Raw genomic sequence first — 144,179 nt, 5'->3', positions numbered from 1 at the left:
CATCTATCACCATGCACAAAACTTAAGTCCAAATGGATAAAAGACCTCAACATAAATCCAGCCACACGGAACCTCTTAGAAGAGAAAGTGGGAGGTACCCTTGAACAAGTTGATACAGGAGACTGCTTCCTGAACATAACACCAGTAGCACAGGCATTGAGATCAACAATTAATAAATGGGACCTCCTGAAACTGAGATTCTTCTGTAAGACAAAGACACTGTCAGTAAGACAAAACGGCAGCCCACAGAATGGGAAAAGATATTCACCAACCCCATATCTGACAGAGGGCTGATCTCCAAAATATACAATGAACTTAAGAAGCTAGCCACCAAAACACCAAACAATGAAATTAAAAAGTGGGGGGGGGGGGCAGAACTAAATAGAGAATTCTCAACAGAGGAGTCTAAAATTGCTGAAAGTCACTTGAGAAAGTGTTCAAAATCCTTAGCCATCAGGGAAATGCAACTCAAAACAGCTCTGAGATACCATCTTACTCCTGTCAGAATGGCTAAAATAAAAAACAGGATGTGGTGAAAAAGGAACACTCCTCCATTGCTGGTGGGAGTGCAAACTTGTAAGACCACTTTGTAAATCAGTATGGTGGTTTCTCAGGAAAATGGGAATCATTCTACCTCAAGATCCAGCAATTCCTCTCTTGGGCATATACCCAAAATAATGCACATTCATACAACAAGAATATATGTTCAACTATGTTCATAGTAGTGTCGTCTATAATAGCCAGAACCTGGAAGAAACCTAGATGTCCCTCAACTGAAGAATGGATAGAGAAAATGTGGTACATTTACACAATGGAATATTACTCAGAGGAAAAAAACAATGAAATCTTGAAATTCACAGGCAAATGGATGGAACTAGAAGAAACCATCCTGAGTGAGGTAACTCAGACACAAAAAGACAAACATGGTATGCACTCACTCATATATAAATTTTAGACATAGAGCAAAGGATTACCAGCCTACAATCCACATCACCAAAGGAACTAGGAAACAAGGAGGACTCCACAAGAAGAATACATGGACCCCGGAGAAGAGGAAGGGGACAGGATCTCCTGAACTAGTTGGGAGCATAAGGGTAGGGGAGAGGGAGATGGGAGAATGAGAGGGGGAGAAGAGGAGGGGAGAGGAGGAAATGGGGGAGCAGGAAGGTTGAGCTGGGGAAAGAATAGAGGAGAACAGGATGAGAGATACCATAACAGAGGGAGCCATTATAGGCTCCAGGAGAGATTTGGCACTAGGGAGATTTCCAGAGATCTACAAGGATGACACCAACTGACAACCTAAGCAATAGTGGAGAGGCTATCCTAAATACCCTTCCCCTGTAATGAGATTGATGACTGCCTTATATGCCATCCCAGAGCCTTCATCCAGTGTTGATGGAAGCAGAGGCAGACACGCACAGCTAAACACTGAATTGAACTCTGGAACCCAGTTGCAGAAAGGGAGGAGTGAAGAGCAAAGAGGTCAAGACCAGGCTGGTGAAACCCACAGAATCAGCTGTCCTTAACAAAGGGGAGCTCATAGACCCCAGACTGATGTCTGGGAGGCTAGTACAGGACTGATACAAAGCCCTGAATGTGGATGTCAATGAGGAGGCCTTGGCACTCTATGGAGCCTCTGGTAATAGATCAGTATTTATCCCTGGTGTAAGAAAGGACTTTTTGAGCCCATTCCAAGTGGTGGGATGCTCTCTCAGCCTGGACACATGGGGGAGGGCCTAGGCCCAGCCCAGGATGATGACAGACTTTGGGGATCCCCCATGGAGGGCCTTACCCTCCCTGGGGAGCAGAGGGTGCTCTGGGGTGGGGGACTGTAGGGGTTGGGGAAGGAGGGGAGGGAGAGGGAGAAGGCATTGACATGTGAAGCAGGCTTGTTTCTAATTTGAACTAATAAAAAAAACTACTCATACACACACACACACACACACACACACACACACACACAAGAAGGAGGGTATAAAATGCTTGTGGTATAAAAGCTTTCTAAGTAGTCTTTCCCACGTTTAATTTCTGTCTAGAAGTCATGATCAGAAATGTCACAGAAGGCTGCTTATTTTAGGCTCTCATGTGGTCAGGGGAGAAGGAAAGGCTGAGACTCTCCTCTGGTGTGCACCAGTTGTGTGACGATGGGCAAATCAATTCAGTGGCAAAATGAGGAGGCGAGAGCTGTGTCAACTGATACCCTAAGCTCTTAAAACAAAATGTGTCTGTTTGAAAGGGCAAGTCCTGGTAGGGCACAGTGGCATTTGCCTTTTATTACCAGCACTTGGGAGGCAGAGGCAGGTAGATCTCTGAGTTCAAGGTCAGCCTGGTTTACAGAGCAAGTTGCAGGACAGTCAAAGCTACACAGAGAAAAACCAAAAAAAAAAAAAAAAAGAAAAAAGAAAAAGAAAAAGAAGAAGAAGAAAAGAAAACACATAGGGAAAGAAAAAGGAAGAGAACGAGGGAGGGAGGGAACAAAGGAGGAAGGGAGAGAAGAGTGAGAGGGAGGGGGAGGGAGGGAGGAAGGGAGGGAAGAGTGGGCAGGTCCCCTCCTCACAAAATGAACTCTCTGGCCTGTATCTATAGAGTTCACAGATTCCTTGCAGGGTATCTATGAATTGCCCACTCAGACCAGGTGGACAGCGAGCACTTTGATTTCTCAGACTCTTGCTTCCCAAAGGCAACCATCACTGACCTGGACTCTGCTGCCTCCCACAGAAGTGAACTTCCAGCCATGTTCTAGGCTCTTGTGCCAGCTTCTCTGCAGTTGGTATGGCTCAGAATCATGGGCCCTGAGGAGCCTCCAGGCACCTGGAACTGTGCCCCCAGATCTGTAGCCACAGAGCATTCTGGAGTAGAGGGTGAGTCAGGACACAGCCGGATGCAGTTTTGATTCAAATGAGGTTGAAGGCTTTGCTTCCCTCAGTACCATCTTGTCTTCAAAGCTCATTGGCACTAGGTGTGGTGGCATATGCCTATAATCCTAGCACCTGACAGGCTAAGGCATGAGGGTAGTTAAGAGTTCGAGGTCAGTCTTAGGCTACTTGGAGAACTCCAAAACTTCAGGCTAGTCTGGGTCATGTGAGTAGACTTTGTCTTAAAAAAAAAAAAAATCAAAACAAAACAAAAACCTTCAACTCCATTTACTTCCTGCCATCTGAGAGTTTCTGTCTGCTGCAGCCTTGTAGCTGCTCCCTGGGGATCAAAGAGAGCTCACGGCCAGGATCCTGCAGCTGTTGTGGACACAGGAAGTCATGGTTACTTGTAAAAGGTAAAGAGAACTATAAATACTGAAAAAAAAAAAAACAAAAAAAAACAGAGCTTCCCACTTCAGAGGAAGTCCGGATGTTGTCAAAGTCAGGCCGGGCAAGAAAGGGGCCCCTGGGAGCCTTCCCAGTTCCCCCTGAACCTTCCAGAAATCTCTGCTGATATCCAAGGAAGCTCCTCAGCGTAGCTAGTCTTCAGGCTCTGATTTGCCCTCCCAGCCCCGTGATTCTGTAACAGCCCCAGTACTGCACCAGACTCTGAAGTTCCAGGCACAGGTTCTCATGCACAGAAACCACCTTGTTCTTCTTCCCATCCATCTCAGTCCACTCTTTTCTTGAGCCTGGCTCAAATTCCAGGAATACCTGTAAGGCTTTCTAGACATCACTAATTTGACTAAAAAGCTGTCCTCTTTGCTGAGGGTCTACCACTTGCCTGGCACTCTATAGGCCTCATTGTTGATTCCCTTAACAAAGATGTCAGGCAAATAGTGTTGTCCCTATTTCAGAGGTGGAGAAGTTGATTTTGGAGCAGTGTTTAAGTATTCTGATGTCACATCACTAAGAAATCATAGAATAGTAAGTCTTGTCTAGACTCAAAACCATTATGCTATACTCATATACAACTTACAACCTCTCTACCCAACTGCTAACCCTACTGTACACATCCACTCAACAGACAATCTACCCATTCATGTGTCCTTTTCCCATATTTAGATGTAGTAAGATAGCATCTTCTCTACTCCAAAGTCCCATGTCACTCAAAGTTTGTGACCCTGCTTTGTCAGCCCAGTGTGGTGCTTCTGCTGTAGTAGTCATTACTTTGAACTGTCCTAGGAATGCTAAACACAGGCATCCCCTACAAAGTCTGGCTAGTCTCACACTTTGAGGGCATTAGATGAACAACTGGAAGACAACTGAGTGCTCACTCTTTGGGTATAATTGTTCCTGGGCTACACGGGTAGACATATTCTTAGGATCCATTGGGCAACCAGGCCCAGGGAAGGCCATGCAGAAATTTTCAAGAGGCAAATGAAGCCTTGCTCATTTAAAACTTTCAGCACTGCTATCAAGAAACCCTGCCACATAAACATGAAAAGCTACCCTTGAGATTGCAATCACAGGAAATGTAGTGTCAGCTTCCTTAGGAGACATAATTCATTTTCTTTCCATCCTGTTGGCTGCCTGGTTGTATGACAATGAGATCTCTGATGCCTAGAACGCAAATCCAAAACACTGCTGGCAGCGTCCTAAGTGTTATCTTTAGAAACCCCTGGAGATCTGTGTGGCACAAACAAAAGGAAGCAGGGCAAGTGTGAGCTGTCTGAACCCAAGCATGTGCTGTCCCTAGAGACAGCCAGTGGAACCAGAAGTCACATGTGCACAGGCACACTCTAAGTCTGGTGTGGGAAAGCTTTTGTTCCCACTGCACCCCTGCCACAGTTTAGGCATTCTCCTGTCCCTGGTGCTGACGACAGTTTCGGCATCTCTCTCACTGTTTTGTGGCACTGTCATGTGATTATGGTATTATTTCCTTCAGAAGACAGATATAGAAAGAAGGAATTGGCCCTTATCATGGAGGGTGATTGTTAGCATTTCTCACTGAGAAGTGTCACAGATGCTGTGTTGTCTACTCTTTGGCCACAGCTGGATGAATCCGTCCACACAATCCTGAGGCAAGCACATCTCCATTTCCCAGGGATTGGGTTATGTTTTAAAGACCTTTGCATAATTTACTGAGGCACTTATTATTGTAGACTCTTGTTTTTGAACAATTTGTCATAAGTATTAGGCCAGTTTATTTTCTCCTTTTAGTGTAAAAGAACTTGTGTATCTGAAAAAAAGCTATTCCAACTGAATTTCAAGATCACCAATTCTAGGCCAAAGAAGAGCTATAGATGATGAGGAGTTGAGGGGAAGCTGGCCAGGAGTTTTAAATGGCCTCTAATAGGATGTGTGAACATGGTTAAACCTTGACACACTGAGCCTCAGCTTTATTGCATGCTTAGGGCAGTGACAACTCTTTTTTCTTGGTGTTATTAGGGGTACCACGGAGGATATGGGTGCAGGACTCAGGAGGGCATGTGACATGAAGCAGTGTTCAATAAGTCATGGCTAATGTCACAATTATCTTCATGGTCCAGGATTAAGGACAGCAAGAAATGCAACCTGGAGCTTCACCTGTGTTTACATCAAGGCATTTTCAGTTCTCTAGAAATAGTTCCCCAATCTTCTTCACTGCAGACTGCCTCTCCTCTCACAAACAGCAGCTGTTTGGTACTAGAACACAAACTTGCTATATAAGAGAAAGATCCCAAATCATGTTTTGGTCGGGAGGTAAGGTCTTACGTGTTTTGAGAAGATTCGCTAGTTGCATGTTTAGGAGTTATCCACAGCAATTGCTGTTTCAGGTCTGGAGAGAACCCTATCCCACAGAGCCTGGTGCCAGGCCGTCGGAAACCTTGCCAACTTTAGAGACTGTGGAAGCAGGAGTGGGCCGAGGGCTCTGGGGATGGTGAAGAGCAGGCCGTGAAGATGTATGGGGAAACACACCATGAAGATGCCCTTTTGTGCTTTAGATTGCTTTCTTAACTACCCTTTCTGTTTCTGTGATCAAGTCACTGACAAAAGCCACTTAAGGAAGGAAGAGTTTGTCTGGGGTCACTGTTCAAGGGAATATAACTCCTCACGGTCGGGAAGGCCTGGCAGCAACAGATTGGAGCCGCTGGTCACATTGTATCTGCAGTCAAGAAGCACAGAGAGGAATGCTGACTCTGCGCCAAGCGGGAGAATTGTTCGCCTTGACAATCTGCTGTGCCAATAAAGCCACCTTGAATCAAGGACGGAGTCAGTGATTGGCTGACGAGAATTAGCCATAGAGATGTTGGACGACTGAGGAAGTCTGATAGAGAGGGACAGGAAGAGAGAAGCCAGGGCTGAGGAGGGTCCTTGGATTTATCAGGTTTTTAATCTCATTTCTGATCCCCACTTTTTTTTTTCTAATACTAGTACAATTTAGGTGAATGCTCCAGCTTTCCCCTTTGTATTCATCCTGGGACCCAAGGCCCTGGGATGCTGCTGCTTGTGATTAAAATGGGTCTCTCTACCTCCATTGATGAAATCTGGAAACTCCTTCACAGACACAGGGTCTCCCTGGTTATTTTAGACATTGTTAAGTTGGAATTAAGTATTAGCCACCACACTGGCTTTTGATAACTTGCTAGTCATCTAGCTGCCTAGCATTTACCAGTAGTTAAAAGAAGTGAGATGCTGATATTAACTATGGCCCAAGACCCGAGGCTGCACTCACAGGGTTCATCGAAAGCTTAGAAAATGATCTTTACTCTTTCTTCCCCTCCCCCAATATTGGATTATAGAATATAAACATGGTGGCAAAGACAAACTACCCATGATTCTCTAGACTGCCCACTGCAGGAAGCCCTAGGGAATGAATCCTCTGAGATTCTTGGTGACCTTGCTCCCATGCTGTGGTCACCAACCAAAGCTGAGGCAGAAGAGATAGGACAGCCCTTCTCCCTACCTGCCCCTTAGTGAGCAGGCCCTGTCAGACTGCTTTCCCTGCTCTCTTCCCCCAGCTAATTGTGTACACACTATCAGGTTGCTTTCTGAACTCAACTGAGAACGAGTTGGAGAGGTTGTTTAGAGCCAAAGACATTATATGGCTGAAAGTGTCAGCGGGCTTAGTATAGGGGACTCTGGAGAGAAAGAGTGTTGCATGTTTAGGAGTTATCCACAGAACTCTGCTGACTGGTTCCTGGTCTCCAGAACAGCAGCTGGAGAATCAACTTCACACATGGCTCCGTATGAAAAAATGTTCCAACATCTTTAATGACCGATGGTGGACACCAGAAGTATGCCGCAAGAGCGTGTCTGACATGGCCATTCCACCCTACAACACATGGAAGTAGGATCAGGCCATATCTCTAAATCCAAATGAGGGCCCGCCTTCTCAGTGTATGCATTGACTTTGCATTGCCAATCTTAATACTTCAGAAAGCATACCCACTCATTTAATCAAAGATGCCAAGCTTTCTACAAAGGGGAGAAGTGCAGCTGATGTATCTACACACCACTTCTCTTTAAAAGTGCTCTTTTAACTTAGTGTAAGACATGCTAAGTTGTTCAGATCCTCCCCATCTATGTAAAACATGTTTCAGGTCTTCTTTCCGAAACAAAATGTTTTTCCTTGTGTGGTTCAATAGAAAGTGTTTCTGCCTCCAACCCTGATAGTTGACCGACAGTGATCTGCATCTAAAACCAATCACTCCACATGCCTTAATTAGATCTCCAAATAGAAAACTGCATAGTGAAATTCTCTGTTCAAAATATCAAGTGAAAACATAAGCAGGCTTCATTTCTTGCTGTAGCCGTGCCAGTTTTCCATAATCTGACCTGCAGTTGACATCGGTGGACCAGGACCTTTCTTCAAAGGCGTGTATATATTTTTATAACCTAGATGCATGAGATGATGACAGAGGATTATCTTCGGTCATTAAAGATGTTGGAACATTCTTTCATACGGATGGAAAAACTAGCCCTGTGGTTACTTCAGAGCCATGTGTGAAGCTGACTTATCTCTTGTTGTCACATGGCAGGGACAGAATCTGAAGCACCTGCACTTTTTAGTATGGTATTTAAAAGCATAGTGGTTACACAGCTTGCACGTTCTACGCTCAGCCCCATTTTGTACTACATTTGAAAGCCACGTGTGATTATATATATCTCCACAACAAATGATCTGAACTCTCTTTCCACAGGGCAATCTGGCTTTCAGGATGTGCTGTATTTTATTGTTCTGTGACCTTTTGGTTGTTTTAGGAGAAAAATAAAACAAACCTCAATGGTGTTTTTAATCCACACATTCATTTTCTATAGAATGTAAGCAAATAAATATTCAGTTATAAAAAACACTAGCATAACCACAAGATGCCAGTGTCAAAGAAAATTTAGCTTCACAATAAAGCTTTTGGTTTAAGCTTCTCCCCTTACATAGACTGCACAAAGAAAAAAATCAAAGCAATTCAAAACTGTACATGCCCATGAAAGGAGATTAGAACTGTAGTTTTGATATTTGAGTGTCCCTTTCTCATAGGTGTATCTAGTTCACAGAGCAGAAGGCCTGTTTGTGTAGCAGGATGTCTCAGGCCAATACCACCTCTGGCATCTCCATACCACCTCTACAATCAAGGCTTTTTTTTTTTTTTAACTGATCCTGGTCCCTGCTCTGCAGAGAGTCTCAGTCATAGTAAACCTTTCTATACCTTCTTCTGTAAGCATGGCAAGTGCACTCTCACACGCGTGTGTGTGTGTGTGTGTGTGTGTGTGTGTGTGTGTGTGTGTATGCTGTTTGTGTGTGCATATGTGTGGCATTGTCAGTTTGGAAATCTAAATAAAATTTGGGGAATCCCAGCAACATCACCTTTAGTCTTTATAAGTCTATGTACATACTAACATACATCTAAGCAGAAAAATGGTACAAAGAAATAACTACCATAACTATTTCCTTTGAGTGAAAGGATAGGGTTTATTTTTCTTCTTCAGATTTCCTTGTGTTTTCTAAAATTCCTGTTAAATATGTCTATTTTTATAACAGAAAGCTACACAGTGTACACTGCAGTGAAAGTGCTTTCCATTACATGGGAAGGTAAGTGCTCAAATAATTTTCGTTAGTTTTGTTAGATTTACTCCTTAATTACAAATTTAAAACAAAAGCATCACACAATCTGTTCTTCTTAAAAAAAATAAATAAAAATAAAAGACACAACTACTCCCCAAAGTGTAAGTGCATGAAGCTGTTTCACTTTTAAGGAGTTTTAATCTAATCTTTGAAAGTATTTGGATAAAAGCATTGGAAAACATATTTCTGCTTCAAAAAAAATAAATCCTTATCCTCAGGACTCAGAGGTTAAGCTGAATTACCCAGAAACATTTTTAAAAGTTAATTAAAAACGCATTAAGGGCAGCATTGTATACATGGATGTAGCCATCTGCTATCTTGAGATTTTTATCCTAGGTTTTGCAGACTCCCTTTTAGGTAGATTGAGGTAAGGAAGAGTAAACTCTGTGGTTTGTGTGTGTTTTGTGGAGTTCTTTTTGTCAATACTGAAAATTGACCCCAGGGCCAAGCAAGCTCTCTGTTCTCTACCACTGAGTTACACTCCTAGATAAGTCCACCTAATTGATTGGATGCATCAGGAAGAGGGCCCCTGCAGCCTTTTTGTAGTTGTTATTTTGAGACCGAGCCTCATTATGTGTCACCCAGGCCAGGCTGGAGCTTATACCATAGCCCAGGCTGGCCTTGACCCTGTGGTTCTCCCCAGCCTCTCAAATAGCTGTGTTTTCAGGCCTGTGATACCTGGCCCGCTGAGACAAACTTTAAAATGCCTGACACTGATGACTTCTCTGAAGGAGAGGTTATATCTGCCCCATCTTAGAGTCAAGGAAACCTATGAACCAGGTTGCATAACCATCAGGTCTCAAGGCCAAGGTCAGCTGAATTTAAGGTCCATTCTGTGACCTTTACCCCCCTTACCGATGGTGGATCCCCATTTGGTCTCACCTAAAGGGGTTAAAAGAATCTCATTCAAGCAGTGGCCTTCCAACAAGAGCCTCTACCAGGACAGCCTGTTAAGCAGACTGTCAGATCCTTTACCAGACATTGGGTCTGACTCAGAAGCCTGGGTTTCCAGGTGACGCTGATGCCGCTTCCTGGAGACTACGCTGAGAAACAGTGGATGAGAGCAAGACTCTTAACTGTGGGACATATAAGGCAGTTGGCTTAAGGCCTGGATCTGAGAGGCCTCCTATATGTTCACCTAATTAATTGGATGCTTAAAGCTTCAGGGGCTCTGTGGCCTTGTTCCACCTCTAGTGCTAGAGACAGCCTGTCTGTGCCCAGTGGGTTTCTCAATCCACAGGGACTTCCCTCCAAGGTTTCTTGTCCTCTATTGGCTAATTAGCCATCCCTAAAGTGAGTTTTCATTAGGCTAATTACTCACTTATGGGCCAGGATATTTCTCCTCTTATTTCATCTTCAACCCCACAATTAAATAACAGCCCCAAGGGAGGTGATAGTAGACTGGGGGTTGGGGGGTTAGGAGGGTCAGAGAAGAACACAAACCTATTTTGTCCAGCCACAGACAACCAGAGACCTTGCCGGAGGCTGGCCAGCCTGCACTGTGAGTACTGGATCTTTTGCCAACTAGGGCAGTGGTCTCAGGGAGGTTGTTGAAACTTCGTTTGGGAAATGAAGCTCTTTCCTCCGATGTCCTTTGGAGAATAATTAGGATTAACTTCTCTTGATATTCTTTGTAAAGAAACCTCTGGGCTATGTGAAAATTTTCAGGTTGAGGAGGCTTTCCCTGACCGATTTGATGCTGCCAACAAGCTAGGGGTTGTAAGGAAAATCTGCATGTGTATTAGGAGCAGGAACTTCGGAGTCCTCCTTGGTCACCTTCCCATTGGACAGTTTCAGCTCTCAGTTTTCTTTTCTGATAAGCCAGAAAAAAAAAAAAAAATGGAGTAATTTGTTCCATGATAGAGGCCACCTCTGACCCAATGAAATTCTGGGGAAGTGTTCCACCATCTAGGCTGCAGTCAGCTAAAGTGAGGTGGGGGTGGGGGTTCCTTGGACTTGGCACCTCCAGAAAGCAGGACCTACACAGTCTTTGCTTCAGAATCAATCATAGCTGCTTTACCCTACAGGCCAAGGGAGGTGAGGCGTAGCTCTGAGCTACCACTGAACCCAACACAAATTTGCCTCATGTGAGGTAAGTCCCTCACAAGCTGCTGACGACAGTTGCTTAGGTCTTGCCAGAGAGAAAGTATGTAAATTATAAGTTGGAGTGAGAACAGTGCGTGTTAAATCCTGCCACACTGCAGTCGCCAGACCAAATGCTGCCTGTCATGAATGGAGTCAGGGTGGAAAGCTGATCAAGTTCTGTCACGCCACTTCTCCTAGGCATTCGTCACCATGGCCCCTTTCTTCTCCTGGCTTAAGTTCCTTGGTTTTATGGCTAAGAGTAAAATTTTAATTCAGTCCAAACCAAGAAGCCCAGGCTCGGGAAGCCAGGAAAAGCAAGAAAAGCAGAGGCAGGGAGAGAAACCATGGATGGATGATAGGGGCACTGGCAGGGAAAAAAGAGCTTGTGATTGCAGGAGCTGTTGCCCTGGGGCTCCAGGGAGTGCCTGGATATTGGCTGGCCCACTGAGCCTGAGGAATCACAGCCTGCCCCACAAGCAACAGGCCCAGTACATGCTAGGTATGAAAGACCTGAAGGCCCCCTCAGAAGCCTGGAGCACCTCTCCCTCTGTCAGAATTCATTATTTTAGCTCAGAGTTAATACACCAGGACTACAGTTCCTTAGTCAGGTTTGCCTCAATTCCTTATATGTTCTTACTGACAGTGTTGAAGGAAGCAGTACTCAGGAAGCTGATGAAGGAGGATCATGAGTTCAAAGCCAGCCTCATCTACTTAGAGAGTTTCAGCACATTCTGAAACTACACAGTAACAAAACTTCCAGCAAAACCTGGCTTTTCACTGATCTTTTTTTCTTTTTTTCTTTTTTCTTTTTTCTTTTTTCTTTTTCTTTTTTTTTGGTTTTTCCAGACAGGGTTTCTCTGTGGCTTTGGAAGCTGTCCTGGAATTAGCTCATGTAAACCAGGTCTCGAAATCTCGAGACCAGGTCTCTGGTCTCGAAATCCAGAGATCCGCCTGCCTCTGCCTCCTGAGTGCTGGGATTAAGGGTGTGTGCCACCAACGCCCGGCTTTTCACATGATCTTAACAAACCGAGATTGCTTCTGTCTTTAGATTCAAGGCATACAGGATGTTCACTCAACTTCACAGCATGTTATGAGAAGTTTAACCAATGTAAAAAGACTAAGGAAAAAAAATCATTCAGATTGCAAAGAAGGAAATAAAACTCTTTATTTACAGACCACATTGTCTCTTGTCACTTGGGTATTAAATGTACAATTTACAACAAAGCTCCCAAAACAAATGAATAACTTTACCAATGTTTAGGATAGAAGATCAATGTGCAAAATCAATTCTTTTTTATATATCAGAATCAAACAATACCATTTGCTATAACATGTGAATCAGGGTTGGAGTGTGGCTCAGTGATCGAGTGCTGGCCTAGCATGCTGGTTCAATTCCCTGTGTGTGAATCTTAGCTGAGCATGGTGGTACATATCTTTAGTCTTAGCTAGCAGAGAGGCTGAGGCAGGTGGAGCATTTGTACTCTAGAGTTCCAAGTGAGCCTGGGCAATATGGTAAGACTATGTCTCAAAAAAAAAAAAAAAATACATCTGACAAAAGCTGTGCAAGACCCACACACTGACAACAAATGCCGAGACACACTGAGACATTACTGAATGGAATTTAAAAGGATCATGCAATTGATTGTTTCATTGTCAATTTCAGCCAAATTGATCCATGGATTCATTTTGAAATCCTAATCAAAATCCCAGAAGCCTTTTCTTTTTCAGAAGTTGGCATGTGATTCTGAGACTCATAATGTCAAGAGCCAAGATAGCCTGGTATCAGAGTGGCTAGTTGGTGAAGGCATCAAGCGAAGGTGAAAATAACCATTACTAGGGTAGGATAAGAAGAGAGTAACCTAAAAAGGGGGGCTGCCCCCAATGAGCCTGTTCATTTCCCCCAAGATATAGTTCTGGCTGACAGCCAGGTAGATCAGGACAGGTGTGGAGAATTGTCTCAATGCTCAGGCACCCCAAAAAGATACAGTATAGAGCTGGGTACCTGGAGGAGAGAAGGGGAAGGGCTATTGGTGGGAAAGTGTTGGGCACTGAGTCAATGTGGAGAAGTCTCTTCAGTTTCTGTTTCCCTTCCAGAGAAGAGAGATAGAGGCTCCGTGGAAGGCCACACAGGCAGAGCCCATGACCAAAAACAAGGCACCACACCTGCTGGGTGCCTCTTCTGGTGTAGAAATGTCAGCTTCTTCCCTTGAGACCTGTCATGTAGAGCCTTTGTAATGGTCTGTGGTTGAGTCACAAGTCACACAGAGAGCCTGGTAGTCTGTTTGTATTACAAAGATGGTAGCCTGTTTCCAAATAGTTAAGTCTGGCTCCAGGCCACAATGTATACAGATGCAGAGAATCCAGAACAGCCAAAACAACTTGAGACCATAACAAAGTCAGAAAGCTAATCCTTCCTGTTGCCAAATGTACAGACATGAAGTTTTTCATGTTTTCATGCATATATCATGCTCGTTGTTTCTGATGCCAGTAATTCTTTTACCCTTGTCACTCACGTAGAGGTTTATTAATTATTTTGATCTTATCAAAGAACCATCTTTTTATTTGGATATTTTCTGGTTTTGTCTATTTCATAATTTTTTGCTGTGATCTTCATTATTTCCTTTGCCCCACTTAGTTTTGGTTTAATTTTATCTTGTTTGTTTTTCATAGCACTTAAAATATATAAAAACACTGAACACAAAATCGATCCTGTTAGCAAAATTTTCAGTACACAATACAGCACTGTTTACTATAAATGTACTTTTGTACAGCAGATCTCCAGGACCTGTTTGTTTTGAATAGCTGAAGTGTTACCCGCTCCCTACCCCCCATGCCACCCCATAGTAGCTCATTTCTCACTGCCCTGCCTCTAGCAAGCAGAACTCCAGCTTCTGTTTTGACTGTTTCACATACACCGTGTGTGTGTGTGTGTGTGTGTGTGTGTGTGTGTGTGTGTGTGTGTGGTGTTTGCCCTTTTTCAACTAGCTTATTTCACTTAGCATAATATTCCCAAGGTTAATCCAAGTTTATACAACATGCAAGATTTCCATCTTTTATGTGGTATGTTTATATCACATTTTCTTTCTCTATTCACTAATGGGTTAAATGTGTGTCTTGGCTATTAAAATTAATGCTGTAACAAACAGGAATTCAAACAAATCTTTGAGGTTGTCATTTCAATTTTTCTGCATAAATACTAAGAAGGATTGTTAGATGTTATTATACTATTCTTATTTATTTATTTAGCTTTTTGAGAGAGGGTTTCTGTGTATTGCTTTGGACCCTGTCCTGGAACTTGCTCTGTAGACCAGGCTGGCCTCGAACCCACAGAGATCCACCTGCCTCTGCCCCGAGTGCTGGGACTAAAGGTGTGCACCACTAATGCCCGGCTTATACTTCTATTTTTAACTTTTTGAGAAAACCTCATATTGTTTTCCATTGCAGTGATACCAATTTATACTCTTTTAAACTGTTCATAAGAGTTCCAGTTTCTGCTGCATATCCTCACCAACACACACACACACACACACACACACACACACACTGCATCACGCACGCACGCACACACACACACACACACACGCACACACACACACACACACACACATGCACGCACGCACGCACGCACGCACACACGCACGCACGCGCACACACACACACACACACACGCACGCGCACGCACGCGCACACACACACACACACACACACGCACACATGCACGCACGCACGCACGCACACACACGCGCACACACACACACACACACACGCACGCACGCACGCACGCACGCACGCACGACGCACGCACACACACACACACACACACACACACACACACACACCCCAGGTGGTGTAAAGTTCACACTTGATGATCTCTCTTTGGTTGCTCCAGTTGTGGTGTCCTAGGATTCACTATAGTGTTTTCTTCCAACAGGTCTAGCCTGCTTGTAAAGAAAGCACTCCCTTATTCTGTATGTTAGAGGCTGCATTCCCTCTAGAACATTGTTTTGGAACTTTACTAAGTGTCATCCATGGGGCTGGTGGATGCCTCTGGAGTTAAGAGCACTTGTTGCTCTTACAGAGCACTGTGTTCTGTTCCCAGCATTTACATGGTGGCACACAACCACCTGTGACTCCAGTTCCAGGTGATCTGACTCCCTTGGATGGCTCCACAGGTACCGGCATGCACCGGATGCATATAAATACATATATACATTCAGGCACATTAACAGTGTCTCCCAAAACTCCACTTACTATATCCAGTTTATTCTCTACCTTCTTGCATGAACAGGAAATACTTATAAGAACTTTTTTTGTCTACTTTGTCGTCAGTGTTACTTTTAGTTTATTAATTTTGTTCTTATTGAGTCAAATGTTCCTACTTCTTGATGTCTGACAATGTTATAAACGAAGTGCCCAGGGTCTTGAATTTTGCCTCACTGGGTCCTGGATACATCTGGATTCTTATAAGTAATTTTGAGTTTTGTTCTAGGATAAGTTACCTAGGAATCATTTAATCCTCTGGAGTCTTTTCAAAGTTTGTAGGATGTGATCAGAATAGCACTTGGCCTAGGACTAATATTCCCCCTTAATGGGTCAACACCCTTCTGAGCATACTACCTAATGCCCCAGGTATTAGGAAGTTCTTCATTCTGGCTGGTAAGGACAGGCGCTATTCTGGGCCCCACGTGAGCTTGAAGGCTTGTTCCCTCTAATCCTTTTAAGCAGTTCTGACCTTGGGTAGTTCTCCTTACATGAGGGAAGCTGTGGCTTTATAGTTGAGGGATCTTTTAGATTCTTTGTTTTCTTTCCTGGTGTATTTTCCTCCTTTCCTTACTCTGTCCTTTCTCCAAACTCCTTTTGTGTTGTTCTTATTATACTCACAGCCTTTTCTCCTTACCTCAGGAAAAGGTAAGGAAACCCCCTCCTTAGATTGCATAACTGAATCATCCTACAGGCAGCAAGTTGGGGCTAACAGCTCTTAGCGTGTGGTATTAACTTGAGAATGGCTGTTTCTTCTGGTAAATCTGCTTCTCTATATCCTTTATCTTGGACTATTTGGTGTGCCAGAATGAAATATTATAGATTGGGTGAATTAAACAACAGATATTCATTTTTCATAGTTCTGAAAGCTAGAACACCCAGGCTGCCAGCAAGGTAGTATTTATTCTGAGACCTCCTCTCTTTGCCTTTGGGTGGCCAAAATCTCACCATGTGTTCAAGGGGCCTGTGTGTGAACACTTAGAGAAAGCATCAATCTCTTCCTTTTCTTATAAGGATATTAACTCTACCTTGGGTGCTCTAATTTTATGCTCTCTTTTAAGCAAAATTACCTTCCATGGTACCTGCTTTCTAGTCTGGTCAAACTAGGTGTTGGGGTTCACCATATGATTTTAAAGAGGCAGAATTCGGTCATTAATCTCCATCTTCTTCAGAAATGGGAATCCTCTCTGATGTGTTTTGAGGAAACCTAACCTTCAGGATATGCAAGAAGAAGAAGCTCAGGCAGCTAATGGATTAATTTCACTGTAAGAATTCTCAATCTCTAATGTCTTTGTATGCAGTGTGAATTCCCATGAGGGCTATAAAGTATGGAAGAGCTCCAAACTTTATAATTAGAAAACTCTAAAGAGCAATGCATTTTTGATGGAACGTGCTATTCTGACATCACTTTTGTTTTTTGCATAACTATGTACATTTTAATTGTATAATGCAGGCAATGAATAGTGTCTCTTTCCCTTCTGATAGTGCAACTTTCTAGTGCTAAGTGTTTATTTTATTTTATTTTTTCCATTTTACATAAGAACCCCAGTTATCCCTTCCCTTCTCCTGTACCCCATCGCCCCCTTCCCATCCCCCATCCACTCCTCAGGGCCTTCCTTAGGGAGTCAAAAAAGTCTGGTGTACCAAGTTGAGGCAGGAACAAGCCCCTCCCCGCTGTATCAAGGTTCAACAAGGTATCCCACCATAGGGAATGGACTCCAAAAAGGCAGTTCATGCCCCTGAGATAGGTCCTGGTGCCACTGCCAGGGCCCCCCTCCCAACAAATCAAGTCACATAATTGTCACCCACATTCAGAGGGTCTAGTTCAGTCCCATGCAGGTTCCCCAGCTGTCAGTCCATAGTCCATGATCTCCCACTAGCTCAGGTCAGCTGTCTCTGTGGTTTTCCCCATCATGGTCTTGACTTCTATTTACTTAGGGATTATAGGTATATTTAAATTGTTTATCTGGTCTTGATTTCATTTTGGTATGTGGTACCTATCCAGAAAATTGCCCATTTCTTTAAAATTTCTGATTTTGTGGAATACAGGTATTTGAAGTATAGCCTGATGATTTTCTGGATTTCCTCAGTGTCTGTTGTTATGGCCCTCCTTTTCGTTTCTGATTTTGTTAATTTGGATATTCTCTCTCTGCCTTTTGGTTAGTTTGGATAAGCGTTTGTCTATCTTGTTGATTTTCTCAAAGAACCAACTCTTTGTTTCGTTAATTTTTTGCATTGTTCTCTTTGTTTCTAATTTTTATTGATTTCAGTCTTCCATTTGATTATTTCCTGGTGTCTACTCCTCTTGCGTGAGTTTGCTTCTTTTTGTTTTAGCGCTTTCAAGTATGCTAGTATGTCACTAATGAGAGATTTCTCCATATTCTTTTTTAAAATTTATTTTTTTATTTGTTTTTTCAAGAGAGAGTTTTTCTGTGTAGCTTTAGAGCCTGCCCTGTAACATGCTCTGGAGACCAGGCTGGCCTTGAACTCACAGAGATCTGCCTGCCTCTACTTCTCAAGTGCTGGGATTAAATGAACACACCACCACTGTCCTGCCTTTTCTCCATGTTCTTTATATAGACTCTTAATGATATGAACTTTCCTTTTAGTACTGCTTTTATAGTGCCCCATAAGTTTCGGTATGTTGTTCTTTCATTTTCATTGAATTCTATCTAGGAAGTCTTTAATTTCTTCATTTCTTCCTTGACTGAATTATGATTCAGTTAACATTGTTCAATTTCAAGGATTTTATAGGCTTTCTGCAATTAGCATTGTTGAATTCTATCATTAAGCCATGATCTGACAAGATACAGGGGGTTATCCCATTTTTTTTTTTTTTTTGGATCTGTTGAGGTTTGCTTTGTTACCGAGTATGTGGTCAATTTTAGAGAAGGTTCCATGAGATGCTAAGAGGAAGGTATATTTTTTGTGCTTGGGTGGAATGTTTAGATGTCTCTTAAGTCCATTTGAGTAATAACATGTTAGTTCCCTTATTTCTCTGTTAAGTTTCTGTCTGATAGACCTGTCCAGTGGGAAGAGTGGGGTGATGAAGTCTCCCACTGTGTGGGGTTTGATGTGAGATTTAAGCTTTAGTAATGTTTCTTTTACAAATGTGGGTGCCCTTGTATTTAGTGCATAGATGTTTAGAATTGAGACTTCATCTTAATAAATTTTCCCTGTAATGAACATGAAATATCCTTCTCCATCTCTTTTGATTAATTTTAGTTTGAAGTATATTTTGTTATATATTAGGATAACTACACCCACTTAATTCTTAGGTCCATTCAATTGGAAAATCTTTCCAAACCCTTTACTCTGAGGTAATGTCTGTCTTTGAGGTTGATGTGTGTTTCTTGTATGCAGCAGAAGGATGGATCCTGTTTTTGTATCCATTCTGATAGTCTGTGTCTTTTTATAGGTGAATTGAAACCAATGATACTAAGAGATATTAATAACCTGTGATTAATTCCTGTTATATTTGTTTTTGGTGGTGGTGGTAATGTTTGTGTTTCTCTTCTTTGGGGTTTTGTGGAATGAGGTTATCTGTTGCCTGTGATTTTGTGGGTGCAGCTAACTTCCTTGGGTTGGAGTTTTCCTTCTAGTACTTTCTGTAGGGCTGGATTTGTGGATAGGTAATGTTTAAATCTGGTTTTGTCATGGACTATCTTGTTTTCTCTGTCTATGGTGATTGAAGACTTTGTTGGGTATAGTAGTCTGGGCTGGCATCCATGGTCTCTTAGTGTCTGCAGACCATCTGTTCAGGACCTTCTGGCTTTCAGAGTTTCCTTTGAGAAGTAGGGTCTACTTCTGATTGGTCTGCCTTTATATGTTATTTGGACTTTTTCCTTTGCAGCTCTTAGTATTCTTTTTTTATTCTATATGTTTAGTGTTTTGATTTTTATATAGTGAGGATACTTTTTTTTTGTTCAGTCTATTTGGTGTTCTGCAAGCTTCTTGTACTTTCATAGACATGTCCTTCTTTAGGTTAGGAAAGTTTTCTTCTATGATTGTGTTGAATATTCTTTCTGTGCCTTTGACCTGGACTTCTTCTTCTATCCTTATTATTCTTATATTTGGTCTTTTCATGGTGTCCCAGATTTCCTGGATGGTTTGTATTAAGCATTTGTTGGATTTAACATTTTCTTTGACTGAATCTATCTTCAACACCTGAGATTCTTTCTTCCATCTCTTGCATTCTGTCGTTTATGCTTGCATCTGTATGTTTACCAAGAATTTCCATTTCCAGAATTCCCTCAGTTTACATTTTATTGCTTTTTTTTGAATTTTCAAGTCTTGGACTATTTCCTTCACTTGTTTTATTTTTTCTTGGTTTTCTTGGCTTTCTTTAAGGGATTTATTGATTTCATCCAATTTTTCGTTTGTCTTTTCCTCCATTTCTTTAAAGGAATTTATAATTTCATTTTTAAGGTCCTCTATCATATTCATAAAGTTATTTTAAGGTCATTTTCTTCTGCTTCATCTGCTTTGGGATGCTCAGATCTTGCTGTTGTAGAACTGCCAGTTTCTGGTGCTGCCATATTGCACTTCATGTCGTTGAATGTACTCTTTCACTGCCTTCTACTCATCTCTTCCTCTGATTAGTGAAGGTTGAGCCTGTGCCTCTGTGTGTCTCTCTTCCTCCAATGGGTGCAGATGGGACCTGTGGCTCCAGGGGTCACTCTTCCTCCAGGTGTAGGTGGGGCCTGTGACTTGGGTGGTTGTTCTCCCTCCAGGTGCAGGTGGGGCCTGTCACTCTGGTAGTCATTCTTCCTCCAGGTATAGGTGGGGTGTGTGGCTCCCTTGGTCACTGAAGCAGTAGGGGGATGGTTGGGTGGGGTGGGAAGAATGCTGCTGCCTGGTCACTGGGGCTGAGGTATATGGGTTGGGCCAGAGGATGTGCCCCCAGGAGCTAGGACCTAGAGAGCCTAAGTGTTATATGTTTTATATGCATTCTTCTTTCATATTTAGAGGACCAATATCAGAGCACAGTCCAAGAATGGAGTTGTATGAGAATTCTAAGTGCTTATGAGAAAACTCCAAGAAAATAGACAAGAGTCTCATGACCTCCATTTCTTAAAAAACATGGAATTGTTATATTCGTTTTTTTAACATGAGTTTTCTGGCCTGGCACATCCTGCTGCCCTTCTCAGCCCCAAAGAAGCACACAGATGCTATATTAATTATGAAATTATTGGCTTCTGGTATGGCTTCTATTGGCTAGCTCTGTCTTAATTTTTAACCCATAATTACTAAGCTATGTATTTCCATATGGTCTTATCTTACCAGAGAATGCCTGACCTGCAAGTCCTTTGCCTGATAGATGATGATTGTTCAGCATCTTGGCAGAGAAAAGAGCAATTTCCTGTTTGTCCCTGCTTATATCCTGATTCTGCCCAGGTACATCACTTCCTGCCTGTACAGACCTCCAGACCTCTATGGTTAGCTAGTGGCAGTTTCTGCCCAGCTGTGTCACTTCTGGGATCACATGACGACTCCTCTCTGCCTACACTTTCCAGAATCCTCCTTATATCCTCCCACCTATCTTGCTGCCCTATTGGCCAACATTGTTTTATTCATCAACCAATAAGACAGACATATATACAGAAGAACATTCCCCATCATGTTTTTGTTCCCCTCTCAGGGATAGCAGATAGGAGTGAGGTTACTTCAGAGGATTCATTGCAACTGACTATTGTTATGTATTTATATGGAAAAACATGCTTTGCTGTGTGCTGTTTGTCCATCACATGAAACTTGCCCTTGTGATTGGACACTTTACTCATATGACTCCTCTTAACTCCAAATTGTCTGATCCTCTGATTAGTTGGCTATTGCACGAGATTTTAGTCTACCTCATTTATCGGCTCCATTCTCCCAGGCCCACGTCCTCTAGAGTGGTAAACAGACCAAGTCCTATTTAATTGACATTCATTTGTATACTATGGATGAAGAAATGAAAGTTATATTAGGTAACACATTCAGTAATAGTGGAGGTAGAATGTAAGTCTATTTTTAATAGACTGTTAAAAATGGGGAGATATTTGTGAGTACATGTGAGAATTTTTGTACTGTAATATCTATTTTGTCTCCAGATCAAAGATTTTTGTACAGGAAATATGCTTCCTTCCCTCTTGGCTACCTCCCTAACTTGGACTAGGTGTCCTGGTGGTACCTTAGAAGGGAGACCTGCAGGTAACCTTGGGATGTGACCTCATACAACCAAATATTTATATCACTAAGAAGAATCTGGAATGCCACAAGGTGTGCGGTTGCCTTTCTCTAGCTGAGTCTACTAGTGTTTCAGGGCTAATGTGCTGGGTTGGCTTTCTGTTGAGGAGTGTTGAGTTCCTTGTCACTCACAGAGAGCTTACTACATTTCTGTACTTGAAGCATCCTGGCATCATCCAGAGATGACAGAGTTGTGGACTGTTCTTAATGTGGAATCCAGTTAGCTGTACTCACACACAAAGCATCCTTCTTTACGCACAATCTCACTTCTTTCCATTATCTTTCACTCCTTACACATAAAATTCTCCTTCACTTCTAGAGGAAGAAGCCCTTCAGCATGCAAAGCAGTGTGTCCCTTTCCATCTATCTCCCTCTCTCTGCCCTCAATGGTAGTCCATCTTCCACATCATTGGTGGCAAGCTTTGTGTATTATGCATGCAGAGCAATTTGCTTATTAGTGATAATTTATGCTTTCTAGTTCAAGGGAACTTTAAAGTGATTCCATTTTTAAAGGAAGAAGCTTGGTGAAGTTGGCTTATGAGTGGCTACTTCTTGAGATAGCAAGAGTTATGGATGAACATGTCTGGTCTGGCACTGTACTAGTTGGGTGGCTTGGCCATTTCCCCTCATCTGGTGAATTTGGTTCTCTTCTTCCTCTTTTGGCTTCTCCTTCCCATTATTTCTATTTGCTCCTGGCATGGAGAAAGGTTATTTGAATTGTTCAGGAAGAACTCTTCCCGTAATTTACTTCGGGTTCTAGTCTGTGCTGAGAGAGAGAGAGAGAGAGAGAGAGAGAGAGAGAGAGAGAGAGAGAGAGAGAGAGAGAACAAAGGCACAAAGGTTTGAAAGAAGCAATATTATCTTTATTTGCAGTTGGTATACTATATATGTAGGAAATCCTAGGGAAGCTACAAAAAAGGGATAACAGAAATATTAAGTTTTTCAAGGTCTTAGGATACAGGGTCAATATAAAAATTCAGTTGTACTTCTACATATTAACAACAAACAATTGGAAATTGAAAGTTAAAAATATAACTTACAATAACATAAATGTGAAATAACTTGGGGTAATTTTAACAAAATATGTGCAAGAACTGTTCACTCAAAATGCAATATATTTTTGAGTGAAAATTTGAAAAAACTTAAGGAAATGAGAGATATACTGTGCTCATGGATTGGACAACTCAGTATTTGTGATATCAATTGTCCCCAAACCTATTTGTAGAGCTAATGCTGTCTATTAAAAAAATCCTAACAAACTCTTTGAAATGCTGGTTCTAAAAGTTATTTAGAAAGCAATAATACTGAAATAGCTTAAATAATTTTGACATAAGTGAACACTTAACACTGTCAATCTCAAGATTTCTCTAGGTACACAAAAATCAAGATGCTATGCTGTTGCAGTAAGGACAGACACAAATCCACAGGAAATAAAATCAAGTCTGCACACCAGCTAGCTCCTCCTGACTTTATGGAGATACTAACGCTGAAGGGAAAGGGGCGGGGCTACTAAGCAAATGGTGGGTTATCCATAGTGAAAACATGGACTTCAACCCAAATTTGCCACTAAAAGAACTTAAAAAAATCGTAGACCTAAATGAGTGAGCTTAATCTATAAAGTTTATAGAAGAAAACATGGAGAAAGTATGCGTAACTCTGAGTTACACAAAGATTTAATAGATAGTACACAAAAAATGAAAAAGGAAAAAAATAGTTAAATTTGATTTCAATAAAATTAAAGCTTTTGATCTTGAAAAAGATAGCTTAATCAGTGCTCTGTATGGGGAAATAATGAGTTGTATGTAAATATGGATGAGAGCAAATTTTTAAAAAGAAAAAATAGTTCGAAAAATTAGCGGGATTTCTAGGCCATATCCACAATAAAGTCTTACAATGAAATAAGAAAGTAATTGATTTTAAATGGACAAAATAGTTGACTAAAAATAATACTTTATAAACAGCTGCTAAGCATAGTAAGATGCTGTTATATCTAACTGAGGAAATAACGAGAACAGCATGGTCACCTATTAATGCTTAACTAACACAATGACAACCAGGACTTCATGTGTTGGTGGAAATGTAAATGGTGAAATCACTTCACAAAAGAACTTGGAGACTTCTTAGAAAAATAAACAAGTGCTTACATGTGACCTAGAAATTGCAATTGCCTCAGGGAAGAGAAGATGCAAGTCCATGTGAAAATGTGTATTTGGCAGTACCTGACAGTGAACTACCAATCCCACAGTATGGCTCTCAGCACAGTATGCCAACTAAAGCAAGCCCACACAAGAGAACAGATGTGGAACCTCTAGAGAAGAAACCCTAATCTTTAGGGCTAGTTGTATGGCTGTTAGAAGTGAGTGCAGGGGACCAAACAGGAAGGGCACAAAGGGAACTGTTTAGGGTGATGTAAACATTCTGCTACCACAATTGTCAAACGTGGTGACATAGGTACATACATTTGTACAGAACTGTACATTTAAAGTGAATTCTACTTTACATATGTACAGCTTCATTGTATACATAGTCAGTTAAATGAAAAATGAGGCAGTAATTTTTCTCCTCTAAAGATATTATTCCCCTTGAAACCTCCTCTGTAGGAAACAAAAAGTAAAATGGCTACATGATGCTGGGCAAGTCATCACTCTGAACAAACTTTTCCCATCACAAGTAAAATGAGTACTGAATTGTATAGCCTCACTTACTCACTTGTGAACACTTGTTAAGCCTTAAATGGGGTAAGGATGATGCTCGGCTCTAGAGATGTAAAGCTGAAATGAGACAAGAGATGTAAAGCTGAAATGAGACAATTTCTGCCCTCAGGGAGTTACCATGAAGCAGAAAAGAAAGACAAGCTAAGACTGGCATGACTTGGGCTACTGTAGGGTATGAGGAGCAGTCTTCCTGATGAAGCAGCACCTGAGTTAGGTTCTGAGGTACAAGCTATAGTTAGTAAGAAGAGAAGAGAAAGCGTTCAAAGCTAGGGAGCTATATGACAAAAGGCCAAAGGTCAAAGACCCTGGTTAGGTATATCAGGTAGGCACGGAACATAGGCTTCAGCCTTGTAAGGCCACAGTGTTGCCTTGACTGAAGGAAATACAGTTAGTGTGTGCATGGAGCTTCTACACCTGCTGGATCTCAAACCTCAAAGGAAAATAACCTTAGAAGTTAGGACCCTTTCTGTTGCAAAGAAAATCCTTGGGCTTATGTACAAAAGATTGAGCAGAAGCCTACTGGGGTGTGTTCTGAGGACCCACAAGGACCACGAGCAGCTTTTCCCTCTCTTTATGGGACACTAGGACACCAGGTCTGGATCATAGTCTTTCTTTGTCACATTCAGTTTCCCTGAAAGGCTAAGTCAGAGTCTTCTAACCAAGTGTCACTGGCTTTCAGTGGTCATAGACTTTGAGTTGATCCCAAAGCCATTCCATGGCCAGTGGGATGGCACATGCAACAGCTTGGCCAAACCAGAGAACTTGGGGTTAGGATGCAGTGTCACCTGAAGCATGTAGGGAAGAGGCAAACTTCAAGTAGAACTCAGAGCCTTCGTGGAAGAAGACAGACTAGATACTTGTGTTTAAGAAAAATGTATCCCAACAATTTTTGAGCAACTGAGGAAATGCAAAAACATGTGGACAGTCTCTTCTTGTGACTAGGAAGAGCTAGGAAGTTAACGACAGTTTCCTTAAGAATACCTATTGTTTGGAGTACTCAGTGGACAAAAACAATGGAATCTTGAAATTTGCAGGAAAATGGATGGAACTAGAAGAAACCATTCTGAGCGAGGTAATCCAATCACAAAAAGACAAACATGGTATGTACTCACTCATATGTGGATTTTAGACATAGAGGAAAGGATTACCAGCCTACAATCCACACTGCCATAGATGCTAGTAAACAAGGAGGACCCTAAGAGAGACATACATAGTCCCTGGAGAAGGGGAAATGGTCAAGATCCCCTGAGCAAATTGAGAGCATGGGAAGAGGGGGGAGGGAGCTACGAGAATGAGAAGGGAAGAGGAAGGATGCAGAGGTCATGAGGGAGCAGAAAGGTTGAGTCAGGTGAAGAATAGAAGAAAGGGTATGTGATAGGTAGGGTTTTAGTTAGGAGGTGGTAGGGGAGGAAGAGAGGGAGAAGGGAACTGGGATTGTCATGTAAAACAATCTTGTTTCTAATTCAAATAAAAAATGATAAAAAAAATACCCATTGTCACAAGCACCGCACGAGTGGATGAAAAAGACACAGAAATAATTCTAATGTGTAGGATCCAGCATATCTTGGCAACAGAAGAGCCTTTTCTGAGTGGGACCTTGACTATGTGGGTTCCTTTTACGGAGAAAAAATGAACAGAACAGCCAGAACTGGCTGAAGATCATCATGCCTCTGCTGATGGGAATGGATCATCATGGAACAAACAAATGGAAAGGCCAGGCTATGAGCAATTATTCCTGATTTGCTAATGAGTGGGGACTTGATCTTTTAAACAAGGAATCAAACTTTGTAAGCACAGAAATAACCCAAACTGATCAACATTTAGAGAACTACAGAAATAGATTAGAGAACTCTTGAGACAAGAAGGAAGAAATTAAGTATGGGGATCAAGCTAACCTTTGGAGTAGAGGGGAGAGGAGGTACAAGCTTATTGGTGTCTCTGTCCCCTGTGGAGTGGGAGAGGAGTCTAGGCTGAGCAAGAAGCACTACGCAGTTAAGTTGTGCATTGCAGTTAGCCAGGAAACTGCAGCATCAAAGCATCCTGATCCAAAGATGGTCAAACAGGCTCTTCCAGACACAAAGCCATGGTGCATCTTAGTGGACTGAGTTCACAAGAACCAAACACAACTTGCCTGTGAAGCTGCTTAACTATGTGTCCATGACCATTAGCACTGCACCACTAGTCTACCAGACCCCTGTGGTCACCAGCCAAACAAAAGGGAAGGGGGTGTTGATGGTTAATGGAAGATGGCACAGGAGAATGCCCATGGAAGGAAGCCAAGTGAGGCAGTAGGAAGAGGAACAGTCAGGGGTTGAGTGGGAGGACGGCCTGATTTGCTCTCTTTGTAGTGCTTACAGAAGCTAAGAGGAGCTTGACAGGAGTTTACCATAGTGGCTAAGTGGGAAGTTGCCCACCAGCTTTGGTCTGGGATTAAGATTCAGAGAGCTACTGGCTAGAGCTAACTGCACTGAATGACAGCATCCATCATGTAATGATTCATTTCTCAATAGACATAGCCTCAAGCTGTCATGAAATACAACACATATGCCAGTGAAGTTGGACATTCTTCATGTTACCTTCTAGCAGTTGACCTTAGATGGTCACATAAAAATTAATAACACCATATTTAATTGATGTTTTACATTAAAAATCACTTTCAAATATATTTTCTCATGTGGTCCTTTACCATCTTGAAGGCAAAAACAGCAGAAACAATAATTTGTTACCATCTGTCCAGTCTCCTTATCATTGCCAATAACGGAGATCTAATAATTCAGGAACTTGCAGTAAGATCAGAAGTCTATAATTGAATGTATCAGACAACTACAATGTCTCTAGTAAGTATATAGTTTTCTTTAAAAAGATGGGCACGTCTGTATACATCTACTAGTCATCTAAAACACAACTGCTTCCTAATATTTTTGTCACTGAAGTAAAGAGAGGGGACAGTTGCCCTGGAATCTTGCTTGTCTCCTCAATGGAGGTGCATCTGGACATGCACAATGGCAAAGCATATGACATGAATGTGTCACTTTCAAAAACAATAATGTGGGGGTTTATTAAGAACCAATCACCAGTTGTCGGTGGTACATGCCTTTAATCAATCCCAGCACTCGGGAGGTGGATCTCTGAGTCTGAGGTCAACCTGGTCTACAGAGTGAGTTCCAGGAAAGCCAGAACTGTTTCACAGAGAAACCCTATCTTAACCACGCCCCCCAACAAAGAACCAATCACAGAATAAATTGTTTAGTCTTCAGTAAGTCAGCAAGTACCTGATGCATAAGAAAATTTAGATTTTTCAGTAAATTCTTCATATCTAATTTCTCCACACTTTATTATGTTGAATTTCATACTTTTCCTAATATATGCTGTGAATATAACACATTTGCAAGATACATTTCGATAAGTCTTAATAAAATTTCAGATAAGGAGAGTATCAATCTATTGATTTATTTGAGTTTTATTAGAGTGATCAGCATCTTCAATTTTCATCTAAAATCAGAAGACAATGTTTTTTCACATCCTATTATTTCGTATACTGATATAGCATTAAAGTACTATAAAACCAAACCTTTTGCTCATAATAAACACTAATCAAGACCTGATGCCTTGAACAATGGCTTCAGTTCTAGAATGGATGAACACTTGTGCTGTCTCTGAGCTGTTCTGCTCCAGAAGTCAATGTGGAAGGACCGAGCTTCAGCAAAGCCAATGTGGTTTTGATAGTTAGTTCCTCCTTGGATTCTTCCAAGGAAATAAGGTCTGGCACCAGGCCTCAGCACTGTCGAGGCTTCTATGTAAAAGATGGAAGGGTAGCGTGCAAAGGGTTCCCTCTATACACTTCTGACTTCCAGAGTGAAGAAACAAATATTATAAGATGGAGGCAGGTGGGATGGAACACACATGTAATCCCAGCTCTTGGCAGATGGAGGCAGGAGGATCTGGAATTCAGTCATCCTCTGCTACACAGTGAGTTTGAGGAGAGCCTGGGTTATATAAAACTGTCTCAAACAAACACAAAAAATAGGGGATGGAGATATCTGTATAACTTTTCAAATACAGATGTTTAATGGAGAAAGAAGATGGAAGGGATCTGAAAATCCATCATAAATTAAAAATTAATAAAAAAATACCAAAGCACATTTGAATTCCCACTCAAACACATTATTATTTCCAAGTATTTTCATGTCCTATCCCATCATTGGCTTTAGTGAGGGGCAATTTATAAAAGAGAACTATTATCTAGGAGAAGTTTACAAACCGACAAGAAGTTGTGTTACCTCTTGAAGTTTATTATAGTGCCTTTAGTTCTTATTGCATATATGGTACGTGCCTGTTACAAGTTAGGAATCTGTGCCTGTAGGATGCTTGGCTCAGCAGAAGAGATGTCTATTGCTTCTCTCTTGACAATCATCAATCAGCATGCAAGCGCAGTATTTGGTGTGCAGGGTTATTGTTTCAAAAGTGAAAAACTTCTTAGCTTTAACTGAGGATGGAACATGATCTTTATTGGCTTATATGCAAAGTTTAATTTTGGTTGTATGCAGAGTTTGCATAGTTCATGATTAGTTGCTAATGAAAAACTAGATGTGTTGTCAGTGACCTCGAAGATCAGGTGACAGTAGCAAACAGAAAAATTTGAAGAAGAGGCATAACTTTTAAAGTAGAAAGGTCAGCCAGAACTGCCTGGAACAAAAAATCAAAAAAAGAGTTATTAACACCAAAGTCTGTCAAAGGCACAACACAAACACCTGTTCAGTGTGATCTTGGTAATGATCCCCTCTAAGTTCTTCAGCTGGCTTTAGTCTCTCCCAGGGCTACAACTTCCTTCTTGGAATCTCTGAACCTGTGCAAAAAATTCTAAAATGCACATAAGAAAATTAGCTGACCTCAGCCTTGTACTTTCTTCACATACACAAGGCAACGGGAGTTTATAGGAGGTCTAGCATTTCAGCTTGCTTCTATAAATAAACCTCCATTATGAATCCTAGGCCTATTACTCTAGTGTAGAGGGTAACTGACTGCAGGGAATCCTGTTGAGTTAATATTTATTTAGTTGCAAGACTAATAAACATCCTCTTCCCTGTAAACACAACATGGCTATTTGAAGGACAGGACTCACATCTCTCTGAGAGCTAACACATATAGTACCATGGTGGGCACTATTTAAGGGAACCATACCTCAGGCATAAACTCTATCATCGAAAGAAATCAGCTTTAAAGTTTATTGGTGGTTACACCACTGAGAAGAATGGCCCCACCTCAAACTAGAATTAAGCAAGTAGTCCCTCCCATGGGCTCCTGCCCCACACATTAGTGCTATGTGGAGCCTCCTATCAGAGCAGCTTCTTTTTGCAGTGGACAGCAATTAATGCAGAGACTCATAACTGGTCACAGTGCTGAGAATAGGGAATTGTCAAGTGCTCAGTCCTCCACTAAAGCTCAGAAACATTGTGGAAGAGGGGAAGAAAATGTAAGAGGCAGAGGATGGGGTTGGAGGCTATGAGCCTGTGTCATATGGACAAGACATGATCACTGCACCCATGAACTCACACAGTTGTGGTTATCTTCACGAGGCCTACACAAGTTTAAGCCTGTCAAAATTCCACTCTCATGGGGAAGAGGTTCATAAGGTCCTCACTGTCCCAGAGGAGTTCTTGACAGTTAGTGGCTGATGGAGGAAGGGGTCATTTTCGCCAGTGGTGTAGCACCTGGTAAGTTGACCATACTTCAGTAAATAAACCTAGACTGGAACTCATGAAAGCAAACCTAATTAAATCCCAAGCATCACACACATGCACAGTGGGGGGTGGGCGAGTAAGAAGCACGGTTATTGCTTAATGGGAAAAAGGATTTCATCAAGTGAGAGAGAGGGATGAGAGAGGGCAATGAGAGTGGATGAAATTGACCAAAATTCACTGTATGCGTATAAGAAATTAATTGTAAAGGGTACAAAAGGCACAAACAAGAAAAAAAAAAAAGGTGGTGCACCAGCAAGAATCATGACTGGCTTTTGAAATGTACAGAAATAAACAGAGATGACATAAAAAAAGAAAGGAAGGAAGGAAAGAAGAAAACCGGCTTTAAATCGATAATCCACCACTGAATAGAATTCAAAGCTTGTGTCATTCAAACACATACTATTTAACTCTTTCAATTAGTGTTCCTGTTTGTAACACATTGGCATAGAAAGTGTACCATAGGTTCCCATTAAAATCACTAGGTATTTGGTTTCCTATAATGGTTATAATGGTTTTCTGTATTAACCTTGTTTATGACCCTCCATAAGAAGGTTGTTTTCAAGTGATTAGGGAAATTTGAGCACTTAATAATACTTAACTCAGAATTTATAGGTTTTACCCGAGTTACAGAATTCAGCTACAAGAAGTGCATATCCTATGCACCAGACACTAGAGTGATGGCCTGTCGGCCTCTCAGCAACTATTTCCAGCCCACACAGTGAAACTTATCCTTACTTCAGCTGCAGCCAGTGATGTCACCTCCATCAGGTTCACTGCTCGGAAAGCAAACACGGCAGCTGCCAGCACTGGAAAAGAATGCGCACTATTTCAACTGCTGGCCTCTGCAACAGCCCAGACACGCATGCTCTGCCCACAGCCATCACAGAATGCAGAGGGAGCAAGGCAGCTGTTCCTCTGCCCTCTGCTCTAAGGAGTCATAAGAGGGGACATCTATTCTAGAGAACACTGCCTGGCCACGTCACGGAGTGAGTCCCTTAGTTTGGGGACAGGAAAACTGGGTGATCTTCAAAAGTCATTTAAAAGTGATTTCTCTCACACCTGCAAGTAGCATTGTAACTGCTGAAATGCATGCCCTCTGATGGTGGTCTTGGAAGTCACAGTTCATTTTGACACAGATATTTCTAATATATGAAATTGAGAAGCCTTGGAAAGTTACGTGAAGTTACATTTTAAAAACTCACATGGTTGAGGGAGGTTTCCTGATAAAAACATGGACATAAGACCATTCAAAAATGATTTTGTAAGTATTTTGTTATATTTATATCTTTATGTACTCATTATTGACTTTCTTAGTATCACAAATGGATAGTTCTATGCGGAAGGCTGTTGTGAGGCTAATCTTGATATTTACAATGTTAGCTAGAAGAAAAGTAAATTGAAAATTTGAAAACATATAGACAATTTAGTAACAGACATTAAGTAGAAAACATTGGCACTCCTTGTTTCTGTTAAACACACACAAGAAGGGCCAGGCAAGCACACACTGGTTAGCAATATAGGAATGACCATGAAACTCCATGCAAGTGATGAGCTGTGAGGAGCAGAGGACCCATGTACTAGACAGGCAACCCTGGTGAGAAAATGGAATTGCTTGGAGAGAACGCCTCCCTCTACAGTTTTCCCCATGGTCTGACGTGGCAATGCATTGCAAGTTGGGGGATACATGGTAATGAACATTAAACATGATTTGGAAGACTGCTTACTGGGTGAACTGCAGAGCCAGCACAAACCGTTGTAAACGACTTTACTATGAGAAAAAGCATTAAGTATTATGATCAAGTACATTTAATAGTGTAGGAACCAAGGCATGGTGAGTTGGCAGGCATGTTTTTGGTCATACAGGGAAAAATAGTAGAGCTGACACTAATGCCTGTGCATGTGGCCCTTGAATTATTTCCCTAATGAGACCAAAGACAAGGAGACTGGCTCTCCTAGAAAGGGTCAGCTCTGTTGCGTCTCAGAGAACTTTCCAGATGTGGCCTGCAGTGTTGGGCCTGGACCCTGACAGGAAGGCTGTGCCTGAGGAGTGGGTAGCAAGCTCTTGCTGTCCAGGCCTCTAAATCACTCCAGGTAGGGAGCAGTACAACCAGGAAAGCTTAGGAATTTCCCTCAGGAAGTCTGGGCAAGAGCATTACCATTAGATAGAAAAGAGGATCCTGAGCTGGGTGTGGTGGCACATGCCTTTAATCCCAGCACTCGGGAGGCAGAGGCAGGCAGATCTCTGTGAGTTCGAGGCCAGCCTGGTCTCTAGAGCGAGTGCCAGGATAGGCTCCAAAGCTACACAGAGAAACCCTGTCTAAAAAACAAAAAAAAAAACAAAAAAAAAAAAAAAAAAAACAAAAGAAGAGGATCCTGGAAAAATATGGGATAATAAGAAAACAAATTAAAATAAATCCACTGGAACTATTCACCATGAAAGAAAGGATATGAGAGATCTGCATCAAAGGAGTTTTTCTTTAACTGAAAAGAATGAAAAAGGAATGTAAAGCCATGCAACATTATGCTTACAAGAGTATTAAATCCATCTCTGTAGGCCAACAATGTTTACTGCTTCCCACTATTTGGAATCCTATTTTGGACAGTGGAAACACTTTAGAAGCTAAGAGATATGATTCCCACTTTCATTCCTGTATATAGTTGAGCAGTTGGCTGAAAGCTTGACAGGATGTCCAAATATTGTGCTGTAGCTGGACAGAGACGGTGGTCAGCTGCTGGTCTAAGGCAGAGAACTCCACTGATTGAACTCAGCATCCAAACGTGTGCTCATAGCCTTTATTTATCTTGGTGTCACATCACACAAGTGCCTTTCCGTTTGCTTCATGTTGAGTTTGTCCAGACCTTCTGCACAGAACAGGGTTGTTTGCCATGGAGGGAGGAACTATATACTTTGGAGTAATCTTAACTGAAACATGCTGCATAGTAATGTGGAAATTGCTATGTTCACTTTGGGATTTTTACAACTATTCTCACTACTTTTATCTTAATAAACTCTATCATGGCATGAAGACACCTCTGAAACTCTTTAGTGGTCTGTAAGCCATTGTTAAGGACAGACATATTTATGAAAAGATTTCTTAAGACTCTATAATAACAAATTTGTATCAAAAGGTGGCTCTTAAGTATCTGCATCAAAACTCTATAACATAATTGATTGAAATGACCTATGATCTATTATTATGGACTTTTATCTGAATTCCAGGGTTGAGAGCTCCCAACACTCCAGTTTCATTTGTCGATATTTAAAAATTCTTCCTGTGAATTTTGAGGGCATCCAGGCAAGTGAATGGATACAATATATGAATCAGTTTCTGCCTTTGTGCCAGGCATTTTTAAATGATGTTAGCACTGAGCTAACAAAGTACGTGGTACAGAGCATATCCAGTATTCCACACTTTTCTCTCTCTCTTTCTGTTCAGCTAAGGCAATGATGAGGAACAAAATCATAGAACTTAAATCTGAAGAGTCCTGGAAAGTTCTCTAAGTCAAAGCTTCTTTCCCATGAAAACTTTTCCACTTTCCAGATAACAAAGCTCACTCTGCCCAATACCTCTCCTGGAAAGCACTTTCTTGCACTGAGCTTCCTCCTAAGCTCATGTACTATTCTCTCTGAAATGACCGAAAATGCTAAGGAATACACTCTTCAGAGTTTCCACAATACCCAAAAGAGAGTAACTTGGTGAAGTCTAAAATCCAGACATTGGTGAAATTGGTAGCAGAAAACCAGACTGCTTAGTCTGGAAAATAGGAGACTCCAGGGAAAGATGGGGGGAAGAAAGTAGAAAAAACATGAAAACATTTTGGTTTAAAAGGAGCATATTTGGAGCAGTAGAGATGACTCCGTGGTTAGGAGCACTTGCTGCTCTTTCATATGACCCAGGCAGGGTTGCTCATAAATTCCTGCAATTCTAGCCTCCATGAGATCAGATGCCCTCTTCTGGTGTCTGTGGGTAACTACACAAACATGGCAAACACACACACACACACACACACACACACACACACACACACACACACAATAAGTCTTTAAAAAGAAAAAGGGGATGCTTTTAACAGTTATATTATTTATTTTGTATGTGTCACATATGTGAGTGTGAGTACCACAGTGCGCATGTGGAAGCCATGGTATGTGTGTCAAAGTCAGTAGACTACTAGTGGTTCTCTCCTTCCACCATGTGGGTCTTGGAGATTTAACTCAGGTTGTCAGACTTGGCAGTAGGCATTTTTACCCACTGAGCCATCTCAAAGGCCCTAGAAGGTGCACATGTTAGCCATATCCATAAAGAAATAGGTCCTCTGAAAAGGGCAGGATTACCTAGCACTTAAGTACAGAATAGAGGCTCCAAGCAGTTGGTCAGAAATGTCTGAAAAGCTAGAGGTCACTCTTGGGCATTCCTGCATTCCTAGATGATCTGCCATTGCCCTTTATCTAAGATGAGGAGGGCAGACTGCTCTTCCCTAACACGTTTATATGAGCTTTAAGAAAAATGACAAAAGGACACTTCGAGTTGTTAAAACATCAATCAATGACAGTCTGGCTGCACCTAAGGTGACATTTATCTTTATGTACTTTATAGTTATTGTTCTTTCACCTTTCCAAATGTCACCCAAATACTATGGGCCTCTGGCATTCAAGAAAATGTTAATATGGTGCCCAGAGAATACTCTTGACACATTATTTTTCTAAGCCTTATTTCCATAATATCCCAGAGAGGTTATTTTAACGGCAAAGGAAGGAAGCAAACAAAACATCACCAACTTTTCTGTACCCCATATGTTGTTGCAGAAATATCCTAGTTGTTACTTGAATTGTCTAATTATCCTGGTGATTAAGTAACTGAGTCAACTGTGCACCAGGGGTGCCAAGCACATAAGAAATATGTACCTGGTATGTTACGGTGTGACTGGTATACTTCTGCTGTATAAACTGCTTAATCATTAACAATGGCTGGATCTGTGGCTTCCATTAGTAAAGGAGGAAATGCTCTTTTTTTATGAGAGAATACCTAAAAGAAGAAATTTGGGCACGAGGGTAGAAGCCAGAGACTACTAGCAAAAATGAAAAGGCTTGGAATCCAAGATAAGCTGCAGTCCAGAAGAGAAGAGCTTTGAGATATGCTGGGGGAGGGAGGCTCAGTCTCTGAGAAGTGGCACAGGACAGAATGTTATGAAACTCATGAGTTAGAGCAGAAGTATATCTGCTGCACACACCTCACAGAGACTAGGAATAGACTGGTGTAGAGCAGCTAGATGGATGAATCTAAAATGCAGAGCTTCAGAACCTGTCTTCTAGCCCTGCTCAATCTATGAAATGTTTAATGATGAATGAAGTCCCTTCTCTAATGATGGTAGTGAGTGCTAGACAGGAAAGGCACTTCATGTAGAAACGGCATGGATTTCACAAACATGCACTTATTCTTACCAGCAAGAATTTCCAGAGAGTTGTAGCCTAGGATTCTATCCCACAAAAGCAAGAGTTGATCTGTAGCTAAGTATCCAGAAAAAGCTCGAACCATCCATTTAAATGATATACGAAGTCTGTAGATAAGAAAAATAAGAATTAATTGTGTTGTTAGATCCTTCCCTCAAAAAAGGCAATATCAGAAGAATCCAACCAATTTTGTCTTTATTATAAATCTTCTGAGACTCCTCATTTCCTAACAGCTGAAAAGGGTCAGTGACAGGAAGGTGGGTCTTCAATGTGATGTTCCTAAACTATTACGAGGAAGAGCTGTGTGCGATGGAGTTCATGCTTATAACCATCATACACTATAGTTTTTCAGAGTGCGATCAACAGCTGTCTTCTAATAGTCTTAATTTTCGTCAAAGCTATGACATTTTTGATTGTTGTTCTAAGTACTTTAAAGAGTGCTCAGTGCTTTCATACTTTTCAGTTCAATAAGTTTTAGCCATACATCTCAGTCAAACTGTTACATGGGGTGGAGAAAATAAAGTAAAGCAACAAGAAGGAAATCTGGAAGAAAAATGGTTTAAAACAATAACATACCTTAGGGTTCTTATTTCAAACCCTTTGTTTTAATGAGGAGGTCATAAAATCCAATTCACCTGAATTCATTTAACTACAAAAAGTTCAAAGATGTATGAGATCCCACTTTTATAAGTCATCTAAATTACAATAAGTTTTTCTACAAATCCAGGAATGAGCCCTGTGGTTTTAATGCCATAAGAGAGAAACAAACCTCTCACATTTCTGTATTGTCTATGATCATCTAAAAAATCACTTGACTGCACTTGAGAGGTCACAGTCAAATTCTTTGTTGAATTATTCTAGATCCTAATATGACCAAGGATTAGTCAGTAGTATTCAAAAATTAAGCCTTTTGACTGGTTTAAAATCAAACAAAAGAAAACTTTGTCTATAAAAATTTTAATACTGAAAAATACATCTAAATTATGAAACTCAATCATTTTCATTTTACTCAAATTATCAGTGTCCTGGGGAAGGAATAGTATCTTTTCCCATAGAGATAGCATAGCCATGGCTTTAAAAGTATAAAATTTATTGAGGGATGATTTAGCATAGCAGAACCTACCCTTGCAAGTATACAGTTCCATGAGTTTTATAAGAAGAATGACAATTGAATAGTATAATAGTTATTTGAAAAAAGATGAAACATAATGATAAAACCTCCAAGTTACTGAGTATGTCTGATAGCAGATTGAAACAACCAAGAAAAGAGTCAATGGATCTGACTCTCATCTGCATACATCAATAGAAATACATTCTAAAGAAGTCTCTAGTCATAGTCACAGACAAAATGATTGGAAAACCAAATAACAAAAATTAAAACAGACACATAAACAAAAAGTACATATAGAGCTTCAAGCATCTGGGTAGCAGGATGGGCTGGGGAGCAAAATTGAAAGCATCGACATGGTGTCAATGTAACCCAGAAGACGAGGAGAGTAAGTGTGCTGCACAAAACATATCTGGAGGATGGTAGCTAACCTAAAAGTCCCACAATATGACAACAGACATCAAGTCATAAGATGCTCAACAGAATCCAACAAAATCAACTCAAAGAAATACATTGTAATCAAGTTGCTGAGAGGTAAAGATAGGAGTCTTTATAGCAACCACAGAAAAGAAGGTTTGAAATGATCCTGCCTGAGATGTTCAGTAGAATTTCAGGCTGTTAAGACATCCAAGCTTAGAATTTGTTTAAAAGTGGAATATATTCTTTACTGATGAAATTCTATAAAACAGGAGGCACCTACCAAAGATCATTCATCAACAGCACAAACAATGAATACTGCAGATTAACTGGGATAAATTGTACTCAGTTTTTTAAAGTAGGCAGAAGTAAATGAAAAGAACACAGGAAACAGAAAATTCTATCAGGATAGATTTCAATTATGTTAAATAATAAGTGGTATAAACATACCAGATAGAGGACAGATTCACTATATAGGAAGACTCAACTATACTTTGACAGGAAACCTGCTTGAAAACTAAAAACATTGATAATTATATATTAAGTTAAAAATAGAAAACACCAAGCAATTTGTAATTAGGAGAAAGCTGCCACAGCTGTACTAGTCTCCAGTATAATAGACCTATGGCCAGGAATTAAGGACAATAATTAGGTCAAGTATCCTTAAAACAGAGATTCAAATTATATATAACAATGAAGGAAGAAGACATCCACAATTGTATATGAATATAATATTGCACAATAATTAATAACAAAAGAAAACTGACAAAGATCTGAATAAAAGTAGAAAGAAGGCTTTCCAACATGGGTTGACTTATTGATGTTAATAGACCTGCCAAATATACATGGAACACAAATGTGCATGTGTGTGTATGTGTGTGTGTGTGTGTGTGTGTGTGTGTGTGTGTGTGTGTGTGTGTGATGGTTACAGAACAACTTTTAGGAGTTGGTTCTTGTTTTCCATTTTCATTCTGAGGCAGAGTCTCTGGCTGTTTTTCAATGCTGTGCTGTGTGCTCCAGCTCCGTAGCTGATCTGCAGATTCCTGGTGTAGTCTTCCTTTCTGCCTCCCATGTTGACATAGTAGTGCTGGGATTGCAGATACAAGCTACAGTATTCAGCTTTCCATGTAGGTCCTAGATGTGGGAAGTTGGGTTTTCAGGCTTGAGCATCAGATTTTTTTACACACAGAGACACTTCTTTGGCCTAAGAACATAACTTCTTTTCAAGTAGATATGCAACATTTGTCTTGATAGATTATATTTGAGCCAAAAACAAATATTGAAAAATTCAAAGCATATGAAATATGCTGTCGAACAGCAGACTGAAAACAGAAAACAATAATAGAAAAATCTCCAACCTTTCCAATATTCAGAAAGTAATATTGCATTAAAAAACTGCAGGGTGGGGATTGAGGCAAGGTCTTTCTACATAGCCCTGGCTGTCCTGGAACTCACTATGTACACCAAGCTGGCCTCTAACTTGCAGGAATCAGCCTCTGCCTCTGCCTCTGCCTCTGCCTCTGCCTCTGCCACTGCCTCTCTGCCTCTGTCTCTCTGCCTCTCTGCCTCTCTACCTCTCTGCCTCTGCCTCTGCCTCCCAAGTATTGGGATTAAAGGCATGTGCCATCATACCCAACTCAAATTTGAATTGTATAATAAAATGTTTTTATACAATATAATTTGATCATATCCTTCCCCTTCCTTATCCACATAACTGTTCTTTTGATGTCTTAAAAACCCCATCAAACCCCAAACCAAACCAAAACAACAACAAATAACCCAGAGTCTGTTTTGGGTTGGTCAACTACTTCTGGGCATGAAGCCTGTTTTGAAGTGTGGTTGATATATCCAGTGTAATTCCATTAAAGAGAACTTATTTTCCCTCTTAGCAGGTACCAATTGTAAATAGCTTCTTGGTTAGGGATAGGATTTGGGGCCCAATTCCCCTTCTCTTGTGCATGTTGTCACAGTTTCTGTGAGTTTATATGTGTGTCAGCAGTTTAGTATCTGGAAGACACTTGGAGTCATGCACCAGCTCTGGCTATTATAACTTTTCTACCTCCTTTTCAGATACATCCCTAACCCTTGACAGAGGGGGCAATGAGATTGATGAAGACATCCCATTAGGGCTGAATGCTTCAGAGTCCTTCACTCCCAGAACATTGTTCAGTTGTGGGTCTCTGTTGATTGTCATTTGCTATAAGAAGCTTCTCTGATGAGAGATGAGGGGTGCACTGATTTATGGAGATATCAATATATCATTAGAAGTGAACTGAAAAACTACCAGAGAACTCCTGATAAACACCTTCAGCAAAGTGGCAGGATACAAGATTAACTCAAAAAAATCTGGAGCCCTACTATATACCTATGACACATTGGTGGAGAAAGAACTCAGAGAAACATCACCCTTTACAGTTGCCACAAACAACATAAAATACCTTGGGGTAACACTAACCAAAAAAGTGAAAGACCTGTATCACAAGAATTTTGAGTCTTTAAAAAAAGAAATTAAAGAAGATACCAGAAAATGGAAGTATCATCCATGTTCTTGGATAGGTAGGATCAACATAGTAAAAATGGAAATCTTGCCAAAAGCAATCTACAGATTCAGTGCAATCCCCATCAAAATCCCAGCACAATTCTTCAGAGAACTTAAAAAAACAATTCTCAACTTTATATGGAAAAACAAAAGACCCAGGATAGCCAAAACAATCCTGTACTTCTGAAGGCATCACCATCCCTGATTTCAAGCTCTATTATAGAGCTATAGTCCTGAAAACAACTTGGTATTGGCACAAAAATAGACAAATAGACCAATGGAATGGAGTTGAAAACCCCGATATTAACCCGAACACCTATGAATGACTGATTTTTGACAAAGAAGCCAAAGCTATACAATGGAATGAAGAAAGCATCTTCAAAAAATGGTGCTGGCATAACTGGATGCTGGCATGTAGAAGACTGCAGATAGATCCATGTCTATCCCCATGCACAAAACTTAAGTCTAAATGGATCAAAGACCTCAACATAAACCCAGCCACACTGAACTTATTAGAAGAGAAAGTAGGAAATACCCTTGAACAAATTGGTACAGGAGACCGCTTCCTGAACATCACACCAGTAGCACAGACACTGAGATCCACAATTAATAAATGGGACCTCCTGAAACGGAGAAGCTTCTGTAAGGCAAAGGACACAGTCAACAAGACAAAACAACAGCTCACGGATTGGGAAAAGATATTCACCAATCCCACATCCGACAAAGGGCTGATCTCCAAAGTTTACAAAGAACTCAAGAAGCTAGTCTCCAAAACATCAAATAATCCATTTAAAAATTGGGGTACAGAACTAAATAGACAATTCTCAATAGAGGAATCTAAAATGGCTGACAGACACATAAGAAAGTGTTCAACATCCTTAGCCATTAGGGAAATGCAAATCAAAACAACTCTGAGATAACATCTTACACCTGTCATTAGAATGACATTAGAATGTCATTACATCTTACATTTAGAATGGCTAAAATCAAAAAACACAATGACAGTTTATGCTGGAGAGGTTGTGGAGAAAGGGGAACACTCCTCTATTGCTGGTGGGAGTTCAAACTTGTACAGCCACTTTGGAAATCTGTATGGCGATTCCTCAGGAAAATGGGAATCAGTCTACCACAAGATCCAGCAATTCCACTCTTAGGCATATACCCAAAAGAAGCACATTCCTATAACAAGGACACCTGTTCAACTATGTTCATAGCAGCATTATTTGTAATATCCAGAACCTGGAAACAACCTAGATGCCCCTCAACTGAAGAATGGATAGAAAAAATGTGGTACATTTACACAATGGAGTACTAATCAGCAGGAAAAAAAAGGCAATGGAATCTTGAAATTTGCAAGCAAATGGATAGAACTCTAAGCGAGGTAACCCAGTCACAAAAAGACAGGCATTGTATGTACTCACTCATATGTGGATTTTAGACATAGACTAAAGGATTGCCAGCCTGCAGCCCAGGCTGCTGGAGAGGCTGGTAAACAAGGAGGACCCTAAGAGAGACATACATGGCCCCCTGGAGAAGGGGAAAGGGTCAAGATCTCCTGAGCAAATTGGGAGCATGGGGGGAGGGGAGAGGGAACTAGGAGAATGAGAAGGGGAGAAGAGGAGGGGTGAGGAAGACATGATGGGACAGGGAGGTTGAGTAGAAGAGAACAAGATAAGAGATAAAATAATAGAGTGAGATGTTGTAAGTTCAAAGAGAAATCAGGCATTAGAGAAATGTCTGGATAGCTACAAAGATGACACCAACTAACAATCTAAGCAACAAAGGAGAGGCTACCTTAAATGCCCTCTCCTGATAATGAGATTGATGACTAATTCATATGTCATCCTAGAGCCTTCATCCTGAAGCTGGTGGAAGTAGAAGCAGACACCCACAGCTAAACCTTGAACTGAACTGAAATCCAGTTGCAGAAAAGGAGGACTGATGAGCAAAGGGGTACATACCAGGCTGGTGAAACCCACAGAAACAGCTGACCTGAACAAGGGAGAGCTCTTGGTCCCCAGACTGATAGTTGGGATACCAGCATGGGACTGATCTAGACTCCCTGAATGTGGGTGTCAGTGAGGAGACCTTGGAAATCCATGGGGCCTCTTGTAGTGGATCAGTACTTATCCCTAGCATAGGAATGGACTTTGGGAGCCCATCCCACATGGAGGGATACTCCCTGAGCCTAGACACAAGGGGGGGGGCTAGGCCCTATCCCAAAGGATATGACAGACTCTGAAGACCCCCCACCATGGAAGGCCTCACCCTCCCTGGGGAGCAGAAAGGGTATGGGATAGGTAGGGCGTTTGTTGAGGGGTGGGGGTAGGGAGGAGGGGAGGGAAAGGGACCTGGGATTGACATGTAAAATAATTTTCTTTCTAATAAAAAATGGAAAATATATATCATTAGGAGTCACTTAATTGCTATATTCATTTAGTAGAATAATAGTGGTAAGTTTTTTCTAGGGACCATTACCTATCTAGTTCTTGGACTTGTTAGCAGTTAGTTAGTTCTGTGTCTGATTTTTGGACTTGTTAATAATTCCAGGTATATTCTGCATTTCATGGAGTAGGCCTTAAATCCAATAGAAAATGGGTTAGTTACTCCTATAACATTTGTGCAATTACTGTACCAGTGGGTATATCTTATAGGCAGGTTGCTATTGTAGCTCTCAGAGTTCATAGCTGGCTAATACTGATGATTATTTGTATATGGTACCTTCTAGCAATATGAATGCCAGTCAGTAAGGGTGAAGCTTCTAATGGAAGCATGAACTCAGTTTCTCCATAAGCATCACAGTTTTTAATATAATTGATGGTCAAGTAGGATGTCAGAAAAGAAATTAAACATTTTTAATTGAATGATAATGAGATGATAGCATATCAGACTTTACTGGGTGGAAGTAAAATGGACTTTGAGAGAAATCTATAACATTAACCCTTGAGTCAAAAAAGGAGAGAATTTACCTTAAATAAGAGCAAAGTAAAACCAAAGCAGGTATAAAGGAAAAAAAGGGAAAGCAGAAGTGAGTGTAATTGAAACCAGAGAAAACTCAATAGAACATAAAAGTTATTCTTTCAAAGATGAGAAAAGTTAATAAATCTCTAGGCAGAATAATAAACAAAAGGAGGCAGTGCAGGCCCTATTGAGCCTGATGAACCGAGTCCTATCCCCATGACCAACTCCAACAAGAGAACTGACTGATGCAAACTGTCCTCTGATCTGCACACACATCGTGTGTGTGTGTGTGTGTGTGTGTGTGTGTGTGTGTGTGTGTGTGTGTGTGTGAGCGCACGAGTGCACATGTGCGTGAGTGTGCATGTGTATGTGTGTGTGAGAGACAGACAGACAGACAGACAGACAGATAGAGACAGAACACTAAATAATAAGTAAAAAAACAAAACCACAACAGGAGCAGTTCTCACTTATGAAAGCCTTTTAAAATTCAATTTCTGTCTACTGGGCTTTTTATACTTCCTCCTATTGAAGAATTTTAAGTCACCAAAATTTAAATGCTTCTTGTTGAAAGGTGATTGGCTCTACCTCTTTAAGAGACAGACCCTGCCCCCAGACAAGTCAGGGCATGCGTAAGAAAATGTGCTACGTCATCACCACATCACCCATCTGCTCTGGGCATGCGTGGAACCTCTGTGCATGCGCAGTCTTCCCTTTAAAGCTCCAACTAACTCTGCTTTCACTCTCTTCTCCTGCTTCTCTTCTTTCCTATTCCCTGTTTCTTCTCTTCTCTGTCTACGCGCTCTCTCTGCGGCGACCGGCCATGGTGGTCAGCCATTTATCCTGTTTTTCTCCTCTTCTTAGTCTCCCTACTCTGCCGGGCCTTATAATAAATTTATAGTCAATATGTCTCATGTCTCAGCATTCCTCTTTTCAAACAAAAGAATAACATTTGGCACCCAACGTGGTGACTTAAAATGTATAAATACATTAGAAAAAACTACCAGCATTTTATTTTCTAGCAATGAATTAAATATCTTCAGCCCATTTTTTAAAAAAAAATCCTAGTTATATCCAACTTCTAGTTTCACAACAGTAGACAGACCAGTGGCTTTTACACTCAATATAAATTATTTTTGCCACACTCCTGTTTTACAGACTCATTTAAGAACAGAATACTTTTTAAAAAAGAGGCCACAAAAGAAAGAGTATCAATTCTGCATTATTGAAGGATATTAAGAAGTACTGTGTTATGGGGAGGGTCTAGGCCCTGCTCCAAATGATATGACAGACTTTGAAGATCTCCCAAGGAAGGCCTCACCCTCCCTGGGGAGCAGAAAGGGGTTGGGATAGAAGGATGGGTGTGGGGCAGGGGAGGAGGGGAGGGAGAGGGAACTGAGATTGACATGTAAAAGAAGCTTGTTTCTAATTTAAATAAAAAACAAAAAACAAAAAACAACAAAAAAAGAAGTACTGTGTTTTAAAGAACACTTGAAATCTTTTTCAAATCCAATGGGGCTTCAGAGAAAGTCGATAGAGTGTTCACATCTGCCCCTTCCATCTCTGTAACTTGTCTAAACCCACTTAACCTGGAAACAATTCCATAAGGTGGGAATTCTCTTCATTTTGAGATAAAGAAATTGAGTTATCTTGATTTAAATATAAATGTGAATTTAAAGCATGAATAACTTTACCTGAATGACATGACTTAATAGAAATGGAATCTCCAGCTGGGTTACATTTATATCCACTAAGTTGGGCATTTGCTGTAGATGTGTATGAAGAAGACACATACCATACTTGGTTGCTGTTAAGTCATACAGCTTCAAAGAGTTAGTGTCCTTTCTTCACATAGACCTTCCTTAACAGTGTGTGGGGTTGTTTAGAGAAGACAGGAGCAAAATTCTAATCTAGATAATAGTATTTAAAAGAAGACAGACCACTTCAGGTCAGAGCTAATCCACACACTCACATATATCCACCTACTACTCATACTGAGTTCAATGAAGCAAATGCAAACTTCTGTAAGGAGAAAACACAGGACAACTGCTGGAGGTGTTTGGGTTGCCTCCCTTTAGTGAAAACAGCAAACTTTAACCTTACACATTTCAGAGTTGTGCTCTGATAACTCAAGTCCACACTGACTTAATTTTGGTAATATCCCATTTCCAAGGCACTCTGTTTCTGTAAAGGTTTTCATTATGAACTGAAGTTAAGATTAATTTGGTGATCCTTACACCGGACACAGAAATCAATCCCAGTGAATACAACTTCTAATAGGACACTAGTCATTCTTCCAAGTACATTTTGTTTTCAATGCTGGCCCCTGAACCCAGAGGCCCGAATATGTCGGACAAGTGTTTTCCAACCGAGCCACAAACCCAGGCCCCACTAAGAACCTTTTCTTTCACAATGTAGCTGAGCTTAATGATTAGTGCTCTGGAGGGAGAATTGTTGCCTCACTTCCTTGAAGACATATTGTGGCTGTTGATGTAGGAAAAGAGCAAGAGTGTTGTGTTTCCAGCTTCACCATGGGGAAGCATTGTGAAGATGCAGCAAGGCAATAAAAATACTCACGGTTGAGCTCCGATTTCTCTCAGATGATAAAAGAGTTGGGGAAGATATGTTTGAAGAAGAGTTTCAAACAGCAAGCAGAGTGACACAATACCCTGGATCCAACAATGATTCAAAAGAGACATAGTTGAGTCTTAAAACATGAACTATGGCAACAAGTCATTTAAAAAGGACAATGCATATTAATATTTTTTTGTAAATTAAAACAGAGAACAGGCCAATGGATCTCAGACACTGTATTTAAAGGTAAATTTTATGTCATCATGAATATGCACTTGTTGACATACTAAGTAGTCCCTTTAAATACAACAGTCCCCACCCCCATAGCTAGACAACCCAAGGCAAACATAAACATTCATTACAGAAAACCTGCCACTTTGTAAGCCACATATCATCATTCAAGTCTAGCAAAGTTAGTTTTCTCTGGACGTGTTCCAGTTTCCAGGCATTTCCTGGTGTTTTTTGCCATCTCTGTCTGTCTCTCCCCATGTGCGTGTTTGCCTCCAGCCTCACCCTTTGGGAAAACATTGCCTGCTTTTCTCACTTCTTTGAATCACACCAAGTTATCAAATAAAAATAATCACTATCAAACAAAAATATCTGATTATTCAGAATAAAAGTTTTGCTTGTTTAATAAATTGACTTTTTTTTTAAAAGGGACATTATTTGTAAAGTAGAAGTAACCAATTTAAGCAAGTTTTTTGTTTTGTTTTCAAGTGTGTTTATTCCTTAGCAACTATGATTAAAAGTTTTTCTGGGATTCAGCGATCCTCAAGTTGCTCTGATAAGGGGTTCACCCTCATTTAGAGTTTCTAAGATGTCATGGTTTTAAATTTTCAGTCTAGCTAAGCCTGAAAATGAGGAGTGTCAGTCAATTCCCCAGTTAAAGAAGGAAAGGGACGGAGCCGGAAGGTGTGACTGGGTATTGTCCAGGTATATCTGTTTTTTCAAAACTCTGAGGCATAAAATGTGTATGGAGTCTGTATGTGCATATGTTTCTGTGTGCTTGTGTGTGTGCATGTGCGTGTATACTGTGAGCGTGACTATGTGTGTGTTTGTGTGTATTTGTGTGTTGTGAGAATGTGATTGTGACAATAACAATAGAATGGAGAATTATTAATATCATCTTTCTGTTTATTCTAGGTTAAAAAGGAATGAAGATAACTAAACCCAGTTCTCTCGAGAGAGTCTCAGATGATTTGTTAGCTTATCTGTGACATTCTAGAATTTTCTTAGTTGCCAACTTTTACTGGCAATGCAGGAAGGGCCAACTGAAGACAAAGAAAGTGGAGCAGGAACACACATTTGTAAATGGAAGAATAAAGACTATCTGTTCAATTTAGTAGGAGGGACAGTCTTCACTAAGCAGTTTGGCCGGCCCGCCCTGCCTTCCAGTGGACAGGTTCTCAAGTAGAGCTATGCAGGCTACCCACAGGAAAACCAAAGACCACCGGAGGGGAAAGCTGACAGAAAAGTAAATGCTGCCTTGCCAGGGATCATGGGCAAAAAAAAAAGGTAGGATAAAGAAGTAAAAAAATAGAACAAAAGACTAAAGTGCTGTCAATATAGGAGCTGAATAAATACAAAGAAAATACATAGTAAAATAACCGATAATTGGCCACAAGACAAATAAATGCTCAACTTTCATTTGAAAAGATGAATAATGATAATTCTAGCAATAATAAAATGAAGAAAGTAGCTATTTCTGTGCAGAGCACTTACTCAGCCCTCACCTGCTTGCTGTGTAAACTTCCCACAGCAGCACAGATGACCTCACCAACCTCCCTTCTCAGATGGGGACATCAACAAAGGAGGCAGGCACCTTTGTCAAGGATGAGAATCCAGACAGCCCATGTTTTTTGTTTTTTGTTTTTTGTTTTCTTCACAGAAAGCTAAAACTCTAGTTAATACAAGATGTTCTCCTCTCTGCAAAATATTTAAACATAACTTTCTTCTCTCTCGTTGATTCTAGAAACATTATTTGAAACCATATATTAAAGTTTCTTGCTTTGTAATTTGAGCAGGAGACTTTTTCTTTAAGGAAAGAACAGTTTAGCGTTTGAGTTTTTCCAACTTATGAACTTACAGAAGGATGAGAGGAGATGGAGTGGAGTCTGAAGAAAAAGCGGACGTACATCTCACGGAATATCTGATACAATTTGTACGGTTCATGATACAGAAAACACAGTGGTGCAACTATAAGAAAAAAATAAATGGTAATACTGCATGACTAAAATGTTTAGGATACGTTCTTGAACTACAAAGAACAAAACAAGAAGGTATAGTGTTCATACCCACAGCAAAGTTTGTTGTCATATGAACATTGTTTTTTAATGTCGAAAGGGAATATACCCATGTGAAAGTTCAAACAACTGCTAAACATTATAGATGTACAAGTTATAAGTGGTTGGCATCCCAACCTATCATTTAACTGAGAATGAAGTGACAGAGCTATGTATGCATAACAATGAAGTAGCAAAAAAGCAACATCGATTTCTTACTCTTTTTTTTGAGACACGTGTCATAGCCCTTGCTGGCCTTTACCCAAAGTCCCTTCTGTCCCTCAGCTTCCTCACGCTTTTTTTTATTCATCATAACAACTTATTCATTAGAATAATTGTTATTTGAGATTTGCAGATGGAGAAACTGAGGCAAAAGAGAGCTGAGATTTTTTTTTAGAAATGTTAATATATTTAATGCTTGCAAATAACAGTTTCAAAGTTATCAATGACAAAGAAAAATGAAACAAGGAACAATCTTTTGTATGTTCATTCCTATACCAACAACTCTTACTATTTCATCTTTCAGGGATTTTAAAATGGTAAAACTCTGTTATGTCTTTTATTTTTTTAAGTAAAGTTTTTTATTTTAAATAGGAACAAGCTTGTTTTACATGTCAATCCCAGTTCCCTCTCCCTCCCCTGCCCCCACCAACCCCCTATCCCATTCCCATTCTGCTCCCCAGGGAGGGTGAGGCCTTCCTTCCATGGGAGATCTTCAGAGTCTGTCATTTCATTTGGAGCAGGGCCTAGACCCTCCCCTGTGTGTCTAGGCCGAGAGAGTATCCCACTATGTGGAGTGGGCTCCCAAAGTCCATTCCTATACTAGAGATAAATACTGATCCACTATCAGAGGCCCCATAGATTGCCCAGACCTTCAAACTGACATCCTCGTTCAGGGGGTCTGGAACAGTCCTATGCTGGTTTCCCAGCAATCAGTCTGGGGTTCATGAGCTCCCCCTAGGTTCAGGTCAGTTATTTATGTGGGTTCCACCAGCCTGGTCTTGACCCCTTTGCTCATCCCTCCTCTCTCTCTGCAACTGGATTCCAGAGTTCAGAGAGCTGAGATATTTAACCAAGGCTACAACATAGGCTTGTTTCAGTGTCTGTGTTTTCACCTGTCACACCACCTTTTTGTTCATGTGCCCTTGGAGATGTTCAGAACCCCACGCCATAGCACATCTTAAAGTTGACAGTCTATATTTTTCACCCTAACCCAGATCTTCTACAAAAGATGTAATTTTCTGCACCTTTGCTGTTAGCACTTAGGTAGAAAATTCATCTTTGTATTGACTGTGTATTCAGCAACCTTACTAAATTCATTTATTAATCCCACAGATTATGTGGTTATTTTTTGGATTTTCTGTACACATAATCATGATATATGATAACAATGGAAGTTTTATTTTCTTTCCAGTATTTATTTCCTTATTTATTTATCTTGCTTTGTTTCAGTGGCCATGACCTTCAAAGGACTCTATTATACAAGCAGTACCAAAGGGGCATCTTTATCAGTTTCTTAGAGACAAAGCTTTTAGTATTGCTAAGGATAATATTTAACATATATTCAAGTATTATTAATCAGAATAAAGACATTCTCTCCTCTTAAGCAAAAGTTCTTAACACAAATATTTTTCTTACTAGTATAAGGTATCTGAATGAACTTTTTGAATAGGACCTCATTTGCCCAGGAATAAAGTCCAACAATTCACCAGTGGAAACTTACAAAAATAAAAGGCTTTTGCACTGCTAAAGGAACAATCAATCAAGTGAAGTGGTAACCCAAAGAAAGGGAGACAATCTTTGCCAAAAGTACATCTGACAGAGTAGTATCCGGACTATATAAAGAACTAAAAAACAAAGACTCGAAAAACAAAACAAAAAGACATTCAAAAAATGGGCTAGGAATCTAAACAGAGTTCTCAAAATAAGAAATATCTTAAAAGTTTACCTTATCCCAGTCAGAATGGTGAAGATCAACAAAATAATTAACAAAAAGTGCAAGAGAGAATGTTGAGAAAAGCTGGTGAGATTACAAACGGGTCCAAACACTCTAGAAAACAATGTGCAGAACTCCCAAAAAGCCAAAACTCAATCTACCATATAACACAACTATACCACTCCTTGACAAATGCCCAAAGGACTAGACATTTTACTTCACAGATAGCGGTTCAGCTGTACTCACTGATGTTCACAATAGCTAGGAAATGGGGAGAAAACTAAATGCCCTTCATATGATGGATAATGAATATGGCAAATGCACACTGTGGAATACTATTCAGCTGTAAAGAAAAGCAAAATCGTTTACTTTACAGGTAAACAGATGAACTAGAAAAGATCATATTGAGTAAGGTAAACCAGAACCAGAAAAACAAGTGTTGTATGTTCTCTCCCATGTGTGGCTCCTAACTCTAAATATTCAGATGTGATCCTATAATCTCAAGTAACTGCAGAAACTAGGAAAGCAAAAAGGCATCAGGAGAGATGGAGGAGCAATAGACAAGGAAAAAGCATGGCACAAGTGATTTAAAGGGGAAAATGGGAAAAGTGTGTGAGAGGGGATACTTAAAGAGGGGGGAAGGATGGTAACACAGAAAGAGAGGAAATGAAGAGGGTAAAATAAAAGTAAGGATGGCTGGAAAAAGAATCATATTATTATCTATTTACCTGACATTTAATACAATACATATAAGTTTATATGTATACATATATAATTTCAATGGTATTTTCCCATTTGGGCTGACAGTGAGCCAAAGACTAACAGAAACCCCAACACCAGGCCTGAGATGCTCTCTCTCCAGTTGATGGTGATGGTAGATCAAGATACTCCCCAAAATTGTAGCTATTGCTGTTGCCATTAGTTACCTCCCAGAGGTTGAAGGTAAGTCCCTATTGCTGAAGATACCATGCACTTAAGACTCAGGTCTTAGATGATGCAAGCTGGATTTATCCTGAAAGCCTTTTCCCTGAGGTTTAGATTTCAATAAATTGGAAGGTGCCATATAAGTTTCCAAGGGTGGGAAGCAAATAACAGTTCTACTTACCTATGATGCCCATGAACTACAACAATCAGTGCAGCAAAATAATGCTGAGAGTGCAAAAGTGGCATGCATATCCTAGTAGTAACCAATAGCTCTCTAACTGAATTTAAGGCCCACAAAACAAGAGTAAAATCATGCCTGGTACTGGAAATCTAGTAAACTAGTCAGAGCAGTGAGATCATGGATGCTGGAGGAAAGGCTATAATTGACACTTTATTAAATGAGCAAAATCCCTAACTACATTCTAAATATTTGTCCTTATAGCCACAGATAGGTATGAGTCTCATCTCTCACCAAAGAAACTTCTCTTTGCAATAGATGGATATTATTATAAAAAAAACTCCAGTCAATTAAAAAACAGAGAACATGTGACAGTGAAACCCAACTGATCTACAATACAACTCCTGCACCTATGGCTCAAGGACAATTGTAGAAAGGGGAATAGAAAGATTGTAAGAGCCAAAAGATCAGGAAGTCATCTATAAGATTGGGTCTCCTAGAAATTTTGGGGAAGCCATACCCATGAAGGTTCAACACCATGACTGCCTAAAAGATGATCTGAACAAGGATGACACCAATAGACATGACAATATGGAAGGCCCCAACCCTAGACAAAGAAATGCAGGCAACTACAGAATGTCTGTGTGAGAAATAGTCTTCCTGAGTGAAGAGGCCCCCCAATTGTTTATCCAATCCCAAGTGATCAGCCCTAAAATCATATACATATAAGTAATATAGACTGAGCAAGCTGTATTTATGCAACAACAATTAAAAAAACCAGGTCACAAATTTGAGAAAGAGCAAGATGTGTATGGGAGGATCATGGGAGGGATTGAAACAAGGAGGTGGAGTAAGGAAATGATGTAATTACAATTTGTATGCATGTTTGTGTGCATATATAGATGTGTGCAAGTACAAGCATGTGAAGACTAGAGGCCATATACAGTACACATTTTATATAGATATTCAGTTGAAAACCAGAGAGGTGTGTGCCCTTTCATTTCAAAACTAACATTTGAAACTTACCAAAATACATTGCTACTTATTGAAATAGCCCAAATTAAAACATTCCATATACTTAAAAATCATAATTCAACTTAAGAAAAAGCAATGTGATACAAATACATATTAATAAAACTTCAAAATGAAGAATTGGAATTTCCAACTTACAATGACTAAAGAGGAGGAGGAGTGGTATGGGAGGGGTTGGAGGGAGAGAGAGGGGCATAAATGTCATGTATGAAACTCTCAAAAATTACTTTTAATAATAAAATATGCAAGCTCCAACTGAAGATTTTATGGGTTCTGAGATTATTAACAATCATTCTAATACAGAAATGAAGAATGAACTTAAATATATTTCCATAAACATAAATAATATGAAAATTTCTACAAGTAGTTAGTATTCAAGGCACCAAAATATTTTGTTGAATTTCCTGAGAGAATAACTAAACAGCAAAGTATCAATCCATTACATGGGATATGTAAAAAGCAAGCATGACCCAAAAATTTGATTTCATGCTTATTTCCCTACTTGGGTTTTTTGTAAAAATAAATTTATCCATTCACTTTTAAAGCTACATAAATATGTGGTGGAACTTTACCAATGAAATCATAATGTGCTATACACTTACAGGACTATTAATCTATATAAATGAGGATCACAAGACAGTTTAAACTAGTAAGTTTTGAATGAAGTTTAAAAACAGATAAAATATTGTAATTTGTAAAATGAAGAAACTGAACTGGCAAAGTGCTAACTACTTCGAGATGGTTTGATGTTCTGGAACACTGGTGCTGTTATCTGGCTGCTGCTAATATATCATGGATGCCTCCAGTTTCCTAATGCAGTATATGTGAACTCTTCATCAAACATTTTACATCATCTATTTCCTTATGAAACATTGCTCCCTTAGATTTATCAGTGTTAGCCTACTTAAGGGATCATGAACATGAATGGGCAGAGTCTGACTACTAAAATCTTCCAGATGTTTAATCCTTCATGGCATTGAGTAGACTTTAATTCACTTGTATATACTAAACTTTGGTGTTTTCTGTTTATTTGTGTTTTTGTTTTTTGAGAAAGGCTTTGTGTGTGTGTGTGTGTGTGTGTGTGTGTGTGTGTGTGTGTGTGTGTGTGTAACAGCCCTGGCTGTCCTGGAACTCACTCTGTAGACCAGGCTGGCCTTGAATTTAGAGATTCTCCTACCTCTGCCTTCCGAGTGTTGGGATTAAAGGCATGTGCTACCACTACCCAGTGGAAGTACTTTTTAAAGGAAAGATATTGGTATATTGTTGGTTTGTGTTAAAAGGGTAAAATATTAAAATATTTTTTATCTACTTTATGGGAATAAAGTAGATTCCCTAAGTTTAGGTAACTCATGAACACTTACAAATTAAGTGACATCATGAAGAATGGTGTATTCTTCCTCTTGCTAATCTTTGTTAAACATTTACTATTCCTCATTCAATGACTTGTAAGGCCCCAAAGGTCTCAGAATTCTCAAGCCTGTACATGCATTTCCCTAAGGATGAATGACTGCTCCAATAGAACCAACAGCATGTATACCAAGAGTCTAGAGAAATCATGAGCCACTAGTCATGTGTCCCTTCCTTCTGATTTTTTTCTGACATAATAGTTTTTAGAAGACTCATGAGGGCAAGTCCAGAAATTTATGCAACCTGATTTTTTTTTTTTGCAACCTGATTTTGAACCTACTAGAGTTAAATATTTTTAATGAAAAAGCCCATAAAAATACTACTGAATTTATTAGGTATTGGCCAATTACTCCTAGACATGGGGCCTACCGTGAAGTGGCTAATAGTGACATTTCATTGGAGGAAAGTGATTTTCCCTTTGCCAGGAGGTATCAATTGCAGATAGCTTATTGGTTAGGGCTGGGACCCCATACCCACTTTCCCTTCTCATAGGCCTTGTGTGTATTGCCACAGTCTCTGAGTTTATGTGCATTAGTCTTATTGGAATCATCCATCACCTCTGCCTCCTACAATCATTCTGCCTCATCTTATGCATGGGCTTTGAGGTGAGGGGGTTTATGAAGAAATTCTATTTAAGACTGAGTGTTCCAAGGTCTCTCACTCTCTGCACATTGTCCAGTTATGGATCCCTGTGTTAATTCCCATCTACTTCGAGAACCTTCTCTGATGAGGACTGTGCAAGGCGCTGATCTATGGAGTATAGAGTATACCATTAGGAGTTATTTTATTGCTATGTTTCTTTATCAGAATAAGGTAATAGGTTTTCCTCTAGGCCTATGATCTATGTAGTCTCAGGTTCTTGGCCACTTAATAAGAATCAGGTAAGGGTTCCATCTCATGGAATGAGCCTTAAATCCAATCAAAAAGTGGTTGTTTCTCACTATGGGAAGAGGAGGTGGAAAGAGTGTAAGAGTCAGAGGGGAGCACCAAGAAAACAAGGACGTTTAAATCAGCATGAACAAAGCTTATATCAACTCACAGAGACTAACGTAGCATGCACAGGGCATGCACCAAGTCCTCTGTGTATATATTATGGCTTCTAGTTTAGTGTTTTTATGGATTCAATTCCTGAGTGTGAGAACAAGTGCGTCTCTGATTCTTGTACCTTCTTTGGGGTTACTTTCCTTCTCATGGTTTGTCCTGCCAATTTTAATGTGATAGCTGTTGTTTTATCTTATTTATATTTTATTTTGTTAAATTTTAATATTATCTCTAAGATGTATGCTGCTTTCTAGTGAGAGACAGAAAGGGAGTTGATCTGGATAGGAGATGATGTGAAGAGGAACTTGGAGGAAAAGAGGGAAGGGGAAACTATAATCAGGTTAAATTATGTAAGGAAATAATATGTTTTTACAAAAGGGGAAAAAAAGTGGTTGGTTCCTCCCAAAACAGTTGTGCCACTATTGCACCACCGTATCTTCAAGCAAGTTACTGTTGTAGATGACAGGGTTTGTAGCTGGGTGATATTGATGATTACCTTTCTTCTCTGATAGTCTGAAGGGTACTATCCAATACAATAATGGTAGTTATTAATGAAGCCTCTAGTTAGGCACAGATCAACATTTCTACGTTTGATGATTTAATTAACTGTTAACTTCAGCAATAGGCCCTTACCATCATCAGACTGTGGAGAGCAACCAATAGCCTTAGCAATATCCTATTATGTTTGGGGGTTTCCATGGAGTTCCTTTGGCCAATAAAGCAACAAGATGTAACTCATTCTTGCACTGAGGGGTTTACTTGGTGATGCAAGATGTCTAGTTGGTACACTATCTCCCCCATTATTTAGTGACTCCATTTATATTTCTTTCATGCAAGTATGTATATATTATATAATTTAAAGTGTATTGATTTATATACTAAATTTTTTAACTATAAATTAATTTATTATATAAAAATAAATATTTGACATAAATATATTTATGTGTATAAATATATATGTATGTATATTTCAGTAATTTTCTATAATAGCAGGTATCCATATGGTTTTTCAAATGGCTTTTAGTATTAATTGCCCCTCCCCATATTCCTTCCTTTACTCTTCTCTCCCATCCCCCTCTCTATTTAATCTTCCTATTCTAGTTTCCCTTTGACTCCCCATAACACTGTATTGGAGATTCTCTCTACCCTAGCCCCTTACTAGTTAGCGAATCTCTGTGGTTATTTGGATTGTGGCATACATATATAAGAGAAAATATACAATATTTGTCTTTTGGTGTCTAGGTTATTTCATTCAAGATGATTCTTCTACATACAGCCTTTACCTACTAATTTCTTAATTTTATTTTTCTTAATAGCTGAATAATATCCTGTTGTATAAATATACAATATTTTTGTTATCTGTCAATCAAAGGACATATAGGCTGTTTGCAATTTCTGGCTACTATTAATACAGTAGCAATGAACATGGATGAGGAAGTGTCTCTCTGCAGCAGGACAGTCCTTTGGGTATAAACCCAAGAGTGGCATAGCTGAATTGTGAGACAGATCTATTCCAGATTCCTGAGGAATCACCACCCTTAAATTTCCATAGTGCTTGTACCAGTTTTCACTCCCACCAACATTGTATGAATGTTCCCCCTTTCCCCACATCCTCACCAGCATGAGCTATCACTTGTTTTATTGATCTTGGCCATTCTGGCTGGGAACATTACATCTCAGAGGAGTTTTGATTTGCATTTCCCTCATGGCTAAGTATGCTGAACATTTAAGTGTTTCTCAGGCATTTTTGTTTCATCTTTTGAGAACACTCTGTTTAGCTCTGTAACCCATTTTTAATTGGGTTATTTGTTTTCCTGATATTCAGTTATTTTAGTTCTTTATATATTTTAGACAATAGCCATCTATCAGATGTATAACTGGTAAGGATCTTTTCCCATTCCGTAGGCTGCTTCTTTGCCCAAAAGACGATGCTCTTTACCATACAGAAACTTCTCAGCTTCACAATGTCCCATTTATTAACTATTGGTCTTAGTGCTGGGTTGTCAGTGTCCTGGTCAGAATGTCCTTTCTGTGTCAAGGAGTTCAAGCCTATTCTCCCCTTTCTCTGCTATCAGATTCAGGGTATCTGGTCTTATGATGAGGTCTTTGATCCATTTGGAGTTGAGTTTTGTACAGGGTGATGAGTATGGATCTATTTTCCTTCTTCTACATATAGCCATCCAGTCTGATGATCAGCACTTGTAGAATATGTTGTATTTTCTCCAGCATGTATTTTCTATTTCACTGTCAAAAACCAGGTATCCACAGGATGTGAACTTAGTCTATGTCTTCATCTTGATATCATTAATCAGTGTGTCTGGTTTTATTCTAGTCCCATGCTGCTTTTATTACTATAATAGAGCTAAATACTAATGTGTCCTTATTTCATTAGACTAGACAGCGATGCTCACAGCAGCCTTCACAGTGTGTTTTAATTCTCATCTGTTGAGAAACCATTATCTGAACAGTTGTGATCTTTATTTTCAATTTTCTTAATTAGACATATAAAAATACTGAATTTAATGTTTAAAATGTACATAGCACTTTAAGATTGTATGAATGATGAGATATAAAGCATTACCATTATGTTCAATTCCCAAAGCATAACAAAAGCAATGACTATATCAAGTCCAACTTACCATACATGGAAAATCCATGGAAAGGGATTACACCTGAAAAGTAAAAAGAGTATCAGTAACATACCTCTGCTTCATGCAGGAGTTACAGGGTCAAAACTGACAAGGGAGACGTTTCTACTTTCTTCTTCCACTTTGAAATATCAGAAAGACAGTGATAGTAACCAATAACAATTGTTTTAACACTCTTAGAAAAGTAAGCTAGACATGTTCAAACATGTATCCAAGACTGAGTAAGCAAGGCATTAGCCATGAGGTGACTGTGGATAACTACAGCTGTGCCTTCGTTTTGGGCAGGGAGTTAGGGAGGAGAGAGCTGACAAACTTCCCATGTTGTCCTCTGTGTGTCCAGTTATGGTTAGAATCAGCTTTGTGCATGACATCTTTTACTGCAGGTGGGTTCTTCCTGCTGAGTTAGAAGGTAAGGCACTATCTTTTCCTATCCATGACTCTTGGACTAGAAAGGGGACAAATTACTATCCTCAAAAGCCCAGGTTTAAGCTTTAATTACAATAGCATTTGCATTACAGTTTGCACCTTTTCCCTTGTGGGCTTTTTAATGGGAAGAAATGCCCTCTAAAGGAGATAGGATTCGTCATGGTTCCCAAGGGCTAAAAGGTTACCTTATGCCCATGAATAAGCATACCACAGGCCTCATAAATATTTATAAAGCAATAAAAACATATTGACAAGGCAGCACCCAATGGTCTATTCGCCCGCCCTGCCCCCACCCCCACATTTACAGATTTGGGTCAGCCTGCTCCAATCTCTCTGGATTGTACTATCCCTTTACATTGCTTTGTAAATTAACTTCTGCTACTCTCTATCTCTGAGCTGGACTCTTTCCTTTGAAAAGACCAGAAATGAAAAGAAATCTTCACCTGATGAGACATCCAATAAATTTTCTATTGAGATGGTAGAGCAATCAGAACTGAATATACACACTTATAAAGCACTGGAACAAGCTGTAAAGGCTGGCCGTGGATGAGATTTGAGAACTATTGCAATGATCTTAAAGTTAGTTGATAATGTTCCCCTTAAACAACTACATCCCATCTACTAGAATACAGTCCACTAAGGATCAGTGAGATTTTCAAGGCATTTCTTGTAAACATCACTTTATAGAAACTACAAGTATTTCATCAGTGTTACTAATAATTCTATCCTGTGAGTGACTTAGGAGACATATTGATAGGGCTGTTTTATAAATTCATATAATATAATCATTGGCAAAAATTTTACACAAAGTCTACACTGTTTGCAAAGAAACACTAAAAGCCTAACTTTAGCACACCAAACACTTTGCTATATTCTGTGAAAAATTGGAATTTATATAGCTTTGGTTCTAAACAGAGTATTTGTAATTTATACCACTGTATCTTTCGGTACACTAAATCAGTTTATCAGTGCACTCTAGAAAAAAAATTCAAGTTTATATTTATTTATTTATTTTAAAGTATAGGAATGCTATGTTCTTCTAACCTGTGAGGAGGAAAACAAAACAAAACAGTGCCGGGAGGCTGTGTAGACTAAGATCTAAGAAATCCCAGCTGGTTCTCAGTCTAAAGCATGCCCAGCAACAGAGGATATGGGACATTTCCAAGGCATCTTTGTAGGGAACAGTTTCTGGGCCAAACTCCAGCTCCCTGTAATGTCTACTTCTTATTCCTAATTCTGGCCATGAAGGTCACATGCAACATGTCTAACTTGCTTTCTATTGTACAGGGAAATGTTCAGAAATATTTACTTTCACCCTAGCCCTGTCACATGGAGGCTCTGTGAGGTTCTTAAATTGTTCCTCAGAAAAAGTGGCCTGGCTCCCCTGATTTATTGTCATCTGAAAGTTTAGGACTAAAACCCCTGAGTGCTTTCCTCCCTACACGGCCACAGCTAAGTCAGTGGGTTTGGACCTGAGTAGGGGCTGTACTCTTGTCTGCTCCATTTCTTCTTCGGTGAATCACTTCAGTAGGAGAGAATTCTGCATTGTTACTCAATGTGTTTGCTATTCTCCCTGATGCATACTATCAATGCCCTCATCTAAGGCAACACAGAAATGGTGAACAAGAAGGGGGCAAGGACAGCATTGTCACCAGAAGAGCTACTCATTAGCCACTGCCCTTTGTAGTCAGTGAAGAGCATGATGAGGTAACAGCAGACGTGCCTGGCTGAGCTGGTTTTGTCATTTAGGAGCTTTTCGTGTCTCTCAGTAAGTTTCTTAACTTCTGTAAGCTTCAGTTCTCTTATCCACAAATCAGAGAACATGCTAGAACCTACGCTACATGATTAAATGAGACAATGACTATGGTTCAGCCATTAAGAGAGAGTTAAAATGCTTGGGTTTGTAATAAATGTATACTGTTGATATAAGTAGTCGCAAATCAATGCCATGTTTTTTTGTTTAAAAACAATTTAATAAAAATATTACGATGGGAACGCAGTTATTATTTTGAGCTGTATGCACCCAGAAGTTAGGCAGCATAGCTCTTAGGTACACGCACTCTAAGTCTCATTTCTGTCTTCAGTGTCTTGCCTCACAGCATGTGGCTGGTTTATAAGTCATTGTCTGCTGTGACTATTTCTGTGCTTACCAGGGTTCTCCTTATCTCTATTTGTTTATCTACTCTGTGCTTTGAAACTGTTCTCACTTTTAACACCCAGCAGACCTTACTTCCCCTGCCAGAAAAGGCTGAAGTCACTGGCACGGAACTCTACCTGACTGATGTTTACACTCCACTTTTCTCACTCACATTCTCAGCAGGAAGACCTTTCCCCTTCCCCTCTCAGATCACTAAATCCTGTTTCCTTAAGGTCTCCAGCTGTTAGCAAGCTAATTTCACCCCACAACTTGTTTATGTTTAGCTTGTGAGATGAGAATGGTTTTTGTATTTTTAAGGATTCTTTACAAAAACAAATAATAATATGGAACAGAGAGACGGTGGTCAGAAAAACTGAGAATGCTGACCAGCTGGCTTGTTATAGAAAAAGTCTGTCAATTTTGTTTTGGAATCCTGTCCATCAATTATCCCTTCTCCCCTCCATGCATATTACTCAACAAATATCTGTTAAACCTCTAGTGTGTGCTGGATGCTATTCTAAGGACTGCAACTGACCTTTTGTTAGGGAAAAATCGCAAGTTTCTACATTCTGACAGTGATAAGTACTATCAAGAAAAATAGCAGAGTGAAGAGGGCTGAGGACAGGCAGGCCAGAGGGTTAGAGGAAGCTACACAGGTTGTCTAGGTAAGCATTGGACAAAGGTCCCAAAGGCCCTGGCAGTCAGCTTCTGGCTGGGAGAAGGAGAAAAGCTTACAGCTGGTCTAAGGTGGATAGCAGTGGGCCTCTTCTTTACTTCTACAATGGAGGCACAGAGGCAAGTTCGGGCTCCTAAGTTTTTGTATCTTTATTTTCCTTGCAAACCTTTCAAAGATTACACACACACACACACACACACACACACACACACACACACACACACACAGAGAGAGAGAGAGAGAGAGAGAGAGAGAGAGAGAGAGAGAGAGAGAGAGAGAGAGAGAAGCCTATATACCTCCTCACACATCATCAGCAAATTCCATTTTCTTCCCCAGACACCCTTGCATGATAAAGTCTATTTTCTGCCTATATGGCCCTAACTTCTGATTGCCAAATCTCGGGTCTCTCTGCCTGTCGTGACTAAGGTAGCTTCTGACAACTGAAACCTCCTCCTCAACCTTAACCTTACCATGGCAATGATGACCTGGACAGATCAGGCTGTTTTTCCCAAAACTTCAGTTTATGTGTTTGTTTGTTTGGATTTTCAAGACAGGGTTTCTCTGTAGCTTTGGAGCCTGTCTTGGAATTCAGTCTGTAGATCAGGCTGGCCTTGAATTCACAGAGACCCACTTGTCTCTGCCTCCTGAGTGCTGGGATTAAAGGGGTGCACTGCCATCCTCCAGCCAGTTTATGTGTTTTGTTTTCTGTGGTTCTTCTGCCCATCGCTAATCTCAGCTGGCTTCCAAGACTCTGTAATACTTTCATTCTCTCTCTACCAGAATGCATTATTAATCTTTAATTGAAATTGTGAAATCCAGAATCCTGCCTCCTTCTGTATGCTTTCTATGGATGCCCAGCACATCCCCTGACCTGCAGGAAAGGAACCTCTAGGCTATTAACACTTTCTAATTTTCCCCCGGTTCTGGTACCTGATGTAGTATGTGGTCTCTTTCTGGTCAGCTGTGCACTCAGCTACACCAGCAACATCATTCCTTTTGCCTACTCTACACACATGACTCTTCATCCCCAATGGACAGCATCCCATTTAGCCTTTGAGTGGACAGGGCTTTAGGCAATGACATTCTCCTCCAGCCTTGTCCCTGACTTATCCTTCAAGGTTTTTAAAAAAATATCATATTATTTCAGAACTTTATACAGTGTATTTTGATCATGTTCAGCAACACTCTAGAACCATCTCCCAACAGTCCTTGACTTCTCACCCCAAATAGTCCGTCACAGAGCACTCCTGTGCCTGCCCTGCCCTGACTGAGGGAACACTCTTTATCCATGTACTCAGACAACACTATGCAATTCCAGCTCTATTGCTGTCTACAGACACAGAGGGAAGTCATTTAACTTATTTGTTCTTCCAGAACTCTCTCAGGCTAAGGACAGTGACCCTGAGCTGAGGGCTTTATTCTGACTATACCCCCTACACGAAGTTCATGTCTCTTCTGAGTAACCATTCTATATTTCCAGGCCAAATTCCCTGAAGCCACCTCACAGGGCTTACATATTCTTTTCAGTCCTGATGGATGTATACTGTAGGACAGAGAAGTGGTCCAGGGGATCGTTCCAGGAACAGGATGAGAAGGGTATGTGTGTATTGTATTATAGGGACTGCCGAGGAATCAGAATATCCAAACATGGCCTTCTGGATTGTTATGAAGGTATCAAAACACAGAAAATGTTACCATATTTCTGCTTTGATTTACAATTTTTAATATTTAGATTTATGATAGATGGGTCCTATGATGGTTATAGATAGACCAGCTTTCACCTATAAAGTGTTGTCAATGTTTAGGCAAATAAGATAATATATGTAATGTAACACAATACTTGACAAAAGTCGGTAACACAAGCCATTTTCCTTTTCTTATCTCACTGTCCTATAATTCATTTTTATTTTTATAAACTATAAATCCTTTGGGCATAGGAACTGCTTATTGCTTATCTATCCACTAAGATAAGCACTTGCCAAGAATATAATTGTGCCCATTACATGCTAGCAGAAAGAGTTCATGTATCCTAGAGAGTCTGCCTCTGCTATTTTTAAACCTTTTATTTAGTTACCTACATCCAGAGCCTGTAATTAGACTCTGATGAGCTCTTACCTGTGCTTCTGCAAAAGCTGCCTAATTTCTGCCCCTCCCTCCAAATACTTGGGTCCCTAACCAACTTTTGAAATTGCCCAAGTTATCTAATGAAATGCTGCTCAAACTGTGAGGAAGACCTGTACATCCAGGGCTTTTTGCTGTCCATCCATCCATCCATCCATCCATCCATCCATCCATCCATCCATCCATCCACATGTCTGCTGGACTCCTTTTTGTTTAATTAACTGATACTTAGATACTTACTCTGTAGTCTCTAGAGAGATTAAAATAAGAGATATACAGACCTTCATTACTGAAGTTCAAATTCTGCTTTTGTTACATTGGTTAAATGTCTACATAGTGGAATTCAAACCCCTGACTTGGCCCTGCAACCTGAGATATATCTGTCTCCTCTTTCCTGAGGAGCCTCTGAAGTATAGCACACTAGATTTGCTATCAGCAGGCTTAATCAGGTACTTTCATACTTTAGTAGCTTTTAATGGTAATTCTGTATAAGACATATCCTATGAAAACTCTGTTCGAGTAAGCTATAACCTAAAAATCTCCCTAACCTCTTAACTTTATCTCTATAATCACTGCACCTGAACTCTTATTCACACCCTACCCCTGCAACATTTATATCTAAAAGTAAATAAAAATAAAATATATTTTAAAAGCCTATATTGTCTTTCCCTGTTAATCCTCCACTAAAACATTTCCATCAGTGGAGCTCCATTCCATAAATGGAGCTATTATTATTCTTTTCATCTACGACAAATTCTGAGGATCTGCTAAATGAGACATAGCTTAATCAGGACAAGGCACTTTTAATAAGGAAGATTAGAGGTATGGAGCACAGCAGCACAAAGTGGCATGCACATCATTATCACTCGTGGCCAGTTAAACTTTCACTTCATCCTCCCAAGATCTGACATCCGTAACTGCTCTACACAAAGCAAGGACCACATTTCACACCATGCATCATCTTCAGAATCCAGCACAGCATCTTCTGTGAGGTGCCAGATAATGCTGTTAGTGCTTATAAATATAGTAAAGGCTTGTAAGTAAGACATCCAAGTAAAAACTCACTTGGAAACATGTGATTTTTCATATAGACATGGATTTGAATTCTTTGTGACCAGTCAAGTTACACCCTTCTCTGAATCCTTATTTTAATTTACGGACTTTTGCTGGGTTCCTTCAACCACAAATGAGGTGTTGTATTTAAAATATACCAGTATAATCTTTAATACAACCCTGATGTTCAATACCCATAACCATTTTATGCTCTTTAATAAGTAATAACCTCATTTGAGTATGAGCATAAACCCAAGAAGAGCCTGCCTAAGATTAAAGTGTGCTCCCAAAAGTCTCCATGGTCTAAAGAAGAACACCATACAATCATGGCAAAAAAAAAAAAAAGAAGAAGAAGAAGAAAAAGAAAGAAAGAAAGAAAGAAAGGAAGGAAGGAAGGAAGGAAGGAAGGAAGGAAGGAAGGAAGAAGAAAAGCAGGGGGCTGCGGAGCAGAGAAGAAGCCATGGGCACTCCAAGATGTACACTGGTTTCTTGGATTGTAGGGATGTTTCTTGGCCAATTCCTTTCAGACCCCTCCTTTGCCTCTTCAACATTTCAAGAGTCAAGTCTCATTCACCTGTCGCCACCCAAGCGTGTGCTTTGTGCAAAGACAAGTGCTGAGGTCATGTTCTGAATCTGGCCTCCGAGTTCCACAAGTATGCAATGGTGGCTGCTTTAAGATCCATGCCTCCCTTCTGCATCTGAGGAAGGTCTTAAGTGTGAACTGCCCGGCCCATGAAATACGACTAGTGGTACAAAGGAGTCATTTCACATACTCTTGCTAAAGCTCGGAAAACACTGTCAACAAAAATCAACCTTGAATAGATAAGACATAGATAGTAAATATGACTCACAAACGCCACAAATATACCATGTTCCACACTCACCAAATCTGTTGACCCCCCTGTCCTCACTGTATTTATAACACACATCTGATTCACTTCAACTCACACCAGCTGAAGGGGTTAGACCCTTTCATTTGGGGTTGCTTAGTACATTTTATTACATTCATTTGTTAAAATAATAAATTCCTCTGTTTATTCTCACCTTACATATAACCAACATGTCAGTAAAGATAGAGACTAAGACAATGGATAAATTGGCTTTTTTAAGCTATTTCTATCATCTTCTTGATTTTAAACTATGACTTTGATACTTTAAGTAATTAAACTTTTCCAAACCATTACAATATAACAACATCTACATGTGAATCCAAAGGTCATATTTAAAATAAAAATTTAATGGGTTTTAAATTTATATCTAAATGTATGCTCTAAATAGATACGGGGCGTCTGTTGACAATCACTGTTCTAGAGCCCCAAACTTCCCCACTCGGTGTTGTTTAGTGGTTAATTATCAGTACATTGTGACTTTAGGGATCCCTCACAGTTAAGTCCCAGAAGATGGATGTGTATTTTTCCTGTTAGCATAGGAAACTCTCCTCCTCTCTTCTTATTCCTCTGGAGTTTCCTGCTTTAGTTCCCTCCTTCATTTGCATATTCACTCCACAATGTTTATTGAACGTATGATTATAAATGCTGGATATATCAGTCATCAAAACTATTACAGTCTCTGTTCTCTTCGAGTTCACACTTTAAGGACAGTCACATTCTACACAGCAGCCAGGATGAATTTTGAAAGTATTAATCAGAAATTGAGAAGACTGGAGGAGGCAACTCCCAAACACTGTCCCTGAAGTAAAGCAATGCTTAACTGAAAAATGCTATAATCAGTTTTTTAAACACTCTGAAATCTAATAAAAAAAATTCCCTTACAACAAGGGGGATGCTTAACGAAGTGAGAATTTTGATAAGACGTAACTGTGGCATTTTAATTTATCACCCACTGCCATCCCCTATTCTCCAGCTTGGCAAGTCATGAAAACAGTAGCCCACATTCCTGATGTAACTTGCTGGTGTGAGAGGGAACAATACAGATCTTTATGGGGAAAAATGTTCCTTTGTGCTCTGACCTGTCTAGCAGCTACCTGAGGGACAGGCTCAGATATGCTTTGCTACACCTGCTAGTGTCAGTGATTTCTCAGGACTGAAATGTCCTGCCAGGCAGCATTTGTCAAGAGCATTTAAAGGCAAATACACTATGGCCCCAAGAAAGAAGGAATAACAGATTGGGCAAATAATAGACAGCTTGAAAAACATGGAAAGGAAGAGGCTCAGAAAGGAACTATATGAAGAAATAAGGACTTTGAAATTTCCTATGTATGGAATACAGAAGGATCTAGGAAGGACAGAGAACCCAGGCTCCCATTTCTGTCTTTAGCCTCTGTAAAAAAGTGAAAACTAACAGAGAGTTGTAAATTGTCTAGATAACCTTCATGTGTGACCTACTCCAAGGCTTAAAAGTTTTCCTTGAACATTTAAGCACATTCTTATCAAATCACTAGTTCACTGTTAAGCTAAAAGAACAAAGATTTTGGTAGGCACAAAAATAATAAATTAATAAACTTAGAGTTTACACAAATCACTAAACAAACAATTCTAAAAGCATGAGCAACAACAGTGAATTCTGATGGGGGGGCAGTCTGATTCCCAGAATTATCACATTATAATAGTGAAGACAGATGATTTTCAGCAATGGAAAAAAATCTAGGTATGCAAAGAAATGAAGCACAGCTCATCCACAGGGGAAAAAAAAAAACAAAAAAGAAATTAATGCAAACCATCCTTGAGTAATCCTAGATGGTTTTACATCAATCATATCCCACCCTGGTCTGGACCTTGATTGCCTCTCCTACTTTTAGAAGTCACCCTATGCATTGTGGTGTTTTTCAGACCATCGGTCTTGGTCCTACTCTTGTCCTTAAACATGCTATATCCCTCTGGAATGTTCTTTTCCCACTGCTTTACATCACTTACACAGCTCACTGGGACTCTATCCCTTTCTACTTCCTAGAGGTGCCTTTCATCACCTTATCTACAACAGCAAGGTCTTCCCCAGCTGCCCACACTTTCTGATACCTTTACTGCTCAGTTCATCACTCTCAAATATTTCTCTCTCTCTCTTGTATATCTACTTTACTAGCATGGAGGGTCCTCAGCAGCAGGTCCTTTATTTGTACACTTGACTACTGTGGGTCATGCAGCATTAGCCAGAGGAGGAAATGAATATTCAGAAAATGAGCAGACGCAATCTACACATGCTGAATAATAACAATAAACATGAAAAACTTGTAAGACACCCTTGAAATGTCTCCCTCATCTCAGAATCTTGTTTAAGAAGAACTTAATTTCTTAAAGAGGATCTGTCCACTGATGAGTCTTCAGTGAGGTAATGTCTCATGGGACCATGGCTTTCGTCTTCATCCTAGGAAAGGTGTCATAGGTGTGTGGAGGGAAAATGTGGGTGGTGGTGTGAAAACTCTATCCATGGAAGTGCCTGCTGGTCAGGGACGGAGGACTCCAGAGAGCTGCAGGTGAGTCTCTGCCCAAGTAAGTCAGGCCAGTTCTGACCTCGCTAGTGCTATAGATAGCCCTCAGTTTTCAAAGTAATATTGTTCTGGCAAAGGTTGGAGAATGAGACAGGTAATGTGAAACACTGTGCAGTACTGCCTACGCTTCAGAGAAAGGAGTCCCAACACTGAGTAGACTCTAGAAAAGTGTCCTTAGGCTCTGGGCGTTGCAGGTTCATGCCTTTAATCACAGCACTCTGGAGGCAGAGGCAGAGGCAGGCGGATCTCTGTGAGTTTGAGGCCAGCCTGGTCTCCAGAGTGAGTGCCAGGATAGGCTCCAAAGCTACACAGAGAAACCCTGTCTCAAAAACCAAAACATAAAAAAAAAAGAAAAAGAAAAAGTGTCCTTGACTCTGTAAGTTCTAAAACCACCCCAAAGAAATGATTCTGTAGAATTAAATTTATGGCCAGCTGTGAGTTGATCTCAGTTTGTATGCAATTATTTATTTTTAGTGTGTATAGAAATCTTTGTAGAATTACTATATGGAACTCTCTACTTTGTCAATATTGTAGTCACTTTCTTTTCTTTCCAAAGATACTATAATAACTTGAGTTACATGTTCTGAGGCTTGGGGGCAAGTGACAGCAATACTGTTTCTGAAGCCAGATATCATGGGTTCAAAGCCTGGTTTTGTCACCCACCAGCCAGGCAGTTAACCCTTTGTGCCTCAGTTTCTTTATCCATAAACTGAATAACAGTAGTACCTGTATCATAGGATTATATAAGGATTTCATGAATTAATACTGAACATATTTCCAGCTTGCTTAGTATGGCTCAGAAGATATTAGATGATGCATCCACAACTACTCCTAAATTATTACTGTGATTATAAGTACATATTTCTTGACATGATTATAAAGATCTTATCTTAGGGCTGGAGATATAATGTGGTGGTAGATCATGTGCCTAGCATGCATGAGACACAGGGTTAACACCTGGTACTACACACACACACAAAAGAGCTGAAATTACAATGTGTTACAACCTATAATCATTGGAAAGACCAGAGAGTTACTGGCTTTTATATAAATCAGTCCCAGGATGGTTTGCTGGAATGCTCCTGTGTAATGTTCTATAGTGTGAAGCCTTTACATTTCAATTATGACATGTGTCAGGCACATGTCTAAGTAAAAGCTAAGATCTTCTAAACAATGCCTTCTGATTCCCTGAATCTGTGAATATTTTTTTCAGCTACTTAGAGACATTTTATTTTTTCTGATTTTCTATTTCTTTTTTATTATTTTATTTATTTATTATATATACAACATTTGCTTCCATGTATATCTGCACACCAGAAGACGGCACCAGATCTCATAACAGATGGTTGTGAGCCACCATGTGGTTGTTGGGAATTGAACTCAGGACCTCTGGAAGAGCAGCCACTGCTCTTAACCTCTGAGCCATCTCTCCAGCTCCTATTTCTTAAATATAAAAGGTTACTGGAAAATTAAGTCCCTGGAATAAAGGATAAAAAACAATTTATGTCTACACATAAAAATTAAAACACAGCTAGTTTAGTTCAAGTAAACTTGTTGTAATATTACTATATGCTAGATACTGGGAGAGCCATGATGAAACAAGAATAGAGCCCTGGACCTTCTGAAGCCTGAAGCACTGAGAGGGAGATGAAGTTGAATGATACCAAAGTTCTCTGCCCACGTACATGAGAGCCAAGAGAAGGGCTCTTAACCTAGGAGAGATTCAGTGACACATACTAACAGAATCATGCCTGAACTGAGCCTCCTTGATGGCCAAGGGAAGAAAAGCTATATGGTCTACCCTGAGCTGGAAACAATGTTGGACAAGAAGTAGGAAGCAACACAATGCTTGTGTCAGAGTATGTGACTATGGGTGAGAATAAACAGCTGAATATCAATATTAATTTTTTAAGGAGTGAGATGGGAAATGGTAATATATGAAACCAGGGAGTCAAATGTACAGGGGTCAGACTCCAGGGATGCCACTCTGCATGTCATACTGAGAAGCTTGGGTGTTAAACTTTTCAGCAACATTAGGAAACCTGAAAAATGGCAATCTTCATATTTTCATTTTAGAGGTATAAACGAGATGGCAGAGGCAAAAACTGAGAACTAGAAAAGGTAAGGAAAAGATACCGATATAGACAGTCGTTACAGTTCTACTGGAGATGGAAGGTCAGATGGAGGGCAAGGCAGTGGTAACAGTGAAGACGAGATGACTCCAGATGAAAGAGAAAGGCTTTGGAGACATACACGGAGGTGGGGCAAGACTGAGGCATCTAGGATGACTTCCAGGTTTCAGGACCAGAGTCCGAGTAACTGGATAGATGAAAGTGTCAGTTAACTGAGACAGGTATAGGTTGGTTGCTTGTTACTTTAATTTGTTTCTTTTCTTTTCTTTCTTTTCCAAGACAGGGTTTCTTTGTGTAGCTTTGGAGCCTGTTCTGGAACTCACTCTGTAGACCAGGCTGGCCTTGAACTCACAGAGATCCAGCTGGCTCTGCCTCCCGAGTGCTGTGATTAAAGGTGTACAGCACCATCGCCCAGATTAATTTGTTTTTCATTTTTTTGTTTTTGTTTTTGTCTTGAGGGGCACAGGAAAATAATATACTAAGGTGGGTCATATTAAGTTTGGGGTAATCACAGAAGACATTAGAACTGGAGAGAGAAATTTTAGTAATGAACAAATAGACCCATGGAAGCAAATGGAAACATAGGGAAATGTGTGAAGAGAGAAGAGGAGAAAAACAACAAGACAAGGATATAAGAAACCAGGTCACAAAGCTGAAAGGTACAAGATGGAACTGTCAGGAAAGCCATGTCTGACTTTCAGATAGTGCTCGATACTGTTAAACACAACTGCCATGGCTGTATTTTCTACACTCATTACATGTTAGGTCCTGTGCTCTTGTTTTCATAACATACCTCATGTGATCATTATCCATATACTAAGTTGATGAGACTTGAGGTTAGGGAAGTCATATAACTTAACCAAAGTCAGAGGATGAGTTGGCAGAGCTCAGATCTGAACCCAGATCCACTGGGTTACAATGCTGAAGCTCTTAATTCCTCTAAAGCAAAAGATATTTAGGGTGTAGCTTAATACCATCACGATAAGGACAGCTCTACACTGCATTTCTGCACATACTGAAAGACCTGTATACTGAATGTCTAAATAGTAAATACGGGGTCATTTGCAATAATGGCTCAGCAAGTTCAACGATTTTCTTCACAATCTTTGTATTTCACTAATACCACACTGGCCACTAATGAAGACAGGGAGGTACAGCACAGGGCAGTCTGTTCCCCTAGCTCCGGCACTGTGATGATAACACAAAGTTAAAGTCCTAGTTGAGCTGGTTATTGTTCCTCAAGGAAAACTACATGCCTTAGACTTGGGCGTTGGCACTGACTCAGCTTCTCACAAATCTCGCATTGGTCCCAAGCAGAGCTGGAAAGGACATGCACAGTTTGGCACTACATTACACAAACATAGAGGAAGTCAGTAAAATATACCTTTTACAGAAAGAAGGAATAGTTAGGATGATAATTTGTGTTCCATTTTAAGGACAGAATGAGAAAGTTACATCATTACAAAATCTGTCATTTCCCCAGTTCCCTCTAGAGGAAGCAGCAGCATCACTTACCATTTGGTGGATAAAAGACAGCATATTCTTCTAACCCTAGCTTTCCTGTAAGAGAAAGTCACACAGACAGTAAAATTGTTGGTTTTGGATTTTTGAGACAGGGTTTCTCTGTGTAGCCTTTGCTGTCCTGGAACTTGCTTTGTAGACCAGGCTGGCCTTGAACTCATAAAGATCAACCTGCCTCTGCCCCCTGACTGTTGGGATTAAAGGCTTGTGCCACCATGCCCGGCTAAGTTTTAAAAACCAACATTCTGTGAATGTCCTACTAATGAATGGAACTTTAAAAATCACTTAATCTAACTTTATTTCATTTCATGATATGGAATTAGTTGAAAATCTGTCAGCTGATACCAGTGAAGCCTTTTAGGAATTAAAAACAATAATATGCTTTAAACAATGCTTTCAAATTTCCTTAACCAGTTGAGAATAATTTATAAGCATAAATTCATTAAAGCAAGTCTGAAGTCTTGCCATATCCCATTAGCTTATGGTTTTAGAAAATGTGCTGGAGTTAAAAATTAAATATCTTCAACTGCTTAACTAAGTCATATATCCTGACTCCCAACAACAGAGTTTGTATGATCAGAGACAAAGGATAAACATCTGAAAACAGAATGGTTCTAGGAAAGTACATTCTCTGTAATGTTCAACACCTGCTCACTTCCATGTTTTCCTCTGGATAACTAACTCTAGGTGGTGTGCTGGCTAGTTTTATGTCGACTTGACACAGGCTCAAATGAGAAAATGCTTCCATAAGACTGGGCTGTAAGCAGACAAGCTGTAGGGCTTAAAAAACAAAATAGTGTAACTGGTGTGGAAAGGCCCCAGCCATTGTAGGTGGGGGCACCCCTAGGCCTAATGGTCCTGGGTTTTATACAAAAGCAGACTGAGCATGCTATGAAAAGCAAGCCAGTAAGCAACACCCCTCCAAGGCCTCTGCATCAGCTCCTGCCTCCAGGTTCCTGCCCTGTTTGAGTTCCTGTATTCACTTCCTTTGATGATGAACTGTGATAAGGAAGCATAGCCAAATAAACACTGTCCTCCTCAGCTTGCTTTTGTCATAGTGTTTCACCACAGCAACAGTAACCCTAACTAAGGCAGGTGGCTTTCATCTTAACAGTTTTCCTAACAACTCTGTGTTTACTAAAAGGACATTCATTCTTGCATTGGGATATAAATTAAAATTTATTATTAAGGTTTTTTGGGGGGTGAAAGGCAGGGAGAAGATAAGAGTAAAAAGTGTGGTCATCTCAGGTTAAGGTGAAGACACATAGAACTAAATGATCTTTGTCAGAGGAAAGAATGGAATAATGAAACACAGACACACAGTTATTTACAGTAGTAGATATCAAGACAAGCATAGCAAATAAAGAGTACAGTTCCCACCCACAAGGGTTATAATCCAGGCCAAACCACAAATAATAGAATAGTTTTGCTGACTTCTTTTAAATGGGCTTTCAGGGTTTCAAGCTCAGAGGGAAAGGAAACTGATGATAGGTTGGTAGATGTGAGACACAGGCTAGTTCATCAAGGACCTATAATTTTCGGGGATGGAAAGTGAAGCTTTTCATGCCCTATGGCTCTGGAGGGGGCTAGAATAGAATATAGCACATTATGAGATAATCGGGGAAGGAAAGGAAATGAGGTTAAGATGGTGTGGGCAGGTGGAGGGTCTTGAAATTATAGCTCATTTTAGCCCATTAGGTAATTAAATTTTACCATCACTCTATGTGCAGGATGGGATGTAAGGGCGTGTGCCATGCATGTATATTCATGTCTATGTGCATGCATGTGTGTGTTTGCATGTGGAAGCCAGAGATCAAAGTCAACTGTCTCCCCATCACCTTCCACTTTTTTTTCTAACGATTCAGCTAGGATGGCTGGCCATGAGCATCTGGGATACACTTGTCTCTGCTGTGCCTGGCTTTATTGGGGAACCAAAGTGAGGCCCTCATGTTTGTACCACAGGCGTCTTCCCCACCCAACCATCTGTTTAGAGAAAAATAAAAGGGAGCTTTTATGTTTTACATATTTGTTTCAGCCCCATGTTGGGGGATCCTGACTCCAACACAAGATGATGGAGTCTCTCCTAGGGCAAGTGTTGGAACAACCAGGCACAAGAAAACCCTGGAGAAAACATTTCTTTCTTCATGGAGGCAGCAGAAGGGCCACACCCACACACTCAACGGGGCAGTGACATTTAAGTGCTGGGGGTTTACCCCTCAGTGAAAAGGAGAGAAGGGCTCAAGTTAATTCAGACCTCAGTGACATAGATACGATGAGGCAGATAGCATTAGAGAGAACACTAGAACAAATATTAGAAGGTAATAACACACATTTTATACCATAATTTTAAGGGTAGGATAACTAGATGAATTCAAGATTAATTTACAAAAAGAAAGTTAAGAAAAATTGAAAAGAAGAATCTCTGTGATGAGTTTGTGGGTATGGAGGAGAAGAAAACAGATTTTGCACCAACAGTACAGAGGAGGCAGGAGATGGCAAGGGCTCAAAAGTCAACCACAATGCTGTCACCATTGGAGAATGGTCTGTGCTCAGCGCTTGGGTACTGACATTGAAAGGAAAAGTAATTAGTATTGCAGAGAAATCGGAAATAATTTTCAGTTTAAAAACTGGAAACACCAATATAAGATATATCAAACATTCTTGGGGTGATTATGTAAGTCTTTAGCAATTTATCTTTAGCATTATCAAAATATTACCTCTGATGTATGATTTCGGTGGTGAAGCACTGTTGTATGCAAAGTGACCCAGTACGGACGTATCCCGTGAAAAACAAAGTAATACCTGAATATAACATTGGAAAAATTAACAATGAGTACTGCTATAGAGTAATGGATAGAAATTAAATTAATTATACCTGCATACGGAGGAGGCATTGGAGTGGGACGGCTCAAGTTCAGTGCTGCGCTTTGCAATGGGAAGAGCGCCCTCTATTGGTAAATCTAAGTTGAATGTTCACAGAGGGACTCCTCCTGCAGGTTTTTTTTTTTTTTTTTTTTTTTTTTTTTTTTTTTTTATGCAAACGGCAGGAGGCTTTGTGGCAGTTGTTTAACGAGCTAACCCCATGTTAGCTTTTCATCCACCCAACATGGCGGATGGCTGGGGAAAGACCCTGAGAAACCATGAGACCAAGATCTTATAGGGCAACATAAGGGGAGTGTCTAGGGGCACGCACAGGCTCAGGATTGGTGTGCCTCCAGGCTTGGAGGACTTGCCCTGTGTTGATTGGCCAACTAATTGTTATGGCCCATAGGCCCTCCCAGGGTGGTTGCTATGCTCTGCACATCATTGCTGTGCACTTGTCTGTAAAGCACACCCAGAGTCGTAAAGCACAGCATCACCAGCTAACTTCTGATTGGTTCCTTGCCAGAGGCAGGCATCTGACCTCCTAGTGACCAAGGCAAGGTCAGGCAAGCATGTGTTAGGCTGTTATGGCTGGAAGGCAGTTCTTGTAAAGATTTTTTTCCCTATTTGCTGCCCAGGCCTTGAACACTAGAAAAACGCAAGTTGCCAACTATGTGCTAATTTTCTTGTGTTCTATCAGGAAACTAAAATCACTTTCAGAAACCTAGCAGAAGAGAACCACAGAGGGGAAACTGGGGGTAATCACACACAAACACTGAGGGGTGTAGGAAATTGGAACCGGACTTAACTGGTGTGCAAAAGACTGGTGGGCATATCAAGAATGGGGTGGGGGGAGCTGGGTGGTGGTGGCACACGCCTTTAATCCCAGCATTCGGGAGGCAGAGGCAAGTGGATCTCTGTGAGTTCAAGGCCAGCCTGGTTTACAAAGCTACACAGAGAAACCCTGTTTCGGAAAAAAAAAATAAAGAAGGAAGGAAGAGGGGGTTCCACCCCAAGGACAGATGGGATGGGCAGCAACAAAGCAAGGGTTTTCCCAGTAAAGGTAGAAGCTGGCTTTCCTGGCCAGCAGGGGCACACAGCAACTCCATCAAGAAATAAAACAGAGAGGGTACATTCTGGACCAAGGCTTCCTGATAGAAAAACCTGGATTGATTACACTGGCCCAAAGTTTGGGGCTGAAATCCAGTCCTCGGGAAAGTGAAAGGACATTTATAAGACCTGGAACTCTAAGGATATCACAAAGATGGCTGCATAAAGAAAAATGGGCACAGAATGAGGCAGTTACCCATCTAGACTTATTTTTGCTGGACTTTAAACTGTAGCTCCACAGTTTATTAACTGGATGACAAGGGCAAGTGACTGGACTTCTAAGTATTTGTGTCCTCATATATAAAATTAATATAATAACAATGCTAAGATCAAAGTAAATTGGGATTAATTGATATACAGGAAGTGTTTAGAATAGTACCCGAGTATGTCACATTATTAAAATGTTATCTACAGTTATAACTAAATTGCTATTAATCTTCTATATTTAGCTAGTCTCTGTTCATAATATATTTAATTTGGGATTTGCTTATTTAAATGGCTCAACTATCATGTTTCTCCATTCCTGGAAAATACTCAAGCATTATATTTTTGAATGATCCCCATTTTTCTCTATTTAATTATATAGGACTTCTATAATTCTGGCCTACACTTATTCAACCTCTGTCCTTTTTAATTATTTTTATTACTTCGAACTCCACTTTGGCAAACCTCCACAGATTTCTAAAAATCAGTTGGCTGTCTTCTTTCGCTCACTATACACCAAACACAAATCTCAGGGTAGGGGTGCATCAAAAGAAAGACATAAAAACAAAGCATTGGACTCAGCCATGGGAAAGAGAAGTAATAAACAGCAAGTGTGAAAAAGACAAACATGGTATGTCCTCACTCATATATGGATTTTAGACATAGAGCAAAGGAGTACCAGCCCACAATCCACACCGACAGAGAAACTAGGAAACAAGGAGGAGTCTAAGGGAGACATAAATTGTCCTCTGGAGAAGGGGAAAGGGACAAGATCTACTGAGCAAATTAGGAGCATGGGAGGAGGACTGATCCAGACCCTCTGAATGTGGGTGCCTGTGAAGAGGCTTTGGCAATATATGGGGCCTCTCAGTGTTTATCCCTAGTACACAAATGGACTTTGCGCCCAACCCACGTAGAGGATACTCTCTCAGCCTACACACACTGGGGAGGGCCTAGGCCCTACTCCAAATGATATGACAGACTTTGAAGATTCCCCCATGGAAGGCCTCACCCTCCCTGAGAAGCAGAAAGGGCATGGGATAGAGGGTTAATGGGGGCACGGGAGGGAGAGGGAACTGGGATTGACATGTAAAACAAGCTTGTTTCTAATTTAAATAAAGAATAGAAAAAACAAAACAAACAAAATAAACAGCAAGTGTGGGAATAATTAAATAGTGCATTAGGTGGCATGTGCTGTAGGAACAAGATAAAGGAGGCCCAAAGAAGGGCTTGCCATTCCACAGAAAGTGGTTTTGAGATGGTGCCCTTGGTCAAACACTTGCAAAAGTTGAGAAACTTATTGTGTGGCTAATGGGGAAGAGTACCCTGGGGGGGGGGGGCAACAGCCGGTATGTAGTTGAGAGAGGAGGCTCTGGGGCTGTGGAGGTGTAGCATGGATGCCAAGTGGTAGGCTGTTGTCTTTGTGTCAATGAAAATACGCCTAGCTCCCAACAGTAAATAACGCTAAATTACATTAATACAGGAGTGCTGTTATTATATAGACATTGTTATGCTGACAAATACATTTCTTTTCTAGGACACAAATGGTATAAAATGGATATTAAGTTGTAAATATTAACAATGTAACACCTACCATCACTAACTGCAATTAAAAATATTTTATTAAACACAGCTCAGAAAAATTATTGTCATCTACCGAGAAAATTTTTAATTTTGACCTATTAATATGATGAATATTTTCCAATAATTAGGCAAAATCATTGGTCTCTAAACAATTATAAAATGTTATTGAACTGGTATATAATATTGATCTCTTTGTGTGTGCTCTGATTTAATTTATAATTTTAATTGTTTTGACTATCATATCATTACAACATTCTTGCCTTTCTTTTCTGTGGGAGAAACTGCCGGCCAGCCTACATGAACATGCATGGCCGGCACTTCCTCCCTGAGCCAAGCTCAGGAAGGAAGAGACACCAGTGAGGAAAGGACATGGCAGCAGAGTTAGCCACCTGAGACAATGGGCCCTTGGGAGGGGGCATAAAGGCAGGCCTAACTTCCTGCAGCATGCTCTGCTTCACACAGACTCCCAGTGCCTGTGTCGTTGGTGCTGCCTCTTCTCACCCTCTCCCCCAAAGGGTGTCTGAGAAGGGTCACCCACAACACCTTTCCTCTCTCCAACCCCTCCCATGTAACTCCATCTTATTTCATTCAAATTCATTGCCTCTTTCTCTGTAACTGGTGGTGGTGGTCGTGATGGTGTGTGTGTGTGTGTGTGTGTGTGTGTGTGTGTGTGTGTATGTTCCTAAACACATAAATACAACCTGCTCCGTCCATATAATGTTTCTTGTATGTATATGTTTCCAGGGCTGACCATTAGGTACTGGATAACCAATCGGTGTGCTTTTCCCTAGAGAAGCTCTCTGACATCAGCATTGCTTAGTTGCCTGTGCTACTTTGTCTGGGGTTGACTCCTTGTGAGCTATTCCCTTCCGTGTTAGTATGGCAATTGATGCTGTCCTTGTTGAGGTCACATTTAGTCGGGCATATTGGTGAGACTTCATGGATGTAGCCTCTCTGACAGATTTCTAGGAGACACAATCTCACAGCAAACTTCCAGTTCCTCTCTTTTAAATCCTTCTGTCCCTCTTCCGAAATGATCCCGAACCTGATTTATAGGAATTATGTTCTAGAGTATCAGTTGGGACTGGGGTCCATAACTGATCAGTTGCAATGGTTTCACAATAACTCAAAGGGCATAATACTTGCCTGCATACCCTAGTAAGTCTAATTGAACTTAAGGCTGGCTTACCAAGAGGGAAATCAAGCCTGGTACTGGAAACCTAGCCAATTACCTCAGGGAGAAGACACTCAGGTCAGTTCCAACTCGGGGCCTCTGTGCCCTGCGTCTTAAGTGCATGGAGTCTTTAGAAATAGGGACTTACATTCTACTTCCAGGGTGGGGAGCAACCAAAGGAATAGCATAGCCTGTGATACTTGGGAGTCTCTTGGACAGCTCCCTTTACTTAAGGCTCAGGGGCCATTTTGAAAAGGGGGCAGAAAGATTAACACAGAAGAGCTGAAAGTTTACTAGAAGTAACTCCTAGAAGTATCCAAAGCTACACTCATGAAATCTTAGCAACAAGCCTGCCTAAACATGACCCAAATAAGGAAGAGACCAAAAGACATGCAAATGTGAAAGGGGGAAAACTCATGAGGCCTCACTCAACCCTAGACAAAATACTACAGACAACTAAGGAACACTGAGAGTTGGAAAAACAGTCTTCCCTATGGAAAGGCACACTGACTGGTCATCACTACCAAATGGTCAGCTCTGAAGACATATTATACAAATAACATCATATGGACTGAGTCATATTTATGTATTTCAGAATATATAAGTATATTTGAAAAGTTAAACCACTATAGACAAAAAGGCCATGAATTTGAAAAAAAGCAAGCTGAGGGGGCATGGGGAAGGAAAGGGAAGGCAGAAATGATGTAATTATAATCTCAATTTTTGTCAGTATTGTATGAATGGACCCAACATAATCATAAGTATTTCCATAAATGAGACAGGGACAAAAAGGCAGAGTGAGAGGGACTTTAAGATGCTGTCTATTGACTGGCTCTGAAAATGGTGGAACCAGCTGTGAGCCAAAGAATGAAAGTGCACTCTAGAAGCTGGGAAAGATGAAGAAATGGGTTCAGAGCCCCCAGAAATAACGAAACCCTGTGGATACCATGAATGTAACCAAGTCAAACACATTTCTGTGTTTCAGAACCTCAAGAGGATTTATTTGCTTTAAATCACTGAATTGTAATAATTCATTACAGTCGCAGCAATAATCTAATGCAAACAATAAACTAATACCATTAATAAATCTAAATAAAGGCCTAAATACACAAATGTAAATCTGTGACAATCTATTGTTGCCTCAGAGAGGAAAATCCTAAGGAAATGTTTATTTCAACAATATCCCCTTAATTTAACAGGCTGGGGTAACAAAGTAACTTTAGAAGAAGCTCTGTGCTTAAATATATCTCCATAGAGGCTCTGCTGCCTGTGGCCTGGAGAAGGCAAGACATCTGAGACTGCTCTAGGAGAATACTGGGACTGTAAAGTGAGAATGCCAGAGGTGGTGTGGTAGACAGTATGTACTGGGGTGCAACCCTGGGATACATGCAGAGAGGTGCCAACTCCTACTCCTGTCTGAGTTGGCTTAACTCTGATTTCTTTATCTGTAAGGAGATGGCTGGCTTATTGTAAATCTGCTAGGGTATGCACTCAGAAGGCCATAGTCACTTATAAGTCAAGAAAAACATAAATGTGCTAGATGAGATTACTCAGCTGGGCTCTCCATTCTTTAGAAGAATTATAAGAAACGGAGTACTAATATGAACTGTGGAGTGATACCACAGAGTTAGATCAAGAATGTCTACAAAGGGTTTACTTGGGCTGAAAGCTTTCTTAGTATGTCAACGTATATTTCTAAATGTTTCTAAGAAATAACTGTAATGAAATGTAAGAAATAAGTTTCATTTGTGGAATGAAAACCACAAGAGAAATGATGGATTCCAACTGGACAACATCTTTAACATATAAGTGCTACAGGTATCCCTATTGTGTATTTTCTGCATTTGTCCAAGCTAATGAACAGAACTCTATCATGTGTTCTCTACTAAGATAATGAAGTAGGAAGTTTGTGAAGCTCTCTCCCTATCCAGACAACTATTGTGCTGACAGATAAGTCTCATATAGCTATTTGGGAAGCATGGAGTCTGTTGACCACCTTGAAATTTTCAGGGAGACCTTCAGTGGTAAATTGTGGTTAACCTGGTCAATGCCAGCTTGTGACACAGCAGTATTTACCACTCCCCACTCCCACCTGTCATCTAGACTGCAGGCCCATTAAAGGAACTAAAGTTTATAGTGTGGTGATTGTAAGGACTCCCTCAAAATTGTCCTGCTTTCCTCAGCAAACACACCCATGGTTAGAGAATAGTTCTGCTGTCTGACTTGTTTACTTTCAAGTTTCTTACATATGAGTCACTTATGTGTGAGGGGAGATGGAGATGTTCTTATGGGTTATTTCTGGTATTAGCTGGAGAAACTGTTACCCTTGCTCACTGACTCTGTCAGCAAATGAGATGCATCTGTCACCTAGCGAGTTCCTGTTACCACCACCAAAAGACTTTATAGTCAGAACTTAAAACTAACAGTTCCTCTTCATTCATGAATGTGATAAATTTGCCAAATTTATACTCTCTGTGGCCACACATTGAAATATGATAGTCAGTGACTATAAATTATGCCATTGTTGGCTCTTGGTTGATATATGGTAATTGATTTTTTTCTTAAGTTTGGTATTCTAACACCTTTTAAATGTGGTGTGGTGTGTATGCATGTATGTGTATAGATGCATGTGCATGTATATATGTATATATGTGTTTGCATGTGTGTGCATGTACACATGTGTAAGAAGATTCAAGATTGACGTCAGAAGTCTTCCTTGATTGATCTTTACCTTAGTCATTGAGGCAGGGTCTCTCACTTGAACCTAGAGCTACAATACAGGCTAGACTAGATAGCCAATTTGTTCCAAGGATCCCGTCTGTGTCTTCTAAAAACTGGAATAACTGGCAGACCACATGGCCACTAAGCATTTACATGGGTTCTACAGATAAGAACTCTAGTCCCCAAGCTTGCATGCCAAGCACTTTATTCAGAGAGCCATCTCCATTGGTCCTGCTGTAACAGTTTTGTAATTGTGATTTAAAAAGCATCAAAAGTACCTAACTTTTTAATAAGCAGAGAAATTTAGATGTTTCAGGTTTTTGGTTTGAATTATATCTTTACTTGCATAACATTACCTACACTGTTTTCCTTAGCAATCAGTTCAGAAAAGGATCCATTATATCAGGAACTAAACCATAAGAGAAGGAAGTCTAGAACTCTATGATACTGGAGAAACCTGAATAATACTGAAATACTAAAATACTGAAATACCCAAAATACTCAACTTTTGGATAAGGAAAGCAAACTCTGTTCATTTAACTATTGATCTATCTTCCAAGTCACTAATTTTTGGAAAATACTGTTGAGACATCTGGAGAATTTTTCATTTCAGTTATTTTATTTTCCAACTCTAGAATTTATCTTTTTGATTTTCATCTCTTTATTGACCTTATCTACTTGATGAATAAGTCACCATACCTCCTTTACTTATTTATGACATTTTAGTTCTTTGACATACTTATTTTTTTAAAAAAATGCTTATTTATCCTTTGACAACTTTATATATGTATACAATGTATCTCGATTCTATATACCCTAAAGTCCCCTCTATCACTTACCCTGTACTTTGAAATATTTCTAAGGGATGCTTTGTAGTTTGTGTCTATCAAAATGATCAAAATAATCATGATTCTCCACATTGATTTTAAGACACTTAATTATTTATGAACATATCCATAGGAAGTATCATGTAAAATGTATTCTCTAAACATCTTGGGATTGCTTGAGTATTAAGCTGACATCTAGTTTTAGAATTTATGCCAGCAAAAATTATAGAAAACTGGCCTGCTAGCACATCCTAGCTGCAACATATGTAACCAAAGGGGCAGCCCAGAAACTCATTTTGGAATTTGGAAGATTTACTTAACTATAGAAGATCTTTAAAGCATTACAACTTAGGTAACCTAAAACAAAGATCTGGATAATTTAAAAACTTACCTGATATAAATAATCTTCAAATACAAAATAATAATCATCGTTGCTTGCTGTCAGCTTCACATCCTATAATTAAAAATTACAAAGCACTGAAACTTAATCAAATGAATCTACCTCTAATCTTAAAGAATAAATTCAACATTTAGAAATAATATTACAATGAATTTTATATTTTATGTGATGTTATAGAAATTTCCTGGTGAGATTCTATTCCTATTACATATTTACTCAGCAAAATATGTCTCAAAATTATTTGATTTCTAATTCCTTAAGGCTTCATCAATAACTCTTTATGATTTCAGTTAATCTCCTCTTAGATGTCTTAAAGCTGGAAGAGAAAAGCAAACAGGATCACAACTCCAGCAGCAATGATAGCACTCTCCCCAGACTAAACCCCATCTTCAACAATTACAACTAACAAACTTAGCTATTTCTTCAAAATATCAACTATCTCCTATGTTTGTCATTGGTTACCTAAAAATCATCTCCTGCTCCTGGGAGGCTAACAACTGTGATTTTCTGCCCTATGAACTCATTCTTCAGGGCTAGTTCATGTCATCCCGTGGATAGAATGTTGGTCCTTTCTTCAGATAGTTCTATGTGCATTTCCTGATCTGAGACTACTTAAAAGAATTCTACTCTCCCAATGAGACTTGAGGCTCTCTCGGATCCAGTGCCTTGCTTTATATACACTTAGCTCCATCACAGGGTCTGGCACTTAAATGTCCAACATGTGTTTGATGGCTCAATGGTTAAATTAACAGAAACTAATTGCTCAATTGCAGTTTTCCGTGATGAGATGCAATGTATCATTACGTAGGTGACCTCTCCAATAGCAAACCAACAACAGCTCACAGAAAAAGCAAAACATCTGCACTCCCCCTAGACCATCTCTGAACAGTTTTTATGGGGAGTTGAACATGCTGATCATGTACTTCAGGGTGAAGAGCACAGATATTTCACCAGATCTGATTAAGAGTTTAAGCCACTTCTAGCTGCATAACTTTGGCTAGTTACTCCAAATCTAGGTCGATGTGCTTTGATAAGTGGTCCCCTAAAAGAATGTGTGTTAAAGACTTGACCTTCTCCTCACTTCATGTACTCTTGAGAAGTGTGAGAACTTTAAGTTGGTACCCAGTGAGAGAAGTCCAGTTACTAAGAGGTGACTCTGAAGGGTATATGAACCCTGGTACCTTTCTGTCCCTTCCTTTGTATCCTAGCTGCCATGAGGCAAGTTGCTTTGCTCTACCTTGACTCTTGCCATGAGGTACTGACTTGCAGTAGGGCTCTATGCCCATGAATTATACAGTAAAGTAAGCCTTTCCTTCTTAATGGTAGTATCTCATATACTGTCGCTGTAACAACAGAACACTGAATCTCCTTGTCTGTAAATGGGTAGATTTACAGATGTTGCAGGATATGTGTACACTGTGTGAAGATGTATTGCTGTGATTGGTATAGTAAAAAGCTCAACAGCCAAGAGCTAAGCAGGAGAGGCTAGGTGGGACTTCCAGGCAGAGAGAGAACTCTGGGAAGAAGAAAAGTAGAGTCATCAGTCAGAAGCAGAGGAAGCAGGATGGGCAGTATGGAGACAAGGTAACAAGCCTCAGTTAAGGGCAAGCTTTTATAGTCAATAATAAGTCTCCATGCATTATTTGCAGGCTGGCAGTCTGAAGATAAAGTACTGCTACATTACTACCTACTTCAAAAGGTATGAGAAGGGCTTAGGACAACATCAGGTTCTAAGTCAGTACTCAGAAAACTCTTAAGAGTTGATCAAACACCCTATGGAAGGCCTCACCATCCAGGGGGAGCAGAAAGGATATGTGATAGGTAGGGCTTTAGTTTGGGGGAGTGGTAGGGGAGGAGGGAAGGGAAAGGGAACTGGGATTGACATGTAAAACAATCTCGTTTCTAATTCAAATAAAAAAATCTGCAAAAAAAAAAAAAGTTGTTCAAAATCCCCTCCAGGTAGATACACTGTATCTTGAAGATCCTCCATGCGCAAATGATGGTGACACTTTTAAGCCCACCATATAATCAACTCAACAGTACTGATTGGTTGATCAGGATGAAGTACACCACAACCAAAACACAAACAAAGAAAACAAAGACAATATTTATCTTCAAGAAGTCTACAATATCAGTCAGAGAGATAGTTCAGTGGTTAAGAGCACTGGTTGCTCTTTCAGAGGTCCTGAGTTCAATTCCCAATACCCACATGGAGGCTCACAACTGTCTATAACTATAGTCCCATGAGATTTGATGCCCTCTTCTGGTGTGCAGATGTATATACAGACAAAACATATATATATGGAAAGAACAAATATGTAATAAAATATGGAAAGAATCACAATGACAGAGTAAAATTATCCATAAGTATATAGCTGAAACAGTCTAGAACATTCAACTAAGCAGCTGAACCAAACAGAAGTCAAGGGATTGGTGGAATGAGTCATGAAAAGCTCTGGAGAAAACTTGAAACTACAGAGTACAGGGAAGGAACTTGATCACTTATCTCACTCAGAGGTTCCATGGGTGATGGTGAAGGTGGTGCCTTCTCAGCAATGGTAATGTTGTCTCTGAGCCAAAACTGGCCTTGGAAGTAAAAACTATGAATTATGGTGGCACATGGAACACCAAAGCTCACCCAACAGAATCTTGCTCATTGCCATTTATTATTATAAGAGATTAATTAAGCTTTTTCCTTAGGGGTGTGATAATAAAGAATGAGAAATATTAGTATAACTGGCAGGCCACAGTAAACAGTAGAACTAGAGTTACAGACACAAGGTTAGTTGTTGGGGTGGTGAGGAGAACCCAATACAGATAGAAGAATCTAAGAGTTCAGTTCAGGGATGTAATTTAATATTCCTTCCCACACATTCATTAGCCACAATCCATGCCAGGGGGAAATGTTTATATTTACAGTCTAACTCCTGGCACCAACTACTCAATGAATCTCTACTATAAATTTCAGATATACTTGACCACACATTTAGAAGCTTAAAAAAATGTTTTTGTTTTTTTTTGTTTGTTTGTTTTGTTTTGTTTAATGTGGCCAAAGAGATAGTTCAGTGGCCAAGTACTGTAATGTTCTTGCAGAAGACTTAAGTTTTCTCCCTTCAGACAGCTTACAACCACCTGTAACTCCAGGGGCACCTGCACTCAGGTGCACACTCCCACATGTCGACACATACACATAATTTAAAATACTTATAATAGCGTTATTACAACAAAAATATACAACTAAGCCCTAAATCATGAGACAAATAGACAAAATAATTTCTTTGTGTGGAAGACTTGAATTTAAGATGGCCATTTTTTTTTCTTCATGAAAACATGGAGGGTCTGGGAAAAGAGCACAAGAACAATTCCCAAGGACAGAAGACAACACTGCATACAGGCCTCAAGCTTGGGAAGCTAGCCTCAACTTCACAGGGACAATGATCACCTCAGTTATTTCCTCCCTCACTTGCCCATTTGTTTGTTTGTTTGTTTGTTTTTGATCCAGGGTCTCATGAAGCCCAGGTTGGTTTCAAACTCACTATGAAGCCAAGTGTGACCTTGAATTCCTGGTCCTCCTTTCTCTGCCTTCAGGGTACAGGCATCACAGATATGCACTACCACACAGTCACTCAAATTCTTTTACAAGTTTAATATGTACATTTGCCCACAGTTCAATCCCTGCAGAGAGAAAACTCTTCATTGTAAATGCTATTGATGAAATGGAAAAACCATGGATACTTTTACTTACTTTATAAATTAGACTGTCCACCAAAAGGTCATGCTGTATCACGTTGGTCTTAAGCTGCTCATAATACAGGATGTCCTACATTTAAAAGTAAAATGTACAAAAATTAAATGTTGTAGGGGAAGCTGTAGCCACGCCTACTTAGGGGCTTGGGAGGGTGTGGTCAGGGGACGTAGGGTGACTGCGTTTTCGCTTTCGGTTTCTCTTTTGGGCTTGCTGTACAGACTGCTGCCACGCCAGCTGGCTAGGTTGCTCTGTAAGTAAGGCTTTTTCCCTATTAAATACCCTTATATTTCTACCTGATCCGTATTGGTAATTTCCCACTATAAAATGTTTATAAGGTCAGCTTCAAACTTTAATAAACAAAATAATAAAATTACAGCCATTAATAGGTACTCTGTTTTATTCATAATCCATTTATTCATTACGATGTAATGATAGCTAAGTAACAATAGATGTTTAATAATATGCCTATTTCCATCATTGGTACCTAATAGGCATTCAATCAATATTGGCTAAATTGGTTAACTATAACAACAAATATAATATTTATGAAAGAGGTACGTCTTATGCTTCCTTTTTACAAAGTGAAATAGATCAGGGAGAGCTATCTCCACACACATTTGAGGAGTTTACGTCCAGAGAGAACACTAACTCACTGTCCAAAGCCACAGACTGGTTAATGTCATGTCTCAAGGCTTTACAGCTGGGCAGGACTACTGTTTGCTTTTCCCCTTGGCAGCTTGAGAAGCACTTGTGACTATGAGAGCTGGTCCTCAGGTGCAGTCCCAGTTCAATTCCTCTAAGTCTCATAGATCATAATTTTAAAATCACTTCCCTATAAATGGAGACACAGGCTGTCTCTAAGCAATTTGTCCATATGAAAAAGGCTGCAATTAATCCCTTCCTACACTATGCTTTTCTGTTTGCAGGATAAATGGGCAAAGCTGCAAAGTGAAAACTATACACACCTCAGGTAGTATATGGACTGTGTGACTATTTTCCAAGAACAATACTACAATACAAGGTCACATTTTATCTACACCTTTGCCTCTATAAACTCTGTCATAAATGGGAAGTGATATTTCTTTGTTGTGTTCATTTGTGATTTTTCAACCAATGACCTGAAGATCCTCCCCCCTCTGTTTCCTGGCCACCTGGATTTCCATAGCCGGGATTCGCACTTCACAGTATTATCTGTCTGCCCATTAGGTGGTTTTTCTCTGTATAATGCATCAGACGCTTCATTAAAAAGGAGAACCAACCTTCTGTCACTGTGTTTAAGCACTTTTTCTTCAAAATAACACATTGCTTGAATTTTATGGTAAACACTGACAATTCCTTAAATGCCCTTAATGGCTTTGGGTTTTCTTGCATTAGGAAAGGCTTCCACACCACATTCAAATAGTTTTTTTAGAAAAACTGCTAATTTTTCACTCAAATATCTGTACATTTCCTGGAACTTATTATTGTGTCTTGTATCAAAATGTTGTCTGCCAGTGTAACAGTTATCAGCATCAGCACTCCAACTGAAGTAAAATTATAGAGCAAGAGCTATTTATCAATTCACCACTCCATTTTCTTTAGTAACGCATTTGGTTATTAGACACCTAACCTCCATAAAATCCTTAATGTTACTACACCTGGTTAAAAAGAAAAGAGATTTTCCCAAATATTTGTTTTGGAAAACAGTAATGTTTTATGATATTAGGGCATCTCACTCAAGAATGCAATGGAGATCTTAGTCATGTAAGGCAAAATTCACAAGCTTTTGTGGGCTTCAGTGAAATGATAGCAGCACCTTCTTTGTAGGGTTGCTGTGAGAGAAAACGGAGACACACCATAAACTCAGAATGGTGCCTGGCAGGTTTCCTGAGGGTCGGGTTTTACTGTTCTCTCTTTTGTGTGCACTGTTTTCCTCACATGGGCTCCAAGGCTCTCCTCCTTTCTATATTAAATGTTTTCAAGTTCCTGCTATTGTAAACCAGGTGTTTCTCTCTGTATCTCAAGTTATCATTGATAATATGGAGAAAAGCTGTCAATTTTTAAATATTTTATATGCCTAAATATTTTAATTATAATATTTTTCTTTTAGTTTTCTAGGTACTTAACCACGATCATAGCCATTTTAGATAATATGACTGTGTGTCTTCTTCCTCTGATCATAAGTCAGTTCATATCCCTATCTTACAACATTGGCTAGAATCTTAAAAATGATGCTGCATAAATAATGGTACAATTGCAGCCTTATGCTGATTCTAACATGAAGAATGTTAGAACTGCTGTTCAGCTTGCACTCAGATTATGTGTAGGGAACAGTCTTAAGTGTCAGTACTTTCGTTTCAAGATTTGCTTCGAAATGGCTGTTGGATTTACTCTCAGCCACACAGCACTGAGTGTTGCTGTACTCTATGACTCTGCTGATGTACGTGATTTGGAGGCCCAGTAGCCATGCCACCCACCACTCAGTACCCTGCCAGTGGGAATTCAGCTGACCCAAGCTGGACAGGATAGGCTGTCTTTTTCCCTCCCATGGTGGCCTTCTACAGTGTACATATAGCCAGAGAAGATGACCATTCCTGTCAGAAGGGGACAGCTCAGCAGTTGAAAATTATTAGTGATATATTGCATTTTATCCTAGGACTTTTATATCTCTTATATAAATCAGAGAGAAACACAGTCCTGATGACATCTGAGAAAATCATGCTTCTGAAAAGGTTCAGTGAGTTTACACTATTAATATTTAATTCGTTTAAAACTTCCTGTTCATAAGTATGCTGACCTATCAACGAATGAAAGTCAATCAATTATAGGAATTATTTCCATGGGTAATATACACTGGAAGAATTAATCTGCATTATTACCTATGAATTATAAATGCTCACAGAGAATTTCACTTTAATTGCTATGCCCAACAACATTTATATGCAATTGTATACTTGTAATGCTTTTTATTACCAGTTAACTACATGCTTTTTCTGGCCATTGCTAGAAAAGTAATAAATATCTTAAGAGTAATCATTAAAATACTAATTGTAGGATCAGGTATCTCTATAAAGAAATATACATTCAAAATGCATTGAATAAAATTTTAAACACAAAGCAAAATTTAACTGGGCCCAATTATTCAAAATAGTCAACAATCCCAGACATATAATTACATAGTAATCTTGTGAACTAACTGAATTGGCTACAACTAGACAAGTAATAAAATATTATGCAACAAAGCAGCAAATACAAAATGCCGGGTGACTGACTGAAAGCAAGGTCATGTTGGTTCAGAAGCTCATCTGTCCATAAAACTTCAAAATCATAGGCTAGATATAAATAATGCTTCATAAAACAAGTTCACATTCCTTTCATTATATAGTTAAAATATATTGACTTCTTCTAATAAGCAAATTAAGAAGTTTCTGAAACCTTCATAAAATGATAACAATAGCACCTTCACATTGATTTTGGTACCCACGAGCATACAAAATAAACTATGATAATTTATTGATACTGGTATGTACCAAAGCTTCTGTGTACAGAAGGATAATTATATAAGTAAATTTTTTGTACTTTGCTTTTAATTATTTTTTATATGCCACATCACTCAGCTAAAAAAACGGTTAATCTTTAGTAAATTGTATTTAAAATGTTTTGGACATTTAATATGCTATTTCTTAGAATTAGAGCTATGGAAAGAGTCTAAATAGACAAATTATCATACTTCACAAAGTTAAACTAAGGCTTAAAAGAATTTTTAACTATGTGTCTGGGTGTTTTGCCTGCATTTATGCTTGTGTACCATGTGTGTGCCCATGGGGGCCAGAAAAAGGTATTGGATCCCTTAGGACTGGGGTTACAGATGGATTTTTTAAGCCACTATGTGGGCTCTGGGAATCAAACTTGGGTCCTCTGGAAGAGCAGCCAGTTCTCCTAACTGCTGAGCCATCTCTCCAGTTCCAAAACTATTTTGTAAATCATATGATTAAGGTACAAATTCAGATAAATTTCTTGGGAGGCTAGGTAAGCTACCCTATCCTGGAATTACCATTGTGCAATGTGTTTTATTGTAATGTAGACTGTCATATACATTACAATCCATCATTATTCAAAAGTAAATATTCAATAGTAAATTAAAAGTAAGTTCTATTTTCCTCACTATTGTAATTCTTTAAGATTTAAATACATCTATTAAACCAGTTTTAAGGCTGTCTGCTACCTCAGAGCAGTAGGAGAGGCCTTCCAAGAAGTCCTACTCTCCCATGAAAACAGAAAAAGTCAAGTTAAAGGAAAAGATAAATTAAAATGAAGACCTAGATTATTCCTTGTAACTACAGCAGTTACAAGGATTAAAGTATGTCCCCTGCTCCCTGGAGACTTGTGTAGGATATTTGCTGCTATGCATAGTCTGAGTAACTGAGTAACTGAGTAACTTATTAAATAAAGTAATTCATTTTATTAGTTAATGTAAGTCATTCATGAAATTCAGTACAGCGCAGACTTTTGTTTAAGATGCAGTTTTGAAAGGAAAGAGGATCGGGAGACAGCTAGAAAAGACACAGAATCTACACTTTATTTTTATTCTTAGAACAGAGAGGATGTCAGGGCTATGCCAAGGGATGTCTGCACTGAAACACAACTCTTTTCTGCAGTAGTGTTTGCTCACCTCACTTGGACAACATTCTCTAAGACTTGATAGCCATAATGATAGCCATACTAATTCTTGATGAATATGTCTGTCATTAGACTTCTCAAACATTAAATAAATTGGAGTTTGCAGGAATACCTCAGCACTTAGGAGCACTTGCTACTCTTCCAGAGGACTCTGGTTCAATCACCAGGCTGTAAACTCCAGTGCCAGGGGATCCAAGGCTTTCTTTTGGTCTTCCAGCACACTGCATGCATCTGGTACACAGACATACATGCAGACAAAACACCCATTCACACACAAAATTTTAAAAATAGTAAAAGTTTTAAAATAAGTTAGGATCCAGTAATTCAACACATATTTCCTGGCCATCTTTTGTACGCTAGGTATGGTTTTTTTTCTTTTGCCACAGCACTCAGAACAGACAGTACTAAATACACATTTGTTGGTTAGGTCACTAGTGAGAAAGCCCTAATGTCAATGCGGGTGCCAGGCAGGCTTTCTGGAGAAAAGGACATAACAGACTTGGAGTACCACATCCTGTAATGGCGGGGGTGGGGGTGCACGCAAATGTTTCTTTCTTTGGCATATGGGACAGGTGCAAAGATCAGAGAGAAATAGGTGTGTTAAGGAATCTTAAAGAAGAGGTTTACAAGGGCAGAGATAGTCTGGTAGTAGTGACACCACTCGGGAGGCAGAGGCAGGTGCATCTCTGAGTTTATGCCAAGTCAGGTCTATAGAATGAGGTCCAGTGCAGTCAGGGCTACACAGAAAAAGCCTGTCTGGAAAAAAAGACAGTGCCGGGGTAGGGGACGAGGCAGTGATAGCAGATGTCATTATTAGAGAAAGGATGTTTGAAAGCATTTGTAGGGAACAAGGCTGCATGCTGGAAGCCAGACTGTTTGAATTCAGGCACGAGAAGATAATATGAATGGGAGAAATATGTACAGAGAGAAATACATGAATTTCAAACACATGGAGGAACTGAGTCAAGAGGGAATTACAGGTGAATATGATATGAGATTCAGGTGGAAAGAAAAGAGTGACACTAGCCTTTCATTTGGGGCAATTTGATGGACAGTCATACAAAATAAACAAAGACTTCAGGAGAACTGAGACATCTTGAACCTGAGGTGCTTTGGAGATATTCATGTGCATCAGATTACGGGGCAGCCCTATCTGAACCTCCCGGAAGAGACCTGACATGACTGTCAATCTGAGATAACTGAAAGGGAGCTGGAGGAGCTAAGTGTATAAATGAGAAGAAATAGACCACCAAAAACTTAAAACCCACGTGGAGAGGGGAGTTCACCCATCCCAGCAAGTATAAAGTACTGGGTTTAATGCCCAGCATCCCTACACAGACAGACAGACAGACAGACAGACAGACAGACAGACGCACGCACGCACGTGCACACACACACCGCTAAAGAAAGCCTTATATAGTGTCTGCTGTTTCATCAATAAACAGAACAGAGAAAAGCTTGTGTTTTTAGTTTGTAAACTACTATCAAGGGCATTTAAAATATAAATAAAATTTGCTAAATACTTTGTGGCACACAGGGAGATGTATAGAAAATGAGCATATGAAGCAATCCTTTAAAACATATTACTTATTTTCTTGAAAAGCAAGAAGTCAAAGTTAAATAATTTTCTACACTTGATCTTAGCCAAAAGGCCAAGAAGCGATAGGTTAAATAATTTCCATTGAATATACTATATTAACTAGCAAGAATTCAAAGTTTTATGTTCAAGGTCTTTGCACTAAAACATCTCAATAAAATTTTATTTTAGAGTAGCTTTCATGTACTGGAAATATTCAAAGATGGTACAATGATTTGAACCAAACTTCTAAAGCATAGATTTAGAGGAGTAAAATTGAATGTTCTACTTATGTGTCTAAATTTCCAAGTATGTCTGTAACTAGATATGTAGTTTAAGTGACAGAAAATTTATTTATCAAAAAGTATTTCCTTCCCCCTTTTCCTTTCCTTACTCCACCCTCAATGCATTACGTGTAACAGTTATTTTGAAAACTTCTATTTTTTTTCTGAAAATACTGGTTTCTAATTATAAATATTAGATATATTTGGCATTTAAATTTTAAATGGCTACAATTTCAAAATTCAAATGTAAAAATCATTTTGGAATACTGAGAAAAACAATCTTTAGCTGTCATTAAGGGGATATTTTTTGAAAATCCTAAATTTGGTTGTGAAAAAGGTAGCAATTCCTTTGCACAGAGAACAGATTTTATCTAACTCTACAGTAGTGGGGGTGGCATGTTACCTGGAAACTTAAACCCAGTGAAGAATTATGTTTTCTAGAAGAGCATATAAACAGAAAACAAAATCTGTTTTGTAAACAATTATCTCCAAAGGGTTGCCAAAAGATACCACTATCTCATGCTGTAACTGCTCTGCATAAGTCTTTAGCTTTATTCTTTCAAATAAAAGATTCTGATAGTGCTGTCCACAGACAGACTTAATAACACTCACACCATACATATATACACATACACACTAAACATAATTTGCAAGGGTTAGACATGTAGTTTTTATAATTTACATTAATGTTTTATTTTGTTATCAGAATGATTAATTCCAATTAATTTGTAACATAATTACAGGTAATATTAATTGACTACTGCCATTAGTGGCACATTTTTGTCCATTATTATATAATAGACTTATATATGCTACTTTTTGTATATTTGTCACAATTCTGTGATATAAATATTATTACCTATATTTACATACAGGTTAACTGAGGCTTGAAGAAATTTAAGCAATTTGCTCAGTGATATATGTGTTCAGTAAGTTGAAGGAACTCTGAGTTTAAGCCAGGTTTATATAATCCTAGAACCTGTTACACTATCAGTGTGACAATGATTAAAAATCTCTAAGTGGGTGAATTTACAAATATATATAACCACTGTACATAGGTGACTACATACATACACACAGTGAGAATATTCTAGGAGAAGTCAATGTATTATGCAGGCTTTCATTACTAAAGCTATGACCTGGGCTGAGGATATAACTCAGTTGGTAGAGCGCTTGCTTTGCATGCACGAAGCCCAGCATTAAAAAACAAAAAAATCCATGGTCTATCAGTTAAGGATTTGGTCACTTCCTTTAATATTCATTATATTTCCTGAAAAAATGATCATCATTTGGAAAAATAATATTCCCACATTATCTGTCAAATTTTAGAATCATGGGAATAGCACGCATTTCAAAGGTAAACATAAAACCCAAGTGTGGTTGTGCATGCCTATAATCCCAACACTTTCAGAAGCAGAGACAAGAGCATCGGGTTCAGCTACCTAGGTGAGTTTTAATGCTATGGGCTACATGAAAGCCTACCTTAAAAAACCCAACCAAATAAATAAAAAAAATCACAAGGAATTTACTCATTCATTCTCAGCTGCTCTTCTTCATTACTTGCTATTATAACGTCCCAATATGTGACATCTTCACCGATTTGAGTTCTTAAATTTTCACTTTTTGTTTTTCTGCATATATGCATGATCACAGTATTTACTAACAAAAGTGTCTGTTGAGCGTACTGGCTAAATTCGGTGGTAAGCCCTGCCTTACCTTAAAACAACAGTGGAAATGAAAAGCGGGGTGAAAAACAAACTACTTACTGCTTTTCTGCTTTGAAAAAAAAAACAGTATTTAGAAAACAAACTGAACAACTTAATTTGATCCCTCCTGTTTGCTTCTTACCTCAGGTTGACTGGAGATATTCAAAATGAGTGCCCAGAGCTCAGCTCTCAGTGCCGTGGGACTTCCTTGTCGGATGTACTGCTGGGCAGCAGCGCTATCCTGCTGCAATAGAACTGTCAAAGGGATGCAATAATCCTGTTAGAGCAGCTCAGAAATCTTTCATTAGCAAAACTTCAGCCTCTGTATGAAACATAACTGCATCTATCTGTTTCTTTCTTCACTCTCCGGGTTTTGAGATGGTCCTACTACAGCCCAAAGGCTTCAAGTCTTTCTCCCTTAGCTTCTCCTCAGCCTGACCAAAGCTTTCAATGCTGACACCTTTGGATTATTGTGCTTTCCCACATATCTACAACTACTGATGAGACAAGTGTCACCAAGCAGAGCCTCATCTTCAGAACCCATAATTTTCATAAATGCATATCACCAAGTCATGGAGCTTCTGTTATTTGGAAGCAGCATTGTACGAGCAATATCCTGCCCAAGAATAATGTGTAAGAAATTAAGGCACCCATTCTAGCAAATGACTTCTTAGCTCTGAAAAACTGTTTTAAAAGGTCAGATTGGAAAATAAACACACAACAAAGACTAATAAACTTTCAACAAAATTATCACTAAGCATCCATATAAAAAAATCAGTATAGTATCATTTTGTTTTCATTTCTTTTTTCTTTAATTAAAATATGAGCTATTCAACCTGAAAATAAAGAGCCCACAAGATAAAAGCAAACAAACAAAATATGAGGCATATTATGCATCCACTGTCTGTCTAACAGCATCGTTTTCTTGTATCCTTTAAAGGGAAGAGGAAATTTCCCACTAAATGAAAAAAGACATGATGAAAAGAGACAAGGAGAGCATAATAATTTTTAAAAGAGCATTCTTTATCTGAATGTTTACTAAAAGAGGCCAAGCCTACAAAAGAGGTCTTTGAAATTAAGATGACTGAAAAACTGAAGTAGGGACAGTGATTGTCATGGATGGTTCAGTCTGACACACAGCCTTCTTTGCACCTTAAAGACAACAAAGGATTTAAAGAAAAGAAAAGAAAAGAAAAGCGTGCCCAAAAGATTGGCAATCATTCCCCAGGATATGGAGACCTGCCAAGCTCATTAAGCCTTGTCATTGCAAGCCGTCAGCAGGATTTAAGAGCTCCATCTTCTCCTGATGCAGGAGCATGCCCTCATTAGTGCTAATGAGAGGTGTGTGGGTGCATTAAAGAGGAAGCTGCCTTCTTGATTGGGAGATGAAATTCTGCTGCAGAGGCTCACCTCTCATGTGGCTGACGAACGTGGGTCTGAGCTTCCTGTTCAGTGAGCCAGCTGTGTGCTTAATTTACAATGACTGAGACAGCTAACATGCTGCATTTGCTTCTAAATAAAGATCCCTGTTAGATTACCTGCTCAGTTAAATATTATGACTCTCTGGTGCTTCACTTCACAGAGAATAAATTTCACCTGAGGCTATTTCATGCTGTGTCATTTTTTATAGATTTTAATAACCTGACTAAACTTACCTTTTTGCCCAATACGCACATGCTCATTTTCAAAAAGTTCTAAAAATGTTAAAAGAAAATAAAATTATTAGACACAAATATGATCAACTACATTTAGAGTAAGAATTATGTTTCCCTAGTACTGATACTTTAATTATTTTTAAAGTTGGATAACTATGTAGAAAACATAAGAACCCATTTGTTTGTTTGTTTATTTGAGGCAGATCTTTCTGCCCAGGCTGGTCTTAATCCCACTAAGTATTCTGGGGTGACCTCAAGCTCACAATCCCACTGCCTCAGCCTTCTAAGTGCAAGGTACATACTACCACACACTACCACACACCACCACGCTACTCTGAAAACTGGAATAAGCAGCCCAAATATAGAAAGGCTTTACCTAAGTTATTAAAAGTGAGTTCACACATTTAATTGGGAAACAAAAATGGAAAAATTAAGTTTTCTTTTATTAAAACAGAATATATTCTTATATAAAAATATTTCTGTACATTTTGAAAAAAATCAAAAAAAGATTATTTTGAATATCATTTCAGTGGCTGGAGAGATGGCCCAGGGTTAGGAGCTGTTGCTACTCTCTCAAGAGGCCTGAGACCTGCTGACAGGGTCCATGCCAGCTGCTCACAACCACCTACAACTCCAACTCCAAGGGATTCAGGGCCTACTTCTGGTTCTCTGGGCACCCTCACACAGTCACACAATCACACAGACACATACAGAAGCACACACACAATCACAGACACACACACACAGAATCATACACACAATCACAGACATACATACAGAAGTACACTCACACAATCACATAGACACATACATACGAAAGGACACACACACATACACACACACACATACACACACACACACACACACACACACACACACACACACACACACACACACACACACACACACACACACACACACACACACACACACACGGACACATACGGACACACCACATGAATAATACAAAATAATTAGTTAAAAAATTCTCAAGAAAAAATTCTCTGAGTTAAAAACCCAACAACCTTGTGAGCAGTTTCATTCATAAAATCAATTTCCACTCCACTTGGGCAACAAATCTCTAAGTCTGCCTCTTGTAGGTAGAAGCTCGGCATTGTGAATGCTTTTTTAAAAGCTTTCACTGAAACAGTTGTTTTTTAAAAAGTATCAATCATAATGCAAACAGACTCATTAACTATGGCATATTAAAATAAACTTCTGTTCACAAAAAAGAAAGAAAAGAACACCATCAAGGAAGTCTTGACAAGGTAAGTTTCTGAATGTATTTGTAACATGTATGTGGTGGAGGGCTTGTATCCAGAATTTATGAAGAAAAACAGCCTTACAGAAAGAAGCAACTGCCAGACACAAATAAGCCAAGAGTTTGTAAAGGTTCTTTACCAACAGCCACCAACAATGCTATAAAAACCAGAAAACATAAAGCTGCTTGACCACATTAGTCTTCAGAGAAAACAATTAGAACCAATAGAAAACATGGAGCCACCACAGTGGTAGAAACAAACAAACAAACAAAGACAGCATTTTAAATGAAAAAAAGCATGGAGCAAATGAACTCCTCATCCAAAGTTGGAGAGAGTGTAAGTTGGCATGATAACTTGGGAAAACTGGCACTATCTACTGACATCATGTGCACATGATATGATAACTATCAGCTCACTCTCAGGTATGTGCCCTAAAATGTACATACACATCAAATAGCCTGTCAAAGAATATTCACAGCAAGACAACTGATGATAACCAAAGGGTGGGAATAATTCACATGGCCATCAACAACAGACAAAATAGACAGCAGTATTTACATATGGGTCACAATACAAAAATTGAAACGAATAATTTTTTCCATAACACTGTGCATCTTATGGACAACAATAAGCTGAAGAAATCAGATACCAGTGGGTGCAGCAAATAATTCCATACAGGCCACATTAGCCCTATGGTATTTCAAGCAGAATAGCTGTTACTGTGGGGATGGCAGAGTCTGTAACTGTGCCCAGGGGGCTTCTAAGATATTGCAATATGCTGTTTCTTGATTGGGTTGGAGGTCACACAGTGTGTCCACTTTGTAATCAACTGTTCTGCATACAGATGACTTGTATACTTGGAAGCTATTACTTGTCACTAATTAAATGTCACATGGGAAATACTTACCAGGAGGCACTTGTGTAGAATCATCTATACCCAGTTGTCCTGTACTTAAGCCAAGTTCTACAAAGCATTCTTTCTGAAAAATAACATATGAAGAATTAACACACATCTCAGACTCTGGTGCATGTGAAAAGGTTACTTCTATCTAAATATTAACAAGTGAAAAATCACATGTAAAATTAATCTATTTCATTCAAATATTAAAAACTAAAAGAACGGTAATAGATATTTAGGAACAGAATAACCACAGCTGTGTACTGCCGATATGGCTATGCATCATTTTCACGTGAAATAAACGCGACTAGAAAGCCCATAGCATTTAGGATACATGATGAGAAAAGAAACTTAAACATACAGTATTTTCCCAGTGCAGGACCCTTGGTAATATTTTTCTTTCCTCACTTTTTCCTTTCTACAATTTTTTACTTTGAACACTTTGGTCAGTATGAATGCTGGCACGGAATTCTTCAAAAAAATTTTTTTCTTGATTTTGCCTCTTTAGATAACCCACAAATCAGCATAGTAAGAAATGATACCTATCCTTCTGGGTAAAGGCATAGTAATGCTCTAACCTTTTCTAAAGCAAGCAAGCAAGCAAGCAAACAAGCACATACACACAGCACACGCCCCCCCCCACACACAGAGTTACTCACTCATTCACATCATACTTAGCAATTTTGTCTAACATCATTGTCCAAAATTATCAACATAAACTTCTCTTTGTGTTTTCTATGATTTGGCATCTTACTCTAATGTTAAGAAGCCAAACCACAAATATCCAAAACAAGTTCACTTTTGTACTAAACTGAATTATTAAGTGTTCAGTTAAAACAAGGATGAATTAGAATTATTCATAAGACTTCCTTCACAAAAAAAGACTTCCTTCACTTATCTGGTAATGTTGTAGGACAATAATCACAGCTGTATTTTGTAAACCAGAAAATTAATTGTGTTATTTTATTCTATGAATAATTAAATATTTCTATTAATAGTTGCTTCAGCACATTATAACTATTCTGATTGGTGCACCATACTTCCTCTCTTTTAAAATTCAGCTAATTTTGATTTTTCTAAATTATCTGTTATGTAGGTTAGTTTCATAATTGTTTCACTTTAACCACTGTCTTCCATGTATTTTCAGACTCTTCTTCCACTGAATCATTACTGTTAATAATTATATTTTCAGTTTAAGAACAGCATTGGCCTGGATACTAAATCACAAATCTACAGCCAATATACACTTCAATACTAGGTTCTGTAATCAAAATGAAGAGTTTTACTTATGACATGGGAGATCTGGATGTCCATTTTCCATGTCATTGCTCTGGACTATTTTTCATTCAACATTAGCAAATTCTCAGATTTACATCAAAATTGATCATAAGGAGAGTGCCTCCTCAGAAGCCTTCCTTGCTATTCCAGGCTGACAAAAGGAACTCTTAATATATTATCTTTTCTCAGTCTTTACCTATACTACACTACATTACACTACACTACACTATACTGTAGTATACATTATACTATACTGTAGTATACTATACTATAGCATACTATACTACACTATACTATACTGTAGTATACTATACTATAGCATACTATACTACACGATACTATACTGTAGTATACTATACTATAGCATACTATACTATACTGCAGTATACTGTACTATACTATAATTGTTCTTCTACTGTCCATTCCCTAACAGCCTGCAGTCCTTTGAAAATGAGGACTATCTCTTAGTACTGAGCTCCCTGGTATCTATCAAAGCACCTGACCCAGCAAATACTGAACACCAGTGTCTAGTCCTATCTGGCTGCTCCACTAAATGAGTCACAAGCTCTCTTTAGAGTTAGTAGATCTTCCTTGTAACATGGAAGAGTCTACATAATCCAATCATTTGGAATCATAATCATCCTGACACAGTATAAGGGTGGCAGGGACTAGTCAGATGAGGAGTAACCGTACTGCCACATGCTACAGTACTGACCTAGCAGGCAAGATGTGCCCACTGGTGCAATAGAGGCATGACTGCTGTGCTGTAACTAACCACTTTCTGATTGGACTTGAAGCCAGCTCCACAAGAGGGACTAGCACACCTGGTACTATAATCCTTGTCAAAATCTGTGACTTGGAGATCATAGGCCACAGGGTAGAAGCTACAAATCGCTATTTTGCCCAATACATACTATTCTAACCACAGAGAAGGGGAAATTCCAGAAATGGCAATGAAGAGAAAAAATAGAAAGGAAAAAACTCTACCAAGATCCGAAATAGACCAGTCCAAGATTGGAGCCAGAGCTTGAGGCTATCAAGAGAATATATTTTTGCTGGAACACTGGCGTGTCTGTTTTTTGTCTTGTATCATTGTATAAATCAAAGTTATTATGGGGCCAAGTTGTGGCCTATTCTCTTCTTGTCACCCTAAGCACAAACCTCAAACATCCACAACAACTACTAGTGGTCATTCTATAAATTCATATTCTCATACTCATTCATTCTCATTTTCGCACTTTGTCCTCCTCTTTTGGTCTCTGAGTTCATTGCCCCCCCACCACCCCCCATGATGTCAAATTGCAGTAGTTTCAATATCTGGGGATTGTAAGTTCATCATTCAAGTCTGGAAATAAAGCAATAAAAAATATGATTGGGAACCATGCAGCAAAGACTTCCTTAGAGTGTGATGGATCACTCTGTTAGACAACTCTGTAGCCAGGCAACCCTGCTTTATTCTCCATATATTCACTAGCTTTTCTGCTATTTGAGAGTTGGTAGAGAGTCAGAAAGCATAGCAGCAGAAATCAGAATAACAGTCTTCACTATTCCATAGATTTTCACTTGGTTCCTATTAATGATCCCTACTGTACATCAGAAGGCTCTGAGTTAATAGCTACTCTGAGTTTGTATCTCTGGTGAATGTGCCTCTGGACTCCTATGGAGGTGAGGAGAGTCATGTGACTCTGAATAGTGGGAAGGAGCTCCACCCCATAGTCTTCCACAGAAGCTCCATTCTTGGCCCTATAGGTTGCCATGGCAAGTACTCATGGTGTCTCTGATCCTTGAGCCTTCCCCAGGTTCTATGAAGAAAGCCATGTTGCTTCTTTTATCAGTCAATTTCTACTTAAGAAAGAAAAGACATGCCACAGATGTCAAGAGGGAAAAATGGAAGTAGCAAATGCAGAAAGCAACTGTGGCTTCTAGGAGCACAAATGAAAAGGAAGTATGAAATCAGAAAAGGGTCCTCCCAGTGCTCAAGACCATGAGCAAGTCCAAGGGTGGTGAAAAAAAATGCCAAGAGGAGCAGGCTGGGCCGCAGACATTATTATACATAGGAACCAGAAAGGAGACAACTTTCTCCTGCTGGAGCCTTTCAAATGCCCCTTGTTATTGACAAGATAACATGAGACAGGCTGGCAAAAGGCAAACAGTCCAGATCTAGCACAATGCAGCAGATCACAGAGTGGAAAATGTGGAGCTGACAGACGGAGTGGTTCCTGCGCACCTCTCATCCATACTTCCCATCGTCACCGATCTCTCTGGCTTTAGGTTATTTATCATGACCTCTCCATATCTAAAGTTCGGAGTGTCACCACAGACACAGTGACAATGCTGTGTCCTTTATTATTTTGGGATGAGTGACAAAGAAGGAGTGATGACAGCTTAGCTCCACCATCAGGAAATCTTCTCACAATTCATTTTCAAGCCAATGTCTCCCTGAAACGATGGGTTCCAGAGCAAACGCAGTTTCTCTTAGTGTCTCATCAGGTTCTGGACTCCAGGAAAATAGGTTAAACTAAATAACATAAACTTTCTTAAATATCCTTTTATAAATCTTATGATTTGTTCCAATCATTTTTATAGTCACACAGCAGAACCTGAGTCCCCACAAACTCCCTCATAAATATTTACTCTTTATTGAAATAATGGGCAAAGCATTTATAGGTCAATGTAAGCTTGCTTTGATGTCCACATACAAACCTGGTCTTTCTATAAAGATATCACTTTAATATATTTAATGTGTCCACGACTCTTATTACAATAGATACATGCTGCACTAAAATATTTTTCTAGTGGTTATCATTAAATATACATTAATTTATTCTTAAATGTCTATACTTACCAATTCAGGGATGTCTTTTACTTTCAGAGGAACTTGAATTAAACCCAAATGAGTCCTAAAACTAAGAGAATCACCATTTTCATAATTTGGGTTGCGGAGATTAATTAATACCTTTAAAAATAAACAACAAGCCTGGTTAGTTTTTTTGTATAGATCTGCCTTGCCAAACATAATTCTTGTTAAAAAAGCCATTTGGGGTCATGTACAGCCTTCAACTACACCCATCATATTTACATATCTATCTAATAAAACATACCTCAAGAAAGTCCTTAGGTGCATAGACAGGTCGAAAAAGGCTTAAATCTGGAATGGGTTAGAGTAAAACAAAATTTTAGGTAATACATGAAGTAATCAACAAAGATTAATGTCATTGTTACTTTACTATGTTTCTATAGAAATGGATCACATGTTTATTGTGTATTGATTATTTGTTGTACATTGTGTGAAACACTGGGAGAACAGATATAAAAGCACAGTCCTTGACAACTTAAACAACATTGTAGATCTTAAGAGTTTCATATAAAGATTCTATATGAGAGTTTTCAAAGTATTTAGACTACAAATAATGCATTCTCAGTGAATTCCTGCTTGAGTTGAACTTTTCTGATCTCAGGTGCAACATTTCCTGTCATGGCATGTTGCTTGCCTGGTTCCCCGACTATCTCTAGTAGTGGGGCCACAAGGTGGGGGCAGCCACGTATGCATCTGTCCACATGATTGTCGGCATTTACAATATACAGTTGTACTCATTATATGTTTATAAATCTGACTGTATATTAAGTTTAACATGAGACAAAATACAACTGAAAAACACTTTAATTCTTGACATCTACTTTTCATTAGTCAATCTCCTCAACACCTCAGCATAATTAAGCTTACAGAATTCCTACCTTAACTAAAAGACAAGTCGCAGGAAGCTATTGAATGAATTTTATTTACTTGTGTTTTTTTTTTTCATTTTCATCAGCATTTACTAACTGTACAGACTGACGGGTTTCATTATGACATTTCATGGGTATAACATACTCTGATTACTTCAATCCCCTATTACCATCCCCCGCTTCTGCCACTGTCCCACTCTCTCTAGCTCCAATCCCTCCTTCTGATTTCATGTGTGATCTCTTTGTCTTTTTTCTTTAATTATTGTTGTTCCATGTATACATATATATAGACCTATAAATGCAACCAACCAAGTCCATTCAGGGTTGCTCATAGCATGTTTTTAGGGGTCAACACTTGGAACTGGACAACTACATAGAACATTCCCAGGTAAGGCTAGTTTTCCCTCTCTCAGCAGATATTAACTGTCTACAGCCCTTCCTCCAGGAGCTGGGGCTTCATGTTGGCATAGCAACTGGTGTTGTCCTTAAACAGGTCTTGTTTAGGCCACCCTGCCATGTTGTTGTCATTTCATGGGTAGAGCTTCCCTGTTCTATATAGAAGACATAATCTCACAGCAGATTTCCTGGTCCTCTGTCTTTTATAGTCTTTCCCCCAGTTGATAAATCTATTAACAAAACTCCTACCCCTAAGGCTCATGGAACATCACAGAAGAGGGGACAAAAAGATTATATACTTTTTGATAAAAAAATGTTTAAAATGCTATTTGAAAAAAAGATAAATGATTTAATGTAGTCTAAGCAATGGAAAACAGTCTAAAATTGGGAATTCTTAAGCTGCAAACTAGAAACCAGCAAATCAGACATCAGGGGACTAGAGGAGGTGGAAGGTTGCTATGCCGCCAAAAGAAGTATTCAGTCAAATGACAAATCCTGCAGGAAATCCTTCACATACCTGGCTCATCAGTTCCCATTTCATTCCATTTATTGAGAAGTTCTTTCTGTTCTCCAACCGGTCTCTAAAAATGTTTTTAATTAGTTCCAAAATCAATAACTTATTCAAAAGTTTAAATAAGGTACCATAGCATATGAGAGATAAATTAAAAATGGAAAACTTCTTTGGAATTATGCTTAACTTTTAAAAAGACTGAAACATATCTAGTCTTGATAGCTTAGTTAGAACTTGATGCCCATGAGTCTGAGAAGAGAGGGTAAATGGCCAGACTGTCCAGTAAATCTCACACAGAACTACCTGCTCCTTAGCCATATCCTACACTTCTCACTCCATCAGCAAGCTTAGAAATGCATGGCAAGGGGACTGGCTGAAGAAATAGGACTGACTCAGTAGCATAATCTTCTGATGTACAAGACAGTATCATATACTACACATTCAGGCAGGTTTTCACCTAAGATTTTTCTAGACACTACCCTGGTGGTGCCTTCAGTGGCTTCTCCTTGGCTCTCATCAAAAGTATATGCTCCTGATCTATTCAACAGAGGGTAACTGGTGGGCAGAGAAGGAAGCAAAGGGAAGTTCATTCTCTCTCCTTGTGAGTAGCCACAGTATCTAGAACAGCCTCCTGGAGATTTTTCTCTCATTTCCTACCTCTCCCACCAGTAAGTAAGAACTAGATCTAAATAGAAGTCCATGTCTACAGAGACACAGAAAATTATTCTTTTCATTCCTTATACTAATAGCGGAAGATGTTATCATATTGCCACGTGCAAGATTGCAGTCATCATGGACTTCAAGGGATAGTGCTATTGTGCTCACTGACTCAGCATGTGCGATAAGACTAAATGTCATTAAAATCTTAGTATACTCACTCTTTACAGCTGTGGTGGTTTGAATGTGATTCCCCCAAAGTCTCAGGCATTGGAATACTAGGTCGCCCCACCCCCCACTGGTGGTGCTATTTGGGGAGGTTAAGGGGTGTGGCCTTATTGAACAAAGTATGTCACTGGGGGTGTGCTTTGTGAGTTCAAAGGTTTGCACCATTCCCAGTTTGCTCTCTGATCCCCGCTTGTGCTCTCTAGCTGCTGCTCTAGTCACTGTGCCTGCCTCCTGCCATGCTTCCCCACTGTGACAGTGATGGCCTCCATCCTTCTCAAACAGTTAGCTCCAAATAAACCCTTCTTTCTATAATCTGCCTTGGCCATACTGTTCTAGCACAGCAATAGTAAAGTAACTAAGACAGCAACCAAATGTCTAAGTAGGCTATAGCATAGGTTCATTATTACAACACTAAAGTATATAAAGTAAGAATATGTATAAGAAATAAACAAACAATTGACACTTTCAGGTTTTCATTTAAAAAAAAAAAACCTGACACACCAGTAAATGAAGAATAACAAGCCTAACAGTTGTATAACTCTGTGACATTTCTCAAGAGTTAACTCACAATAAAGGTACTTCAGCAGAAAAATGTTAAATTTACCTTTCGTGCCAATGGGATACTCAGTTCAGTGCACATACTATTTAAACTCTTCAATATTCTTTTTTCCCAGCTTCCCTGAAACAAAAGGAACAACCTATCATTGTTTTTCACTAGCAATATCTCTGCTAATAAGAAAACACCATTACCGTGATACTTGCCCTCATTAATTCACTCCACAAACACCGGTTACTTCTCACTCCTCATCAGATACCGTCCATAGTGCTGTGACATCAACAGTATGCAGTTTGGATAGCAGTGTTCCTGGGCTCTAGATTAGGAGCTGCACTTCTAGGCAACTGGGAATCACAGAGGTGTACTAAATGGCTTAATTTAGGAGACAATCACAACATACTCAACCAAGTAAGGGATAGACACTAAAGATGAGTGAGACACTAGTAGAATTGTAAGTCATCTAAGCATGGTGAAGTTTTGGTACAATCTAAGTGGAAGGCAGATACTAAGTAAAAAAAAAAATATTAAATTACCAGCAGGCAGAAAATTAATCCATTAAAATTAAATAACTAACGATTTTGAACTAAAGATTAACAGAATTAAGTGACTTCCTGGTCCAAACTTGTCAACAGTTTGAGAGGAAACAATGGACAGTAGAAGTACCATTAGGCTATGGACTTGAACAGCAAACAAAATAAGTCTGAAGGAGTAAAATATTATGAGGCATAAGAAGGGACATGATAAAATGGTATTTGTGAGGTCTAACTGAACAGAATTGCTCAACAGGACAATGAACTGAACCGGCTTTCCTCTGGACAGCAAATATAGGATGAAAAACTGACATTAACTAGAAGACTATTCTTATGGTTTGACTAGAAAAGTGTTCCTCCACAAGCTATGTATTAACTTTCAGTCAATGGTGTTTGGAGAAGTGGTTAGATGCTGAGGGTTCTGACTTAATGAGTTAAACTACTGATGGATTTGTAATATAATTTCATTATTAGAAGATAGTGAAAAATAGAAGGTGAGGCCTACTGGGAGAAATTAGGTTCCAGGGACACACCCTATAAAGATGTCCTCTAGATCTTGTCCTCTATCCCTTATCTTTATCCGTTCCTCAACAGACTTCTGCCTTACTATGACACAGAGCATGGGGGCCAACTGATGGTGCACTGAAGCTATTGAAGCTGTGAGCCATAAACTTTCCCCTCCTCTTGAGTTTTTCTCCCAGATATTTGTCATGGTGAGGAAGAGCCTAATAGAAAATTGGTACCAGGAGTAGGGTCATTATTATGACAAATCTTGACCATGTGGTTTATGTTGAGAACCAGGAGAACAAGGGAAAAAAAAAGACTTACAAATATTGAAGTTTGGTCAGAAAAGTCTATATAAAATTGGGATTGAGGAAGGTTTGTTTTCTGAAAAGATCCACACTATTTAAAAGAAGCCAGAGATTTGAAATTGAGACAATAGAACAGACATCTTGAAGACATCTCAGGAACTGGCTAGAGCCCACCCATTGCAAACTCAAAATTACACAAGGTACATTCTTTAAAAGACTTTTCTTATGAGAATAGAGGAGACAGGGTGCCCTGCTGGCACAGAGTCACTGTGCTGAGTGGGCCAGGGAGGCAGAGACTGCTGCAGGTACAGTTCAGAGAAGCCTGGTTATCACTCAAGTTGAGGCAACCTTGTTCTCATCCATGAGACACTGGCTTTGCAAGCATGCAATATGTAAGAGCTCTGGTGTCATGGAGGCATCCACCTAGATTTCAAATAAGTATAAATAAACTGATGCCAGAAATACAGAATGTCTGAGAGAAAAGCTGCAGGCTGTGAGAAAAGCCAGCATAGGAGAGAAGCTATGTGGACTGCAGTTAGAACCATCTGTGGTGGTGGTGGTGGTGGGGCAGGGGCTGCCCAAACCTTCTGGAGTTCACATCAAACTACCATGTGTCCCAGATGACAGATTAATATTCTGCTGGGTTGCAGTCTTGCTTTGGTTTGATCCTTCCTTTCCATGACCCAATTACCTATCTTTTGGAATAGAATTGTTCACTTTGTACCATTGTGTAATACGTAACTTGCTTTTTTTTTTTTTTAATTTGAAGTGTTTACAGAAAAGAGTTTTCCCTAAGTCTTAGAAGACGATCTCGACTGAGATGTTTGAGAATAATAGAACTGTTAAAAATTTTGGGACTATTGAAGATGAACTAAATGCCATCTCACCGTATGAGAAGAACATGAACTTTTAGGAGCTAGGGAGTGAAATATTACAGTTTAAATATGAGATACCTCCATAAGCTCATGTATGGGTGGGAGCTTTTATTGTTGTCAGCTAATTGAATCTGAAAAGTGAATGGATCATAAGACCTCTGAGACAATTGATGGATTATATCCTTAGAAATGCATAATATTACAGTATTTACTGGGAAGTGGTGAGAGTGGGAGACAGAGAATAGTTGGTGGAACTGAGTCACTAGGAATCTGTTCTGTAAAGATGTATCTCATCCCTGGCCCTTCTTCCCTGTGGTTTTTGTCCACCAAGAGATAAACAGATCTGCTCCTCTGCACCCTTCCAATATAATATTCTGCTCCAACACTGCCCAGAAACAATGGAGCTGCAAGATCATAAACTGCACCTCTTTAACTGTGACCCAGAATAAATCTGTCCTCCTGAAGTGGTTCTCTTGGGCACTTACCACAGTGACAAAGGCCTAGCTAGTAGAGATATTTCATATGGCCAGGTTAAGGAATCAATTGACTCAACAGACACCTATTCAGAAGTTCTGTAGGCTAGGCACTATGCAGGTGCTGAGGATGGATGCCCTTAAGGCAGTAAACATCTGAAGGGAAAGGACAGGTAAATACAACAGACAGGGTCTCCACTGCAACTATTTAACTCCTGCAGTGCAAAAAAGGGTCAGAGACAATATGTAAATGGTTAAGCACGACTATCTCCAAAAATATATTTTATTAATTCTTATCATTTTCCTGTGCCATTGACTTATTTTTCTCACCACTTATAGATTATAAAAATTTTCTCACATAAAAGGTGAAAAATAATTCAATTGGATACTCATACATACCACCATTAATACTTACCATTTTTATCTCAGCATGGAGCTAATTTGCATAAGAGAAAATGTATAATCTAAGTGTGTCATTCCATGAGGCTCAAACAAATAGATACACATGTACCTCCTAAACCATAACCAAGACACTGGACATGATCACCCTCCATAGCAAATTCCCTCATACGACTTCCTATAAACTTCAACCCTCAAACTTCCTTATTCTGAACCTCTCCTATTATAGATTAACTCCCCCATCCTAGAACTTATCAATGGAATAACATAGCATACATTCTTTTCTCGAGATTTATTTATTTATGTATATGAGTACTCTATCTGCGTGTACAACCTTATGCCAGTAGAGGGCATTAGATCCCACTAACATGATTGTGAGCCACCATGGGGTTGCTGGGAATTGAACTCAGAAACTTAGAAAGAGCAGCCAGTGCTCTTAACTGCTGAGCCACCACTGCAGACCTAACATACATACTTTATGTAAGGTTAATATGACTCAATATAATTTATTTATATTACAGTATATATTGATAGCTTGTTTTTCTTCATTTTGAATGATAGTCCAACTATGCAAAGAACATAGCTATTAATTACTTTCTAACTGATAGACAGCCATATGATTTCTAGTTTGGAATTCATAGGAATAAGACCTTTATGAACATCTTTCTAAAAGTCTTTTCATGGACAGTTATTTTTTATACTTTGGGCAATGGAAAAGAGATGGAGTTTGTGGGTCACAATACACACATTTATTTTTGTATGAAACTGTCAGACTTTACCCCACTTGTGACAGCATTTGAATTCAGGCTGCCACAACCCCACCAGTGTTTAACTTGTCCGTTTCATTTGTGGCCATTTTTCTGGTGTACACAATACAGTTCTTAATATTAATCTTAATTTGCTTTGCACACAGCTAAAAAACACTTGTAAAACTCCCCTTTGTTAGTCTGAGATGTCTTCAAGATGTCTGTTCTATTGTCTCAATTTCAAATCTCTGGCTTCTTTTAAATAGTGTGAATCTTTTCAGAAAACAAACCTTCCTCAATCCCAATTTTATATAGACTTTTCTGACCAAACTTCAATATTTGTAAGTCTTTTTTTTCCCTTGTTCTCCTGGTTCTCAACATAAACCACATGGTCAGGATTTGTCATAATAATGACCCTACTCCTGGTACCAATTTTCTATTAGGCTTTTCCTCACCATGACAAATATCTGGGAGAAAAACTCAAGAGGAGGGGAAAGTTTATGGCTCACAGCTTCAATAGCTTCAGTGCACCATCAGTTGGCCCCCATGCTCTGTGTCATAGTATGGCATGAGGAGTAGATTATTATACAAGGTTTTACCATATTTCAAACTTCAAGCCAGTATGGCTCATGACCTTTTTCTATGTAATGTTTGCCATGGTTACTATAGTTAAACGGGTATGAACTTTGATTACTAAAAATAAAAAGGCAGAGTGTACAAGAATTATTAACATTGTTTAAGAGGTTCTTTATATGAATAATATATATATTGTGACAATAAGAATATACTCTGCATTGTACTACTTAGCATGGAAAAAGAAAACAAAATGAACAGTGGCCAACCTGTGCTTTCCTCATGTACACCAAAGGTTCTTTGAGATGCTCAGGAGGTGCAGAAGGATGACTGGGCAAAGGATACCTAGAAGCAGAAAGAGGCAGCTAAGTAGCATACTGAGGTCACAATAATGAATTCTCTTGATAAGAAGTTACTTACCTCTGCATTTCATGCTACAAATGGAATAGAGTATCTGTTAACAGTTCAGGTGTGTATGCCCCATCTAATAGAAATTTTAATCATACCATTCTAGTAATGGGTAATGTTTTTGTTTTGTATTTCACACCACTTGGTAGCCCTGTCAGGCATGGAACTTACTATACAGACCAGGATGGCCTTGAACAGGTCCTACCTCTGCTTCCCAAGTGTGCAACACCACACCCAGCTAAAATATAATTAGTTAAGAACAGAAGCACTCTAGCTCACAGTTCTAGGCCACAGGAAGTCAAGCATCTAGGTGCTAACATATAGAGACAGACTTCCTCCTATGTCATCTGGCTGTTGCATTTGCTCATGTTGTGGAATATTTAACTATGTAAAGATGTGTTGCATTTGTTTAATTATGTAAACATGTGTTGCCGTTTTACCTTGCCTGCTTAAGACACCTGATTGGCCTAATAAAAAGCTGAATGGCCAATAGCAAGAGAGGAGGTATAGGTGAGTAAGTAGGAGGAGGAATTTAGGCTTGAAAAAAGAAAGAAAGAAAGAGATGCCAGAGGCCAGACAGACAGACATGGAGGAAGCAGGAAACTAAGACATATAGAATGAAAAAAAGGTAAAAGGCAAAAATGTAGAAGAGTAGAAACAGGTTAAGTTAAAAGAGCTAGTAGCCCATTCCTTATGGAGAGATACTATTCCAGCCCAGATACACGGAGGGGAGCCTAGGTCCTCCCCCAAATGATGTGACAGACTTTGATGATTCCCCCATAGAAGGCCTCACCATCCTTGGGGAACAGGTGAGGGGTGGGTTGGGGGAGTTGGTAGGGAGCATGGGAGAATGGGAGGGAGAGGGAACTGGGGATTGATATGTAAAATGATTGTTTCTAAAGAAAAAAAAAGAGCTAGTAGGACAAGCCTAAGCTAAGGCCAAGCATTCATAATTAATAATAAGTCTCCATGTCCTTATTTGGGAGCTGGTTGGCAGCCCAAAGAAAAATCACAACATTTGGTGACAGAAGGTAAGAGGCTAACTGGGAAAACAGGGCCAAATACAGCCTTTTACAGTATCTCAGTCTAACTCTAATGGTTCCTTAGAGTCTCTTACAGTGGCAATTACATTTCACCCATGAACTTGGAGGGGACATTTAAACCATTGCAGGCAACTTAAATAATTGCTGGGTCTTCCCAAAGGGCAGCACACAAAACAAACTAAGACAGGGTCTAGGCATTTCCAACCTGTAGCCCATGGGCCATATGTGCCCAAGTATAGCTATGAATATGACTCAAAACAAAATCACAAACCTACTTGTCTTAGTTAAGGTTTCTATTGCTATGAAGAGACATCATGACCACAGTCACTCTTTTTAAAGGAAAACATTTAATTGGGGCTGGCTTACAGTTTCAGAGGTTTAGTCGATTATAGTCATTGTGGGAAGCATGGCAGCCTACAGGCAGACATGGTGCTGAAAAGGAGCTGAGAGTTATACAGCCAGATTGGCAGGAAGCAGGAAGTGAATGTCACACAGAGCGTGGCTTGAGCCTCTGAGACCTCAAAGCTCACTCCCAGTGACCACTTCCTCCAACAAAAATACACCTACTGCAACAAGGCCACACCTCCTAATAGTGCCACTCCCTAAGGGCCTATGGGGACCATTTTCTTTCAAACTACCATACATACCTAAAACATGATTGGATTATTTGCAATTGTTTTTCTTTGTAACTTGATTAAGTAGTTGAGTATGAGCATTGAAATGTCAAAAAAATTGAACATGTCAGGTAGATTGCTCTTCCATAAAATGCAAATAATAGGAATTTCTATTTGGTAGATGTAGTTATAAAGATTGCATTCCAGTTTTTTCTCTCTTTTTTTCTTCTTTCAGGGGACTAGTGATGGGCATTGAACCTATGTCCTGGTACATAAATAAGCCAATGAATATAAAGCGTTTAAGACACTGGTACAAAGTAAGCATTCCAGCAATGCAAATTATCACCAATATAACCTGGATAGTTGTTAATACAGTAGTAAACGTGCATTTATCTTAAGTGAATGGAAAATGAAACCAGGTGTGCAATATGAAGTGGGAAGTACCAAACTGAGCTAGAGTGGCAGATTTCATGTCAATAACAGAATATATAAGACTTTCTGCTTAATAAAAACCTAATATCTTTGAAGTGTTTATTAAAACAAATAAAATGAGGTAAGCTTTATTAGGCATGAGTGTGAGTGTGTGTGTTTAGATCCAGTTACTTAATGTTACCTAACAAATATTCCTGCCTACATTTTTCTTTTTAAAAGATTTATTTTACTCTTAATTAAGCATTTGTGGGGGAGGAGGTATTGATCAAGTGCAGGTTCTCACTGATGCAAGAAGAGGGAGTCGTTGTATCCCTTGATGCTGGTTATAGGTGGGTGAGCTACCTGTGAATCTAACTTGGGTTTTCCAATATGTGCTCTTAATCATTGAGGCATCTGTCTCTCCCCCTTCCCCCACCCCGTTGCTTTTTTTTTAGAGTAGAAGTTGTATAAACTTTAGTAATCCCTGACAAATAAAACTAAAAACAGTAGGTTCTTAGTAGCAATAGTAATCTTACAAAGAAAAAGAAATGTTTAGAATGATCAGTTTGTAATGACAGAAAGAAGTATGATATTCAAAATTTCAGAATAAAAAGAATATAAGGATTATGAGATCTATCCCATTACCTAATTATACTGGATGAATCCATTCTCTATATACAAATTTGGTAATATAGAAAAGCACCACCTAATCATTATTCAATCTCAGACTAAACTGTAGTGATTTGTGACATTAACTTACTTGAAACCCTAGAAGTATACTAATGAGAAATAGGAATATATGTATAAACAGAAACATTAATTTTACTACTTACAAGGTAAATCTACTTAAAAAAAAGTATCTCAAAATAGATGGAAAAGAACTCACACATTCAGTTCACTATAAACAGCATTCTGAAGTTTCTTCTCCCAACCTGTTTTTAAGTTTAAAAAAATAAATATTATTGTCTTAAATATGCAGCATAGTAAAAATTTTAATTATAAAGTATATATTATTTTATGTGTGTGCCAGAATGTATATATGTACACCAAAATTTGTGCATGAGTCTGCAAACGTCAGACAGACTCGATCCTCTGGAACTAGAATTGTTTCAGGCTGCCACGTGTGTGCTGGGAACTGAACTAGGGTCCTCTTCAAGAGCAGTCAGTATTCTTAACTGCTGAGCTATGTCTCTAGCCTCAATTTAATAAAATTTAACTCACTAAAACATTGGCATCATGGTTATTTGTGAGAGAATTCTGTCAAAGATTAACTGCTATGTAAGTAAAACTATTGAATCATTTCTCAAGTTAAGGGTAATGCCTTCTTCCACTGTCAATGTGCTTAAATGAATGACAATATCTTTAAACTGATGCTATGATGGATGTGTTAGGGAGAAGGACAAGAAACAGTCCAGTACATACCGGAGACAGAACTCAAGAGCCAGTTACAGTTAACTAGTTATCAAACTGCTGGTCAGCAAAAGCAGAATGAATACTCTGGGAAATACCACTTAGTATTTCAGCTCCCACATTAAGTGTTGATGCCAGGTCATCTCTTGCCAAAAAAATTAAGATTTTCTTTTTTGAAAGCATAGAAAAATAATGTAGAAAGAGAAGAGCCATAGCAGCAAGTAAAAAGACAAGTTACTAAGTAAGGATATATTTGCCACACGTGGCACATATTTTGAGTAGGAAGAAAGCAACTGATTGTTGCAAAGCAGTCATTTCTACAGTGTCCTTGAGTGTTTGCATAATTTTATTAAAATGTGTGAACTCTAATCCTCTCCAGCAGAAGCCCCTTAGCTGAGTTATACCAGTTTTGAGGGAAAAGCCGAAAATCTGAGGATGCTTAAAGACAGTGGAACTTTACAAACCTGATATTTTAAAGAATTCCTTAATATCTTCTTTGAGTGACTCAAGTCTGACCTCGGGTCTCTGAAGGCAGGCCTAGATTTTTGGAAAAGAAGGCAGAGAGAAAACAGAAGTGGAAAGTTACAGGTCAATTTGAGTTCATATGTAATGCTAACAAATGTGTAGAAGGACCCTTATGTTTTCAAATGCACTCGGAGTCTGTCTCAGCTTAGACCCACCTGGATGGGCTTACCATAGAGAAGGTCTCACTACTGTCATGATAGCATGCAGTCTACACAAAGCACAAAGATGCACAGCTTACAAATACCTAACACGTCTAAATCCCAAGCAGAAATATGCTCAGACTTTAGCAATCTATTCTCATATTATAGCCAAAATCCAAGGTATCCACACCTAGACTCCAAAGCACCAGATCTTGGGGTGTAAGTGCATGCAGTTTGGATTGCTGCTCAATGTATACATGTCGTGCCTGTTTATGAAAAACACATAAAACTCCTAATTTATTCATGTTTGTTACTAAGGTCTCTTTCATCTTCAGATGGATGCTTTGTATTCCACACTGTAGTTTTGGCCATAAATAGTGTAGCTTTTTTCCTACTTGTGATGGAATTAATCACCCTCTAGGTGTTGGGGTTTCACCACATAGCTCTGTCTGGGAAAGGCTAGCAGCACAGTTCTTAACAAGACATTGTTGTTACATGGTATTTTATGCTCATTGCAAACCTACTGAGACAAAGCTTGCTCTCATTCCTCATGTACCTTGCTCCTTTCCTCAAACTTTCAATCTTCTTCAAGGAAACTGCCACCCACTTTATCTTCCAGGTCAAAAACTTCAAATTTAGTTATTCTCAACTGCACTTTAACTCCTCCATGGCTCAACCTCTTACTGGAAAGAAGAGGCTGGTGGCCGTGAACAACTGGTAAGACTTACTTTTATTATTTGTAATTATGTGTGTCTATGTCTTTGTCTGTGCAAGAGTGTGTGTACACAAGTGCAGGTGACTATGGAAACACAGACATTGGATCTCCCTGGAGCTGGAATTACAGGAAGTTGTGAGCTGCCCAACATGGATGCAGGGATCAAACTTGGGTTCTCTCAAGCCCAGTCTACTTATATCTTCTGAGTCATCTCTCTTGTCGGAAGCTTTTTTAAAAAATCTTATTTATTATCACATAAAAAAACAGACCAACTAATAACAAAAACCAAAATTCCATGGAAAGCATTTATAGCAAAACTAGGTGATATCTATCATAAACCCAAAGTACAGCTGGCTGTATTTATCAGCCAGGAGACCTGTATAGTGTTAGCACCTGTGTGGGGAAAAGCCAAAGATCACGGGAACTTGACATGTGTGGGGAAAAAAGAGAACCCCCAACCAGGCAACAAATATTCTCTAGAGCATCTAATGAGCCAATTATAGAGAAGGAGGGAGGGCTGCTCTACTCCAGTGTGAGATAGTAAGAAACTAGAGCAGTACAGTCAATAACACTATAGTGAAAACATGGATGGAGTAATCAAACTGTGTATGACAGGGAAATAACTCATTACCTTGAAAACTGGTAAATAAAAGAAAGCACATTTATCCTGCCTTTCTAATAAGAACTGTACAACTGAGAAACCAAACAGTAAAAGGGAAATGTTTATTTAGTAAGTATTGCAGCTCACCAGCTGGGGAGATAGCTCGGCAGGTAACAACACTTGCTGCTCTTACAAAGGACCTGAGTTCAGTTGCCAGCACCCACATGGCAGTTCACAACTGTACATAACTCCAGTTGGAGTGGTTCCAATGCTCTTTAGCCTCCATGGGCACAAGGTATATATGCTGTGCATGAATATACATTTCAGCAAAACACTTAAACACATTAAAACTAAAGTGTTACAGCTAATAGCTAAAACTAAAATTCAATCATTTTGCAACCCCAGGCAATTGCTGACTCTAGGCATTGAGCAGACACATCTATTAACTCTGCAGAAGAGACACCTAGACAGTATGTGCTGCTCAGAGAAAGAACACACAGTAGCTGTGCCAAAAGGATGGCACCCAAGGCTGATGAAGCCTGGGATCCAGCTTCCAATTAAGAAAACATACAAGCATGGTGAGCTGCACTACGAGTTTATAGTCAGTAAAGTCCAGGCGATGAGAAACGCTAAGATAAACAGTCCAGCCCTTTAACTGAGGAAACATTCTTAAGAAGAAAGGGAAAGAGGCTGGAAAGAAGATTCAGTGCACAAAGTGCTTGCTGTGAGAATATGAGGACCAGACATGGGAGCCTCAGCACTCACAAAAATGCTAGGTCCATATGGTGTCCTGTTCCTATTTCCAGGACTTGAAAGACAATGACAAGGGATCCCAGAGTAAGATAGCTCACTACAGTAGTCAAGCTAGCAAGAGTATGGTTCTTGTGAGACACCCTGCTTCAGTATATAAAGTGAAGAATGACTGTGGAAGACACATGGCTTCACCTTCTGGCATCCACATATATGCAAACACATACACATGCACCGGAGCACACACACATGAGCATAAGCACATGTGACCATGTATACACACATATACCACACAGATAAATAAACAATCCTATATTAAAAAGACTAGAGGGCAATTGTTTTTTAAGTTGGCAAGACTAAGCTACACTAAGAGATACACATATGCAAGAAGCTGATTACCATGAACATCAGGTGGCCAGGGAGGAACTGGTCCGCAGTGGTAAGGAGACAAATGTGGGGTCTGACTGTGACAGTCTTACCAGCTTCCAAGGTAGGTGTTAAAAGCCATTCACCTTGAAATGCACTGCTGGCTTGTCATTTGTATGAAAAAGCTTCAGAAATAAAAGAAAAGAAACATTTTTTCCAAAACACCCCATTTCTCCACTCTAAAGTCTCACCTTTAGTCTAGTCCTGTCTCTTTTTTTTTCTTTTAAAATTTACACAAGGGGAGGGTGTCAGATTCTCCAGAACTGGAGTAACAGACAGTGGTGAGCTCTAGACATGGGTGCCAGGAACCAAATTCAGATCCCTGTGAGTATAAGTGCTCTTAACCACTGAGCTGTTGCCACAGCCACAGGCATCATCTTTTATTTGAATAAGTGCAATAGTTTCTGAACTTGAAATGTTGTTATCTTACTTAGATGGCACTCCTCACCTGGCATTCCCAAAGTCCTGTACTTTTTCTTCTTTGTTAGCATTCACTAGCTCCTAGCATACTATCAATCAATTCATTTACTATGCTTATTGGCAAGTTATATGTCTCATTGTTTAGTGGCAAGCTCCACAAGGGGCAGCTATCTTTGAGCCTAAAATAGTTACTTTCACAAAGTACATACACAATACACAGTTTTTGAATGAATGAATGAATGAATGAATGAATGAATGAATGAATGAACAAACATCACCTTTTCCAATCTGCTCTCTAGTGCTTTCTTCCTAAAATGTAAGCCTGCCCTGGCTGTGGCTCTCCAGAAAGACAAAGGGGTCTGAAAATTTCAACAGGCATGCATGTCCCTTTACAATGTAAATCTACTTTATGCCTAGAGATCTGCCGCTGGGGCTGCTGGACCAAGCTAACGATGCCCTCCATTTCTCATCATGGTACTCACTAGTCATAGTAAGTTATATCCAGTGATCCCACAAGTGGAAATCCCTTGAGGGCTCCAAGCTTTTATTCATGTCATTTCCTTAGAAAAAAATGCTCGATCATCACAAACACATAGTAGCTTCCGAAGCTTCCTTCCCAGCTCCCCTAACACAGACAGAACACCATGTCCTCTGTGACAGCACGGAAACTATACTGGAACACTCATCTCACTTATCTTTCTGACCTGATTATCAACTGAAGGACAGGGCCAGGTTTCCATTTTTGCATCCTCCATATTACCCTGGCATTAATTGCTGCTTGACAAAATTATATTGACCAAACCATGCTCTATTCTTTTTAGCCAATTTTATCCCAAATAAATAAGGAACTTCATAAAATTATTTTTAACTGAGCATTATTCCCAGGAGTATTTTAAAAGCTGTAAAACCTCCGGCTCATTATTCACAATGACCAAGGCAAATGGAAATTTAACTTCTCTTGTTTTTCTTTCCCTTCTCTGACTTATATTTGGAAATGATTCATTGAGTGCCATTTAAAGAATTTGAAGAGAAAAGCTTGTTATTCTTTCTAAACATTTTCATTATTTCAATGTCGCTAGACTTCCTTGTTAGACTTTTTATACTGAATGCAAGCCTGTAGAGAGTGAAGGACTCCTGAGTGAGAGGGAGCCCTGAGTGAGTGTGTACTGCTGACATGGGCACAGCGTGTTAAAGACTCCAGAGCCTCAGATCTATGAAGGAACGATAAAAAATAAATAAATAAATAAATAAATAAATAATAAAAAACCCTGTGGTCCAGGTATGGATACTGACAGAGTGTGTAGGAAATAGCCACCATAGCATTCTTCCCCTGGGACATTGGCTGAAGACTGCTTCCCTACAAGATTAGATGCATGATTCAGTAGCATGAGCCTCTCTAAAAACTCACTAGGAAAAAAAAAACTGACTAGAAACACTATTGGGAATTTAGCTGTATAAACCACACTGAAGGCAGCTTTCCTACACATTGAGAACAAGCCTTCTGTCACTAACATTCAATCAGTGTCTAAAAGGTGCAGCTCCACTCTGATTCAGTTCCAGTATCTTATTTCTGTATTTTGTTTTGATTGCTCAACTGGGAGAATAATTCTGATTCACAGAGAAGTATTCGTATTACTAATAAATTTCCTAGTAATCTAATCACACCCCCAAACTAAAGCAATGCAGGAAATTGACAGAGAAAGAGTTAGAAATTTTTAAGGTAAATCTAAAATTTCCTTGTCTCTAACACAGAACTCAGACTAAGGCTTCTGACCCAGCTGTTCAAGTGCATGTGCATGGTATTCCTTCCACTTGGTGTGCTGCACCCCTGCAGCAGGCTACAGTAGCAGCCTGGAGAACATACGCACTTGTGCTTTCCCTGGCCAACACCCTGCCTTGCACAATAGCTGCAGTGGCATCCTCACTTTTGCAAAGCATCAGACACAGACACGTGCAAACACAGACATTTACAGGAGCAATGCAGACTATGCACTAAACTTTTTTGGTGCTTAATGAATTTGAGGAGTTATTCAATATAGTTGTTAAATTGCCTTTTTAAAAGCTTGGATATAATAGAACACAGTTTAAAAAGCACTTACGATAGCGTGAGCATGGGTTTGGCACCAGAGAGCTGAAATTATCTCCCAGACTTACTTATTAATTTGATTAAGCCAATTAACATCTCTGCATTTGTTTCTTCTTCATTTAACAGATGAAAAAAACAAAACTAAGTTATTATGACAATCAAGGAAAAAATTATCAAAGTAATTTTAGGCTATGCAGTCCAATATAAAGTTATCTGATAAAATAAGATATGCCCAGATGGTAATAGACTGGTTATCTGTAACATATTTTCATGGAAGAAGATATGAGTCTTGGAGAAAGATGTTTTTAAAAGATCTACAGCCAGAACTTCAGCCTATGTCTCTAGCTCACAACAAGAATTGAAACATACTCCTCCAGCAAAACAGTGGGTGGGGAAGTCAGAGTTTTGACCCTGTGTGTCCTCTTCATCCCTCAGGGTGACGGTGCCACCACCCTGCTGCATGCCTAAGAACACACAATCTTTCTCTTCCCATTGCACAGGTGTGCATACACACAGGGGCACATGCACACAGTTGCCATTCCCACTAGAGCAGTCCTAGGTCCAAAGCCTTGGCTATAAACAATCTAAATTTTCTGATCTGGGTGAGTCAAGGAAACTGGAGAAGCAAAACAGCAGCTGCAGTGTGGAGGGAGAAGGAGGCCATAGGCCTCACACACAGCAGGTGCACTGAAAGGACTCCCATGAGCCTTTGCTTGATGGGGCCCCATCACCTCCCCTTCTCACTACACTCACATACCAATACTGGACTCCAGGAATCCATCCATGCCTGAAAATCATGGAAATTTAGGGTTAGATGGGACTATAGGGAGCTCTGCTGTGCCACTAACCACAGAAAGTCCCCTGCCCTGTGCAAGTGGTGATCTGCCTGAGAAAATCCACCGTGGAAGCTGTACCAGCTCTCCAGTTTAGAAATGGTTGACATTCCTGCCTTACATGACTGCTATGAACTATTGTCAAGCAGGCGGCCCTTCCTGTTCAATAGAATGCACTTACCTAACATGCGACGCCTCCACCCTCAGCCCAGCAGGCTTGCTCCCTTTTGCTGAGAGGCCTTTCATCATAGCTATTGCACCTTCTCTGAATTTGCTTTCCTCAAGGCCACAGCTGTTTCAAGCTTCATCAAATTTTCTTGTATCACAGTCTTAGTTGTGTGAGAACAACTCTCCCCTTGCCTGTCTGTCACTGTCATGGCTTCCTAAGGGACCTAGCTTACTTGTTCCTACTGTTGTGACTTCCCAACGGACCTGGCTCACTTGTCATCCAGATCCTGATTCCCACCCTTTCAGTCTCAGGATCTGCATCCCTTTAAAATCACTGAGGACTCCAGGATACTTTACGTGGATTATACATATTGTTACACCATTTGATCAAAGTAAAAACATTTAAAAATAACGATGGCTAAAAATGAAGCAGATGATCTACAAAGATGACACCAACTAACAATCTAAGCAGCAAAGGAGAGGCGATCTTAAATGCCCTCCCCTTATAATGAGATTGATGACTGACTTATATTCCATCCTATAGCCTTCATCCGGCAGCTGGTAGAAGTAGAAGCAGACACCTGCAGCTAAACACTGAACTGAACTGGAACCCAGCTGCAGAGAGGGAGGAGTGATGAACAAAGGGTCCAGGCTGGTGAAACCCACAGAAACAGCTGACTGGAACAAGGGAGAGCTCTTTGTCCCCAGACTGATAGCTGGGAAACCAGCATGGGACTGATCCAGACCCCAGTAACATGGGTGTCAGTGAGGAGACCTCAGAAATCTATGGGGCCCCTTGGAGTGGATCAGTACTTATCCCTAGCATAGGAGTGGACTTTGGGAGCCCATCTCACATGGAGGGATACTCTCTCAGCCTAGACACGTGGGGGTGGGCCTAGGCCCTATCCCAAAGGATATGACAGACTCTGAAGACCACCTATGGAAAGCCTCACTCTCTCTGGGGAACAGAAAGAGTATGAGATAGGTAGGGTGTTAGTTGGTGGGGGGAGCAGGGGAAGATGGGAGGCAGAGGGAACTGGTATTGACATGTAAAACAATCTTGTTTCTAATTCAAATTAAAAAATGGAGAAAAAAATGAAGCAGATGACTACTACTGTGTGCTTTAGGAATTCTACTACTGGCTGCATACCCAAAGAACCCAAAGCAGGGACTCAAATAGATACTTGACTCCAGTGCGATTCCCAACAGGCCAACAGCCCACATATCTATAGATAATGAACAGATAAGCAAAATGCTGTGTGTATATGAATATCATTCTTCCATTTAAAAGTAATTTCTGAAACATGCTATTATCTCAATGGACTTGGAAATGTCTTGCTACATGAAAGGGACACATATAAGAAAGCCAAAGCAAATACTATGATTTGCTTTTGCCCAGAATAGTGCATCAAAACAGGAAGTGGAATGGTGACCAGGGAGAGGGAGAGATTGGGAGTCTGTATTTAACAGCACACAGCGTTAGTCCCAGATGAATTTCAACAGTTCTGGAGAAGGACGGTGGTGTGTTTCACAACAGTGTGAGTGCACTTAATGCCAAAGGACTGCACACCTAAGGAGCAGAGGTAAACTTTATGCGTATCTCACCACAATAAAAAAATAGTCTGATTAATTTTAAAATAATCATCATAACTCATTATATATTAGCCTAAATAAAGAGGCTGAATTTTCAGAAACAAATATGAAACATCAATGAGAAGCATTATGTAAATTTCAATATATGAATTAGTAGGTGGAAACTATCACATTCTTGAAATTTCCGTGGCAATTAATCTATAGCACTTGCTGTTTTGTCTGATGTATATGAAATATGCATATGTGTAACTGCAAATGGAATAGAATTGTATTATCCTTTTCAGATAGTTCAAGGTGTTCTTTTAAGAATACATCAAAATCTGGTAAGTAGTGTTTTTCTAAAGACTGGCTGTGATGTGGAATCTGACATCAATAAGCTCTCCTGTCTCTAATACATAAAAATGTATCAGTCAACCTTGAACTTGAGTCTGTTCCCTACATATGATTCTGTAATGCCATGCATGGTCAAATACTGGTTAACTAAGGCAAGTGAGTCACACATGTCATTGAACAAATCAAAAAGTAATAGTCATTATTGTCACCATCAATATCACCCACAAGTTATATTGGGAAGCCATTAAATTCACAGTGGCAGGCACACTTTCCCAATGTCACATTTTTACTCAACGCTTAAATTTCATCACTACGCATAATGGCTTTCTTTTAAGGGGCATGTTAACTTTACTCATTTTTTTGGTAAAGTATCTTCCAAATATTTTTGAATTATAAAATGAATGCTAAGAATAAAAGCACACATGAATACATGTGGATTATAATAGGTTTTGCCGGTTTCCCAACTGTTTCCTTTTGGAAAAATCGATTCCACTTGCTTGTAACTCCTAAGTGCTTTTTAAATTATTTTTTTGAGATTATAATTACATCATTATCCCCTTCCCTTTCCTCCCTCCAAACCTTTCATGTACCTTTCCTTGTTCTTTTTCAAATCATGGTCTCTTTTTTCATTAATGGTTGTTACATAAATATATATGTAAAATATATAGATATAGATATATTCCTAAATATAACTGCTTGGTCTGTAGAATGTTAGGTGTATGCATTGTTTTCAGGGCTGAGGACTTGGTACTGGAGAATCAGTTAGTGTGCTCCTCCCTGGGGAAGACTATCTCTCCCATTCTCAGCATTCCTTAGTTGCCTGTGGTTCTTTATGTAGTGTTGAGGCCTCCTGGGCTCAATTTGTGCACTGCTTGTGGAATCACAGACGATCATGTAGAACGAAGAAGTAAAAGCAAGTAAAGAAAAAGCCTCATCCCATCTCTGCTGGGTAAAGGGGCATGGGTGTTCTCAGAAAACAATACTGTGCCTCCAGCCCTCATGCTCCTGTGTAGTTAACAACAATAATAATAACTGATAAATACTCATTCAGGAACTTCTAACTCTCCAAAAGGCTAGCCCCACCCAACCTAGATACCTTTACCTATCTAGAAAGTTCCTGCACCTGGCCTTCTCAGAAACCACCCTGGCCTTCTCAATGCTCCAACACTGGTAACTGGGTTTCACCTTCCATCCTGAGTGCTAAGATTTCCTGACTGTCCAGGCATTTCTTCTAGGTGCATTTCTGTTCCATTCATCTGTATTGCTCTTGCAATAATTAATTGAATCCTTTATGCATACCAGTTACTGAGTTTAGAAATAAAAGAAGATATCCTCCCTTACTTTTGAAGATCTCACAGCATAATTAAAGACATAAAAATAAAAGAGATACAATTTTAAAAGATATTTCCCTTTCCCACAGTAATTCCCAGACATCTTTGTCATTAGTGTAATTGTTCTGAATTTCGTCTGATTCCTCTCAAGAGCCCATTACCATCATTAATGAGATGCTCAATGAAAACATGTTGAATAGGGTATCTCCATTTCTTCCTAATACTTCTGGTTCCATCTAAAACTGTAGCGCAGACTCATTGCTGTAATCCTAGAAGTCCCAATGGACACCCTGTAGCCAGGAATAAGTGTTAATTTCAGATTGGAATGTCTGGTGCCCTAAATGCTGACTGTGCCTTACACTCAACATGTGCTGCTATATAATTCCAGCCCTACTCTGGTTTCTCTCACCTGAAGATGGATCCTTCCCTGGCTACCTTCTGCTGACTTGCCCAAGCTGACCCATTTTTCTGCTACACATCTACATTCATTCTCACCATTACTTCTTATTCCCTTTCATAAAATCATTCTCAGTTCACTTTTTGTGACCAATTTTCTGGCTTCACCCTTTCAACTTGCACTTACTTATCCAGGAATCCTACGTGACATTTTCTAAGCAATTCAGTGACTACATAAAACATGAGATGTACTTTAAGAAGACAAATTCACATTGTATTATATATCTTGTATCTTTTTTTCAGGTTTTAAAACTTTATTTGCATGTTAAAAAATTGTGCATTCCAATAATTAAAATAATTTGAACAAAAAAAATGGCACTCTGATCAAACTGCATTTTACATCCTGCAGGACACCTTGGACCATCATGAATTTTTCTCTATATTTCACCACCTCCCACCCAGCTTTTTCTTTCACCAACATGCAAGTTCTTTTCCCTCCCTGCCAGCCAGACCGACAGATGGGTGGGAGAGGCAGGGGAGGCCTTCCTGGTCAGTAGTTCTGATTCTTTGATGTGAAAGGGGCAGCACAGTCATTTAAACTTGATCCAACCTCTTTGCATCTTACAAAGTTAAACAGCTAAAAGAAGTAAAATAAGAAGGCAATGCTTGTGGAATGTACAGTGCCTATTGGCGGCGCTCGCCTCATTACGATTCACCAGCTTGCTTCTCCTGTTCAATTGTTCCTTTTGAAGGCAGAGGATTTTTCTCTTGCGTTTCTGTCTTCTTCAATTTCGACATATCGAATTTCTCGATCTCAGCCATATCGGGTTTGTCAGACATGGTTGCCGGAAAGAGCGAGCGAGGCGCACGAACAAGGAGAGTAGGATCTGCTCAGAGGACGCCACCGATTGTCTATATCTTGTATCTTAAGTATAAATTCCATACCGAGCTCTTGGAATTCTGTATGCTACCACTTATTTCCTTACTATCCTATCTTTATAAAATTAAAGATACAACAAAAGACAACATAAAATGGATAAAGATGACATCACTTATAAGAGACCCTAAGTCTCTAATTTGCATATCCACTGTAACAGTCGAATCTAGATCTTCCCCAAGTATATGCCAAATATTACCTAAAAAGATACCAAGAAAGACAGACTACGCATACAGCTCTTCCAGGGGACGCAAATTCAGTTCTTAGCGCCAACATAAGGTGGGTTACAGCCACCTGAAACTCCAGCTTTAGAAAGAGCTGGTGCCTCTAGCTTCCATGGGAAGCTTTAGAAAGATCTGGTGCCTCTAGCTTCCATGGGCAGCTACATTCACAAGCACATACCCACATTCACGAGTGCTCACACACCCACTCACTCACAAACACACACACACACACACACACACACACACAATCCCTTGATCACATGCACACAAGCACACACACATGCACACACAATTTTAAAATAATTTTAAAAGTCTTCTTTAAAAGATAAAATGCATTTTGCTCTAATTTTGCCCCAGCTGTTTCATACTAATGTAAATTATATCTTTATATATTTGAGATATAATTTCATGAGTTTTTTAAACTAATATTTAGATGTTCTGGGGTTCTGGACATGATAGTATCTATTACATATTCTTCTATCCAAATCCTGTTTGTTTCAGGGCCCTTCCTGTCATAACTATTATTTATAATTAAAAACTGAACAACAAGATATATTAAATGCTTAATGGAATAAAAATGGCATTCCAGAGCTTTATACAACATCCATTTTAGCCACAATAAGATAAAGTAACAATACTGATGTGGCACTGGACATCAATTTGGAATGAGACGTCACCCCAGTGTCTAGAGAATGAACGAGAAAACTCCATCCTAAGACTTAGATTAACTTCAAGACAGTACTTGGGAATATTCAGAAAACAAAAAATATAACCAGTTTACTATATAAGGGGATATATTAAAACAAAATTGGTGGCTAGTAAGTATGCTAAAGACAACATTAGATTGCAAGGAGAAAAGTCTAAAAATCTGTATTTAGCTTTTAAACATCTATGCAATTATATTTTTCTGTGTTAAGTTGCTCTACCAATTTCTGTGAACACCTAAATGGAAAACTTGGGGCAGTACAGGTGTACTAGCAGGAAAATATGCTAATTAAATGTAAAAGATACACAGGATCCCATGAGCTGTTCAAAAGTACTTTAGCAAAGCTAATTAAAGGTACTATTGGGTCAGTGTTTCAAGGGTGAAGGGCAAAGTCTATATTCAACATTGAGACAATGAAGGACATTGGATAAAAAATAATGCTGTCTCATTTACACCTTTAAAAAAACAGGTTTCCTTTCATAAACCACTTACTTATAAGTGTGACATATATTATTCAACCCTCACCAAATGGGATGAATATGTACAAGGTGGATGGAGAAACTTCTAGATGATTAATACCCTTGTCTAGAACAAAGAGTAGAGTCTCTGCTAGCTGGTTAATACCCTTATCTAGAACAAAGAACAAAAAGTGAAGATTCTCTCTCCCTTTATCCCTTTCTCCCTTTCTCTCCCTTCCCCCATCTCCCCCCTCTTTCTCTCTCTCTCTCTCACACACACCACATATCTAAAAGTAGAAAAGCATTGCTGAGTAAACGGAAATTAGAGCAACAATCGAAGATCCTGAGAGAGTAACTGGCTATAAAATAGCCACACTTCCTCTGGGGTTGTAAGCCTATTCAGAAAGACATGGGCTTGAGAATCAGGACCAGCCCAGCACAAAATCTCATGCAGGGCTACCAAAGACACACAGAGAAATAAGTAGGGGCTTTACAAGTATTAAATGATTGGCCAGTTTTAGCTTCAAGAACTGGGACTCTGTGATAGAAGGCTAAAAACATAAACACAAGTAAAAGCACTGAGAAAGGATTTTGGCAGTCTAACAGGAAAAAAGATTAAAGTTTTAGACCCAAATGTAAAGGACCCACAGAATACACCAAATCCTTTGTTGAAAAGCTAGGAGGCCCAGGAAAGAACCAAGGGGAGGTTGATCTTGAGGAAACTCAGCCTTGACTCAACACATTGCATAATGGCATTAAAGTGGGTGACTAGTCCCAAGACTGACTCAGGGGAAAAGGTGACAATGATGTTCTTATTTAGAGGCTATATTTTAATTTGCCCAGAATGCAAAGCTTTCGATATAGGCATGCTGCTGCTGTCTGACTGGTATCACGAAAACAAAGGCAAGAGGAAAAAGGATTACAAAGTACTCTGTGAGTAATTCAGATAACAGTTTTAATGGAGAGGGACCGTTACAATTAAGAAGGACACAGTGCCTAACTTCACACATACATGGGAAAATGATTATAAAAATCCAGGAAAATAGACTCAGAACTGGCTTCCGTAAACAATAATCACCCAAAAGGGCTGGGAACAAGGCTCAACGGTTAAAGCATTCACTGATCTCTCAGAGACCTGAGTGTGGTTCCCCAAACCCAGACCCAGGGGCTCACAGTGCCCTGTAACTCCAGCTCCAGGGGACCTGATGTCTGCTGCTGACCTCCCCACCTGTACACACATATGGCAGACATATACATACACACAAATTAAAAATATATCTTTAAAGGCAAACCACCCGGAAATTTTATAACTGAAAAATAGAGTATGCACAAATAAAATATGCACAAGAACTCATTAGGTGGATTTATGAGAGATAAGAAATGGCACAAAACAGGATGAAGGAATTCAAAGGTCCACAGGAAATCTCTAAACTAAACAGGAAGGGGGAGAGGAATTTTAGAAAGTATTATTGACATAATTCCATGTGAGGCCTACTGTGGAACCAAGGAACAAGTGGCAGAACTGGTATTTGAAAGCCATCCAGTTGATTTCCCAAACTGCTGCTGGTTTTAAACAGGCTCTAGACCCTGTCTTATTGAGAATTACTATTGCTGTGATGAAACACCATGACCAAAGCAACTTGAGGAGGAAAAAGTTTATTTGGGTTACATTTCCACATCACTGTTCATCAGTGAAGAAGTCAGGACTGGAACTCAAACAGGGTGGAACCCAGAAGCAGGAGCTGATGGAGAGGACATGGAGGAGTGCTGCTTATTGCCTTGCTCTCCATGGTGTGCTCAGTCTGCTTTTTCATAGAACCCAGGACCACCAGCACAGGTGTAACACCATTCATAATGGGCTGGGCCATCCTCTATCAATCACTAATTAATAAGAAAATGCTCCACAGGCTTGCCTACAGCACGATCTCCTGGAGGCATTTTCTCAACCGAGGCTCCCTCCTCTCAGATGACTATAGCTTGTGTCAAACTGACATTAGATCCAAACAGAAAAATGATCATCAATAATAATATAAAAACAACAATACCTTAACAACGTACACCTTAACAAGTCTGCTGAAATCCCTCCAAACAGAAAGAAAATGTTAAAAGCCACCAGATATAGGCAGGCAAAATATAGTCAGAAATGAGAGAATGTCAACAGAAGCCCAGGGAAAAGACAACAGGTAACACCCCAAACACACTGCAAGAAAACCACTTGCATCTTAGAAGGTCAAGTGGAAAAGAAATATCCTTTAAACTGAAAATCAATAAAGCAACACTAGATGGATAAAAACCAAGAAATTTGAGACTCAGGCTATAACTCAGTGGCGGAATGCAAGCAAGACTCTGGACCAACTCCAGACTCTATCCCCCATGCAAATGCTAGCAATTTGCTCTAGAAAATCTGTCCCTAAAGACATGCTACACCATTAGGAACTTGAAACCAAAACAATGAGTTATCACAGCACATACCAGGCACAGATGACAAGTACTGGGGAAAATGTGAGCAAAGGGAATTTTCATCCATTGTTCATGAGAATATAAACATACTGTGACCACCTGGGAAGGCCAGTTGTCATTTTCTTGCAAATTAACCATAAGCTTATCACACAACCCATCAATCACTATCCTTGGTATTGCTCAAATTTGAAAATGTATGTCTACACCTGAAGCATTAACACGAACTCTTTGTAAAAGTTTTATTCATTACAGTCAAAGCTTGAAGGAAAGCAAGAATTTTGTTCAGCAGTTAAATGTACAAAATGGTAAGTTTACACAATAAAATATTACTTAGTAGAAGAAAACTTAATGATCGAGTCATGCAAGAGACACTAAGAACTGATGCATTATTGGTAAGTATGAGAAGACAGTGAAAAGACCACTTACTGTGTAAGTGTAGTGGTATGATATTCTCAACAGGAAATGTTTAGACAGAAAAAGATAATGGTAGATGGAGTCTGGGTACTCAGGACAAGGAAGGGATGAAAAACAGCACGGTAAGACACATGGAATATATTACATGATATATATTTCTGAAAGCGCTGGAACTGTACAGCAAAAAGAATGAGCCCTAATGGAACCATAGACTCCAGTAATAGCGAATAGGTTTTAGGCATCTGTAACAGATACACCACACACCAGTGAGACACATTAACAATAAAAGGAGCCACTCAAAAGGTAAGAGCAGTGATGGGGAATTCTCTACCTTCCCCTCAATTTCTATATAATCCAGAAGCTATTCTAAAACAATGTGTGTTGATTAAAATAATTAAATTCCCAAACAGAAAACCCTAAACACAGACTACATTGGAGATTTCTCTCCAATATTAAAAAATAAAAGTTATTAACACTTGCAGAACACGTAGCAAATAAAAAAAGGAGGTAGCACCCCCTTACTCATTCTATGAAGCCAGGATACCTTTATATAAGTCTTGACCAACATAAGAAAGAAAAATGAGATGTCTATTTCTCTCATCACATAGCTGTACTCCTTTACACTTGTGTCAGTGAATTTGTGCCAACTCCATCTTAGAAAGCCACTGTGAGACAGTATCATTCACAGACTTACAATGAGAAAATGTGTATTATTTATAAAGTAATAACACTGTTGCCTTTAAAAACTTAGTAGTAACAGACATATCAATAGATATGACAAAATATAGTATACAATAAAATTATGTATAAAGTATAAGCCTACAAAAAACTTTATATGGTATAAGAAATGGGTAGAGAATTTTACAAAATTATATCAAATTTTACAATACAAATAGAAATTCTTTTGACTGAAAACAATAGAGGTAGAAATGGACAGTAGATTCTAGATTGAAAAAACAAAAACAATCATAAAGGTGGAAAGTCTAGCACTCTGGGTGTTCCACCTTAATGAAAATCCTAACTGAAATTATGTATTTATGTATTTATTATCTTAGAATTTCATGAAAGTAACAGTTAGATTTAAAACCACAGTTTGACCCCAACACAGGAATAGTGAGTGATTTCAGTTTCCAGTTCTCATCAGTAACAGATCATTTGAAATAAAATGATAACTTTTGAATCCACTCTGACACCCCACAAAGAAAACCTGAAACTGTTAAGAAAACAAAATGAACCAGATTCTAAACAAGGTCATGCAAGAACAAACTTGTCTCCACACTCTGTGGCTTTGGGCAGAGCATGGGAGGAAAGGAAAGAGGCTGACACAGAGAGGCCAATAGCAATCAACTACTCAACATACAGACTGAGTTTCTTTTCACTTTTGTTATGTTGATTTTTAATTGTTACATTTGCTATTTTAATTGACATTTTCAGATGATATGTTTTGATCTTGTTTCCCACTCCCCTTACTCCCCAGACCCCCCCACCTAACTAACCACCCATTTTATGTCTCTCTCTCTCTCTCTCTCTCTCTCTCTCTCTCTCTCTCTCTCTCTCTCTCTCTCAAACAAAAGATCCCAGAAGTCAAAATAAAGCAGCAAAAAATCAATAAGACCAAAAATGCCAAGTGAAACAAAGTCTACCAACAAAAGGCATGGAGTTCATTTTGTATTGGCTAACTACTCCAGGACCTCCCCTGGAGCATAGCTGATACAGTGACAATCTACTGGGGTGGGAACGATTTTCTCTTTGCCAATGGACATCAATTGCAGATAGCTTCTTGGTTAGAGGTGGGAAAATGTACCCACTTTCCTCTCTCCTTGATGGAACTTCATCTGACTGGAATTTGTATAGGTCTTGTGCATGCTACCAGTCTCTGTGAGTTCATATGTGCATCCGTCCTACTGTGTCTGGGAGACACCATGTCCTTAGAATCATCCATCACCTCTGGCTCTTACAAACTTTCTCTTCCACAAAATTTAAGTAATTAATATAAATGTTCTTCATCCCAGAGTTAAACTAAAAACAACAAAGGAAGACACTGGAAAAAATCTCCCAAAATTTGAAAACTAAACAGTGCATTTTGCAGATAACCCATGGATCAAAGATAAAGTCCCAGAAAATACATATTATCATTCCATAATCTCTAAACAACCTAGATATCCACCACATAAGTACTAAATAGAGAAACTAACGGTGGGGCTTCCAAACAATTAAAAGCTGATCATCAATTAAACGGAACAGAAGTACAGAAATAACAACAGTATAGACGAATTCCAAAAGCCTAACGCTGACAGAAGCTCCCACTCAAGTTTACATACTGTGTGATTCCATTTAGATGACATTCTCATATAGTAAAGATCCCCCGGTCATTCTGCGTACTCGCAGTGCCTAGTCTGTTTGAATGAGTTCAATAAATGCTAGGGGGTGCATCGGAAATCACTGCAGAGACAGTGAAGTGCAACAAAGTGACACATTTTAAAAAATGCACATTGGGCCCCAATCCACCCACCAGACACTAAAAGAGAAGGAAGGCATGCCACTCAATGAGTACAACAGTTTAAGAGAATAAGTCCCTTAATTGACTACAAGAATAAATGAATGAGAGGCCTTGGCCATTCTCTGGCCTGAAGAAAGGCGTGATGTGCCCCACCCATCTGTAACAAAATACAATCGCCCCATGCCTGGGTCTGAGCAAACCAAGGAGCGGAGCTCAGGGAGGGGTTTAAGACACCACAAGGGGTGAGAAGAGCAGAGAGCTCTGGCTTGGGTGAAGGCAGTGTGGCAGACAGGACGTCCTGCGGCCCGCCGGTCTCCATAGCTTCCCATCAGCCCCGCTTACCCAGGCCTGCCGTTCCAGCTGAGCGTACAAATTGGAGCCCTTGAGTTTCTGGACTATCTGGGCAATGATGAGAGACAGATCCGACTCCTCCTGCAACATCTCCCCTGCCCTAGCCCGCCCAGCCGCGGGGATAGCCGCTGGCCCGAAAAGAATGCACTGCAGGGTCCCACTCCCGGCCGCTGACACTTCTCCCGGACCTTTTTTACGCTGGGACTCCACCAGCGGGCGTTGCCAGGCAACTGCTGGGCCTTGTGTCCGTCCCTTTCTGGTCCCCTCCGCATCGGAAAGGTCCAGCACTTGGGTTCCGAGGACGGAAGGACTCCAGGGCCGGGAAGTAGATTTCATTTCATTGTTACTACCGGGTCTGATCGAAAACCCAGAACAAAAGCTTGTTCTTCGGCAACCACAAAGTTTCGGATGCTCAAAAGAACTGAGAATTCTGTGTGTGTGTGTGTGTGTGTGTGTGTGTGTGTGTGTGTGTGTGTGTGTGTGTGTGTGTTGAAATTTGGTGTATATTATAGATGTTCATAACTCTTCAGAACACGCCTGTGAACGCAATTGCTGGTAATTACACCCAAGAATTGTGGAGCTCTGACACTAGCTGTCGCAGTGCAGGGAGGTGCTTGAATTTCAGAATTCAGTTTATGCCAATTGACAGGATGTTTTGATGGTTGAGCGAGTAAGAAACAATGCATTCATGAAGTTGCACTTTTCTTTTCTTTCTATTGTTTCTTAGTCTCTAGAGTCATATCCTAGAATTAGTCTCCTTTCAAATAGAAACTAACCAACAAACATAACTACTACTTTTTTAGCATTCATAATTCAAAGATGACTAAAATATTGTCCTGGTCTTCAAGAAATTTACCACCTAGATATCCCCTCTTCCATGTGCTCATTAGGTTTTTTCAGTCATGGTTCAACTTTCAGTTTATCAAGCATTATTATACAAGGAACTGTGTGAGCACAAATATTTTTTAAAATTCAGTTCTTGTCCTCAAAGGAAATGTATGAAAGATATTTATAATTGGAAGTAACTGATTTAACTAATTGAATGTCAAGCAAAGGCCAATAGTAGCTTGACAGAAGCCCTAAGGTACAATTACACATTAGAAAAATATCACTAGAGTAATTAGGGATTAATTTCAGTTTTGTGTGTGTACATATATTTTAAGCAAGGCAAAAGTAATATTTCAGGAGAACAGCTTGAGATTGCTGAAAAGGCTACTCTGGTCTAATTACATCGAACTTTAATGAGCTTAAGAATCACAAGAGATTTTACTAAATCAAATGTGGATTCTGATTCAATGAGCTTCCAGTGGGATCTGGTAATTTGAATTGCCTACAAGGCCCCAGAGATTGTAATGCTTGTGATCCAAAAGCTAAACTCTACACAGGAAGGGACTAGAGCAGATAATAAGAATTCAAAGACGTTTGGACACCTACCATCTATGTATATTTACCACATCCTGGCATTTGTTGCACCGTCACAGAAATGCTTGGAAGATAGATACAGATTCTCCACCTGGTTTACATGGTTTAGGAAAACAACTCCAAAAGAATCAGCAAAGAAATACAGTACTTTCTTTGTTTCTTTACAAAACAGTCTCCCACAACAAAGAATGTCTCAGACTTGTGGATAAATAGATCTCGATTCTTTGTAGTCCCTCTACCTGTCCATGAACCTTCAAAGCAACCTGACATTGAATGACAATAAAAAAATTTAAAAACATGGTAAATTCTCCTTTGATGTTGATAAGAGAATGATAAGAAAAGTGATAGCTGTGCTTATCTGGGTGTAGAAGAGTCCTGGAGCAAAGAAGCAAGACTTGAATTCAGAAAACACTCTTGCTCTCCTCCTAGCATGTCCCCTAAGAATGACATGACTTTCTTTCCCCATCAGAACTTCAGCTTTCTCACCTGAAGAAAAAGGAAAATAGCATCCTAGAAAGTATTATGGGAGAAAGGGCACCTAGTTTTACAAAACTAATGAATAAGATATCAAAACTGAGGTAATTAGGTAAAATAATATCTCACAATACTGACAGGGAACACAAAGTAACTAAACATACAAGAAATGTCAAAGTGCCCAAGCAAGGTTTTATACAGATGCCGGCTTTAAATTATTTCTGAGAGAGCAATTTTCAGGCTTAAAGCAACAATCAAGAAGTTTAGATTTGATTTTCAAATCCTACACAAGGAAAATAAACCCTTAATCATAACACTAAAAAATGTTTCTTAGCAGGTGTGTTGGAGTGTGATTCAATTCTAGACTGCGCTCTGCTCTCTTTCTCCAATTCAATTTGGCAAGACCTTTCAATGCACCCAATTCAGGCTAGGAATGGCAAAGAATACAAAGATGAGTCAAATGGACCCTTCTCTGAAGGAATTCTCAGTCCTACGGGACGGTACAGTCATTATGCAAAGAGCTTTAATAAAGATAAGCCCTGTCGGCCTCCCACCTATGTGTGTGCACATTTTGATGTGTTCAGGTCCCTGTTCTTCAGTTAATTGAAGAGGAAAAGTCTGATCTTCAGATTCCCATATGGGACTTTATATCCAAAATCCTTAGTGTACCCACAATGAGAGGAGACTGAGACGATGCTCCGATTTTACATTTGAGACTGAAGTCTGACTCCACCTAGTAGACGAATAACCAAGTCCAGCCTCACCTGAGTGGCTACAGCTAACAGACTCAGAAGGAAGCAGTCACAGAGAGACATCTCCCGAAATGCTCTCGGATGTAAAAGGAGGGTGCTCCTGAATCAGCAGATGTGGGTCTCTAGGCCCCACCCACGTTTCTCAGACATGCTCTACTTGGCTGTGTAGTTCTCACTGGATAGAGGCGGAGCATGGCTGAAAAACTCTGGAATGGTACCTATGACAAGGATGTGGATTACGTCAAAAACAACATTCCAGCATCAGAAGTCATTTCGGCACACGCCAGGGGTACTGAGAAGCACCTTTCTTTATTCTCACGAGCATGTTTCCATATGCTCTACCACCTACACTGAGAATTCTTTCCACTTGCTTTAAAAGGAGACGCTGATTTTAGCATGTTGTATTACAGAATAATTTGAACTATGTGCTATCAGGAATTGACCTAAAAGATTAAAAAATCCAAGCATATGTATTCCATGTTATCATAAATGCCACACACATTGTTGACCCTGGGAACAAATAATTTTATGACAATATCCATTACCTATCAATGGGTTGACTCTGCTACAGAGGTATGATATGTAGTTCAAATAATGTCAACATAAGGGTGACTTTGGTATGGGATTATTCATAAATAAGTATCCTTGGGTGAGCCTTCTGCTAATCAGTCCAATACAGACTATATTTAAGAATTAAGCAATATATGGGAACAAGACCACTCACAGAGCTCATATCAAAAATCTAAATTGTTTATTTATGTGGCATGTTTCTCAGTGTCATGGTGACATTTTAAAAGCAAAATAAATAAATAAATAAATAAATAAATAAGGGTGGCCCTTTGAAAATATGGTCTGAGAGTATATGACAAAGGGAGAATGTTTGCAAATTGTATTTTTAAAATAGATTTTTTTAAAAGCTAGTGACTTGGGGCTGGAGAAATGGCTCAGCGGTTAAGAGTTCCAACTGCTCTTCCAGAGGTACTGAGTTCAATTCCCAGCAACCACATGGTGGCTCACAACCATCTGTTATAAGATCTGGTGCCCTCTTCTGGTGTGCAGATGTATATGGAAGCAGAATGTTGTATACATAATAAATAAGTAAATAAAATCTTTTTTAAAAAGCTAATGATTTGAGAAGGAAGTGGCTTGTAAATTACTTTCATCTAATTCCTCCCTATATTTGGAAGCCACTCTACTAGAAGTCTCAGTGATTTTTCTCTGGCTGTACAAAGGGGAATGCACTTTGGAAATACAATTTACACTCTTTGGAGCAAATGAGGTTTAATGGTTAATTTTACAAAGAAAGAAAAGAAAGGGAAGGGAAGGTGACTCCCTAGTTTCTCCAGGTACTTCCTGGAGGTGGGGTGACAGTAGAGGAAGAGTCCCGTTGACTCCTAGCTCGTTGCCTCCTCAATTCTCTAATCACAACTCCATTTACTTATCCTGCCAAACTTCACCTCACACAGTCACACATTTTCATTCTAGATATCTATCTTTCTAGTTTTCTTTATTATTTTAGATGTCAACATAAGGCTTCTTTCTCTCTTTTTAATTTTTGTTGATTCCTGGTGAATTTCACATCATGCATTCTGATCCCACTTACCTCCTCATCTTCTTGCATCTGCCCTCTGCCCTTGCAACCTTCCCCCAAATCAAAACCAACAACAAACAAACAAAACAAAACAAAAATAAAAACAAAAGAAGAATCTTATTGTGGAAGCTCTAGTGTGACCCACTGAGTCACACAGTTTACCTTTACAGTTCGTCCATGTTTACTTCCAAGTGTTCGTTGCCATAAGTCATTGGTCTGGCTGGAGGCCAGATAATGGGCTCTCATTGGGGCTCCTTGTGGATATCCTACTGTCCTGTGAGATGGAGATCCTGCTGTTTTGGATCTGTAGGTTTGTCCCCTTCACATGCTCCAGCATTTCATAGATCCAGTGGATGTTGGGGTGGGCCAACTCAGACCTGGTTCTGGGCCTGGGTGGTAGCTGAGTTGGTCAGCTCACTAGCTTTCCCTCAACATCACTACCAAGATCTCTCCAGCACTGCCTCAGCTAGCTCACCTAATGCAGCCTGCAGCAAGGAGCAGAGCCAGATCTCCTCTTCTTGAGCCTCCAAAACCCTGTCTCATCACTCATATAACCAGGGCCAGCTCTACTGTTTTGCCCAGGCAAAGTGCAGGGGCCTCTCTCCTGATTGCTGTAGGAGAATAAGAGTGGGGAACAGGGTCAGCTCTCCTAGTCTCATGCCCTCAAGGCTGGCTCACTGTGTCCCCAAACACATGGGCAGCTCTTGTGTGCATTCTGGGTGAAGCGTATACCCATGGTTTGGGGCCATCCTTCCTGCGTGCAGGGGCAAGCTCTTCCCTTCTGGGTAGAGCCAGCTTGCCTGCTGCAATATTCAGCAAGTAGCAGGACCAGCTATCCTAGGGCCAGTGAAGTGAGGGACTACCTTAGCACAGCATGGTTCCAATGGCCTCCATACTAATACAGGCCATGGACATCACTACAGAACCCAGCTATAGCAGGACCACAGACCCATGGCCCCCCAACAGCAGCTTGGCCCAGACACAAACACTCCCCTGTGGCAGCACAGGCCACTCTTATCAACATGACCACCCCCTCCCTTGCCACCGGCAGCCTGGCCCCTGGGTACAGCCATAGAGCCCTTCATGGCAACCGGAGCCAAAGACACCTCCCCAGACACTGGCCTCCAAAGGGCAGCACTGGCCACCCAGATCAGCATGGTCCTTGGACACCAACAAATTCTGAGGTGGCTGACCATATCCCAGTCATCCACATGGCCCTCGATGACAACAGGAGCCCTGGACATCAACTCAGACCCTGGCTGCTACGGACCCACACATGGCCCTCTGCAGCAGCCTTTGCCCAGACAACTCCATGGCCCCAGGTGACAGCACAAACCACTCAGATCAGGATGTCCCTGGTGGCAGCATGATCCTCAGATGCCCTCATGGCCACAGGTGGTGACCCAGACCACAGGTGCCTTCATGGTGATGACAGGACCCACAGATGTCAACACAAGCCCCCTCAGTTATTCTAGGGCCCTGGATTAAAACCTGGCCCTTGGTTGTAGCCCAGGCCAAGACATCTCCCTGGACTCAGGTAGCCAGGTGGCCATTCATGTCAGTTTCTCATCACCCTCACCTCTCCAGATCCACCTCTCTCCCCAGCCCACAAACCATCCTGCCTCTCCCTCTCTTCCACATGCCCACCCTGTACTTTCCCACCACAATGGTGCCCAACCACTCAGTGTTAGGGCTCTTGGTTGGGTCACAGATGGTGCTTGGTTGAGTACTGCATGCCCCAGCCACAAAAGATGTTGTGTAGCTGTTGCCTTCCCTCTCTCCCATGCCTGGGCCTAGAGGTCTTAGACAGTACTTGGTATGATGGTACTTGATGTCCTGGTGCCAGAAGCACCAGGTTGGGCACCTGGTTGGGCTCCTGGTTGATTGTGGCCCCTGCTGACTCAAATGTCTGGGGATGTGCTTCTCTTTACTGTTTCCTTGGAAACTTACGTGCCAGCTGCCATCTTGGAGTGTGCACAAGTTTCCAATTTTTTTGAATATGTAACAGTATGTATAAGACCAGTACATATGTAAAGAATAAGGAGACTAAAGCAATAGCACTTGAGGTCAAGTTGAAGAGTACAAGTGAGTATCTTCAAATCCATCATGGAAGTCCACAACCTGTTCACATGGGTGCAGGTGAGAAATTAGGATTAGCTTATAGAACTAGAGACATCAGAGGCATGGTAGTCAGGAGCAGGACCCTTGTGTAAACAGAGGATAGAACTCAAGTGAATAAACACAGGCTCCAGGAAGATACCCTTAGCAGGAGAGGCCACAGAGCAGGGACCAAGGATCTATTACCAGGACTTGACCCTGAAACAAATTCAGTATAGGGTATGGAGCAAGGCCATAAAGTTTGGGACAAAGTGGGTGAGCAAAGAGAATCCTTTAATCAAGAAATGGAATCACTTATTATACAAGAGAAAGACTGGGTAAAAAGACAAAGCACTGTGATAAACAATGCTTCTTAGTGCAAAACTTCTATCTTGCTTTTAGTCCAAGATTCACATGACAATATACTCCAGCACATGTGTCTATTACTGTGATGTGAAAAGTCTATGAATACTCTAATATTATTAAGGTCAATGTACTATTGCAACCGTTAGATTTTAGTATACCCCCTGGCACACAGCTAACACATACCCCCACTGCACAGTCTCTCCGGCATCTCAGTGTCATTTATCTCAGTAGCCCACATCTAGATTCTACTCATTAGCCTACACTTGGTGGCCATCCTCCCTTTCTGCCTCTCCCATCCTTGCTCTTCTATCATCGCTTCCTGGAGTCACCTGCACTGTTCCTTTTATAAGTGAGTTTTTAGCTCATGGTTGGCCTCCTAACCCTGTCTAGCAGCTAGTAGGGTACCTGAAAGGTAGAATGTGCTTAAAGAGTTTGGATTGAAGAAAAAATGCAATCGTCTCCATTTTCTTCAGGGTGCAGATTGGTGGGTTCTTGGAGATTTAACTATGACTTTCCAGATCAAGAGGATCTTCCAAACCATGCAATGGAGAAGGAAACATGCTAAGAGAGGTGGATTGGTCTGTATTATCAAGAGCCAATAAAGAATATGAAGAGAAGGGGGAGGGGAGAGTAAAGGGGAGAGAAGGAGATGAAAGAACAAAGCAGAGATGTCGAAAATTTGGCTCACATGGTTGGGGGTGGCATAAATCAAATTTATTCAGCAAGCCAGTAAATTAGACATCAAACTCAGGAAGAGTACTGGCACAGAATCCTTTCTTCTTGACTTCAATGTAGGGACCCTCACTTATTAGATGAGGTCCACATATGTCAGCTGATCACAAGTGCTCATCAGGTTGGTCAGATAATCTCCCAGCAACATCTAAATTAGTGTTTAAAGAACTGGGTGCCATAGCCTTGCCACAGAGGCACATAGTGATAACTAACCATTTTCACAGGGCTCCATGCTCTTGATATGACCCTTAATTGGCCCTATCCTGGTCACAAATGCCTCAGACTCATCTTCCTGATATCTCTACATTTCTAGTTTGATTCTGTTTTAAGGTGTTCTTTGTGTCATGGCTCTACTGCTCCAGTTTTCTGTGCATTGTTTCTCTGCTGTGCCTAAGCACTTGAGCTGGGTCCAGGGTCCATTCAAAATGCAGTCTGTGAGCATATGCATCCAGTGGTCCACTGTGCCTCAGTCAAAATATAAGACTCTCTCCAGATCCCCCAAACAAAACAAATTTTAATTCATGAAATTAAGCACAAACTATGTTCCAAACTGCATAATTGTTGAAAGAAATGGAATATGGAAAAAAGTCAAACAGTGATCCCTAGCGGGGAAGAGGGAGGGCCATGATTCACCAGGAGTAATTCAGTCAAAGCATTTTTGTTTGATGATGTCACTTAATGTCCAAGCATGCTGACAACACTTTAAAACAGCATCCCTTGAACACTGCTTTATATAAATAACTGATTCTATCTCAACAGACTCACTTGCAGAAAGCACTTCACTGGACTATAAAAAAGCAAGGACAGGAAATGAGGACAGTCAAAAATACATTCCATGTTATTCAGGATATGAGTAAAGGTATAAAATTGTTAATCAATGTTAAGACTTATTTCTGCATTCCTGAAATGTTATCTGTCATAGCAAATTGGCAAGCTAAAAATTTCATTTTCCTTCAACAACAGTGAAATATATTCTTTCCAAAAGTGGAATTCAGAGAATCATATAAGCTACATAATGTAATGTGGGCACCGTTCCAGGTACACAACCAAGTTTGCTGAAGATTTGTACAGCAATTTTAAACTACTCTGGAATGCGCATCTTGCAGCATGTGCCTGGCTGCTGACTTATTTCTTTGTCATGCTATTTTAGTTTTGGGAATGCAAAGGAAAAGGATCTAATACTGTTTCAGTTAACCCTTGGCACCCTTCACAAGTTAAGAGCTATTGTCTCTAATTTTTGACAGATTAAGATGCCAACATTTGAAACTAGATAATGTTTCTAAAGGTACCTTAAAATTCCAAATGGCAGAACTGGAAACAGAACCCAACTTCTTCACAGTTTTCCCTTTGACAAATTGTTTTTGCCTCAAAAGTTTTCAGTCCTGGGAATTGGAGGAGGATGGCTAATGGGGAGGTGTTGTCCTCAGAATGGAGTGGTAGCTTCTAACACCAGGCAGCACACAGGATAACCATAGTTGACAGCAGTTGACCAAATACTTCAAAACAGGCAGAAATTTTAAATGAAGTTTCCAAAACCAGTAAATGATAAATGTTTGAAGTGACAGATTTTATTATCCTAATTGTATATATGCATTGAAGTATCACACCACCTCTCCTAAAGATACAATTATTGGGGGGGAGGGAATACTCTAACAAAAAACAACTTAGGGGAAGAAAGGATTTATTTGGATTACATATCCATGGTGGGAGAGAAGTCAGGACAAGAACATCAAGGAGAAACCATAAGGGAAGGCTCACTCACAAGTTTATGCCTAGCTAGCTTTTCTAGACAGTCCAGGACCACCTGCCCTGGCAATAGCACAACTTTTTCTCTACCCCCACTCCTGCTACATTAATCAAGACATTCCCACAGACCAGTCTGATCTGTGCAATTGCTCAGTTGAGATTTCCTTCTCAGGTGACCACAGGTTGTGTCAAATTAACATTTAATGCTAACTGGAACAGAAAAAAAAATGTTTACAACCTCCCTTTTGTGGTACTGTTTAAATTTGAGAATGTCCATTACACAAAAAGCTCCCCAAGTATTAATGGGAAGACTGTTTCCCTTTACCTATTATGCATCTCTACACATCTCTGTAAATTCCTCTGCACATCTAAAATATTCATTTACATTATTAATTTCTTTTTTCTCCTTTTTCCCTTTTATTGAATTTACCTTTGTTCCTCACAGTTCCTCCCCACCTCCCCTCCAGATCCACTCCTTTTCTGGCTCTTGTTAGGAAAGAACAGGCTTCTAACAGATAGTAACCAAACATGAAAATGAAATATAGTAATATGAGGCAAAAGCTATCATACTGAAGTTGAACACAGCAACCCAATAAGAGGAAAAGAGTCCTAAGAGCAAACACAGGAGTCAGAGACCCACTCGTTCTCACAGTCAGGACTCCCATAAAAATACCAAGCTTATCATTATAATATATAGGCAGAGGACCTGGTGGAACCCCTGGAGCCCCCACTTCTTGCTGTTTCAGACTCTGTGAGCTCATATGCACCTTGCCTAATTGATTCTGAGGAGCTTGTGCTCCTGGTGTCCTCCATCTGCTCTGGCTCTTACAGTCTTTATGCCTCCTCTTCCTCTGGAATCCCTGAGCTCTGGAGGGAGAGACTTGATGAAGACCTCCCACTTAAACTCTCTATGTGCATAATGTCTGGCTGTGGGTCTCTGCATCTGCTCCCATCTGCTGCTGGAGGACCTCTGATGATGAGTGAATAAGGAACTGATCTATGAGTATAGCAGAATATCATCAGGAGTAATTTTATTGATAATTTTTAGATCTGTAGTGTTTAGTTTTACCCTATGTGTCTGGAATAGCTGGTCTCTGGTTTTTGGTTCCCCAAGCAGTGTCAGGTATAGGTTCCTTCTTGTGGCATGGGCCTTAAGCCAAATCAGACATTGGTTGGCTACTCCCACAGTTCTGTGCCACCATTACCTAGCATATTTTGTAGGCAGGACAGATTGTAGGTCAAAGGTTTGTGGCTGAGTGGTGTCCAGGTTTCTCTTACCATAGCCTGCAGAATATCCTCCCACACTAAAGAGACTAGAATGTAGTGGTGGAGGCTCCAAGCCCACAGGAGCTGGACTTCTCCATCAGTGAGTTGTGTGGATGCTGTCCTCAGCAATAGGGCCCTGTTGTCAGTTTTCAGAGAGCAACCCTTTGTTTTAGCAACAGCCTGGGTTTGAGGGAATTTCCATGGGATGCCCTTGACCAACAACTCAGCTCAATGCTACCTAGTTCCACCACAGAAGCCTTGACTGGAGATAAGAGATGACCACTTGATGCCCCATTACCCCATTGTGTTACTAGGAGTCCTCATTAGGATCACCTTCATACATTCCAGGAAGTTTCTACTACACGAGATTTCTACACTACCCCCCAAATGTCCTCCAATTCCTGATAGCTTGCCCTCCATGTTCTCCTTTCATTTCCATCTCCCCACACACCTCACGCTTCACTCATATCTCCTGCCAGGAAAATCCATGCATTATCATCATCCCTCCCCCATCCCCACCCCCAGCCTCTTCCTCTTTATCTAATCTCTCTAGGTCTAGATTGTAGCTTGGTTAACATTTACTTAGTGACTATTATCCACTTATAAGCAAATACATACTCTATTTATCTTCCTGAGGCTGAGTTGCCTCACTAAGGATGATTTTTTTTCTAGTTCCATCCATTTGCCTGCAAATTTAATGATGTATTTTTTTTAACAGTTGAGTAATATTCTGTGGTAGTTTGAAAGAAAATGGCCTCCAAAGGGAGTGACACTATTAGAAGGTGTGGCTTTGTTGGCGTAGGTGTGGCCTTGTTAGAGGAAGTGTGTCATTGTAGGGGTGGGCTTTGAGGCCTCATATCCTCAAGCTACTCCCAGTGAGACAGACCACTTTCTGTTGCCTGCAAGATGTAGGACTCTCAGCTACTTTTTCAGCACCATTGTCTGCCTGCATGCTGCCATGTCCCACCATGATGATGATGGCATGGAGCACATGGTAGCCATTGCTGCTGGACGAAGTTCCAGTGTTTCAACATTGCAGACCACACTTCTCCAGCACCTTTTTACTTTCATTTTTAGTGATTCTCAATATTAAGTCCTTTCCCTTTGGGAAATTCTGTGTGGGCTTTGGTAAGAGATAAAAATGTGTCCAATAATAGCCTCTCTAAGCAAAAAATAATTCTTTGGAAAAAGTTCCCACCATTGTTGAACCAGGAATCCATTGTGCCCTCCTAATTACACCAAGAATGGGAAAGTTAGAGATTCACTAGACATATCTGATCCTAAGGACGAAATGCCTACAATTGAGATCCAGAGCCTGAGGCCATTAAGAGCATGAGTTCAGTCAATAAGTGTTGAGAAATCAAATGGTACAGTATAATTGGAAAGGAGTAAGACATCAGGACTGTAACACGATAAATAAAAGACCCAGAGACTGATATTGGGGCTCAAGCTTCAAGCTGAAGATCAGAAAAGCAAAGCAGTGGCCACTAGTTCTTACCTCTACCTCAGGCTGACAGGGCTCATCTTGTCTCCATGAGCTTTCTTTCACCAAGCCTCAGATCTCAACTTTGGTAAGTGGTTCCTACTGAGAAAATTGTCCATTTCTTTTATATTTTCCAATTTCGTGGGGTACAGGTTTTTAAAGGATATCTTTAGGATCCCCTGGATTTCCTTGGTGTCTGTTGTTATGCCCTCCTTTCCTTCTTTTCATATCTGATTTTTTTAATTTAGATATTCTCTCTGTGTCTTATAGTTTGTTTGGATAGGGGTTTGTCTATTATTGATTTTCTCAAAAACCAAGTCTTTGTTTCATTTTTTGCATTTCATTTCATTGATTTTTTGTATTGCTTTCTGTTTCTCTTTTATTTCAGTCCTCAGCTTGATTATTTCCTGTCATTTACTTCTCTTAGGTGTGCCTGTTTCTTTTTGTTACAGAGCTTTCAGGTGTGCAGTTGAGTTGCTAGTATGATATGGTGGGAAATTACCAATACGGAGTCAGGTAGAAATATAAGGGTATTTAATAGGGAAAAGCCTTACTTACAGAGCGACCTAGCCAGCTGGCGTGGCATCAGTCTGTACAGCAAGTACCAAAGTGAAACCGAAAGCGCAAACGCAGTCACACTACGTCACTCTGACCACGCCCTCACAAGCGTGGTCAGGCACACCTGTAGTCAGCCCCTAAGTAGGTGTGGCTACAGCTTCCCCTACAGTATGAGATCTCTCCAATTTTTTTATGAAGGCATTTAGTGCAATGAACTTTCCTATTATCACCTCTTTCATTGTGTCCCATTAGTTTGGATATGCTGTGCATTCATTTTCATTGAATTCTAGAAAGTCTTTAATTTCTTTGTTTCTGCCTTGACACAGTAGTCATTCCGTAAAGCGTTGTTCACTTCCCCTGAGTTATAAGGTGTTGTTTCTGTTGTTGGTAATATTCAGCTTGAACTCATGGTGCTCAGATAGGATGTAGGAAGTTATTTCAGTTTTTCTGTATCTGTTGAGACCTGATTTGTGTCCAAGTATGTGGACAATTTTGGAGAATGTTCCATGAGATGCAGAGAAGAAGCTATAATCTTCTGAAATGTCCTGTAAATATCTGTTAGGTACATTTGGTGTATAACACTGTTAGCTCCAGTATTTCTTTGTTTAGCTTTTGTCTGCATGATCTGTCCAATGTTGAGAGTGGGTTATTGAAGTCTCCCACTATCAGTGTGTGAGAGTCAACATGGGATTTAAGCTGCAAAAGTGTTTCTTTTACAAACTTGGGTACCCTTGTGTTTGGGGCACAGATGCTCTGGCCTGTTGGTTGTATTTTACTCCAGCATCTAGGCATCTGGGTTTGGGGTTATTACATGTCTAAGGCACTGCTTTCTAGGTTTGTCTTTGTTGGGTGGGCATTTTTGTTCCTTACTTTCCTTTCCTCTCTGGATTTTCAGAGAGTGTGATGGCTGTGTGTTGCTGTTTTACTGGACTGCTCAGCTGGTGAGACTGAGGTGGGGTTCTCAAGAGCAGGAGGAGAGGTAGAGGTCTGCCTCAGCCTACTTATTGCCCTAAGAG

The 144,179-nt window shown here is 39.8% G+C and overlaps 2 protein-coding genes and 1 pseudogene across 8 annotated transcripts; all 3 read right to left on the bottom strand.

Moving 5' to 3' along the window:
• Positions 1 to 27,677: 27,677 nt before the first annotated feature.
• Positions 27,678 to 130,907, bottom strand: Tbc1d19 (TBC1 domain family member 19). 7 transcript variants are annotated; one of them, XR_003479466.2, is made up of 22 exons: positions 130,668 to 130,907; positions 112,774 to 112,846; positions 111,786 to 111,831; positions 108,693 to 108,768; positions 104,064 to 104,138; positions 102,581 to 102,644; positions 101,043 to 101,089; positions 100,787 to 100,897; positions 96,673 to 96,745; positions 94,504 to 94,542; positions 92,991 to 93,103; positions 84,621 to 84,695; positions 80,867 to 80,929; positions 72,711 to 72,795; positions 69,988 to 70,032; positions 56,474 to 56,506; positions 47,121 to 47,230; positions 45,038 to 45,129; positions 35,430 to 35,545; positions 30,725 to 30,795; positions 29,802 to 29,959; positions 27,678 to 28,934 (listed from the first exon to the last, which is right to left on the bottom strand). XR_003479466.2 is itself a non-coding variant. In XM_027386939.2 (21 exons), the coding sequence occupies exons 1-21, from the start codon at positions 130,764 to 130,766 to the stop codon at positions 28,860 to 28,862; spliced, it is 1,581 nt and encodes a 526-aa protein (XP_027242740.1). In that variant the 5' UTR covers positions 130,767 to 130,906; the 3' UTR covers positions 27,678 to 28,859. The 7 variants fall into 7 exon arrangements, 6 of the variants coding, with proteins under 6 accessions (XP_027242740.1, XP_027242741.1, XP_035308328.1 ...); XM_027386939.2 differs by lacking the exon at positions 29,802 to 29,959 and having other exon boundaries at positions 130,668 to 130,906; XM_027386940.2 differs by lacking the exons at positions 29,802 to 29,959; positions 30,725 to 30,795.
• On the bottom strand, positions 90,846 to 90,946 carry LOC113831129 (annotated as a pseudogene).
• On the bottom strand, positions 123,063 to 123,546 carry LOC100774337 (thymosin beta-4). The gene has a single exon (XM_027386943.2). The coding sequence runs from the start codon at positions 123,464 to 123,466 to the stop codon at positions 123,332 to 123,334; it is 135 nt and encodes a 44-aa protein (XP_027242744.1). The 5' UTR covers positions 123,467 to 123,546; the 3' UTR covers positions 123,063 to 123,331.
• Positions 130,908 to 144,179: the final 13,272 nt, after the last annotated feature.

The sequence above is a fragment of the Cricetulus griseus genome, assembly GCF_003668045.3.
Source record: "Cricetulus griseus strain 17A/GY chromosome 1 unlocalized genomic scaffold, alternate assembly CriGri-PICRH-1.0 chr1_1, whole genome shotgun sequence".
Classification (NCBI taxonomy): domain Eukaryota; kingdom Metazoa; phylum Chordata; class Mammalia; order Rodentia; family Cricetidae; genus Cricetulus; species Cricetulus griseus.
Note: the sequence above shows the minus strand (reverse complement) of the source record. Positions and strands in the feature narration are given on the sequence as shown.

Excerpts from the sequence above, each read along its gene's own strand:
- LOC100774337 (XM_027386943.2), bottom strand. The coding sequence starts at position 123,466 with ATGTCTGACAAACCCGATATGGCTGAGATCGAGAAATTCGATATGTCG.
- Tbc1d19 (XM_027386939.2), bottom strand. The coding sequence starts at position 130,766 with ATGTTGCAGGAGGAGTCGGATCTGTCTCTCATCATTGCCCAGATAGTC. Across the intron at positions 94,543-96,672 it reads TTCTACACAAGTGCCTCCTG|AACTTTTTGAAAATGAGCAT; the intron begins GTAAGTATTTCC and ends TAACATTTTTAG. Across the intron at positions 47,231-56,473 it reads CCATGGATTTTCCATGTATG|TTGCACCACTGTGTTTTCTG; the intron begins GTAAGTTGGACT and ends TTTTTCTTATAG.